Source organism: Dendropsophus ebraccatus, chromosome 8 (assembly GCF_027789765.1).
Source record: "Dendropsophus ebraccatus isolate aDenEbr1 chromosome 8, aDenEbr1.pat, whole genome shotgun sequence".
Taxonomy (NCBI): Eukaryota; Metazoa; Chordata; class Amphibia; order Anura; family Hylidae; genus Dendropsophus; species Dendropsophus ebraccatus.
In genome coordinates this window covers 94,113,888-94,235,783 of record NC_091461.1, presented here as the reverse complement: position 1 = coordinate 94,235,783, position 121,896 = coordinate 94,113,888, and the positions used below count along the sequence as shown (strand labels likewise).

Here is a 121,896-nt window from a genome sequence, read left to right as displayed (position 1 = left end):
AAGGAGTGAGAAGCTGGGGGTCTGTGGGTACAGTGTACCTGACACCTGCTGCCTCCCTGCAGGGCCGGTTTTAGACTAAATGTGGCCCTGAGCAAAGTTGAAAGGAGGGCCCCAAATTCTGAAATATTGAACCAACTATTTAAGGTCCTCATATACTTCACACTTTTGTCGGTGGTAACCACTGCTCATGATTGGTTCGGCCATCGGTGAAAGGTGTATGGGGCTCTCTGGACAGTCCTCTGACAGATGATGTCAGTGGACATAGGGGGTCGGGCATGATGTAAAATCAATGGCCAACCTCTTTGTTCTCAGAGAGAAGTTGCCATCACATAGCTGTCTGGCTATGGCTTAAAGCAACTCTGTACCTACTGTGCAGCCCCCCCCCCCCCCTCCAACTACTTATACCTTTGTGTAGCTGAAGTGAAGTCCTTTCTGGTGGTCTCTTTACAGATGCTGGTGGTGCTTTGCTGAGGCCGAAAATTAAGCTTTTATTGGGGTCTAGCCATGTCAATAAGGCGTGTCCTAGAGCGTTCGTGCCCTAGGCCATGTGGTGTTGCTCTCCATGTCCCCCTGCCTCCCGTTCCACCCCCTGTCCGACCGCACAATGTAAGCTGTCACTGCGCATGCGCCGCTGTTCTCCCCCACAGCGCAGCATCTGCAGTGATGTTGGCTGTCCTTCGCTACCCCCACCCCATGGTAATCACGTCACTGCGCCGGATCGCACGAGCAAAGAGGAAGAGAAGTGGATCCAGCCAGAGGGTCAGAGGCACAGGAGAGGCGGTGCAGGGCCGGACGCATCACTACCATGGGGTGGGGGCAGCGCAGGGAGGACACACCACAGAGGCAGCGCGGGACAGCCAACGTCACTGCAGATGCGCTGTGGGGGAGAACAGCGCCGCATGCGCAGTGACATCTTACACTGTGCGGTCGGACAGAGGGCAGAGCGGAAGGCAGGAGGATGTGGAGAGCAACACCACATAGGCGGCGCTGGCCTAGGGCATGACCGCTCTAGGCCACGCCTCTTTAGCACGGCTAGACTCCAATAAAAGCTTAATTTTCGGCCTCAGGAAAGCACCACCAGTGTTTGTAAAGAGGCCACCAGAAAGGACTTCACTTCAGCTACACAAAGGTATAAGTAGTTGCGGGGGCTGCACAGGGGGTACAGAGTCGCTTTAACTCTCCAATAGAGAACAAAGGAACGCTCAGCCGTTCCAAACATTCCTGTGTATGGGGAGGACGGGGCCGGATTAGAGATATAATTGTCAGCTGAAGGATTGTTCAGCCAGCAGTTATTGAAGGCGTATGGCCACTTTACGTATTACACGGCCTGATATTCCGGATAGTGACACACACATATATATATATATATATATATATATATATATATATATATATATATAAAACTGTATACAGACTAATATTACCGCCATAGAGTGACCACCACAGAATGACTCAGCACACTATATACAGACCAATATTACCGCCATAGAGTGACCACCGCATAATGACCCAAAAACACACTCTATACAGCCAAATATTACTGCCACATAATGACTGAATACCACCTTATTGTTTCTTAATAAAAAAACACTGTATTGCCTTGGTGACGTCATCACATGCAATTCCTGGGAACGCTGCAGCTACGGCAGGATGAAGGTTGGTGGAGACCCCGTGCAACAATTTGTCGTCCCCCCCATTATTTTTTTTTAAACTATATAGGGATCTATACAGATGACTGCTTACTGTAGGGGACATAACACCTCTTCTCTGCTTGCTGTATGGCTCAGCATCTTTCTCTGTTTTAAATGTGATGGTCACTAGAGGCTCCAGTGCAGAGGAAGATGCCAAGCCATAGAGACAGGAGCAGAGGGAGGGGTGAGTATCAGGGATATGGTACATATGTATGTACACTAAGGCTTAAAACACAAAACCGTGTGCAGCCCATGATCATCTGTAATGGGACTCTGCATCATAATTCATTATACAGTTGTGTTATTTCCATAGAGTAATGCACTGATATTACACCAGCACAGCTATTTATCATATGCTGCACATAGAGTATATTGATCATACAGCCCCTCTGCCTGTCAATTATTTTTGCACTACACGCTGACAGGCAGAGATCAGTGACTAGTCACAGGTGGCTCACCACCAAGATGACTAGTTGCCACCCTCGCAGGGCAGAATAAAATTACTTATTTTCCTTACTAAAGCTACGGGTAGTACGTTGGGTGACTGACAGGCCTGTGCTGAAAAGACAATAGGTTAGGTACATTACGCTGCTGTATTTGGCTAGCTAAGACAGACAGTAGCAGAGCTGAATTTCACTGAAGATGTAGCAGAGCCAAACTGGTGAAATAACTCTAGGTATGGACATTCATGGTAATGTTGCAGACACAGCAGCTATTACATGCAGTCCCATGTGAATTTACAGATGGCATATGGTCCCTGGTGATGGAGTAATTTAGATCCATTTTGAGGTCTCAGTCAAAATTGCTCTAACACTGGCCTGCGCACTCTTTTTTTAGACCATAAATAAACCTGGTTGTGCCTGAAGTGGTGGGACCGCAAAGCGTAGAAGCAGTGACTAAACTGACACTGTGGTTTAGGCACACCTTTTCATGCACCCCGAGCAAAGATTCAGGGTCCTTTTACACGGACCGATTATCGGACAGGAGCTCTGTTAGAGGCGCTCCTGCAGCCGATAATCTGCCAGTGTAAAAGGACCCTGAATCTTTTCTCTACATGTGATTTGGCCACATGACCGATACAAGGCACGTTCGTGCAGCCCATCTTCACGATTTCTCGAGTTGTGTAAAGATACAGCAACCAAGCCGCCAATCTCACTGATCGCCGCTTGTTTGGCGCCTCCACAGACGAGAAATCTGTCTGTGTAAAAGGATCCTTAAAGCGTAACTGTCATTTCAGGGCCATTTTTCTGAAAACATTAAATATCAACAGTACATGCAATTTTAAGAAACTCTGTAATAGGTTTTATGTACTAAAAGTTTCCTTCTGTACTGAAAAAGCAATCTCCCAGCCTCCCCCCAGAAGAAGCAGGATTTCTGTCTCCATTATGTGGCTATGGAGAGGGGAGGGGCTGTTAGGAGTGACTGAGCACGGAGGATTTCTGCAAAGCACAACACCCTGCAATCTTCTCTCAGTAAGTTCATAGATAAGCACTGACCTTTCTGACACCTGAATTTAGCATTTTAGGTGCCCAGAGAGTCTACAAACAGCTGACCTTCATGTCACCTCTTCCTGCTCACTCATGTCCCTCAGCCCCTCCCCCCTTCATAGGCTTACAATGGAGAGAGCAGAGCCCGTCTTCACTGGCTTCTCTGTAATGAAGACGTATTTGCCTGATAATGCACAGATAAGAAGTCAGGGGGGGAGGCTGGGAGATTGCTTCTTGAGTACAGAAGGAGGCTTTTTTGGCTGATGAAACCTATTACAGAGTTTCTTAAAATCGCCTATACTACTGATTTCTGCAATAAAAAAAAATATGACAGTTACACTTTAAGGCCCTATTACACAAAGCAATTATCATCCGTATTTGGCTAATAATCGCTTTGTATAATAGAAAACGTGATGCACAATGTTATCACTCGCTGTCTTTAGTTTGGCCCATAGCAACCAATCACATTTTATTGAACTGAGGTAAAATGAAAGCCGAGCTCTAATAGCAGGGCTCCAGACTAAAAAATTTACCTAGGAGCCATTGGCTCCTAACCTGAAAAATTTAGGCGCCAAATAGAATATTTGGTCGCCAACATTTTAAACCATGTAAAATTAATGTTATGTTACATGGGACTTACTGTGTGCAGAGGCCACGGCAGCTTCCTCCTCCTTTAGATTCTTTCTTTTCTTAGTTTGAAAACGTTCAACATGGAAACTTGCAACTTGACAACCATATACAGTCTGACAACCATATACAGTCTGACTCAGTACTTCAGCTTCACTTGGCTAGCCTTTTAATGAGGCTTACTCTTCTGAACTTGAACTTAAAGGGAACCTGTCGACCCCCGTGCCGGGGTGACAGGCTCCCAACCCCCCGTTAGAACCCCCTATACTCACCTCATCGCGCCGGGTCCCGCTTCTGAAGATGGTCGGGTCACGGAGATCTCAGCCGCTGCAGCCCGGCGTGCGCTGAGAGATGAGTCCAACGCTCATAGAGAATGACGGGAGAGTCCAGCGCTTCGTCATTCTCTATGAGTGTTGGACTCCTCTCTCAGTGTGCGCGCCGGGCTGCAGCGGCTGAGATCTCCGTGACCTGACCACCTCCAGAAGCGGGACCCGGCGCGATGAGGTGAGTATAGGGGATTCTAACGGGGGGTTAGGAGCCTGTCACCCCGGCACCGGGGGTGACAGGTTCCCTTTAAAAGCTTGCAACAGTCTATACATACTGAGCTAGACTTCTGACTGCAGCCAAGATGTGTATATAGATAGCTATATCTCTCACCTAGTGACTAATGCAAGTGACCCCCTACAATACAGACACCTGAGGGGCCCTGATAATAATAATTGTGCATATATCTATCTCCCAGTGTCTGCAGCCAGTTTGCCCTACACTTATAGATACCCCCTCCCCTTATAGATGCCCCCTCTCCCCCCCCATTATAGATGCCCCCTCTTCTCCCCCCCTTATAGATACCCCCTCCCCTTATAGATGCCCCCTCTCCCCCCCATTATAGATGCCCCCTCTTCTCCCCCCCTTATAGATACCCCCTCCCCTTATAGATGCCCCCTCTCCCCCCCCATTATAGATGCCCCCTCTTCTCCCCCCCTTATAGATACCCCCTCCCCTTATAGATAGCCCCCTCTCCCCCCCTTGAATATGGCCCCTCTTCTCCCCCCATTATAAAGCCCCCCCTTTCCTCTATGCTAAGCAATATTTAAAAAAAACAAACACACAAACTCACCTGACAACCCGCTCCCCCGGCGATCCTCTTCTTCTTCAGGTGCTGTCCCCGGCTGATGCGCGGCTGCCGGAGGTGTCCCGTCCTATCCCCGGCAGCGCGGCGCGTCAGTGAGCTCTCTGTACGCCGGGGCTGTGACTTCTGACACAGGAAGGGTCTCTGACGTGCGCTTCCTGTGCCGGAAGTCAGGGCCCCAGGCAGCTCACTGATGCGCCGCGCTGCCGGGGATAGGACGGGACACCCCCGGCAGCCGCGCATCAGCCGCGCATCTTAAAGAGACAGCGCGCCGCCGCCGGGGCCAGTCGCAAATGGCGCCCAGATTAATAAATCTGGGCGCCATTTGCAAAATGTCAGTCGCATTGGCGACCATTTTAGTCGCCATCTGGAGCCCTGAATAGGTTGTTATGGGGCAGTCAGTCTAGTATTTGTCATAGACACATTGATAAATCTGGGCCATGTGTAATATCGGCAGATGTGGATGCGGCTCTACAGGGTTTCTACCGGAAAATGTCCAGTGCCGGGGATACAGTATATTGCATATTTTGGCTTCCACATGGAAATCACATAGGGCAGATATAACACTGGGACTTATACAATAGTATATAGAGGCAAAGACACATATATACAGTGTCGGACTGGGGTACCTTGGCCCACCAGGGAAATTGATTCTTGGGGCCCACCCAACATATAAAGACATAATCAGCGCCAAACCTTTCACGTTAGTACAGAGACTTTGCATAGAGCTGTGTATGTGAGCAGCAACGCTAGTGCAGTGCCAGTCACTTATACAGTTGTTACTGATTTATGCAGTTGTGGTAAAACTGCACCATTTATGTAGAAACTTTAATGAAATTCCAACAATATTGCTGTAAAAACACATAAAAAATGTCATGTGTGAACACAGCCTCAGAAGATGAAGGAAAAAATGACCATCTAGTCTGCTCCTCTATTACAATCTCCAGCAGAGGAGACCCATGACGGTTTATTCTAGCCTCACCACAAGCTGTTGGGCTGGAATAAGACTTTAAAGGACCATCATGAAAAGCACATCAGTGGTCATTAAAGCGTTAAAGGGGTACTCTGGTAAAAAAAAATATATATATATTTTTTTTAATCTGATGTCAGAAGTTACAGATTAGTAAATTACTTCTAATTAAAAATCTTCAGTCTTTCAGTACTTATCAGCTACTGTATGTCCTGCAGGAAGTGGTGTATTCTTATTAATCTGACACAGTGCTCTCTGCTGCCACCTCTGTCCATGTCAGGAACTGTCCAGAGCAGCAGCAAATCCCCATAGAAAACCTCTCCTGCTCTGGACAGTTCCTGACATGGACAGAGGTGGCAGCAGAAAGCAATGTGTCAGACTGGAAACAATACACCACTTCCTGCAAGACATACAGCAGCTGATAAGTACGGGAAGACTGGAGATTTTTAATTAGAAGTAATAAATAAATTCGTATAACTTCCTCACACCAGTTAGTTTAAAAAAATATTTTTCACCGGAGTACCCCTTTAAGGTCAATACAAAATGTCAGACAGACGTGATTAAAAGTTTAATCTGTCTCAGGGGTGAGACACCCAACAATGGCCAGAATGTCACTCAGTCCATCATAATGCAAGTGAGGGGCTGAGCACTCATTATAGGAGATGGGTTCCATTATAGTCTATGGGCCCGTCATGTGTAACATGACTGATGGAGTGATGATCTAGCCACCACAGGAGGTCTCAGCACTGACACCCCGACTGATCGAAACATTTCACACATCTGCATGATGTCAAAAGTTTTTATAATGACAGTCCAGGCTCTTGCACACATCCGTGTATGCCTCCATAAATGCACCGTCCATAACCGCACGCTGCCCAAGTCTATGCAGCCCGGCTGCAATCTGGGCCATTTAATAACATGTATTTCTTAGGGGTTCTGCTGATTACAGGAAACAAACTTTATATAATATAGTGGAGACAGTGACCTGTAATCAGCCGGACTGCGCACAAGGTCTGGGAGTGATGCTTCACCTGGCTGTTACTATCAGAGAGACCCCGACCAAGCTAAACCTCTCATATGTCAAAAGTTCATTTAAATAACAGTTAACACTTTAAAGACTGCAAATATTCACAATCAATGGCTGCAGCAGGTCATTGCAGTGATTGGCTGAGCGGGTTCTCAGCGAGTCAGGACCAGTAGAAGCAGCAGGAGTGCACCAGTGGAAAGAAAGCGGTAAGCATGGTGTCACACAGCTAGGTTCACACAGTATTTTGGTCATTTTTTTTGTAACCAAAACCGGGAGTGGATTTGAAACACAGAAAGGCTCTGTTCACACCCTGTTGAAATTTAAAATAACACCAATTATTTGCCATTAAATGGCGGCCATCCACTAAATTTCTACAGTGTGGGAACATAGCCTTTCTGTGTTTTCAATCTACTCCTGGTTTTGGTTGCAAAATACTGAGCAAAAATACTGTGTGTAAACCTAGATTTAGGCTGGGTTCACACCACATATAACACAGGCTGTTTTGTGACGCAGCTGGGTCACAGAGCGGCCAATGTTACTGGAGATCATCCCGGATAGTACTGCAGTACTGGCCGGATGATCTTCATTTCTGCTGAATTCGGATGCAGGTGCACCAGTGTGCACCCGCATCCGAATTCACCACTGCACACAACGGAGCGTGTGGCCGGAGCCGCACACTCCATTGTGTGAACTGCCATGTCTGTACGGCCGCAGAAAAATGACATGTCAGTTTTTCGTGCGGCTGGAGCGTATACTATGTGTATACGCTCCGTCTGGGATTCCATTCATTCCAATACAACGTATGTTTTGCATAAATCACGGCTGTTATTGCAAATTGCAACAACAGCTAAGATTTATGCAAAACATATGTTGTGTGAACATGGCTTTAAGATGTAATCTGCCATTTTATACATCTACTAGTAGAAGAGAGAGAACACCATGCGGCGCACATAGCGTATTACTGCAGAACAAATGTGTGTAAGTGGCTAAACTTGCTGCTCACCTTGGGCGGTCATGCTACAAGCCCAACACCGCCAGTCACCTTAGCGGTGGTTTGTACACCTTGATGCCGCTTTCAGCCCTTTCAACGGAACCAGGAGACTTGGTACAATAATTCAGCAGCGAAGATAGCACCAAAGTAGTAAAAAATCTTGTGACTTTATTAACTCCCTCTTGTGCAATGTTTTGCCTTACTCAGAGCTAAAACGAAACATCGCGCTAGAGGGTGTGAATAAAATCACAAGAATTACTACTACTTTAGTGCTGCCTCTGCTGCTGCTCCGGAGGGGGTGCAGTCTGGTGAGGCGGTATTATCCTACCTATCACTGATACTACTGCTCCGGAGGGGGTGCAGTCAGATGAGGGGGTATTATCCTACCTATCACTGATACTGATGCTGCTCCAGAGGGGGTGCAGTCAGATGAGGGGGCATAATCCTACCTATCACTGATACTACTGCTCCGGAGGGGGTGCAGTCAGATGAGGGGACATAATCCTACCTATCACTGATACTACTGCTCCGGAGGGGGTGCAGTCTGGTGAGGGGGCATAATCCTACCTATCACTGATACTACTGCTCCGGAGGGGGTGCAGTCTGGTGAGGGGGGCATAATCCTACCTATCACTGATACTACTGCTCCGGAGGGGGTGCAGTCTGGTGAGGGGGGCATAATCCTACCTATCACTAATACTGCTGCTGCTCCGGAGGGGGTGCAGTCTGGTGAGGGGGTATTATCCTACCTATCACTGATACTGCTGCTCCGGAGGGGGTGCAGTCTGGTGAGGGGGCATAATCCTCCCTATCACTGATACTGCTGCTCTGAAGGGGGTGCAGTCTGGTGAGGGGGGGCATAATCCTACCTATCACTGATACTGCTGCTCCGGAGGGGGTGCAGTCTGGTGAGGGGGCATAATCCTCCCTATCACTGATACTGCTGCTCCGGAGGGGGTGCAGTCTGGTGAGGGGGTATTATCCTACCTATCACTGATACTGCTGCTGCTGCTCCGGAGGGGGTGCAGTCTGGTGAGGGGGCATAATCCTCCCTATCACTGATACTACTGCTCCGGAGGGGGTGCAGTCTGGTGAGGGGGCATAATCCTACCTATCACTGATACTGCTGCTCCGGAGGGGGTGCAGTCTGGTGAGGGGGCATAATCCTACCTATCACTGATACTGCTGCTCCGGAGGGGGTGCAGTCTGGTGAGGGGGGGCATAATCCTACCTATCACTGATACTACTGCTCCGGAGGGGGTGCAGTCTGGTGAGGGGGTATTATCCTACCTATCACTGATACTACTGCTCCGGAGGGGGTGCAGTCTGGTGAGGGGGGGTATTATCCTACCTATCACTGATACTGCTGCTCCGGAGGGGGTGCAGTCAGATGAGGGGGGGCATAATCCTACCTATCACTGATACTACTGCTGCTGCTCCAGAGGGGGTGCAGTTTGGTGAGGGGGGCATTATCCCACTTGTGTCTGTGTCTGCTGCTTATATCTTTATTCTTGAGTCGGTACAATAGTTGAGAAGAAGTTCACACTCTGGAGGTCCCAGTTGTGCAGGAGATCCGTGAGGCTTGGGCGCTGATCAGCTGATTCAGGATTCTTACATTAAAGATAATAGGTGTTGTAGTAGACGTAGGAGTAAGATTTAAATCAATGGATGAGGCGTTTCTAAGGGAATCCTCAATAGATCTGATGATCTCATCTGATGAAACCCGTCATCCATTGATTAAAGTCTTACTGTTATATCTACTACAACACCTATCATCTGTGATGTGAGAATCCTAGGCTGATCAGAGCCTAAGCCTCACGGATCTCCTGCACAACTGGACCTCCAAAGTGTGAACTTCTCATCACATACATACAGTATACATATATACACAAATAGACATACTGCAGACATACATACTGTATACATATATACACAAATAGACATACTGCAGCCATACACACAGTATACATATATACACAAATAGACATACTGCAGCCATACACACTGTATACATATATACACAAATAGACATACTGCAGACATACACACTGTATACATATATACACAAATAGACATACTGCAGACATACACACTGTATACATATATACACAAATAGACATACTGCAGACATACACACTGTATACATATATACACAAATAGACATACTGCAGCCATACACACTGTATACATATATACACAAATAGACATACTGCAGCCATACACACTGTATACATATATACACAAATAGACCTACTGTAGACATACATACATACAGTATACATATATACACAAATAGACATACTGCAGACATACACACTGTATACATATATACACAAATAGACATACTGCAGACATACACACTGTATACATATATACACAAATAGACATACTGCAGACATACACACTGTATACATATATACACAAATAGACATACTGCAGACATACACACTGTATACATATATACACAAATAGACATACTGCAGACATACACACTGTATACATATATACACAAATATACATACTGCAGACATACACACTGTATACATATATACACAAATAGACATACTGCAGACATACATACTGTATACATATATACACAAATAGACATACTGCAGACATACACACGGTATACATATATACTCAAATAGACATACTGCAGCCATACACACTGTATACATATATACTCAAATAGACATACTGCAGACATACACACTGTATACATATATACACAAATAGACATACTGCAGACATACACAAACATGCAGACACAACACACCTTACATATATACATCTAATCATACTAACACACACAGACTCACCAACATGGATACACAGATACAAAAGCATGCAGATTACACATATAAACCATCTATAGAACTACATTACATAATATACACTATATACATGATAGAAAACACACATATATCACTCACATGCATAAACACATGACACATGTACAGACACACACTGATGACAGATAGACAAGTATATACACACACACTCACATGTTCAGCAGGGCAGGAGGCTTCAGTCTTCTTGTCTCCATCTTCTCTTCTCCCAGCCAGGCAGCCTGCAGCCTCTCCCCATCTCCTGTGCACCGACTGCACACACACAGCAACAGGAGAGTCACATGACTGCAGAGGGGAGGGGGGATGGAGGAGGCCCTGCTGCTGCTGCTGCTGCTGCCGCTCTCCTGACAGGCAGGAAGAGGTCAGCGCTGAGGCCCAGAGCTGATGTAAGGAGCCAGGTGAGCAGGGGGGAGGGGAGGGCCAATGATTACAGAAAGAACGGGCCCTGATGCCGTGCTGAACTCACCCCAGCAGTGTGGGAGCCAGCAGGGGGCCCGTTGAGCTCCCGACACTAGGCAGCTTCCAAACGGGAGGCCCCTCTCTGGCTTAGGGGAAGGGCCCTGCAAGAGGGAGGAGGGGGTGGGGCCCACCGGGGGATCCCCCGGCTCCCCGGTGGCCCAGTCCGACGCTGCATATATACATACACAGCACTTGTATACAGACTCACATACATTTACTCACACAGTGATACAATACACTGACCTCTGTGCTGGATCTCCATTATGGGGCTGCTGTGGTGGGGTCAGGAGCAGGGACAGGAAAGCAGCTGGAGGGGGGCACACCACAGGGGGCACTGTAAGAGGAGGGGGAGAGGACACCACAGGCAGCACTGTGAGAAGAGGTGTCCCTGAGCTGCTGATTGGTCTCCACAGGCTGCCATTCAGTTAGTCCCTCCCCTTCCTCTCTGACCCGGAAGGAGAAAGCTCTGGAGTAATACAGAAGAAGAGTGGAGAAGGTGCAGCATACAATGTAATGCTGCCTGTCCTCCATTCTTTCATGCAGCTGTATCAGGAGCCGAGTGAATCCTGAGGGGACCCTTAGTGATATGGAGGCCTGCAGCTTCTCCCCAGTCTCCTCTGTCACCCTAAATCTGCTCCCGGGTTCAGGCTGGTGGAGGCCCTAAGTGGTACTGGCACCAGTACCAGAAGACTGTAGTCACCGCACTCTCATCAGTCAGTAACCATACCCAAACATTTACCAGAGATGGTCAGGTGCAGAACCACTGCTGCTAGCTACTAATAGTCTTCTAGAGATTGCGGCATGGAGCTATATCCTATGTATGGGTGGGTTGATACTGAGGAATTCTCGCGGATAAACTCTGCGGAATTCCGCTGTCTGTCCGCACTCACGGGCACGCGCCTTTCCGCCGGCTCCATAGACACCATTCTATGGGACGGCGTATTCCGCCGAAAGAAGTGACATGTCACTTCTAGAATGGTGTCTATGGAGCCGGCGGAAAGGCGCGCGGACAACTGACGGAATTCTGCGGAGTTTATCCGCGAGAATTCCTCAGTATGAACCCACCCTATGAGTACAATAAAAAAATGTAAGAGTAAAGTTTTTTCCCCCTAACTTTGTGGACATATTGGTATTTTCAACAGTGTAGAAAATGGTGATAAAAAAATTTAACAAATTTTCTGAAAGATGGGGGAACTTATTACTACTGATATGTCTTAGGGGCCTATTCCATGGAGCGATAATCGGCCGATTATCGCTCCGTGGAATAGAGACACCGATCAGCTAATGATCGTGTCATCGGCTGATCGTTCATTTAGGTGCAAACCTAAAATCATCGGGCACCGACTGCGCATCGCTGCGTGGAATAGCGGTGTGAGGCCGGCGACCGTCGATTTCACAAATAGCATACATTACCTAACCATGTTGCAGGTCTTCTCCCAGTCCCGCACGCAGCAGCAGCTTCGGAGCGGCCTGTCTGAGCTGACAGACCGCTCAGCCAATCACTGGCCAGGACTGCCGTGGCCAGTGATTGGCTGAGCGGTCTGTCAGCTTAGACAGGCCACTCCAAAGCTGCTGCTGCGTGCAGGACTGGGAAGAGAAGCCCTGCAACATGGTAAGGTAATGTATGCTGTTTAAACAAGGGCTGTAAGGACATTGGTAATGATGTCCCTGCAGCCCTTGCTAAACGATTATCGGGCCGTGGAATAGGCCCAGTAAACGAGCACCAATCTAGAAGATGACATAAATGTGTACATTTTATGTGACTAGAAGATTCAGATTACATTCCCTGCTACTTGTGTATCTTGTGATGGAATCCCACCTGCCTCAGTATGACACTGTTATGTTGCATCATAGAATGGCCCTTATTTGCCGTTAAATGATGGTGATCCAATAAAAATGGCCGTCATTTCAGACACTGAAGTGGCTTGTCCTATAACAGATAGCTATATGTATCAATCAATGATAGACCCACCAACTAGAACTTTCCTTGGGACTGGACAGGACTAGAGATAAGTAAAGATAGCAAAAATTCGATTAGTTAACAAAGCAAATTTTTGCTTAATTTATAAAAAAAATGCACAAAAAAAGGTTATTTACCAGTCCTGCTCCCTGGTGTCTTCTTCTGTGTTTTCAGCCGCGCTCTTAATCACTGACTTAGGGACAGCACCGAGGCCAGTGATTGGCTAATCGGGCTGTCACTCTCAAGACACAAGAGTGACAGCCCGCTCAGCTAATCTCTGACTCACTGAGAGCCAGCACCACAGCCAGTGATTGGCCGAGCGGGCTGTCATTCTCGGGACACAAGAACCAGCCCACTCAGCCAATCACTGCCTGCGGTGCTGTCTGTTCTCAGTTATGGTACTTTTACACGGAGCGATAATTCGCGCGATCGCACGATTAACGATTTTGAATGAACAATGTTTTTTTTATAGCGATCAGCGTTTAGGCGGAACGATACATCGTATGAAATAATCGTTTTGCGATTGTTTTGCGATCACTTAAGCCTATCTCACACACAGGGGAAATCGTTGAAAGACTGTTTACACTGAACGATCTGCAATTTTTTTGCGAACGATCAACGATGATTTGAGAACATGTTGAAAGATCAAAATGAACGATTTTTCGCTCGTCGCTTGATCGTTCGCAGCGTTTACAAGGAAACGATTATCGCTCAAATGCGATCGTTATCGTGCAAAAACGAACGATAATCGTTCCGTGTAAAAGGACCATTAGTCAGTAATTTGCTAAGTGGGCTGTCACTCGCTCAGCCAATCACTGACTAACTGAGAATATACAGTACAGTACGCAGCAAGTGATTGGCTGAGGGTGTGACTGAAGACACAGAAGAGGATGCTTGGGGAGTGCGGGCAGGTATGTATTGATTCATTAAATTCAGTTTGTGATGTTCGCTAATTTTACAGTAAAAACTTTTTGAACACCACTAAGAAAATTTTTTTAATTCTTCGTTCATCTCTAGACAGGACGTTAGAAATGATATTAGCAGGATGTGAACAGAAGGTTAGAGCACAATCTTACTGGATAACCTACTCAACCAGTGAGATGTTGGCTCCACTCTATGAGGCAGCAAGGAGTTGAGTATTAGGTATCTGTTTATGTTATCCAGAAAATTCACTGAAAACATTAATGGGAACTGTTTGGCAATAAGTTTCATTTTAAAGCGACTCTGTACCCACAATCTGACCCCCCCAAACCACTTGTACCTACGGATAGCTGCTTTTAATCCAAGATCTGTCCTGCGGTCCGTTCGGCAGGTGATGTAGTTATTGTCATAAAAAATTAATTTTAAAATTGCAGCCCCTTGCCCTACGGGCGTATCTGTGCCCTAACTTTGCACCACATGCTCCGTCCCTCCTCCCCACCCTCTTCATCATTAGGAGTGCCACTGGAACATTTACTTCTGTTTGAACATTGCCCAGCTGCCTTAATGATCCAGCCCATGTGCTGTGGTAACACAGGTGGGGAATAGGAAGCAATCTGCCTGGAGCATTCCTAATGATGAAGAGGGCGGGGAGGAGGGACGGAGCATGTGGTGCAAAGTTAGGGCACAGATACGCCTGTAGGGCACTGGGCTGCAATTTTTAAAGTAAATTTTTATGACAATAACGGCATCACCTGCCAAACGGACTGCAGGACAGATCTTGGATTAAAAGCAGCTATCCGAAGGTACAAGTGGTTTTGGGGGTCAGATTGTGGGTACAGAGTCGCTTTAAGGAGACCTTGAATGATGGTATTAGTATGTAAAAAGGCAACACATGACATGGATTCATATAGATGTTGTTTATTAATAAATATATATTGTAAAGATTCTCATTTGTGATGTGTGTTATACAGATATGCAGAAGATACACAGAGTTGGATCACAGAGTTCTGTGGATTTTCCATGTCAGAATTTCCATACAGAAAATCCACGGCAGCAGTAAAGCATCCCTATGTTGTCAAAGAAGAAAATCTGATTGAAATTGACCTGCTGTTTGGATTTCAATGTGAACCATGTCAATTTTAGTATCAGACACACTGTAGATTTTTATGGCTACTTTGCCCCTTTAAATAGGTTTTCATAAAGTTTCAGGCTCAGGGGCTTGTGAAATAGAAAAAAATATATACTTACCTCCTTTGCTCCCTTAACAATGCTTTAATAGTGTCTTTCCCTGTGCTGTATGTATTTTCTTCAGTGTAGGCACAAGGACTTGCTAAGTGGCTGAGGTGTGACACTGCTGAGGCCACTGATTGGAGGAGCAGACAGGTCCTTGTGCCATTTCTGATACAACGATGTGCAGCACATGACAGTGGACGCCACAGGGGGACAAGAACAAGTACAGTATATGTTTTGTTTCTTCCTCAACCCTTTGAGGACCAAGCCCAAAATGACCCAGTGGACCACACAAATTTTCACTTTTGCGTTCTCGTTTTTTCCTCCTCCCCTTCTAAGAGCTCTAGCACTTTCATTTTTTTCTATCTACAGGGCCATGTAATGGCTTATTTGTCACAGGAATAGTTGTACTGTGTAATGGCGTCTTTCATTCTACCATAACATGTATGATGGAACCCCCAAATTATTATTTATGAAGATATAAATTAGTGAAATCGTAAAAAAGCAATATGGTAACTTTTGGGGGGTTCCTGTGTCTACGTAATGCACTATATGGTAAAAGCGATATGATACCATTATTTTATGGGTCAGTCTGAACACAACCATATGCTGATTTACACAGATTCTCATGTTATATATTTTTTTTTATGAAATCCTTTTTTTTTGCAATTAATTATTAATAACATTTTCCTATTGTGACGCTTATAACTTATTTAGTTTTTCACCTACAGGGCTGTATGGGATGTAATTTTTTTGCGCCATGATCTCAAATTTTTATTAATATCATATTTGTGTAGCTCGAACCTTTTGATCACTTTTTATAATTTTTTTATATATATAATGTAACAAAAAAATCGGCAATCCTGGCACTTTTTTCCCTCTTTTCGTTTACGCCGATCGCAATGACGATTGTAATCTTTGAATAGATCGGACAATTATGCACGCTACGGTATATAATATGTTTATCTATTTTTAGATGTTTTATTTATATAATGGGATTAGGGGGTTAATTTAACTTTTATTGGGGGAGGGGCTTTGGGGTATTTTTAAAAAACATTTTAACTTTTTTTTTTTTTACACATTTTAAGTCTCCCCTGGGGGACTTTTACCTGCAATCAATAGATTGCATACACTGTACAATGCTATGCCATAGGCATAGCATTGATCAGTGTTGTAGGCGCTCTGCTGATTGAGCCTGCCTGTGGAAGACTCAATCAGCAAAGCGCCGATCGGACCGCATGGAGGAACATAAGAGACCTCTGGCGGTCCGTTAAAACGATCAGGACCCCCGCAGTCACGCTGCGTGGGTCTTGATCAGTGGGTGACAGGGGCTGTCCCTGTCACTTAAACTTAAACGCCGCGATCAACGCTGCAGGCTGTCATTTACGGTGAGGGCCCAGCTACTCACTGCAGCCAGCCCCCTCCTGCTATGAAGCGTGCTCAGCTCCGGAGCACGCTTCATAGCCGGACAAACACCCAGGACGTACAGTTACGCCCAGGGTCTTCTGGTAACAGGCGGCCAGGGCGTAACTGTACATCTAGGGTCGTCAAGGGGTTAAAGGACCCTGAGGCTAAATTAAAAAAAAATATCTGGATACCCATTTACTTTCAGTGGGAAAATCTAATTCTGCAATAATCTGCAATGTCACAGTGTATGTTTATGTTCCAGCAAAATGGGAAACTGCAGATATTCTAAAAAAAAACATTCAAAAATTCTACTCCTATGGTCTTTACTATTGTTTCAATGGTAATTCTCTTATTGGAGCCATGCTTTTTGTTAAAGGGGTTATCCAGCGCTACAAAAACATGGGCACTTTTCCCCCTCTTTTGTCTCCAGTTCAGGTGTGGTTTGCAATTAAGCTCCATTTACTTCAATGGAACTGAGTTTGAAACCTCACCCAATCTGGAGACAAGAGAGGGGGAAAAGTGTCCATGTTTTTGTAGCGCCGGATAACCCCTTTAATCAGCCTAATAACTTGGTAGGTCTATAAGGCCAGTTTCAGACAAGCAAATACACAGGGGATATACAGTGGTTTTTTATATGTGTGGCTGGCTTGGAATTTGTGTCTGTTTTACAAATGCAAAATGTGTCCATGTAATACTCCTCCCTAGGTGGGCAGCTCTGTAAGCATATTAGCTGAAGACCATTAGCATTTTCAGATTTGTTCAGTACTTGTTTTAGAAATAGAAATTTTTAGGTGATTCCATAATCATTTCCTCATCATTTCAGGTAAACCTCCTATAAGCATGGTGATTCCATAAATATTGCCTGGGGTTATACAGATATTAAAACAGAAGACATATTAACAAGTACATATCGTACAACATTAGGCCATGTTCACATTGCCACAGAACGGCCGGTGTTACGGAAGATCATTCCGGCTGGTACTGCAGTACTGGCCGGATGATCTTCATTGTTGGTGAATTCGGATGCGGGCACACCCTTGTGCACCCACATCCAAAATCCTCGCTGCACACAATGGAGCGTGCGGCAAGAGCCGCATGCTACATTGTGTGAACTGTGGCCGCTATTCAGTGGATACATGACATGTCCGTTTTTTGCAGGGCTGCTAGCGATGCCATTCATTGCAATACAACGCATGTTGTGTATAAATCACGGCCGTTGTTGTAAATTGCGTTGTGTGAACATACGTTGTGTGAACATGGCCTTATACATATCAAAAGCTATTATGGCAGCAATGAAAACTAAAATATATTTCACATAGCAGACATTAAGATTAGATGTTAAAAGACACAGAGGGATTATGGGATTTAGTTATATGATTGATCATCATGGGATCCTTGGGTGGCATATGCTCTTAGAGGTGGATGAAGTTGCTGGTAATGGAGGTGAGGGAGGAACAACAGTAATCAATGGTAAATAGCTGTAAAACAAAGAATATTTGTTTATTTTAAATAATATGACAGCAGAATTGAGAAGAATTACATCCACAAATAATAGAACAAAAAATAATTGCGCAAAAAACTATCTTTTGATCTGTAGCAGACAAGTCAAAGTAGTGTGGCCTAGAGTATCTGTGCTCCACGTCTGCAACGCCTCTTCTTTCTTCCTCCCCTCCTTTCTCATAATTAGGAACGGCCTCAGGCAGGATTTCTGTTCATCGCTCCTCTAAACTGCACCTGTGTCGCTACAGTACATGTGCACTGTGTAGACAAGTGATTAATAAGAGAAATACTTCCCAGAGGGGTTCCTAATAATGAGAAGGGAGGGGAGGAAGAATGGAGAGGCATCGCAGACCAGGGGCAGGGACACTCTAGGCAACACCACTTTGATTCGCTCTTACCAAGGTACCAGGCACCTTTAAAAAGACACAACCGGTAAGGATTTGCTCTCATCAAATGGACGGTACTAGCGGTTTGGGGGGGAGGGGGTTTGGTGGATGCAGTGTCAGGGGAACTCCAGGTTGAGGTTACAAAAAATTACTTACCTATCTATCCCAGTTCTGAAGCTACCAAAAATCCATTTGTTTTGTTCTGTATTGTTTTTCTGTACTTCCTGGTTTAGCAGTTAACAGAATGCAGTACTGGTTCCAGAATGCAATGCTTTTCCTCAGCTATTCATCACAGTCCTCCACCCTGTCCATTACAGGCTGTGTTCACACATTGCAGTTTCATTGTGTTACTGAATTATTTGCAGTACTTTATCATTTCATTGTGTTCCCATCCCCACAGCGCACAGTTACTACCTGTAATACCACACAGCAAGCTGTATTCTCTACCTGTAACACCACACAGCACGCTGTATTCTCTACCTGTAACACCACACAGCACGCTGTATTCTCTACCTGTAACACCACACAGCACACTGTATTCTCTACCTGTAACACCACACAGCACACTGTATTCTCTACCTGTAACACCACACAGCACGCTGTATTCTCTACCTGTAACATCACACAGCACACTGTGTTTTCTACCTGTAACACCACACAGCACGCTGTATTCTCTATCTGTAACACCACACAGCACGCTGTATTCTCTACCTGTAACACCACACAGCGCTGTATTCTCTACCTGTAACACCACACAGCACACTGTATTCTCTACCTCTAACACTACATAGCACGCTGTATTCTCTACCTGTAACACCACACAGCACACTGTATTCTCTACCTGTAACACCACACAGCACGCTGTATTCTCTACCTGTAACACCACACAGCACACTGTTTTCTCTACCTGTAACACCACACAGCATACTGTATTCTCTACCTGTAACAGCACACTGTATTCTCTACCTGTAACACCACACAGCACACTGTATTCTCTACCTGTAACACCACACAGCACACTGTATTCTCTACCTGTAACAACACACAGCACGCTGTATTCTCTACCTGTAACACCACACAGCACTGTATTCTCTACCTGTAACACCACACAGCACACTGTATTCTCTACCTGTAACACCACACAGCACACTGTATTCTCTACCTGTAACACCACACAGCACGCTGTATTCTCTACCTGTAACACCACACAGCACACTGTATTCTCTACCTGTAACACCACACTGTATACTCTATTTGTAACACCACACAGCACACTGTATTCTCTACCTGTAACACCACACAGCACACTGTATTCTCTACCTGTAACACCACACAGCACACTGTATTCTCTACCTGTAACACCACACAGCATACTGTATTCTCTACCTGTAACAGCACACTGTATTCTCTACCTGTAACACCACACAGCACACTGTATTCTCTACCTGTAACACCACACAGCACACTGTATTCTCTACCTGTAACACCACACAGCACACTGTATTCTCTACCTGTAACACCACACAGCACGCTGTATTCTCTATCTGTAACACCACACAGCACGCTGTATTCTCTACCTGTAACACCACACAGCACACTGTATTCTCTACCTGTAACAACACACAGCACGCTGTATTCTCTACCTGTAACACCACACAGCACACTGTATTCTCTAACTGTAACACCACACTGCATTTTCTCCTTGTAACACCACACAGCACACTGTATTCTCTACCTGTAACACCACACTGTATTCTCTACCTGTAACACCACACAGCACACTGTATTCTCTACTTGTAACACCACAGAGAACGCTGTATTCTCTACCTGTAACACCACACAGCACGCTGTATTCTCTACCTGTAACACCACACAGCACGCTGTATTCTCTACCTGTAACACCACACAACACGCTGTATTCTCTACCTGTAACACCACACAGCATGCGGTAGTCTCTACCTGTAACACCACACAGCATGCTGTAGTCTCTACCTGTAACGCTGATATTGGAACAAAGTAAAGAACGTTTTGAATTTTGTTTTTTTTTCTTTTAATCTCCACGCACATATTATGATCAAGCATCTTTTATCTTTGAAGTTGAGCCTTACAATAAGGACTTTATCCCATATTATCTTACATGGGATATACTGTTTATGCCTCGTTTTTTCTCCAGGTGGGATAGGCAGTGCCAGCTCTGATCCTCTCTGCCGTTTTGCATCATTTACTTGTGTTATTGCATCATTTTTGTGAATACGCTGCAGTACTGCAATGACACTCCAACATGTGTGAACACAGCCCTAATTTCACTGCAGACTTCTGCACAATCAGTGAAATCAGTGCAGCACCTGCTTTTGGCCGTATAGAGATGGTGAATCACTCAGGGGATTGGGGGATCCAGCCAAGCCGCCTGTGACATCACGCCCTGCCCCGTCTGCATCATCAGCCTGTCCTCAGCAAATACACACAATGTGAGACAGAGGCATGAAATATTTGTCTCCTAAGGTGGGATAGCAGAGGGAGCGGGAGACAATGTGATTTGGCACAGAGGCCATTTTTCTTCACTTCCTAGATTTCAAACAGCTACCAGTGTGGCAGAACCGAACAGATACGGTAATACACATCTATATAACTTTTAATGTGCTTTTAATAGAAAACAAGTTTTCCTTATGTGGAGTTCCCCTTTATGTCAGAATAACCTTTTAGGAGTACATATAAACATAGCATGTCCCAATGTACCCTTTTTTTCCCCCATTCACTGCAACTGTATGTGTACCTTTTGTAACATAACTTATCTTGTAACGTAATGTATCTTTACCGCATACTATTTTTGGAGCACTTTTTGATTTCTTTTTATCATACCTCCCAACCGTCCCGGATCCAGCGTTTTTGGTTTTGGGGTGATGTCCCGCTGTCTCGGGACGGCCCCCATGTGTCCCGCTGTCCCCCACCCCGGCCCCGGCGTTCGCACCGGCAGCTGCCGGGTGCAGACTGTGGCCCTTACACTGTGAGTACTCCTAATGAGCGCTCACAGCGACATCTACTGGCCGGGTGTATGCCCCCCCCGACACCGCTCCCGACGCTGAGGAGGCCGAGGAGGTGATGCACAGGCTTCTCGCGCAGGCTTCCTCTTCCAGCCCCGCGGTGCCCGCACTCCTCTCCTGCTTGGCACAGATGATGTGAGAAGAGTGCAGGCGCCATGGAGCTGGAATAGGAAGCCCATAGTTGCCAACAGTATGACCCGGTAAGCCCCACCCCCATCGCAGTAAGCCCCGCCCCCGGCACCCACCGCAGGGCTTACTAACCAGCAGAGTACACAGGGCCACAGGAGGAGAGACGCCATGGACAACTAGAAATATGGTAAGTATAATGGGTCAGTCTCTTACCATATTTCTAGTTGTCCATGGCGTCTCTCCTCCTCTGGCCCTGTGTACTCTGCTGGTTAGTTAGCCCCGTGGTGGGCACCGGGGCGGGGCTTACCGCGATGGGGAGCGGGGCTTACCCGGTCATACTGTTGGTAACTATGGAAGCCTGCACCAGAACCTCCATGAGATTGAGTACTAAGTAACATACTAAGAAGGTACTAAGGGGCATACTAAGGGGGTACTAAGGGGCATACTAAGGGGTACTAAAGGGCATACTAAGGGGCATACTAAGGTGGTACTAAGGGGCATACTAAGGTGGTACTAAGGGGCATACTAAGGGAGTACTAAGGGGCATACTAAGGGGGTACTAAAGGGCATACTAAGGGGGTACTAAAGGGCATACTAAAGGGGTACTAAAGGGCATACTAAGGGGGTACTAAGGGTCATACTAAGAGGGTACTAAGGGGCAAACTAAGGGGGTACTAAAGGGAAAACTAAGGGGCATACTAAGGGGGTACTAAAGGGCATACTAAGGGGGTACTAAAGGGCATACTAAGGGGGTACTAAAGGGCATACTAAGGGGGTTCTAAAGGGCATACTAAGGGGCATACTAAGAGGGTATTAAAGGGCATACTAAGGGGCATACTAAGGGGGTACTAAAGGGCATACTAAGAGGGTATTAAGGGGCATACTAAGGAGGGTACTAAGGGGCATACTAAGGAGGGTACTAAGGGGCATACTAAGGGCGTACTAAGGGGCATACTAAAGGGATACTAAGAGGCATACAACATAGGGGCATGCTATATACCATGTGGGGGCTAAAAAGGAGGGGTTATATTATGTGGGGGCTACAAAGGGAGCTATACTATGTGCTTTTTGGTGGGCTCCTGCACAGGAATGGGCCCTATACTATATAGGGGCTGCTACGGGGGAGGGCTATACTCTATGGGGACTGCTGCACAGGGGGTAAAATTGAAGCAGAGAAGACGTCCCCTGTGAGTCACCGAATACCTGCAATACAATCACCTATAAGGTCTGCAGGTGTACAGCCTCATCTACCGCTATATGGTCACTGTTGAGGGAGAGTACTGCTCTGTGTATAGTGGATGTTATGTAGTAATAGTATAAGGGGGGTATAAGTCACTATGTGGTGAAGATATGGTGATATTTGTTTCTTATGTAATGGTAACAGGTGATGCGGTTATGAGGGGCATGGCTATGGGGGGGCACTTTGCCGTGACTGTCCTTCTTTCCTCTGTGCAAACGGGAGGTATAATGGTATAATGGGTCAGTCTCTTACCATATTTCTAGTTGTCCATGGCGTCTCTCCTCCTCTGGCCCTGTGTACTCTGCTGGTTAGTTAGCCCCGTGGTGGGCGCCGGGGGCGGGGCTTACGGCGATGGGGACGGGGCTTACCGGGTCATACTGTTGGTAACTATGGAAGCCTGCACCAGAAGCTCCATGAGATTGAGTACTAAGAGGCATACTAAGAAGGTACTAAGGGGCATACTAAGGGGGTACTAAGGGGCATACTAAGGGGTACTAAAGGGCATACTAAGGGGTTAATAAGGGGCATATTAAGGGGGTACTAAAGGGCATACTAAGGAAGTACTAAGGGGCATATTAAGGGGGTACTAAGGGGCATACTAAGGTGGTACTAAGGGGCATACTAAGGTGGTACTAAGGGGGTACTAAGGGGCATACTAAGGTGGTACTAAGGGGCATACTAAGGGGGTACAAAGGGGCATACTAAGGGGGTACATTAAAGGCATACTAAGGGGGTACTAAAGGGCATACTAAGAGGGTACTAAGGGGCATACTAAGAGGGTACTAAATTGCATACTAAGGGGCTACTAAAGGACAAACTAAGGGGGTACTAAAGGGCATACTAAGGGGGTACTAAAGGGCATACTAAGGGGGTTATAAAGGGCATACTAAGGGGGTACTAAAGGGCATACTAAGGGGCATACTAAGGGGGTACTAAAGGGCATACTAAGGGGCATACTAAGGGGGTACTAAAGGGCATACTAAGGGGGTATTAGGGGCATACTAAGGAGGGTACTAAGGGGCATACTAAGGAGGGTACTAAGGGGGTACTAAGGGGCATACTAAAGGGATACTAAGAGGCATACAAAATAGGGGCATGCCATATACCATGTGGGGGCTAAAAAGGAGGGGTTATATTATGTGGGGGCTACAAAGGGAGCTATACTATGTGCTTTTTGGTGGGCTCCTGCACAGGAATGGGCCCTATACTATATAGGGGCTGCTACGGGGGAGGGCTATACTCTATGGGGACTGCTGCACAGGGGGAGGGGAAAGATGGCAAGAAACATAAAATTGAAGCAGAGAAGACGTCCCCTGTGAGTCACCGAATACCTGCAATATATTCACCTATAAGGTCTGCAGGTGTACAGCCTCATCTACCGCTATATGGTCACTGCTGAGGGAGAGTACTGCTCTGTGTATAGTGGATGTTATGTAGTAATAGTATAAGGGGGGTATAAGTCACTACAGTATGTGGTGAAGATATGGTGATATTTGTTTCTTATGTAATGGTAACAGGTGATGCGGTTATGAGGGGCGTGGCTACGGGGGGGGCGTGGCACATTGCCGTGACTGTCCCTCTTTCCTCTGCGCAAAAGTTGGGAGGTATGTTTTTATTTCTGTTTTGGTAGGTTAGATGAGCGGCATTCTACCAACATATCCCCCTCTCCTCCTCCACACAGAGAGTTGCATGAACAGTTTATGCAGTTTCCACCTTAACCTGCTCCTGGACAGATCTTGATTTTAAAGTGTCACTGTCGTTATAACTTTCTAAATCATCAGTAGATGTGATATAAAGTTTAAAATTTAAATATTTTTTTTTTTATCATGGAAAACACGGCACTTCCTGTTTTCTGACTATTTTTTTCTCAAGAAACAGGAAACAGTCAGAAAACAGGAAGTCCTGCGTATCCCAGGCCATCTGAGCGCTCACAGAGAGAAGGCAGTCATGTGCTCAACAGATACATTGAGCTATGATTCTCTGTACTGGACAGAATTCCTGTGTTTAGGCTCTGTTCACAGAGGAGGTGTGCGAGCCTCCCATAGACTGTCATTATGACAGGGAGGCTGGCGGGATTCTGCGGCGGAGAATTCCGCCAGTTTTGCTCCGTGTGAACAGAGGCTTAGTCTGTTTTCAGGAGACTGGACCAGGATTTCTGGTAAGTTCAGCTTTGTTTTACAGCATGATAGCAACAAAAAACCATAATGAATGTATATAGCAAACTTGTTTTATATCACATCTACTGTTGATTTCGATTTTGAAAGTTATAACGACAGGGACACTTTAAAACAAAATCAAGAATGTTGCTCTATCTGCATCTTAGCATTAGCTTGAGCCATTGGTAGATGTTGCCCTTGGTGCAATCAATGTGGGGGACATAAAGACTAATATTATGATGACACCATGGCACTCTATAGGTTCATATAGTAATCCACGAGCACAATCTTACCTAGGAATCTTCTTTTGACTGAGAAGTGAGAGCACAGATTCCAGTCAATCCAGCAAGAATGGAAATCATGAGTACTGGTGTATTTACAGCAATGAGTATGTAGTAATTTATAAAGGCAACTGTCTGGGAAAATAAAGAAACTCCTGTTACAACCATATATGTGCAACTACCGTATTTTTCGCTTCATAAGACGCACCTGTCTACAAGACGCACCCCTGATTTGGACCACTGAAAACAGAAAAAAAATATTTTATGCTAATTAAACTTCCCTGGTGGTCTAAGGTCATGAAGGGGATAATGCAGTGAAGGGGTCAAAGTTTATTCAATTGACAGTGCCTTGTACCTACACAACACACACTCAGCTCTGCTACACCATACACTCTCAGCTCAGCTACACATTCAGCTCTGCTACACCATACACTCTCAGCTCAGCTACACATTCAGCTCTGCTACACCATACACTCTCAGCTCAGCTTCACATTCAGCTCTGCTACACCAAACACTCTCAGCTCATCTACACACTCAGCTCTGCTACACCATACACTCTCAGCTCAGCTGTATCACACACACTCACACAAACATATCCACAAGCATACACAATGTTATATCAACACACACACACACACACACACAGGGTAACACACATTCCTCTGCTGCTCTGTACTTATACGTGACCATTTAGTGTAGGACCTGCAGGAATGTGAGTTGAAGGACCTTCGCTGATGTCACAGTCATTTGACTAATCACATGACTGTGACATCACCGAAGGTCCTTCAGCTTCCGAAGGTCCTTCAGCAGGTTGCCGTGTATATCCCCTCCCGATTTCTCTCCTGCCAGGCACTGATCTCACTGATCAGTACCGACAGAAAAGGACTGCACAGCTGATGCAGCCTTCCGGAGCATCAGGGAAGGTGTCAGGGTGGTCTGACTGTGTCGGGCTGCCCTGTCTCCTGTATATAAGACGCAGGCACTTTTTAGCAAGATATTTTCTAAATAGTCTTAAAAAGCGAAAAATACGGTAAACACTTTGAGGCTATGTTCCCACACAGTATTTTTGCTCAGTATTTTCTTCAGGATTTGTCAACCAAAACCAGGAGTGGATGGAAAACACATAAAGGCTATGTTCACACATTGTTGAGTAAATATATTGTGTGAGAACATAGCCTTAATATAATTTTGAGGAACAATGGAACCTCTCCACTTCCCAACCCATCAAACTTTAGAGAGTTGACTTTTACTTACATATGGGCAATAATCATGAATGCAAGGCTCACTAGATTTCTGAATGTCAAGAAAAAAACATGCCATGGCAGTGCAGCAGAAAATCAATGTTATAATATTGGAGACAACTGAACTCCACACCTAGATGAACAAAAAAATAATGGATGAAAATTTAAAAAGTTACAATACTGTATTAAAGGGATATTCCCATTACCTAAACAATAGGTGATAGGAATGCAAAAAAAAATTTAAAAAATATTTTTTGCAAATGCTCAACCACCGCTCTCAGCTATGAGAGGGCTAGGCTGAGATGCAAGTCGGGTGGTCGGGAACTTGGAGCCATAAGTATGGTTTTACTCCCCTACAGAGTCTCTCATTGAGGTCACACATGCTTGGATTGCACCTTGAGACATGTGTAACCTCACTGTAAGACACAGCAGAGCCAAGCTCATTTCTCTCTCCACCTCTCTGGGGAGAGAGACACTGCAGGCCGAGGGCACGGATGCTCTAGGTCCTGCCTCATTGACACTCTGCCTCACCGCACTGCTGGAATAGAATTGGTTTCTAGACAAAATACCGGCCCCAGTAGAAAGGCCAACCCGAGACCAGACATGAAGTATCAGAAGTATAGTGTAGAAAACGGTGCCAACAGTTTGTAACAGCAGATAACAAAAAATCTTGCTTAAAACAATGTCAAGCTGGGTAAACACTTTTGCACATTTTCTGCAGCCCAGGCCACAGATAAAAAGAAATGTTCCTGGCCAGACAGCCACTTTAATCTTTCCTTAACCCCCTCCCGCCACTGCACAGTAAATTAACATCCCTGCAGCCTATGCTAGAGCGCTGCAGCAACGTTAATTTACTATGCAGGATGACACAGGCACAGAGGCTGCGCCTGTACATCTGCGGCAGGTCCTGACTGTCAGTGATAGCCGGGGACTTGCCACAACTGTTTACAGCATCTATAGGGTTTCAGACAGAGAATTCTCTGTCTGGTAACCATCAGGGTTCTGTAATGTGATCGCAGAGCCCCGACGGTAGCCATGGACATTTAATGCCTCAGGCTTCCGTAGGCCGACGGGGAATCAATGACCCATGGTCTAACAACGGCAGTGGATAGAAGAGAAGGGGCAGAGCTAGAGACTTCAGCTTATGGCATCATTATGAAGTCAAAAATGACCTGGGCATTAAGGAATCAATGACTCATGGTCTTGAAAGGGTTAAAGGCCGCAAGAGAGTTCCAGCTCCATGATGATGCTCTTCTTTTGTATGTTTTGACTGGAATTGATTTTAGGATTGCCTTAGTCATTGTATCTTACTAAATTCTAAATACAGTCAATGATGACTTGACGAATTAAAAAAAAAAAAAAAAGATTTGTGATCTTACCAGACGTACGGTAGGATTCCTCTTGACAGCAATCAACAAGAAACCTGTAACTATATACTGGGAGAAATAAAAGAAAAAATAGCATTATGTCTGTATTCAACATTTAGTATAGTATTATATACAACATATCACAAGTCATTCAACACTAGATGAGGGATATGGGCATTTTTTAAAATGGGTGTCTTACCAATAGTCATACTCTGAATCGAGTGAAAAGTTATTATTTTATTGGCCATTATCATTATATCTACTGGGTAAGGCTATGTTCACAAAACATACAATTTAAAAAAAAAACAGCTGCTGTTTTCCATGTTTGCATGTAATGACATGCATTGAAGTCAGTGTAACAACGGCCATTGTTTTCACACAACACATTGAACAATGGTTTTTGTTTGGCACTAAAAATAATGGCCATTTTTTAAAAAAAATAGTATGTTGTGTGAACATAGCCTAATGCTTTTGGAAATTTATAGGGATATGAATTAGAGATTATTATGGTTGAAAGAATCATGGTGTATGGTGTTCCCTCTAAGCTATTGTAGTTAGTTTACATGGTAGTTAGACCTGTATGTAACCTTTTCCTTTCAAAACAACTGGTGTCAGAAAATTATATAGATTTGTAATTCACTTTTGTTTAAAATCCCAAGTCTTTCAGTACTTGTCATTGCGGTATGTCCTGCAGGAAGTGGTGGCTTCTGAAAAGAATACACCACTTCCTGCAGGGCATACAGCAGCTGATAAGTAGTGTTTCATATTGAATCTCCACACAGCAGTAAGATAAGCAGTGCCACATAGTATCCTAGTAGCAAATGTTTCATATAGGGTGCAGATACATATTGCACGCTAAACAAAGGTAAATCAGAGTGGCCCACCGACAAAATTTTTATTCTCTGCTGGTTTATGGGCTAAAGTGAGTGTTATTTTGCTCTGTAGACTAGCCATGTAGTTAAAAGGGTTATCAAAAAATGCAAAAAAAAAAGGATTTCTTCTAGAAACAGCACCTCTCTGTTTCCAAGTTTGTGTTTGGTACTGCAGCCCAGTTCCATTGAAGTGAATAGAGCCGGGTTGTAATACCACATACAACCTGAGGACAGGTGTGGTGCTGGTTTTGGAAGAAAGTAACTTCATTTTAGTTTATCCTGGATAGCCCCTTTAATAGTAAGAACTCTGATCCTCTAGGGTAATGAAGGGCCTAAAATCAACATTACCTGCTATTTTATAAAAAATATTATTTTGTAAAAATGCTGCACTGTCATACCTCTGCTCTTATTGCTGTTTACTTAGGGCCAGTTCACACGGAGTAAAACTGGGGGAATTCTACGGCAAAACTTTCCGCAGCTGAATCCCACCAGCCTCGTGTGTCATACAGGCAGCCTATGGGAGGGCTCGCGAGCCCATCCACAAAATTCCCCAGTTTTACTCCGTGTAAACTGGCCCTAACTAGAGATGAGCGAACCTGGAGCATGCTCGAGTCGATCTGAACCTGAACGTTCGGCATTGGATTAGCGGTGGCTGCTGAACTTGGATAAAGCCCTAAGGCTAAGTGGAAAACATGGATATAGTCATTGGCTGTATCCATGTTTTCCAGACAACCTTAGAGCTTTATCCAAGTTCAGCAGCCCCCGCTAATCAAATGCCGAACGTTCGGGTTCGGATCGACTCAAACCCGGTTCACTCATCTCTAGCCCTAACCCTAACTTATCATATACTAAGTACAATGTCTCCCATGCTGCACCCGATCCCTTGGGCCCACTTCTCTGGACCATTAGTCTTCTTCATAACTTTACCAGTGTTGCCTTTGCTCCTATTCCCTATCTATACCTTAGCCTCACTGCTGGGTAAGTACACACCTCATTTAGGGTATATGTATATGATAATCCACTCCACATATATATTTGACATGTATACATAGAATACTTACAACTGACGATGTCCAATATGGAATACCATATTGCAATGATTTTGAGGCATCATATTGCAATGACAAACTCACTACAAGCTGCCCAAGTGCTGCAAGAATCATTACACTCTAAAGAATAAAATGGATAATAACTATTAGTTACACATCAGAGCTGGGGACTGTTGCTTATATCAATGTAATGTGTTAAAAAGTCAAAGTTGTTCTTTTATCGACTGTCTTTCTTATCCATATAGTAACGCTACTTATCTATTGTTATTTCAGACAATTCCCTTATAGTTTCCTTCTCGTCTCTTTGTGTAGTTTCCTAGAACAGAGTCAATCTCCACCAAATTATTTAGATTTTAGATGGTGAAAACACTGTGCAATGTGTTTGGCTACTCTGCTTCCAACTAATGGTAGAACTGTAGAACAGATGCTTGTGAGAAAGGCCACATAGGCTTTCATTAGCTCCTACTCTTAAAGGGGATGTCCAGGATTCAAAAGAACTTCGCAGTAGAGATGAGCGAACCGGGTTCGGGGTCGAGTCGATCCGAACCCGAACGATCGGCATTTGATTAGCAGTGGCTGCAGAACTTAGATAAAGCTCTAAGGTTGTCTGGAAAACGTGGATGCAGCCAATGACTATATCCATGTTTTCCACATAGCCTTAGGGCTTTATCCAAGTTCAGCAGTCACCGCTAATAAAATGCAGAACATTTGGGTTCGGATCGACTCGAGTTACAGAGCTTATTACTCAGCTTGATGATCATGCAGCAAGGGCTTTACAGACGTTGTTAACAATATCTGTGCAGCCCTTGCTGCATAAATAGAAAATAATAAAGTTATACTTACCTTTTCAGGTTCCTCCTGGCTTTTTCTGGCTCACTGCTGCGGACACGTCACTGCAGTGAAGGGCCGCTTAGCCAATCACTGGCTGCAACACTGGTCTATCACTGCAGAAGCTTCAGCAGCAGCTGCTGTGATCAGGTAAAGTGGGGAATAGGCAGCAGGACACCATGGGAAGCCTGGACAGGTAAGTATATTCTTTAATGTTTTCCTAGTTAAGAGGCAGCCGAGCTAGCGAATCAATTTGCTTCAATATTACTGTATATTCACTCATCTTTAACTACAAGTTATGTTAGTGAGGGAAATGAGAGCAGAATGAGAAACCAGCTGTTTTCAATTTAGAATTCTGCCTCATAAACGCAATGCATGTTATTTATAATTTACCCATTTAGCAGGATATTTTTGGCTTACTGACATCATGGAAAAAAGTCTGTCAAAAGTGGTCATAAAGAAGGGTCATGGTAATAAGGGCACTATTTTCTTAAAGAGGCATTCTATCTTTTGAAGTGATGGGATATGTGATAATTTTTTTCATCATAGAGGGATTCACCTCTTCATTAGTTTCCCCTCTATAATTAGTGTCCTTAAGGGTACATCTACACAGAGATTTATCCGACAGATTTTTGAAGCCAAAGGCAGGAACAGACTATAAACAGAGAACAGGTCATAAAGGAAAGAGTGAGGTTTCTCCACTTTTCAAATCCACTCCTGGCTTTGGCTTCAGAAATCTGTCAGATAAATCTCTCTGTGTAAACGCACTCTTAGGGTACTATTACACGGGCCGATGGGGGCCCGATAATAACTGTAAAAGAGCGCCAATCTGCTCGATCGGTGCTCATTTACTGGGCCTATTACACGGCACGATAATCGCTTAACAGGGGCTGCATGGACATTGTTACCAATGTCCTTGCAGCTCTTGCTTAAACTCCATACATTACCTATCCATGCTGCAGGGCTCCTCTTGCAGTCTGCTTCTCACCGGGTCCCGCACGCTGCAGCTCCAGAGCGGCCGATGACATTGATAGGGCCAATTCGGCCGAGTATCGTTCCGTGTAATAGGGCCCTTACACAGAGCTAAGGAGAAAGAGACAGATGGCTCCATTCACTTGAATGGAGTTGTGCTGCACTTCCCCTGCATAGCTGCTGGCTGAGGGGGGATGCTACTCTATGCAGGAAAATATGAAGATGCTGAGAGTGTAGTCCCTTCATTCTTAAAGAGAACCTGTCAGCCACGGGACTGCTGCAAAACCCACCCTGCCCCTAGATAAAGTGTTGTATACTTACCCTCTCCTACCAGTGATGCCCGTCACACAGACATCGCCACCGCTGATCTTTGTGCTCATTATGCTAATGAGCAGAGATGAGTCCAATGTCCCTAGGAAATCAGTGTGCAGGGATTTTCTACAGATGTCAGACTCATCTCTGTTCATTAGCATAATGAGCGCAAAGAGAAGCAGTGGCGATTTCTCTGCGACAGTACCAGCATCCAGAGCATCACCGGCAGAAGAGGGTAAGTATACAACACAGGTTCTCATTAAAGAAGCACTTACAGATTTTATATTTTTTCTATTTAGTATTTGTTATGCAGCCAATCAAATTTATATATATATATATATATATGTGTGTGTGTGTGTGTGTGTTGTGTGTGTGTGTGTGTGTGTCTGTTTATGTTTTCTACTGGTATTACCTCAATTAGTTATTCCTTTCTATCTGTAAATTCATGGAATCTTATCATTCAAATGGGTCATGGGATTACATGGTGACCCCCTAAAAATTACATGGGCTTCTTTGCTCTCGCTGGGATCATTATATCAGATAGCAGAACTTACTACATGATCCTTCTGTGAGAACTGTTCTACATAAGCTCTTTATGGGAGAAGAAACATCCATTAGAGTAATCATTGATGAATATACAGCTCCTGTCTCAGGTATAATGGATTTGAAGACAGTTCAGCCTCCCTTGCTGGGCTGATGCATCATGGGATTGATAGCAGATTTGAAATGAAAAGAATACAGTTCAAAATCTAAATATTAAAGTGGTGGCTAATGGAATGAAACAGATGACACTGCAGGAATAGCAAAAATAAATGCACCCCCAAAAAAAACATGTCCTTTTAGCTGAAGCCACACCCCTTTATAGGGTGAAGTGTAAAAGTGTCTGACACACCTAGTAAATGTGCTGTAACTCTGTTACTGTGCTGTTTTTTTGCCCCTAGTGATGGCTGCAGCCAGAATTTTATCATTTAAATTACTATGGATTACTTCTTTATTCTCTTTGACCTTTAGGAATTTGTGAAATTGATTCTTTACTCACCCCAAAAATGTTTATTTTTCTTTTCCGAAATTTCTGCTCAATGACAGATAAAGTTGTCCTTTGAGTCGTTGGGTTCCTTAAATCCTGGAAACTATCATCATAAGCGCTGCTTGGGGTTGTTGATCTGTTGTTGTAGCCAGGTGCTGGTGTTTCTGTATTCCATTGTTGACTGTAGATAGCAGGTTGAGGAGGTGAAGGGTTTGTATAGTTATGTCTTGGTATCTCCGTATACAATGGTTCAGTGGTGGGTGGACTATTAAACTGTGGAGCTGGTAGAGGAACGTTTAGGGGTGGCAGGGGCACATTGGTAAGGGTATGATAAGCAGGCGGCAAGGACTGGTCATCAAATTCTGGATTATCAGATTGGGCTAGAGAAATAGTCCATATGGGTGAAGCAGAAATTTCATGATATGATGGAGGATTGTGGCATGTAATCTCATCCATGTGACTGTTAACCTTGTTTAATGGTGGGGAGGACATTACCAAGAAATCACTATGGGAAAAGAAGGAAAATTCACCATCAGTTATAAATTATAACCAGATATTTATCAGAATCATATGTTACTATTTGTGGTTGGTTGATCAGGAACCTATTTTCTGAACAGCGCTCCGTGTGGTCAGGAGTTTGTTTTACAAATGTTATCTTACAATAGTCGACATTTATTCATCTGTAAGAGACAAAGACTGGACACAGATAAATAGCAACAGATTACAGCTCAGCTTCCATGTCTCATAATAGATTGAGACCGGTTGCTATGTGTCTGGAAAAGAAAAACAACGTCTGATTTGTATCACAACTTCATAAATCTGTTATTTTTGGTTATGTCCACAATTATGTGAAATCACCCTCACAGGGGATGTTCTAGATACTATTTTTTCAGTATCTGGAATATCCCTTTAAGATGTCCATGTATATACTGTATTTATCTATTCCTTACTAAATAAATCACTGCATCAAAATTCTTTCTACTGTCAGACTGTAATTCTGAGAAACAAAGCTCAATTTCAGTTAGATATAATGTTATCATCTTCCAATTTGTGGACTCTTGCTCATTTGTTTTCCTCAACAAGTGCCCATTGTCCTTCCAGTAAATGAAATCAATCGTCAAATGATATGAGTGTATGACTAAGGTTTTTATTTGTGACATGAATATGTAATCTCTGAACTTTCTCCTTATGACAAATCATTTAACCTTATTTCTACATGTCACCATCTAGATTTATAGCTACTAGAGATGAGCAAACCGAGTTCGGATTCGAGTCCATCCGAACCCGAACGTTCGGTATTTGATTAGCTGGGGCTGCTGAACTTGGATAAAGCTCTAAGGTTGTCTGGAAAACATGGATACAGCCAATGACTAGATCCATGTTTTCCACATAGCCTTAGGGCTTTATCCAGCTTCAGCAGTCACCGCTAACCAAATGCCGAACGTTCGGGTTCGGATCGACTCGAACCCGAACCCGGAAACACTCACAGGAAATACTGTGTTCACACATATTTGATGACGCGACTAAATAATGGAACACAGCATAAAATCTGCAAAATGGACCTTAAAGGTGAACTATCAGCAGCTTCATGCATACAAACCTGCATATATCTCCCTGTAATCGCTTATCTCCTCTAGTCTTGTTATCTTTGTATGCTCCTCTATTTTTGTGAAATTTTATCCAAAAGAAATATTAGATGGTTAGGTGCATCGGTGGCGTTCCTTGCCCCCCCCCCCCCCAGTGCACTGTTCAGTCTGCTTGCGCGCCTCCTCCATTCCTGCCTTCCTATGCATATTCGATATGCCGCTAATTTTGGCGCATGCGCAGGAACAGTAGCCTATCTCCGTACAAGTGTTGTTACTGCGCATGACTGAAAAAGACCAGCCTGCTTATGCTGACTTGAATATGCATAGTAGGCATGAATGGGGGAGGTGGGCAGGCAAACCGTGCATGGGGAGGGGGGGGGGGACAAAAGACCACAGTGAACCTAAAGAGCTAATTTATAGTATTTTTTATAGATAAAAAATCACTAAAACTGCGGGACATACAAAGCTAAGAAGACCGGTGCTGGAAAGAGGAGATAGAAGGCTATAGGGAGAGATTAGCTTGTTCATATGCACAAACCTGCTGATAGTTTCCCTTTAATACCTAATGCAATGTCTGAGGGGTGGTGCATGTTCAACTGATTGACTCACGTGCACTATTCCTGCAGGGTGTCTGCTTTTTGTCAGCCTTGAATTTCCCACAGTTCCTGTAGAAGTAGAATGGTTTATACACTAAGCATTCCATTGACCTGATTCACTCTCACTGGATTTTCCTCAGTTACAACATTTCGACATGTGGAAAATGGGGAATGATAATAAAATGAATCATAAAAAGTGCAAAGGGCAAAGATGTGATTTTCTAGATAATTAAGCTATTTATTCATATCACAGTAATCATTTGCATAGTCCTCTGGCATTAAGTTGCATATATTAAAGGGGTACTCCAGCAACAAAAAAAAACTTTTAAATTAACTGATTTCAAATGCAGATTTCAACACCGGCTGTTATTAAAGGAAAAAATGAATTGCATTGATTTCAATGAAATTCCGTCTGGAATGTATACACTCTGCTTTGGCCGCACTTTACATTGTCAGCTATGGTAAATTGGAACGCAGGTACTCATTGACTTCTATATATAGTGCGCCCCCTGCTGGACACTCCATTGGAATTACACCCCCGGTTCGTGACGTCACAGTATTTCAGAGAATCTGAAGTCTTCCTGATCTACTAAATTAAGGGAAATAGCCCTATATGTGCATTTCCCATAATTAATGTACATTAGAAATTTGTCTAACTTTCCATAAGTAATAACATATTAAAAAATAGTTTTGGCCAGACTTCTCCTTTAATTTTTCCATAAAATGCGAGTGCTCATAGTAATAGTGCTGGGTGCAGCAGCCGGGTGCACAGATGTCGGCCCTGTAGGGGGCAGCATGGATGGTTAATAAAGATAAGTGAACCTCAAGCATGCTCGAGTCCATCCAAGTCCGAACTTTCGGCATTTGATTAGCGGTGGCTGCTGAAGTTGGATAAAGCCCTAAGGCTATGTGGAAAACATGGATATAGTCATTGACTGTATCCATGTTTTCCAGACAATCTTAGAGCTTTATCCAAGTTCAGCAGCCCCAGCTAATCAAATGTCAAACATTCGGGTTCGGACTTGGATGGACTCGAACCCGAACCCGGTTCGCTCATCTCTAATGGTTAAGTAGATTAATTACTTATCCATCCTGATGGCACACTGGTCGCACATAGCTAAGGCTGGCCCTGCTGAAAGTAGTATATGCACTACTATCCAATACAAAAAAAATGATTTTTGGGATTAGTGTTTAATGCATCATGCATGCTCCCCCTGCTGGTCTAATTCCATTTCTGTGGTGTTTCCATCACTTTCTGAGTTTTTTCAGGTACATCAGACACCCTTCCCCTCAGCCGAATAGGAGGCCCCTGAAAAAATGCTTGAGTCTCCTATTGACTTTAATGGGGTTTGATGCTCGAATCGAGCACTCGAGCATTAGAAAATACCCAACTTCAGTAGCAAGCATTTGATCATTATAGCATTCTTTCCTCTCTAATAAAGACGATACAAGGAACTTTTTCTGTGATTGTAGCATCTTAACTTGAAAAATACCATTAGGCTGGGTTCACACTACATATATTTCAGTCTGTATTGTGGTCCTCATATTGCAACCAAAACCAGGAGTGGATTAAAAACACAGAAAGGATCTGTTCACACAATGGTAAAATTGAGTGGATGGCCGCCACATAACAGTAAATAACGGCCATTATTTCATTACAACAGCCGTTGTTTTAAAATAACAGCAAATATTTGCCATTAAATGGCGGCCATCCACTCAATTTCAACATTGTGTGAACAGAGCCTTTCTGTGTTTTTAATCCTCTCCTGGTTTTGGTTGCAATATGAGGACCACAATACTGACTGAAATATACGTAGTGTGAACCCAGCCTTAAGGGTGGGTTCACACTAGAGATGAGCGAATTGTTTCGCCCGGTATGGGATCCGGGTCGCATTTTCCAAAAAGTCAGAGTACGATCGGATTCAGATATATTGAAGTCCACTTCCCTTTTTTTTTCTTGCTTTCTAAAATGGCAGCTGCCATTTTAGAAACCAAGAAGTGTTCCGGGCGGGAAAAGCGCTTTCCCATGATGTCCGGAACACATCCAATCAACAGGGATAGTTTTAAGAGGAGCGCTCACATGACCGTATGAGGCAGTGTGCTGAGAGAGATAGAAAGGAGAGTGTAACAAGTCCACACAGCTCATCAGTGACAAAAAGCTGGCAATTGCTCGTGCTGCTGTTCTCAGAAGATATTCAACAAACGCAAAGACAAAAAGAATATTAGGAAAGCAGAGCGGAGAAACATATAGTGATTAAGAGAGAAAAATAGAGAGGGCGAAACATAGATAGATAGATAGACAGATTAGGCATAGGAGAGCAAAGGGTGCACAGAACAAAAACGCCAGAAAGAAAATAGAAACCAGAAAATTTTTTTCTCAACCTTAGTGTCAAATATACCTCTAGTGCATGCCTGCATAATAGTAAAAAAAAACAGCTTTACAGCTACAAAAGGCTTAAAGTAACATGCCTAAAATACTGTATATGACATACGTGGTTTCCTGAGACAAAAATATATATCTAGTGCATGTTTGTAGAATAAAAATACAAAATCTGCAGCTATCTAGGCACAGAAGTGCGCAAGTGACAGGCCTGCTAAAGTAGTGTATATGGAATACGTGGTTTCCTAAGACACAAATACCACTGCTGATCCCCACGATACCACTGCTGATCCCCACGCTAGCCCTGCTTATCCCCATAAAACCACTGCTCATCCCCACAGTATCACTGCTCATGGCTGAGCTGATCCTGCTGCTGATCCCTACGATACCACTGCTGGTCCTTCACTGGTGTTCAGTGACTACTGCTGCTCCTGTACTGGCCTCAAATGACTATTGCTGGACCTCCACTGGCCTCCAATGACTACTGCTGCTCCTTCACTGCATTTGTGACCTTTTTCCTGCATAAACCCTGTAATGGTAAATTTCCTGCATAGACCCTGTAAAAAAAAAACTACTTTGAGATATTGAAAAGATAATGATGTTACTGACATGTAGAGCCCTGAATTCAACCAAATACACTACCCCCGTATCATATAGATGCTTTAAACTATGAAATCCAAAGAAATCTGAAATTTCAGACCGAACTTTCCGAAAAAATCCTAAATTCGGTCGGACCTTACTTTTGAGAAGTTCGCTCATCTCTAGTTCACACGTACCGTATCCGCTACGGATACCTTCCGTATCACTTCAATGAGATTCCATACTCAATGAAAAACTGTGTGTGAACAACTAATAAAAAACGTCTGCTGTTTGCAATAGACGTCCAAAAATTATTGTTATGATCATTATTTTGACGGCCGCGGTGATAACGCTCGTTATTCAATACATTGTGTGCATTGGACGTCCGTCTTTCCATTGACTTCAATGCATTGCATTGCAGTCAGTTAAATCGCCGCAATAACAGAGGTTATTTTAAATAGCAAAGCGGCAGCCTTTTCTCTTTTTTTGACATTGTGTGAACATAGCCAATCAGTGCACCATTCATACTGACTCTTCTTCCCCAATAGTTTTTTTTCTTTTTTTTGAGCACATAAATTAGTTTTAAGAGGTCTAGTCCACAACCATCATTTTGGTATCATTTTGGTATCACATGAAGCGCAGTCAATGTATTTTTTGGTATTTTTTCTCATGTCACACTAAAGGTCCCCATGCACCTTTAATAACTAATGGCCTCCCATCAGAAACACCCCCCACCCCAGAACAAAGGGGTGGGGAAGTGGTTTTACATCACACCTGACCATTGACCCCAATATCCTCTGTCAGTTATCGGTCAGGAAAGCCCCTATACACCCTATACCGTGTAATAAGGGCTATGGGGATCTTAAAGTGGTTTTCCAGCAAAAAGCTTTTTCTTTACAATCAATTGGTGTCAGAAAATTAAGCAGATTCTATTAAAAAACCTCAAGTCTTCCCATACTTATTATCTGCTGTATGTCCTGCAGGAAATGTTTTATTTTCAGTCTGACACAGTGCTCTCTGCTGCCACCACTGGCCGAGACAGAAACTCCGTCTTGGTTTTCTATGAATCCCCATAGAAAACCTCTCCTGCTCTGGACAGTTTCTGTCTCGGCCAAAGATGTAAGCAGAGAGCACTATGTCAGACTGAAAATAAAACATTTCCTGCATGACATACAGCAGCTGATAAGTATGGGAAGACTTGAGATTTTTTAATAGAAGTAATTTACAAATCTGTGTAACTTTCTGATATAAGTTGATCTGAAAGAAACCGATTTTCGCTGGACAATCCCTTTAAGGATGGCAAAAAGCAGTGATACTGAGAGTTGATAAGTGAGGCACTCAGTAGAATTGGTTAAGCTGGCCGTCTTAGAATTTAATAAAAATATCTGGGTCACACAATTTATTGTGCCATAACAAATATAATAGAAAGAAGGAATAAAGTGCATCTATAGTTAGAGAAAACTCTGATGCCGCCTGCAAACAACTCGCCATTTGTTAGCTTTGTAGACTGCTCTTATTGTTACATGGGATTGATTGATTGTTGATTGATTGATTGTTGGATTATTATGGGATGATTATTATTATTATTTATTTATAAAGCGCCCTTGATTTCAGAACGCTATAGGAGCTATAGGAACATAACAAGATACTAAACATTACATGAAGGTGAATGGCAGACTGGTACATGGGCATAGAGGACCCTATTCGCCAGAGCTTACAATCTAAAAACTCTTATTATTTTACAATTTTACAGATCTGAACATGTTATAAACATACCATACTAGGTACAAATCTAGGTGACAAATTACATTATGCACATCTCTCTATATACAGTATATTATAGTAGAATGAACTATAACAGAGCATACTCACATAACAAGGTCCTTTCTGTAGTGTAAACCTCGCTCTATGATATCTGCTCTTTTCAGCTTAGTAAAGTTTTATTATCTGCTCTACTGACTGAGATAAAAAAAATCAATAATTAAAAATGTTGCATCAACTTCTTGATTAAGTTAACAATTTATCGACTGTAATAGCGTTCATGGAGAATTAGCTGACAGGATCGCCACCTCCTGGGCTATGCCAGTAATATCACTCTAAAATACAGGCTTTCTATCCAAACCAGCCTCAACCAGCTAGACAAAACAAGTCTCAGCAACAGTATTAGGAAAATCCAAACCACTAACTATATACTGTACATCCAGTGACATAGCAATAGGGGTCGCAGTGCACCCAGCAAAAAAAAGTTATTGTGCCTATTTTAGTAAAAAAAAAAAAAAAAAAGCCAGAAGTTAGCTGTAAGGCAATAGAATTTGATGAAATGTCATACCTGCTTTGTAAAGTTTTTCTCTTCTCTCTGGCACTTTTTTTTTTGCTCTGTTGCAGTTTATCCAATATACCTATATACCTCTATATACTTAAAGGGGTTGCCCAGCGAAAATATTTTTGTTTCAAATCAACTGATATCAAAAAGTTATATAGATTTGTAATTTACTTCTATTAAAAAATCTCAAGTCTTCCCATACTTATCAGCTTCTGTATGTCCTGCAGGAAATGTTTTATTTTCAGGCTGACACAGTGCTCTCTGCTGACTTCTCTGGCCGAGACAGGAACTCTGTCTCGGTTTTCTATGACTCCCCATAGAAAACCTCTTCTGCTCTGGACAGTTCCTGTCTCAGCCAGAGATGTCAGCAGAGAGCACTGTGTCAGACTGAAAATAAAACAACATTTCCTGCAGGACATACAGCAGCTGATAAGTATGGGAAGACGTGAGATTTTTTTAATGGAAGTAATTTACAAATCTATATAACTTTCTGACACCAGTTGATTAGAAAGAAAAAGATTTTTGCTGAACAACCCCTTTAACCCCTTACTGACACAGGGCGTATATTTACGCCCTGTGGCCGCCTCGGAGAGTTCAGAGGGGGGGCGCACGCCGACCCCGCTCCGAACCGCCACGGTCCCGGGTGCTGCATGTAGCCGGGGCCGCGGCTATTAGCGGGCACGGTCCGATCGCCGTGCTCGCTAATAAAGTAATAAGATGCAGCTGTCAAAGTTGACAGCTGCATCTGATTACTTAGGCAGCCCGATCGGTGGTGGTATAGTGGCGGAGATCACCCCCCGGGACGTTGTCCCGGAGGAGCGATCTCTGTGTCTGCTGCCGGACGGGGTCTGCGCCGCAATGGCGCCGATCCCAGCTCGGCACTCGAAAGCTTTCGGCTGCAGCAGCCAAAAGCAATCGAGTGCCTATCTCATTGATCTATGCAGTATAACTATACAGCATAGATCTCAATGAGAGATCAATGTGCATATACTAGAAGTCCCCCAGGGGGAATAACCGTAACCACAGGGGGGCTTCTAGTTAATGTGTAAAAGAAAAAAAAAGTGTTCTCATTAGTAAAAATCCCCCTCCCCTAATATGTTTGAATCCACCCACCTTTTCCCATGTTATAAATAAAAAAAAATAAAAAAAAATAAACATGTTTGGTATCGCCCAAACTAATAATTTATCACATTCCTGATCTCACACGGTTAACGGTGTAAGAGCAAACAAATCCCAAAGTGCAAATTTGCGGATTTTTTGGTCGCATCAAATCCAAACAAATTGTAATAAAAAGCAATCAAAAAGTCACATATGCGCATCCAAGGTACCGATAGAAAGAACACATCATGGCGCAAAAAATTCCCTGTCTATGTTCCAATACTTGCAACCGAGTGGGACTTAAGGGGTTATTTATCAGGGTGGTGTGGTGCTCTCCCCATCATGGAGGCACCCTGTTGGCAACAGGCTAGAGATATCTGGCTATCCCGTGTTTTAAGACTCGTAACTGAGGCTCCACGGACTCTTGTTTTGCATATTTAAATTTTTGGGGGCATCAGTGGAGACTCTTGATTGAGTACTTCATTGGAATTTTTTTCGCTGTTCTTCTTGAGTTCAGTGATTACTGTGTTTTGTTGGTTGATTTTTCATTGCCCCAACTAGCCAGAATCCTACCCCACACTGACGAGGGGCAAAAACCCCGAAACGGCTGTCTGTGGGTGGAAGCCTGCCTTTGCAAGCCCTTGTCATGATCGCAATACTCGCACCTTGAGTTAGACATTGACAAAAGGGGCCACCCTGTTGTTTCCCTGTCTATGTTCCAATACTCGCAACCGAGTGGGACTTAAGGGGTTATTTATCAGGGTGGTGTGGTGCTCTCCCCATCATGGAGGCACCCCGTTGGCAACAGGCTAGAGATATCTGGCTATCCCGTGTTTTGAGACTCGTAACTGAGGCTCCACGGACTCTTGTTTTGCATATTTAAATTTTTGGGGGCATCAGTGGAGACTCTTGATTGAGTACTTCATTGGAATTTTTTCGCTGTTCTCCTTGAGTTCAGTGATTACTGTGTTTTGTTGGCGCAAAAAATTACACCTGACACAGCCCCATAGACCAAAGGATAAAAGCGCTATAAGCCTGGGAATGGAGCGATTTTAAGGAACATATATTTGTTAACAATGGTTTGAATTTTTTACAGGCCATCAGATACAATATAAGTTATACATGTTATATATCGTTCTAATCGTAATGACTTGAGGAACATGCATAACAAGTCAGTTTTACCCCAGGGTGAACAGCGCAAAAACAAATACCCCCCAAATAAACAAAAGGCGTTCTTTTTTTTCAATTTCACCACACATTGAATTTTTTTCTGGTTTCGCAGTGTACTTTATGCAAAAATTCAGCCTGTCATTGCAAATTACAATTAGTGGCGCAAAAAATAAGGGCTCATGTGGGTTTTTAGGTGAAAAAATGCAAGTGCTATGGCCTTTTATGCACAAGGAGGAAAAAAAACAAAGTGCAAAAATGCAAGTTGGCCCGGTCCTTAAGGGGTTAAGTCCATATGCACACCTATCTATACACCAAAACAAAAAGGGATTAACCCAAGAACAAATGCAGGACCAGATGTAAAAAATATTATCCTTTATTGAAATATACCAAATATATAGAAGAATTTGAAACAATGATAAAATTTACATAATAAGGAGCTAACACATTATACTGATTCCAAAGGTATAGGTGGGATTAAATTATGTTACACAATAAATCCTCTAGTTCTAGATAGATAGATATAATATGGGGATAGGTAAGGTAAGCTTTTTCTTTCAAATCAGCTGGTATCAGAAAATTAGATAGCTTTCTTATTTACTTCTATTTAAAAATCTCACATCTTCCCATACTTATCAGCTGCTGTATGTCATGCTGGAAATGGTTTATTCTTTTTTGTCTGACACAGTGTTCTCTGCTGCCACCTGTCTGTGTCAGGAACTGTCCAGAGCAGGAGAGGTTTTCTATGGGGATTTACTGCTGCTCTTGACAGTTCCTGTCTTGGACAGAGATGTCAGCAGAGAGCACTGAGTCAGACTGAAAAGAAAAGATTTCCCGCAGGACATACAACGGCTGATATGTATTGGAAGGCTTGAGTTTTTTAAATAGAATTAAATTACAAATCTATATAACATTCTGAAACCAGTTGATTTAAAAGAGAGATTTCCACTGGATATCAATATACATTTTTATCACAGAATGATGGTGGGGTGGAGGAGGTAATGGTGGGGTGGAGGAGATATACTGTATAATAATAATAGCCCCATGACATAGGTTAGAAGCAGATGTCTTTTTAAAATCCTGATTTATTCCACAGTAGGGCCTTTGGTATCTTCAGCCTCATAAGCTGGTGGAGGGGCTGAGACCACAACATCATGTTGTAAAAAAAACACCTGAAAAAGCAACAAAAATTACATTGTAAACATAGAAACATAGAAGATTGTCGGCAGAAAAAGACCACTGGGTCCATCTAGTCTGCCCTTTAGTATTTTCTTTCTTATTATCTTAGGATAGATGTATGTTTATCCCAGGCGTGTTTAAATTCTGTTATTGTGGATTTACCAACCACCTCTGCTGGAAGTTTGTTCCAGGTATCTACTACTCTTTCAGTAAAATAATATTTTCTCACATTGCTTCTGATCTTTCCCCCAACTAACCTCTCACTGTGTCCTCTTGTTCTTGAGAAATGCTTTAACCCCTTCACCAAATGTTTTCTAAGCCTTAAGGGTACGTTCACACTTACCGGATCCGCAACGTATTTTCTGCTGCGGATCTGCAGCAGATTTCATTTAAATAACTTAACACATCATCAAATCTGCACCATCAAATCTGCTGCGGATCTGCTGCAGATTTGCTGCGGATCCTGTAGGTGTGAACGCACCCTTAGGGTGCGTTCACACCTACAGGATCTGCAGCAGATCTGCAGCAGATTTGATGCTGTGTTCAGTTATTTAAACGAAATCTGCTGCAGAAAATCAGCTGCAGATCCTGTAGGTGTGAACGCACCATTAAGGGGTATTCCAGAATTTATTTATTTTTTTGCCCAGGACATATTTAAATAGAAATAAAACCTATGGTTACCCTCTTCGCTCCCCCTGCTGCCAATGCTGTTTTGGTTTCATTTCCCTCCTGCAAATGCTTCCTTGTGTTAGTATTGACACAAGAAACTTCAAGCTCAGCCAATGAGTGGCAGAGGTGGGACACAGCTGCAGCCACTGATTGGCTGAGTGATAAGGTCCTTGAGCAGCACAAGGAAGTGCAATGCAGCAAGAGACTGACACAGAGACTGCAGGGACTGAGGGGTCAGGTGGTAATACGTTTTACTTTTTCCTCACTTTCAAGAGTAACTGTCATTAAAAATAACGAATAATCAGGTATGTCAAAAGTTATTGATTGCCGTGGGTTTGACCAGTGTCGAACTGGGGTCTCTGGGGCCCACCAGAGGAAATGATCCTGTGGGCCCACCAATGAAGAACCAGTGAGAAACGACATCAGTCAGTGTTAGTGCAGGTTCTAAAGCTGGGGGCCCACTGGAGGATTCTCCGGTCCTCTGGTGGGCCAGTCCGACACTGGGTATGACTGCTGACTGGCTGTAATGGGGAGAGAGTGTGGTAGCAGCGTGATTGACTCCCTGACTGTATCTCCGGATCGGCTTATTCCGACAATATAATAATGTAAGACCACAGTGTCGGAATTAGTGAGTGACTGGGAAGTGGATTGTGCTGCTGCCGCGCTCTCTCCCCAGTTATTTTTCCTGATCACAATGGGTCTCAGCAGTGACCTGACTTCATCATGGATGCTGTTGGATCTTCTTCCATTACAAGCCTGATAACATGTCAAAAGTTATTTTCAATGACATGGACTCTTTAAAGTGTCACTGCTGTTATAACTTTTAAAATCTAAATTAGCAGTAGATGTGATGTCAAACAAGTTTTTTTTTGTTATCATGGAAAGCACGGCACTTCCTGTTTTCTGATTTTTTTTTTTTCTTAAGAAACAGGAAACAGAAAACAGCAAGTCCTGTGTATCCCAGGCCATCTGAGCGCTCACAGAGAAGGCAGTCATGTGACTGATGGACACATTGAGCCCTGACTCTCTGTACTGGCTGGAATTACTGTGTTTAGTCTGGTTTTGTTTTTTTCCTTTAACCAGCACAAGTTAGAAAATCTGCCTTCAGGAGACTGGACCTGGATTTCTGGTAAGTTCAACTTTGTTTTTCTGCATGATAACAACAAAAAATAATGAATGTAAATTGCAAACTTTTTTTATTTCACATCTACTGTTGATTTAGATTTGGAAAGTTATAACGAAAGTGACACTTTAAGGTTAGGTTCACCCAACATTTTTTGAGGTGGAACCATGGCCATATTTTGATAATTACAGCCGTAAATGATGATCAAGATTATCATGAAAATGTGACTGTATATTAACCTCAAAAAATGCTGTGAGAAAGAGAAATGATGTAGTTGCATTCTGTCACAGCTGATTTTTAAGCAATGTTTTTTCCACTGTTCCTTCTATGGAGAGAAAAGAGCATCTCATCCGTCTTACCTGAGGGGCATTAGTAGGTGTGTAACACAGAGCACGACATCCGAACACGGAAACAGAAATGGACACAGAAAACAGCAGAAGATTGCTGATCAAAAGTATCGCAAGAACAAAGGACCCACCAGCCTATAAGAATAAGTAAATAAAGACAAGCCTGTAATATATGTAAAATGTTATAAATATATATCAACGTTTAACGTTGTAGGAGATCCATCATCTTTCTTCTTATATAGCCTATGTACATGATCATCATCCTCTGCCGTTTTAGGAGGTTTGGCTGGGCCTTGTCTCTGAGCTCAAGTTCTGCCCCTCAAGTGATGTTGCTGCCTTTAAACAGACCTTACAGTCGACATCAAAATCACCCTATTATATGGACATAGACCAAGTTCACCCTACAGGATTTTTCGGCCATTATTGCCGATGGCCATCAAAAAGGCGTCTGATATTTGCTAATGACGGATGTCTATAATGATCATTATCGTCGGATTTATGAAGATACAGACTGCCTTTGCAGTCTCTATCTTATACTTTACCTAATCCTTTATTTTGGTGCAGTAATGCCGGACGCCACAATCTTGATGATGTCACGCTGGAGCGCACCGCTGGAACGCAAGTGACGTAATCAAGATGGCGGCAGCCAGCATTACTGCACCGGAATAAAGGAGTAGGTAAAGTATAAGATAGACTGCAAATGCAGTCTGTATCTTAATGAATAGACTTCATGAAGATACAGACTGCATTTGCAGTCTGTATCTTATACTTTACCTAATCCTTTCCACTGATACAGTAATGCCGGACGCCGCCATCTTGATTACGTTACTTGTGTTCCACCGCTGGAACGCAAGTGACTAGATCAAGATGGCAGCGCCCGGCCTTACTGCACCAAACAAGAGGATTGGGTAAAGTATAAGATACGGACTGCAAAGGCAGTCTGTATCTTCATGAAGTCTATTTATGCCGCTCTGCATGACGGGTGTTTCCTGTCTCGCGACGACTCTTTTGAAAAGAGCCGGCGCGAGACAGGAAAGTAAAAAGTGAATAATTAAAAAACGCAGCTTTAAAAATAATTATATTTACAAATATTAATAAAAATTTTATTTACATCTAATATGGGGGGGGGATTTTTTTTTATTTTGGACCATGATTGGTTCTCTTTAAGTGTTAAGCAACTGCTCAACCAGGAAGTAGTGAGAGGGCATGGTAGGGAAAACAATTATCTATCCATAAAACAAATAGACTTTGGAGAGTATGTAGGGAGTGCATGGTGAAAGTATTAATGCCTGTGGGTGCTTTAGAAAATAAAGATATGTTCAACTGTGCTACGGGTCTAAACAATGGATAATTTCATGTTTTTTTGTGATGTAATTTTGGGTGAAGGTAGGCAAATTAAGCTGTTACAAAATAGTAAAAGCACAAAAGCAGACTACGCATTTGCACTTTCCACAGCTAAGTATAAACCATGGTGCCCATAACAACCCCTGTTCTAGTGGGTCTATAGCAGTTATGGAGTCTATAGGCAGTCTGTCTCTCGAAATCATCATTGACCAAATAATCTCTAGAGCAGTGATGGCTAACCTTGACACTCCAGCTGTTGCAAAACTACAATTCCCATCATTCCTGAACAACCAAAGATATGCCTTTGGCTGCCCAGGTATCATGGGAATTGTAGTTTTATAACAGCTGGAGTGTCAACAGCTGGAGTGTCAAGGTTAGCCATCACTGCTCTAGACTAAAGCTAAACTTCTCAGTAATTTTGAGGTAGAAAATATGGCTTTATTTTCAATATAATATTGTGCCCCATTGAAGTCAATGGGAATTGGACAGCAATGCACCCACAATATAGAAGAATGGGTGTAATTGATTACAACTATCCAAATAATGAACATTTTCATCACCATTGTTTATTTGAAAAATACGGCCGTTTTTACACATTGCTTTATTATGACGTAATTATGGCCGCATTTAGCTTTCATTTTACTGAGTGTGCACCTAGCTTTTGGCAACAAAGAAGCATTTAATTGAAAAGCCTTATAGACTAAGTGAAAGGAATGCTGCAATACTCACACGTGTGCCAATGATATAGTCGTCATAGTCGGGAAAATTACCAATGACAAATAAATCCAAACAGTTCAAAATAAAGCCGGTAAAGCTTAAGATGGTGGTGACAATGTTCAGACCCAAAGAACCTTTCACCTGAAAAAAAATTATCAGGTGAGAAAGAAAAACAGATTTTGTAAACCCAGTGATATATTAAATGCCATGTAGAATTGCACAAGGTTACTTACCTTACCTCCTTCCAGCATAGGTCTCCTTAATACTGTCAAGTCTCCATCTTTTTTTTCCGTGGGTTTAAATATTTAACCTCTTAAGGACCCATGACGTACCGGCACGTCATGGATCACTGTCACTTAAGGACCCATGACGTACCGGTACGTCCGCCCTTTAAACGGGCGCCGCGGCCGTCCGGGTCCCGATCGGGGGAGATAGCCTGCTATAATACATAGCAGGCCATCTCTCCCTGTCGGCATCCTGTCGGCATGGAGGGTTGTTAACCCCCCCCATGCCGACGATCGCCGCTATTGGCTGATAAGCCCATAGCGGCGATCGGAACCTTTCCGGGCCATCGGTGGCCCGATGACCCGGAAAAAAAGGGCGGTCGGTGCTGTCCGAGGACGGCCCCGACCGCCATTACTGTAAAAAGTAATGGTGGTCACGGCACCACCGTCCCGATCGCCGTGAACGGCCGGCCAGCCGGCCGGCCGTTCACGGCGATCAAAGTCCCCACAAGTAATAAATACCTGCTCCGGACCCCTCAGCTAGGTAGCTGAGGGGTCCGGAGCAGGTATTTGTACATTACTCACCTGTCCCGGGGTCCTGATCGGCGTCTTCCGGGTTCCCGGCGTCCTCTTCATCTTGTCGGGACTTCGGCTTCTTCCGTGAGTCCCGATCGGCTTTTTCCGGCTCCAGCGTCGTCTTTTTTCGTATTTTTCCCGCTCCAGCGTCGTCTATTTTTGGATCTTGCGCTCTGCTGCCCCCTAGCGGCTGATAAGTGTAATACACGTATCAGCCACTACAGGGATGTTCAGAATGTAGTAAAAAAAAATTTTTTTTTCCCAATTTTTTTTTTTTCTATTTTCCGCACCTTATCGCCGCTGAGTGTTGATCAGCATCGCACGAAAGTGCGCTGCTAATCAGCAACTCCTCCTTTTTGGCGTAGGGTGTTTTTTTTCTATATTCTACTGCCACGGTCTGCTGATAAGTGCCGAACATAAGTGCGGCATTTATCAGCAACACCATTTTTGGCGTAGGTTTTTTTTGTATACTTACTGTAAAAAACACGTAAAAAAACACTACATTACACCACACTACATTGAATAAAGTTTTACACTACACCACTACATACCCTATATACCAATCCCCATATAAAGATGGCCCCCAGGGTGTTTTCGGTATCGGACGCATACGTTATTATTGCCTCTGACACCGAAACATCCAGTGAGGATGAATGGGGGGTCCTTTGTTCCTCCATTCATCCTCATCATCCTCATCATCCAGTGACGTATCTGGGGGTAGCGTAGCGTACGCTGCCCCCCAGACACGTCTTTTCTGCCAGTACCGTCCCAATAAGAGATCACGGTATAGTGTGAAATTCTACAAACTCTGTGAGAGTACCTCAGGGTACACTTACAGATTTAGGGTACGTGCACACTGCGGAATGGCGAAGGATAACCCTTCGTGCATTCCGCAGCTGGCACCCGCCGGCGGACTGATGCAGGGGCGCGTCTCCGCCCGTGTCATAGACTCTATCCTATGCACGGGCGGATTCCATCATCCGTCATTCCATCAACACGTTGGACGCAGAGCGGAATCCGCCCGTGCATAGAATGGAGTCTACGACACGGACGGAGACGTGCGCCTGCATCAGTCCGCCGGCGGGTGCCAACTGCGGAATGCACAAAGGGTTATCCTTCGCGATTCCGCAGTGTGCACGTACCCTTAGAGTGTATGAAGGAAGGGACACTCGAATCCAGCCCCCAGATGCCCACTCCCCCCCCCCCCCATCCTCGGAGTTAGTGGGGACATCGTCCGGGAACTGATCTTCCCACTGCTGGATAAAGGTTACCACCTGTACGGGGATAACTTTTATACCAGCACCCCCTCTTCTGGTCCCTCGCTGCCTGAGCTACTGTAGCTTGCGGCACGATCCGAACATATCAGAAGCAGTAATAGAGCCCTAATATTTAGCAGCCATGGAGCGGACCCAGCGCTTCTGGATATGAAGGACCCCGTATCGCACCAGGACAACATTTTCCAGGTGACGTCCCCCACACTGGAGAAAGGGAGACCCCAGAAGAAGTGCAGAGTGTGGCGTAACAGGAGGATCAGGAAGGACAACATTTTCCAGTGTGACACCTGTCCTGATCCCCCCGGCCTCTGCATACTGGATCGCTCCAAGGCGTACTACACGTCATTGGGGTTCTACATTATCTAAATTCTGTCCCTTATTCCTATTTCAGGGGTCACGTTGATCCAGGGATTATTCTGATCGCCATTATGGAGTCGGGAAGGAATTTTTCCCCTGTGATGAGGCTACTGTCGTCTGCCTCACGAGGGTTTTTTGCCTTCCTCTGGATCAACACAGGTTGAATTTGATGGACACCTGTCATTTCCAACCTTATAAACTAATAATTGGCCTAATACCCCCAAATAAATTAGAATTGTCCCTTTTCCCCAGCTAAGTAGGTATGGCCGCCATTCCCATTAGAGGATGCCATGATGCAATTACAAAGCCTCTGTGCGGCCAGGACAGTAGAAACCCCCCACAAGTGACCCCATTCTGGAAACTACACCCCATAAGGAATCTAACAAGTGGGGCAGCGGGTATTTTTTATTTTCACGGCACATGTTCTACACATGTGCCCATCACTAGTGGGGTCCATATGCTCACTGCACCCCTTGTTAGATTCCTTATGGGGTGTAGTTTCCAGAATTGGGTCACTTGTGGGGGGTTTCTACTGTTCTGGCAGCACAGGAGCTTTGTAATTGCGACATGGCCTCCATCCCCCATTCCAGCCTCTAAATGGCGCTCTGTCCTTTTGGTGACTTGCCCTGTGCCCATATGGCAAATTATGTCCACATGTGGGGTATTTTCGTACTCAGGGGAAACTACCCTACACGTTTTGTGTTCATTTTCTTTTTTAACCCCTTGTGGAAATGGAAAAAAATCAAGGCTAGACCAACATTTAGTGTAATTTTTTTAAAATTTTTACTCTAAATCATTGATCTTGTCTTGATTTTTTCATTTTTACAAGGGGTTAAAAGATAAAAAAAAAACACAATGTGTAGAGCAATTTCCCCTGAGTACGGAAATACCCCACATGTGGACATAAAGCGCCATGCGGGTGCAGGGTAAGCCTCCAAAGGGAAGGTGCGCCATTTGGTTTTTGAAGGCTGGATTTGGATGGAATGGATTTCGAGGGGCCATGTTGCATTCAAAAGGCCCCTGTGTTGCCAAGACAGTTAAACCCCCCACAAGTAACCCTATTATGGAAACTACACCCCTCAAGGAATGTAACAAGGGGTGTAGTCAGCATATGGACCCCACTGGTGACGGGCACAAATGTGAAACAATGTGGCGTGAAAATGAAATATTAAATTTTTTACACTATAATGTTGGTCTAGCCTTGAATTTATCATTTTCACAAGGGGTTAAAAGAGAAAAAAAAACACAAAATGTGTAGAGAAATTTCCCCCGAGTCCGTAAATACCCCACATCTGGACATAAAGCGCCATGTGGGCACAGGGCAAGCCTCTGAAGGGAAGGAGCGCCATTTGGATTTTAGAGGTTGGATTTGGCTAGAATGGATGATGAACGCCATGTCGCATTTACAGAGCCCTTGTGCTGCCAAAACACTGTAAACCCCCCACAAGTGACCCCATTCTGAAAACTACACCCCTCAAGGAATCTAACAAGGGGTGCAGTGAGGATATGGACCCCTGGATGACGGGCACATTTGTGCCATGAAAGTGAAAAAATGAAAATTTTCACTTTCACGTCACATTTTTCCACATTTGTGCCCGTCACCAGTGGGATCCATATGCTCACTGCACCCCTTGTTAGATTCCTTGAGGGGTGTAGTTTCCAGAATGGGGTCACTTGTGGGGGGTTTCCAGTGTCTTGGCAGCACGAGGGCTCTGTAAATGCGACATGGCCCTTGAAATCCATTCCAGTGAAATCCAGCTTCCAAAAGCCAATTGGCGCTCCTTCCCTTTGGAGGCTCGTCCTGCGCCCGCTTGGCACTTTATGTCCACATGTGGGGTATTTCCGTACTCGGGAGAAACTGCGCTACATGTTTTGTGTTTTTTTTTTCCTTTTATCCTTTTGTGAAAATGAAAAATTGAAGGCTAGAACAACATTTTAGTGTAAAAAATACTTTAGTCTTTTTTCAAGCCATATTGTTTGGAAAATCTGTGAAGCACCTGTGGGGTGCAGATGCTCACCGCACCCCTTGTTACATTCCTTGAGGGGTGTATTTTTCTAAATGGTGTCCCTTTAGGGGTGTTTTTTAGGTTTTGGCACCCCAGAGCCTCTGCCAACCTGAAGTGGTACAGTCAAAAATGATCAAAAATAACGGAGCCATTGAAATTCACTAGGCGCTCCCTTATATCTGAGGCTTGTGGTTGCGTCAAATAGCGCAATAGGGTCACATATGGGGTATTTCTATAAACTGCAGAAACGGGGCAATCAATATTGGGGTGCATTTCTCTGGTAATAGGTTTATAATTATGAAAAATATTGGATTACAATAAAATCTCTGCACAGAAAATTTAAATTTTCAAATTTCTTACACACTTAGCTTTTATTTCTGTGACTCCCCTAAAGGGTTAAAAAACTTTCTGGATGTGTTTTTGCAGAGTTTAGGGGGTGCAGTTTCTGAAATGGGGTGCTTCGTGGGGCTTTCTAACACACAGTCCCCTCAAATACACTTTTCCGAAACCTGAACAGTTCCCTAAAAATATCTGATTTTGAAATTTTACAGAAAATTTGGAAATTTGCTGCTAATGTTTTAAGCTTCCTATTGTCTAAAAAAAATGAAATATAGTTTAATAAATGCCGCCAACATAAAGTAGACATGTTGCTAATGCTATTTAATATATAATTTATGTGGTATAACCACTTTCTGTATAAGCAGAAAAGTTTTAAAGTTGGAAAAATGCATTTTTTCACAATTTTTCACGCTATTTTGGGTTTTTTCATAAAGATTCGTTATAAGTATCGACTCCAATTTACAAGAAATGTGAAGTACAATATGTCACGAGAAAACAATCTCAGAATCAGCCGGATAGGTAAAAGCATCCCAAAGTTATTAAAGAATAAAGTGACACTGGTCAAATTCATAAAATTTGCTCCGGTCCTTAAGGCCATTTCAGGCCCGGTCCTTAAGGGGTTAAAGGAGAAGTCCGGCGAAAATTTTTATTGAAGTATTGTATTGCCCCCCAAAAATTATACAAATCACCAATATACAATTATTACAGGAAATGCTTATAAAGTGCTTTTTTCCCTGCACTTACTACTGCATCAAGGCTTCACTTCCTGAATAAAATGGTGATTTCACGACCCGACTCCCAGAGCTGTGTGGCTGTGGCTGCTGGAGAGGATGATGGCAGGGGGACACTGAGGGACACAGGGCACTGGAGGGACACTGATCATCCCTTTGCCATCATCTTCTCCAGCAGCCACAGCCCGCACAGCTCCGGGAGTCAGGTCGTGACATTACCATTTTATTCAGGAAGTGAAGCCTTGATGCAGTAGTAAGTGCAGGGAAAAAAGCACTTTATAAGCATTTCCCGTAATAAGTGTATATTAGTGATTTGTATAACTTTTGGGGGGGCAATACAATACTTAAGTAAGAATTTTCGCCGGACTTCTCCTTTAAAGGTACTCTGTCAGTAGTTTTATGTTGTCCTATATAAGGATAGCATAAACCAGTGAACACAGAAGCTGAACAGAATGGTGTATCACTGACATTGTTTTGTACAGCTGATTTGGAGATATCCTCCTGAATAACATGGACAATTAGTAGTCCTCTCCATTATGTGCGTGAGCTCAGTAGTCCTTAATATTCAAATAAAGCAGAAAACTCCGCCCACCAGCTGCTAATTGGCAGTTATTTATCCATGCTGTGTATAGGCAGTCAACTGTCAATCAGCAACTGGAGAGCAGAGGAAGGGGTGCAGCAAGAATCCTATTCTCCTGCATATTAGGAGAACGACTAAAAGAATGATGTAAGTAAACCAATCAGTTCCCTGTCACTAGTATATGCTGCCCTCATTTTAGCTGGAATAAACCTAGTGACAGATTCCTTTTAAAATCCTTTTAGAGTAAGCGATGTTTGGTTGTCCACAGCCACAAACGAATGCTGATCATGAGATTGGTGTTCATTTGCAGCACTTTTACACGGCAAAATAATGAATGTATTGTTCATGCAGCCATTTCTGTACACTGCTATCCACCACACACCTCCTATTCTAACAAAGAGATGTGGGGCCGATAAATGATGTTTTTCAGGGCCGATCAGTAGACGCGATCAGCGACAATCAGGCTTTTCCTGCTCCTTGGTTGATTGCTGACACTTTTACACAAGCCAATTATCGGTCAAATGACTTGTTGCCAATAATCTCCCCATGTTAAAGGACCCTCATTTGAGACAGAAACATGTTATGGGTATGTTCACATAGGAGTGAAATGCTGCAGATTTGTTGCAGATATTGAAGTGAAAAAAAAGGTCCACAGTCCTGTGCGAACATTTATTAAAAACTATTTCAAATATGCCTCACAGCACCTGACACCACTACAGACATCGCAGTCTGGAACAATAGCTGACCGATCATCACACACTACAAAGAAGGTCACCAAGAAGCAATGTAGGTATATGGAAAATACATTTTACCCCCAAATAACCCACTTTAAACCCCTGTAAATCCCTTTTACCTTATGGTGTAGACTGTTTACTAATAAGCCCAGACCTGAAATCTTGTGTTTATAACTCACCAGACATATATTCGGTGAAGCTTGTGCTCCAATTGTGAGGGATCCAGCAATAATGTACTATAAAAGAAGACAATAGCATAAGTTACAATAGACCCATTTACTGCATACAATATTTTTTGGAGACCCTTCCATAGCTACTGAGTACAGATTATGCATTCTTCCTCCTAATTATTTTATATTTTTTAGTATTTTGTGTGTTCCCCCTTTACCCACCTAGTTTTTGAAGAAATTAAAGGAGAAGTCCAGCAATTTTTTTTATTAAAGTATTGTATTGTCCCCCAAAAGGTACACAAATCACCAATATACACTTGATACGGTATATGCTTATAAAGTGCTTTTTTACCTGCACTTACTACTGCATCAAGGCTTCACTTCCTGGATAACATGGTGATGTCATGACCCGACTCCCAGAGCTGTGCCGGCTGTGGCTGCTGGAGAGGATGATGGCAGGGGGATGCTCAGTGTCCCTCCAGTGCCCTGTGTCTCTCAGTGTCCCTCTGCCATCATCCTCTCCAGAAACCACAGCCCGCACAGCTCTGGAAGTCGGGGCGTGACATCACCATTTTATCCAGGAAGTGACATCACCATTTTATCCAGGAAGTGAAGCCTTGATGCAGCAGTAAGTGCAGGGAGAAAAGCACTTTATAAGCATTTCCCGTAATAAGTGTATATTGGTGATTTGTATAACTTTTGGGGGGCAATACAAAAATAAAAATTTAACAAGGAGGTTTTTTTCTAACTTACTGTAAAAAAACGTATAAACCCACCATGAGGTGAGGACCATCTGCTCAGTAAGCTACTGAGTGAACTGGATAGTATTGCATTACTTGCTACTGCAAGTATATTGTGAGTACATTGCGTGGGTTACTGTGTGGTTTCACAACATGGGGTTGGGGAATCCTGGCCTCATGCACCATATTACTGATAAGAAGTATGAGGGGGTAGCATGGGGGTTCACTTAGATAGAAGATGATTAGTGGCTGAGTAAGTATATGTCTGTAGTGGACTACTATGACAAGAGAAGCTGCGTTGTTGTGAGCTGGGGTAACAAAGCTTGAGAGAATCTGAACTGTGAGATAAGCCAAGAGAGTGTCATCAAACTTACACTGAAGAAAGAAGTCAAGCACTCACCATTAATGAAGTATGGAGCCAAAATCATTGGCCCAGATTTATCAAAAGGTGTAAAATATACACTCATGTAAATTGCCCACAGTAGCCAATCACAGCTCAGCTTTCATTTTACCAAAGCTGAAAGCTGAGCTGTGATTGGCTGCTGTGGGCAGTTGACACCAGTGTATATTTTACACCCATTGATAAATTTTCCGCACTGTGAGTAACATTGTATCTGCTGTTACCTTGTTTGATGCTAAGTGAGTGGTGCCGGCTGTATCTTGTGCATAAGAGAGTGTAATGTTGGGCCAGGGCCAAGGGAGATTCAGTGTGTGAAGCTGTAATTGCTGAATATAACTTTACTGTTTAGGCCTTGGATTGCATAGATAACACACGATTCCTACCGAGAGAGCATCTGGTCAGAAGTCTGTGGAGCAGAGGTGTGTGTGACGGGCGGTGCACCGTGGTCAGAAGAGTGGGCCTGCCGGAGACAGCTACAGGTTGAGAGGGCAAAGAACATGCCAGTCTCTGTGCAATTATTGCTATGCCATCTCATCCAGTTAGTCAGTGCACAGCAGGCCACACTTTTATATACAACACTACCACAGACCTTTAACATCTCCTTGATTCTGGTGATAATACTTACAAACACCGGGCTCCAGAACGGTATACCAATTGCTACAGTAAGAGCAATTGTAGTGAATACACCTGCAATTCCCAGAGCAATCTGCAGGATGGCAGTCACAATCAGGAAAATCTGAAAAAGAAGATAATGTGTTCACACTGGCACAGTCATCCATTGCCTGATATTCTCCAAGTCACTGAAAGATGTAATGAATCTTATTGTTTCTCTATTCATTCATTCTGGGTCGTGTACCTTATTGTTTTTGTGTTAGGATGGCTATAAGATGCATTGTTTTTTATAGAACAAGTAGTGCTTTGTATACAAACAAGTTTGGAGTACTTATACATTAATGTTTAACTCCTTCAGGTCAGCAATAAGTTTATATGCGTTCCTGCTTTAGATGTCCCATGCAGCAGAAACGTGTATATATACGTTCCTGACAGTACGGGGCTTTAGATGTGTGTGGGACCGCTGCAGTGTAGCGATCGCAGCATTTAAGGAAGTCAGTGACAGGTTAAGCACCTGTCACTGATTGATCAGGACCCCTGGAGCCCAGACGGGCAAGGGTAAGCCACTTATCTCCATTCTGTCGGATGGGCAATCTGTGCATAGAGACTGCTCTCAGGCAGTCACCAATAACACTAATCTATGCTATGGCATAGCCAGGGCCGATTCTAGGTTTTCTGCTGCCTGAGGCGAAACCTGAAATGGCGCCCCCCCCCCATGCCCACACTGACTCATTACCCCCCCCCCCCATCCTATTGAAAATTATAGGTAAGTAAGGTGTGTGTGCACAAAACCTGTAGCTTTTAATAATAAGTGCATCCTGTATACACAATGCAGCTCCACCTAAAGTCACCCTGTCCCAGCACTACCTTCCATCCTTGGTGAGGACAGGACAGAAAAAGTTTCCAATTCTTCAGGGGTAGTGATCACTTGTAGTGTAGTGATGTGTGACACGTATAACAATACCTACAAAGTGTCTGCAGTCCTGACTTCCTTGCATTCTACATCTGTGTCCAGTTATTATCTGCAAAATTTTTCATTTACACCAATATGATGTTAATAAAAACTAGAGATCTTGGCGCAAAAATTACACCTCAACCAGCCCTGTAGGTGGACGAATAAAAGCGCTATGGCTCTTAGAAGGCGGGGAGAACATTGCATTAATTTGACCCAGACATCCGGGCACCAATGACCTCGGTCATGAAGGGGTTAACCTATGGGGCCCTACAGCACATAGAGACAGGGTCATGGAAACTGCAGGAATGGTATTCAGAGAATAACAATATGTGTCATGTAGGTTTCCTATAAGGAGTTATATTCATCATCCATTGCTGACCTCACTGAGATGACACTACATCTCTTGAAGGTATCAACAATAGGTTAAACTAGAAAAAAATATATATATATATATCATGTGACTTTAGCTACTTGAGACCATACTTTTATTATTTTAGGGTTTACATGAGGTAGATATGCAGAGTTTGGCTATGTTTACACAATGTCAAAAATAGAGAAAAGGCGACCGATTTTGAAATTTAAAATAACGTCCGTTGTTGCTGCAATTTAACTGACTGCTATGGCAATGCTTTGAAGTCAATAGAAAGACAGACGTCCAACGCACACAATGTCTAAACAGACGTTTTTACCGCAGACGTCAAAATAATGAACATGATCATTATTTTTGTCCGTCTTTTGCGAACAGCAGACATTTTTTATTAGTTGTTCACACACAGTTTTTCTCCATTTTTACTATTAAATTCAATGGACTTTTCAATTAAGACACACCCAAAGGCCAATTAGTAAACCCAAACTAGAATAATGTACCCACAGTCGTCATTGCACTAGGGGAGGCCAGGCTGCTAAATAGCATCCGTTATTTTAGACTCAAAATGACGGACGGAGCTAAAAAAAAAACATTGTGTGAACATAGCCTTTAACAGAAGCAGCTAAATGGATGAGAGTTGTAGAAATCTTATCCAGAGGTGTAACTACCATAGAGGCAGACCACGCAACTGCCACAGGGACAGTGTGGCAGGGGAGCCCAGTTTCCACCGGTGAAGCGTGGTCTGCCTATATGGTTGTTACGGCTCACGACACACCCTCTTCCCTGCTAGTCACTCTTGTGGCCTTTGGCGGGTCACAGGACCTGCAGGCCGATGCCATCCTGCATCGAATCGGGTCCTTTCTCCCAGCTCCATATAGAACCACAAATGCACATATGTTTTCCATGCCCACCAATTTTTATAATGGCTGCCATGTCAATGTGTCGCCCAATGTCGACTGTAGTCCATGCTGCTCTTTATGTCTGTACTGCTTGTTCTTTTCTAAAGAAAAAAAATTATACTCACTCCCAAAAGTTTTGGTTTTCCCTTCAGAAATATTTGGTGGAAGATCGGTGCTTGAGTGAACTGAGGGATGGTTGTAACCTGTTGAATTCCATGAGGCACGGTAACCACTGTTGGAATGGCTGTGATGTTAAACTGTTGACCATTATAAGAAAAGTTTTGCACGTTTCCTTCAGGTACAGGTGATGACATCATTGAATCTTTTTAAAAAGATACAGAAAGAGTTAAAAGAAGTAGACATTGAAAACATGAATAACAGAATCATCTGTTTTCCAAATCCACCATTTTTGTTTGTTTTTGCTCAGTTCTGCAAGAAGGTCAAATGCCGTAGCTAGCCAGGCAATGGCATAAGGCGCTCTTCAAAGGAGAAGTCTGGTGAAAACTTTTAGTATTGTATTGCCCCCCCAAAAGTTATACAAATTACCAATATACACTTATTACGGAAAATGCTTATAAAGTGCTTTTTTCCTGCACTTACTACTGCATCAAGGCTTTACTTCCTGGATAACATGGTGATGTCACTTCCTGGATAAAATGGTGATGTCACTTCCTGGATAAAATGGTGATGTCACGTCTTGACTCCCAGAGCTGTGTGGGCGGGCTGTGGCTGCTGGAGAGGATGATGGCAGGGGGACACTGAGGGACACAGGGCACTGGAGGGACACTGAGCATCCCTCTGCCATCATCCTCTCTAGCAGCCACAGCCCGCACAGCTCTGGGAGTCACCATTTTATCCAGAAAGTGAATCCTTGATGCAGTAGTAAGTGCAGGAAAAAAGCACTTTATGTACATTTCCCGTAATAAGTGTATATTGGTAATTTGTATAACTTTTGGGGGACAATACAATACTTTTTTTTTTTTTTTTATTTATCCTTATATCCCCCCTCCCAACCCATTAGACAGAAATCACAACCCGTAACCGTTACATTATTTTACAACTTCCTGTTGCAGTTTACCTCGCGGGGCGCCTTTATACCCTAACCAAATCTAGCTTTCCTCTCCTCCCTTCTTAACACTTTGCTAGATACCTTAATATCTATCTCAATTCCTATAGGCGGTCCAGTCCCCTTCCCGCCCCCAGGAGGCTGGGCCACAGACCGAAACCGGCCCCCCAGCCGACCCGACACCGTCAACCATAAACCACAAAAAAAAAAAACACCGCACGCCTCGCAATTAATTTATAATAATAACTACATACCCATGCTCTTCATCAAAACCCTTTCAGACACACTTTCTCTGCCTTCGCACCAATCACACCCCTCCCGGGGTCGCAATTAATGCCCGCAACTTTTTTACTGCCATATCATCACCAGATCTCCAGAGGTCCGGTATCCCGAACCCCTGGACTCCCTCATGTCCCTCCCAGGTTGCCTCCCAGCCCATATATCATGGACAAGGAGTCCCCCCCGGAAGAAACATAACCACACTCAATCCAATATATTATATTATATTATATTATATTACAATACAATACTTTGATTAAAAATTTTTGGACTTCTCCTCTAAGTGAACTGGAATAGGGAGTCTACTTTACCACCATCTGGAGCTAGTGAACATTCACCAGTATGTCTTCACTGCCCTATGCTCAGTTCCTTGGCATCTCTTATATGTTTTATATATCTTGTTCCTCCTCATCAAATAAGATCATTTACATCCTTTTTACCGCTTTTTCTTAATCTCGTCCAAACATTTGGCACACATGGATATTATGAGTCAGATTTACTCCCTGCATTTTACTATATAAGTACATCAAAGAGATCACGTGAGAAGCGCAGCTGTGACTGACAGCTTGGCGCATGCTGTAATGGCCATGGTTAGTGCTTGCACCACTTTAGTACATTTAGCCCCCCATTTGCTGTGTTCAATATCATTTGTGGCACCTAGGTGGTGAACAGAGAAAGGAGACTTCCTCTGTTCCCCATTGACTCCCTAAGGTTTCCATGGAGGCCTGAAATGGCTTCTGATTTACACTTTACTGAAGGCAATCGGATTGGATTGCCTTTGTAACCCAGTCATAATACACTGTAAAGAAAATAAAACATAAATAAAATAGAGGCCTCCTTTTGCCCGTTACAGTTTATTAACTCCAATATAAATTTTTCAATTAAAATAATAATAATAATATAAATGAGCAACAAAACAATTGCGTTATGTACTGTAACCCACACACTGAATGGTTTGGAAAATGACTGCATTTTGTTACTCTCTAAAGAACTAAATAAAGTCATGGAAAAAAAAAACATGCTGCTGTATTGCGCATGTGCGGCGTAGTACAGCAGTGTCTCCTTCTACTGTACTGCGCATGCACAGTGTAGTTAACACATCAATGCGCCGCTGTGCAATGCCGGCCCGCGGGTGACGTCAGAGGAAAAGAGTGCTTTCAATCATGTCCAGAGGGGCTTGATTACAGCGCTACGCTGATACGCCTAGATGACTACTTGGCCGAAATTATCATACAGCTTTGGGCTATGTTCACACTACGTAAAACTACTGCCGTAGTTCTCGCCACAGAACTATGGCCGTAGTTTTGAGGGGTGGAACATAGCCTTATTTTCAATGGGATCCCGGCCAGAGCGTACACACATGGTATGTGCTCCCGCCGGGATCCCATGCAGCGCCGGAAAAAACTGATGTCAGTTTTCTGCGGCCGGAATTCAGTGTACTTAAGTACCAGCCGGGATGATCCGGGCTGAGACCGGCCGTTCCGTGAACGGCCGGGTGTTCACGTAGTGTGAACATAGCCTTGTGATGTACCAGAATGTTTCCTGAGCTTTAATGCCGTTTTTGGCATGATTGGTTCCCTTTAATATACTTACACTATCTATAAACACTCACTGATTTACTGGACTGTTTTACTCAGAGGCAATTTCGTTAACAGGTTTAATAGAATTGTAGGCAATAATATGCAATAAAATGCTAAATATGTCTTAGATGAATGCAGGTGGGGACACATATCAGTTAAAGCTTCAGGTTTCAGGACTAACAGAAGGACGATGGATAGAGAGAGTATTGAAATAAAGGTTTGAGCTTCTTTCGTTGGACAATTGGTAATTAGAATTACAAGCAACCTTTCCAATGAATGCATAGCATAAAATAATGTATATGGATTCTAAGATTTCATGCAACAAGCTACTTTCAAAAAGATAAAATTGAATCACCCCATATAGATTGTAGTTGTCACCTACCGTTAGCGTGTTTCTGGCTTCTAAGTCTGAAGTTCTTCTTTACACAAGAGTATGATGTTTTCAATAGTCACTATAAAACAACCTTGTTCCTTCTCCAGTAACCTGAAAACAATAAAAGTATTAGAAGTCTTACGAGTAATTTCCATTCGCTATGACGTGTCTCGAATGGTGAAATGTTTACAGGGCCGGGCTGATGATGAAGTTTATACCTCGGTGTTCCTCCCATGTAAGAGGACAAAGATAGAGTAATATTGCCATTTACCTTACCCAGGATTTATTACAAACTTCACAATAGGTCACATTGGAATTTTTCCTTCAACACTCCTTAAACCTGCCTGAGATAAACCTATATTTATCCTAAGATAATAAGAAGGGAAATACTAAAAGGGCAGACTAGATGGACCCAGTGGTCTTTTTCTGCCGACAATCTTCTATGTTTCTATGTAACACATATTCAGGTCTACTTTTCATAGCTGGATATTAAGAATCTTCGAGGACTTTCAATTTATTTACTATTTGATTACTTCCAATATCTATTCCAATAGAGAAGAGGAAATGATCTAAACTGCTATATTCTATTGTTACTTATCTATTGCATACAGGATATCAAAGTAGACAGCTGTTCTGCACCGCAGAATACAGTGAGAAAGGTGATTGACTCTACAAGAATATTTTGGCAGCAAAAAAAAACTTGTTTATATGTCAGTGTATCTTATTGTAGAAAGCTGAAAGGCACCAGATTTACCTGATCATTCCTTTAAAGTTCAAAAGGAAATCATTATCGGCACTATCCCATTATCATTATCAGTTTTATCTAATCCAGTATTCTTTTTATTCAGATTATATAACAAACATTTTTATTTTTCACCCACAAAGTAGTATATATTATAGTTTTTATTGACACCCTTCATTTTACCATATGATATATTACGAAACCAGAAAAAAAAAATAATTGTGGGTTAAAATAGAAACAATAGAAATTGTTTGTGCTAAAGTCCACGGGTTATTGCCATTATTATTATACTAAATATATATTATAAAAAGTATATAAAGTATATAAAGTATATACTTTTTGTTTTGTTTTAAAAATATTTTGTTGTTTTTATTTCTATTTGGCATAGTTTGGACTTTTTTATTGTTTCTCATTCTATTTTTTTCTAGTATATTATACAATCAAAAAGTTGCAATTCTGGTGTTTACTATTATTTTTTGTTGATGCTGTTCAATTTTGGGACATATTTTAAAGGGAATCTGTCAGCACCCAGGCCCTACCTGAGGTGCTGACAGTGTGCTGTAGGTGACAGTAACCTTGTGAGCATTGCCTTTTGGTAATTTGTCTGTGGAGTGGATTATGCACAATCTCGGGTCTCCTACTGTAGAAGAGTCAAAGAGGAGTTGTGGCTCAGCGTCTGTGCTGCACTCTGGCACACCTCCCCACTGCTTTCTCCTCCATTTTCCTCATTAATAATATCTGCTCTCCCGTTCCTGCTATCTTACGCTGTCAGCTTGTGTCTCTGATTCCAGATCAATCCTCTGTAAGCAGTGTCTGTGTTTCTTTCGGACATAAACTGCCTACAGAGGACTGATCTGCAATCAGAGACACTGGCTGGTGTTAGAGAACAGGACGCCGGGCAGCAAAGATAATTCATGAAGGAAAGGGAGGACGGAGTGGTAAGGTATGCCAGAGTGCGGCACAAACACTGAGCCACAACTCCTCTTTTACTCTTCATAACAGTAGGAGACCTGACATTGCACATAATCCATTCCACGGACAAATTACAAAAGAGTAAATGCTTACAAGGTCGACAATTACAGCACACTGTCAGCACCTCAGCACACCCTGGTGCTGACAGATTTCCTTTTAAGCAGCGTGAAATACATTTCAAATAAAAATTGCTTATTTTTGAGCATTTCCCTGTAGCCCAACCAATGAAAAAAAATATGGCAAAAAAGCTAAAATGACCAAAAAGGCAGAAAAATGACATAAAAAGGACAAAGTAAGCTAAAGAAACATCTAAAAATTTCCAATTTTTTTTTTGTTTAAACTCAAACTGAGACTCAAATATAATGTATGGACATAGTCATAGCTTTGGGAATCTTTGCAATTTTCCCCTACCAACGCCATTGCCCTAGTACTGGTGCCTTACCCATTAAGTAAATGTCACTGTGCCAATTGCACAGCATGAATTAGCAAAATGGCTCACACACCATCATCAGTTTTATAAAAGGAAACACTTTGTCCACAATATAGAAGGTTATATTATTACAGTAACAGAGTCCATGTGCCAATAAACATTTAAAGCTGCTCCCATAGCATCTGCAGAAGGAAGTGGAAAATATACAAACACTATAAAATGCAACCAAGCCTAAAACGCAGGTAGAAATTACAACATATCAGATTGTTGGATTTAGGGACATTACATAGCAAGAAATGGGGGCTGCAGGGACTTTTACTAGCACTAGTGTTTTGGAAGACTATTGTCTGGTATAGGGAAACTATCTTCACTATAAACTGTAGATGTTTTCCAGTAATTTTATATTTGTATATCACTTTAAAAAAATAAAATAAAAAAAGAAACATATTTTTATTTAGTGTGTTTAAAGCGAATGTACCAGCCAGCCCGACTCCAGTGCTTCATGCCCAGCTGTCACCCAGGAATAAATTGGTGCCGTGCTAGGGAGCCAGGCCCTGGTTCAAATAAAGGACCGCGGCTTTCAATATCCAAGGTAAAGGACACACTGTGGCTGTGGTCCCATACTGTCGGCTTTCACTGACATGCTGCTCCCCTGTTCAGCAGAGTCAGGAGTGGAACGCCAGTGGAAGCTAACAGAACAAAAAACATGGCCAGATCTGGAAGTTCACACAGTGGCAGCCACAGGGGGAGCGAGGCAGGTTAAGTATGGCTTGTTTATTGTTTTATGTTACAGGAAAGCAATATGCATAGTTTAAAGTGACACTGTCACCCCCTTTGTGCATTCTGACATCTCTACACAGATGTAAAGGGTAAATTTAGCGGTTTTCATAAATTATTTTCCATCATACGTCATGGTGCTTGTTCAAGTAAAAAGTCATCTTTTATCAACTGCAGATTATGTTAAGTGGGTGGGGCCTTGTGGCCATAGCGCCACTTAGCCCTGCCCACAACACCATCGTTGGCCCTGCCCCCTCACCAGCCATTGGAACAGGCTGGCCTAAAGGTCTAGGCCCACCAATGGCCGCCAAGGGGGTGGGACCAACGGTGGTGTTGTAGGCAGGGCTATGTGGCGCTAATCCCAGATGACCCTGGACGTACCGGTACGACCTGAGCTATGAAGCGCGCTCCAGAGCGGAGGGCGCTTCATAGCAGGTGGGGGCCAGCTGCAATCAGCAGCCGGGACCTCACCGGTAATGACATGCTGCAGCGATCGCGCTGCCGCGTGTCATTAACCCCTTAAACGCCGCGATCGCTCCGTTTAAGTGTAAGTGACAGGGGGAGTCCCCTGTCACTTACCGTCACACTGCGGGGGTCCCGATCGGTAAAACGGACCGCCTGAGGTCTCTCACCTGCCTCCGTGCGGTCCGATCGGCGATCTGCTGCACTAAGCCTGCACAGGCAGGCTCAAGGAGCAGATCGCCGATAACACTGATCAATGCTATGCCTGTGGCATAGCAATCATCAGTGGCTAAAATAAAAGTAGTGTATGTAGAAGTCCCCCTAACACACAACCCCAAATCCCCTCCCCCAATAAAAGTTTAATTATTTCCCATTATATAAATAAAACATATAAAATTAAATAAATAAACATATAATATACCGTAGGGTGCGTAATTGTCTGATCTATTAAACTATAACAAGTGTCATTGCGAACGGTGAACGGCGTACACAAAAAGAGGGAAAAAAGTGCGCGGATTACCTATTTTATGTTACATTATATATAAAAAAAAAAATAATAAAAAGTGATCAAAACGTCCGATCTTCACAAATATGGTATTATTAAAAACTAGAGATCATGGCGGAAAAAATTACACCCCATACAGCCCCATAGGTATAAAACTAAAACCGTTATAAGCGTCAAAATAGGCCCATTTTATTAATATTTAATTGCCAAAAAAAAGGATTTCATTAAAAAAAATATATAACATTAGAAAATCTGTGTAAACCTGCATATGGTTGTTTTCGGGCTGACCTATAGAATAATTGTATCATGTCGCTTTTACCATATAGTGCATTAAGTAGACACAGGAACCCCCCAAACGTTACCATATTGCATTCTTTTTTACGATTTCACCTATTTATATCTTCATAAATAATATATTTGGGATTCCGTCATACATGTTATGGAAAAATGAAAGACGCCATTACAAAGTACAACTATTCCTGTAACAAATAAGCCATTACATGGCCTTGTAGATAAAAAACTGAAAGTGCTAGAGCTCTTAGAAGGGGAGGAGGGAAAAACGAAAGCGCAAAGATCAAAATTTGCGCGGTCCACTGGGTCATTTTGGGCCTGGTCCTCAAAGGGTTAAGGATCGGGAGGGGGCCTTGTGCTGCTGATATAAGGAAATAAGGGTTTAATGATAACTCCTTTACTTATCTTCCACAGCAATGTACAGGAACTGTCATCACGCACTGGAACTCTCAGTCTACATCCCAAATTGAAGGAGTTTTCCAGGAGGCAGAAGATGACTGAAGCCTTCTGCTCCCCAACGAGATTTCATTTCTAGTAAGAAAAGCCTTCCGAGACACGGAGGGATGGGGCTAAGTCCCGATACAAAGCTATGCCTGCACACCATGTCCAATAGTTGCTCAGTGTCTCCAATATTGCAGGTACACTGTGCAGGCTGCATGCGATGATCGCCGAATCTAACCTACCGAGGAGGAAGGTATGTCTCTTACTTTCCTATTCGGGGCCACTTCTGTGCTGTCATTAGTACAATCCAGGTCCCAGAGCACCGTTAGGAGCACTGCCTCACCCCATAGCACCAAGCAGGCCCCTCCCATTCCATTGATTAGCATCACAAGGAGTGGGTCAGCTTGCCAGTGGGGCATTGCTCCTAAGAGTGCTCTGGGCCCAAGATTCAACTGCTAACAGCATGGGAATGGCCCTGAGGAGGAAGGTAAGAGACATACCTTCCTCCTCAGCGCCCCATGCGCAATAGGGGGCTATCATCAGGTTAGAATCAACTAAACTGCTGATTCTTCCCCTTTAACATCTTTATATGTTTTGAAATGTAAAAGAAAATTGTAGTGCCCAGAGTAAACCCACACAATGTTGCACTTGATAGGATTTGAACCCAGGATTCCATTGGAAGGTATCAGCACTAACCACTGGGCCACTGTACTACCAGAAAACAGGTTTACATTTTTAAACATACACTTCCCATACATCCCTTACAGCAGCACAATCATGGGGATGTAGCATGCATGATGCTCTAGGGAGGAATTTCCTGCATTTATGTTAGAACAAAACTACCAAAAGAATTTCGTCAAAAGTGTAAACCATTAGCCTCAAAATAGTAGGTCAAACAATTATACGATCATATACGATCATCTTTATTTATTAGACATAGTATACATATACAAACTATGTAAAGTGGGGGAATGTGTTTGAAAATGTGCATTTTGTACAATTTAGGGCTGTGTCCCTAATTATTGTTGTTGTTTTTTTTTTAGATTTTTGAATAAAAAATAAAAAGACCCAGGTCACCTAATGCTTGAGTCACTTGTGGTCTTTCAGCTGATAAGGAGAGTTGCTGGAGCAGAGACAGAGCAAGTGTAGTGCTTAGTGTGGCTAGCTCCATAGGCAATTAGCTTACAAAAGCACCCCAGTCCTTTTCAGGACTAGTAGTCTGTCCGAGTGACAGAAAAAAGCATATTCCTTACACTTGTGGTCTGTTACCTAAGAAGGTAAGCTGCTGGAGCAGTGGAGGGCTTAGTGGGCTTAGCTAGGTACTGGCGATTAGCTTAAAAAAACAAAACAAAAAAACAATAGGCTTTTTTTTAGGACTATTAGGCTATGTTCACACTACGTAAAACTACGGCTGTAGTTCTCACCGCAGAACTACGGGCGTAGTTTTGTGGGGTGGAACATAACCTTACTTTCAATGGGATCCCGGCCGGAGCGTACACACATCGTATACGCTCCGGCCGGGATCTATGCGAGATCATCTATGAGAGATCATCCGGCCGGTACTTAAGGTACTTAAGAGATGATCCGGCCAGAGAACGGCCGTTCCGTGACCCGGCCGGGGTCACGGAACGGCTGGTCTCATACGTATTGTGAACATAGTCTGTCAGTGTGACTAAAAAAACATATACTATACATATACAGGGGCTTTCGAGTGTCCCTGCAGGATGTGAAGATGGAGTGCCGTGAATGTGTTCTCACTTATTGGTGTCACTTTCTAACTTGTAAAGGTTTGAAGAAAGATTGAGAAATATTATTGTTTATATGGAAAACATAATACAAGAATTGAACTGATTGCAATCGTTTACTTGTCGTGTCATTTACTGTTACTATTCATTTTCATTCCCAAGTGTGTATGGTGGAAGTCTATTGTGTTCGGTTGCAGGAGTAATGCCAGGAGGTATTGTGGGAGTAGCTTTATGGCCCCTGACTTGGCACTAATAGTTTGGTTCTGGGCCCAGGCTGGTCTACAATATTGCCCCCTCTCATCCAAAAGTCCTTTCAATACTGAGAGTCTTAGATGCGTCCATGCGTGCTCCCCCTGCTGGTCCTATTCCATTTCCGGGGTGTTTCCATCACTTTCACAGGTTATCAGGTTCCCCAACACCCTCTCCTCTGCCGAATAGGAGGCCCCTGAAAAAACACTTGTCTCCCATTAACTTCAATGGGATTCATTACTCAAATCAAGCACTCAAGCATTACAAAAAATTCGACTCCAGTAACTAGCATTTGAGCATTTTAGTACTTGCACATCTCTAAACCACAGGTATGTGACCAAAGGGGACAGCACAATGTGCTGAGCACATACATTGCACATACATTGCTGAGAGCCCTAAGTAACATAGAAAGACCCCAAGGAGGAAAAATAACACAGCCACAGGTCACTGTATACAGTAAACTTTTTATATTAATTTAAGATTTAGTGCAAATTTACATAATTTGGCAACTCTCAAATGCGCACTAGACAGATTACTAGAAAAAACACCAGCAGAAAATGTGCCTGAAAACTCCTACAGATTGGCCTGCAGTGTGGATTTTAAAATTTGCAGCAAGTTATGGGCCTATTTCATGGGTCGTTTAGAGGAGCAAACGAGCGCTCTCAGTGCTCGTTTGCTCCTTGTTCCCCGCTCGCTGCCGCCGCTATTCAACGGGGCTGCAGCGAGTGGGTGAGTGCGGGAGGGGCGGCGGGGAGCTGCGGGGGGGCTGCTCGGAAGATCGCTGATCGTCCGGGCAGCCCATAGAATACAGCAGCGTCTACTGCCGATGCTCCTATTCAACGGAGCGACAACAGCAGATCGCTGCTATATCAGTCGCTTGTTTTTCAACATGTTGAAAAACAAGCGACTGCAACGATCAGCCGACATGAACGATGTCGGCTGATCGTTGCACTCTATTCCACGGGACGATTATCGTCCGTAGCGGCCGATATCGGCCGAATACGGACGATAATCGTTCCGTGGAATAGGGCCTTTAGTTTCCAAATTTGTTATAAATTTTCCTCTTTCAAACCAATAATTAAGGTACAGTAAAACCCACCAAAAACAGTTAATAAAATCCGCACAAAAATCCATACATATTTACAAATTTGCTGTGGATTTTGGTGTAAATTTCTTATAATTGTGGATTTGGTGGGGTAGTGCTGCATATATAAGGATTATATAAAGATTGTTTCCCCTTTGATTGAGTGAGGATTTTGTAACATTAATGGACATGCTGCATGTTTTTATATTTGCACTGCAGCTTAAATGTAGCCGGAAAAAATTCAGTTGCGTGTAGATGAGATTTTACCAATCATTTCGGCTTTTGTTGATACTGTAATCTGCTAGAGATTTACCTTGTGAATTTCTGAGTGCCTGTATTTTTACCACAGGTGTGCATACAGGTGCTCTACGAGTTCTGTTGAATGGTCGAGTTCTAACTAGAGATGAGCGAACCGGGTTCGGGTTCGAGTCGATCCGAACCCGAATGTTCAGTATTTGATTAGCTGGGGCTGCTGAACTTGGATAAAGCTCTAAGGTTGTCTGGAAAACATGGATACAGCCAATGACTATATCCATGTTTTCCACATAGCCTTAGGGCTTTATCCAACTTCAGCAGCCACCGCTAATCAAATGCTGAAAGTTCGGGTTCGGATCAACTCGAGCATGCTCCAGGTTCGCTCATCTCTAGTTCTAACATATCGGTTAATGGGGGAAAGATAGTTCCCAATTAAACACATTTGTCCCAGTCAGTGTGGGCATGAGGTCTTATGAACCAATATTAACCAATATCTACAAATAAATAATATACTAGGTGTTGTATACTAACAGCTTTCTTTATTTTTCACTACTACGATGAAGCAATTAAACCAAGAAAGTTGTCATTTTTACAAATGTAATTTTTTTACACAAATATTACTATACATTATAACTTTTTATAGCTAATGTTGACTGTTGCCTTCAACCGGAACTGTACAAGATGGTGGAGACTGTGTGAAGACTACAGTGGGAGGTGGGAAAGCTGAAGCAGGTGCTGGCACTGCCACACCATTCTGTACCAGGTATACCTATAAAAAAAAAAAGCAATACGAGGGAAAAATAAATATGATGGTGATACAATATTGTGAAGGGTTAAGACTAAACATCAGTCCTACATGTCCTAATACTGCAGTTATATTCAGGCAATGCTGCCCATTACTGTAATTACGTTTCATTTTGGAATATCAAATGACAGTCCCGCTTGTAATGCGTTGACAGAATGGTATAAACCAATGGTATTAAAACAAAATGGCTGCTTCAATAGAAAAGCATAGTAGCCACTTTAGACTTGTTTTTTCTCCACAACACTATTCCTAAATCAGTCCTGGGCAAGGACCTTCTCTGGATTAACCCTACAAAAAATATGCTTAAAGGAGTTCTCCAACCAAAGTTGAAAAATCATGTGTGTTGGTTTGTCTGGAATATTCATGTACTGCACAGATGTACTGGTTTAGAGACACATTTTGCAACCAGTTTCCACCATAGGTAATAGTTGAGGATTAAAGCCTTAAGAGACAATTTAAAGGAATACTATCAGTTCCTTGTAGCCACTTACCTCCTCTCACCTGCGCGGCTCTTCTGATCCTTGTAAGTTATGCTGTTTTCGAGAACTGAAATTATTTAAAAAAAAAATGCAAATTAGCTCCCTTGGAGCACTGGGGATGTCCCTCAGCCTCCCAGAACACCATTCAGCCATATGCGACAGCAGACATAAGCATGAGAGGCGGCGGGCAGGCTGAACGGTGCTCTGGAGGGGGGGGGGGTGAGGAATGCCCCCAGTGCTCCAAAGGAGCTAATTTGCATATTTCAATACAATTTCATTTTTTCTAAAAACGTCAGAACAAGGATGAGAAGAGTCCCTCTGATAAGAGGAGGTAAGTGGCTACTAGGATGCACAAATCTGCTTAAAGTTTCCCTTTAAGTCACATCCAACACTGCTAGACATATAGCTTTATAGGTATAATCATATATTCCACAGTAAATAGGAAGTTTGAAATGTTCTTACCTGAGGAACAGTTGGCTCATGAGATAAAACTTTGCACCCAAATACAGCAAGAGATATGGCCACGCAGACCAATAGAACGTTGGTGATAAGAATAATAGAAAAGACAGTAATGTCTCCAGGCTGTCAACAAAAAAAGACAATAAGCTCATGGTGATCCATCTCCCACACTACATAATGCTAGTTTCACATAGCCACTGCAGTTTTTGAACCAAAGCTAGGAGTGGATCCGGTAGGTAAGAGACATATAAGTGCTTCCATTATTTTACCAATTACTTTGAATCCACTTCTGGTTTTGGCTCAACAAACTGTGGTGATAGTTAAAAAAAAAAAAACTGCTATGCATTAAACCAGCATAAAATAGATTTTAAAGTGACTGTACCACCAGGCCCAGGCTGAAGCACTGGAGGCGGGCCGACCCACCCTTAGTGGGAGGAAACCCTAGCCCCTCTAATGGAATCACGTCATGGCGGGGCTGGAGTTTCTTCCCACTAAGGGTGGGTGGCCCGCCTCCAGTGCTTCAGCCTGGGCCTGGTGGTACAGTCACTTTAAATAATAATTTATTAGCGGTTGCCTTAAAGGACAAGCCTGTCCCCCTGTCAAACACCAGAAAGGACAGAAAGTCCCAGCTTAGTTTTAGATTTCAGGATTATTTTGTGATATAGATAGTAAGATGCAAGACTAGAAAAACACAAAATATTCCTGAAAAATCTGTTAAATATAAAAACCTGATTTATGTTCTAAGGACACATTCCCTTTAAGTTGAAGGGGTTATCCACTTTCTTCCAGCGACAGCTTGATTCTTGTCTCCAGTTTGGGTATAGGTTTTGAAGCTCATTTCCATTGGGGTGAAAGGAGCTTAATAGCAAACATGCCTGAACTGAAGACAATAGACAAGTGTTGTCCCTGGAAGAAAGTGGCCATGTTTTTCTAATGCTAGATAACCCATTTAAGAATGTTGCACTTTGTTCCAGGTTGTTCATTCCTTCATTCACATCCAAACACCCTTACCTGCCATTTACAGGCCATGCTCACACACTGTCAAAATGACTACCGGTTTTATTGGATGGCTGTCATGTAACTACAAATAACAGCTGTTATCTGTCATTACAGTATATCATGGCCATTCAATACAAATGGCCGTTACTTTGACTGTGTGTGGACATAGCCACAAACTATTTAGTTTTATCTTACATTGGCATGCCTCTCCCTGTAATGCTTTGTGCACATTATGCTTGGGACATTTTAGATTTTAGATTTAGATTTTAGAAGTACCTGCCCAATATACTACATATATCTCTGCTGTGTACCTCCAACATGAGAGGCACGGAGAGCGGAGGCAAGAGAGACCTTCCGTTCAAACAGATAGCAGGCAGGATTCAGCAACAAGTGTGCGCGGGGGGGGTTCCACATTGTCACATCCGTGGCACATACTTCTCGCCACGCCGCCCCATCTCCTGCTCTGTGCCGGGGTTCCTCCTCCTCCAGAGACAACAGTAGGAAGAAAAGTGGCCATGTTTTTGTAGCGCTGGATAACCACTTTAAGCTAAATGCTGACTTTGACATGTATTCGCATTGGCCACATTATAAAAAAAAGAGCAAGCACTTTTTGTTACTATCCACTTTACAGGAAAATGCAGTTTATGCTTTCAGCAGTCTTCTTTATGTGCAGAGATCCTGTGTGATCTTCCCTCCCTGAAGACTTGGATGCTTTCTCCCTTCTCCACTCTCTGATCCATACAACCTTGTCCCCATCCCTGCCTTTACAGCTAACACTGAGATAACAGAGGGTGAAAGCGAAGCCTATACAGCCAGGATTAGTGTGCTGTCAGATCTTAGAAGATCTTTTAGAAGCAGCAGGAGAGCCACCTTTGTAAAGGAAATGCATAGACTCTACAGCAGCAAAACTATAAGATATTTTTATTGAAGATTATTTAGAATGTTGATTTTGCTTAGTTTTGCATTAAGAAAGCAAATGAGCACAAAAAAAGTCAATGAAAAGCTGTCTTTATCCTTCAAGATCAGAAATAGCTTACTTATTGTTTGCTGTTACATTGTATTTCATGGAAACGTAACACAGTTCAAAAACAAATTGATACTCACGTTTGGTGGTGAACAACTGGATAAATATAGATTTGAACATTTAAGATATGTAACTGCTACAATATCCAGACATGCCAATATAATTCCAATACAGCCTACGATGGCTCCAAGGATGCTAAGGGCAAGAGAACCTTTTACCTACATGGTAAAGAAACAAGAATTCAATAATTAATAGTCTGGATCTTATTCTGGCTCCGGTTTTAAATACACTGGCAGAAAAGAAGACAAGGGGCTTCATATAATCTTCAAAGTCCATGGGACCTCGATGAATCTCCATGGCCTCCAAATTCAAATGGATTCTGCTTTACAGAGCTATGTTTTTGCACTTTAGCTTTTTCCACTTTATGTTTAAAAGGCCATAGCACTTACATTTTTTCACCTAGAGACCCACATGAGCACATACTTTTTGCAAAACCAATTGTACTTTGCATTGACAGGCATTAATTTTCCATAAAATATGCTGCAAAACTGGAAAAAAATAATTTGCGCTGTCAAATTAAAAAAAAAAAAAAAAAAAGGAATTTGTTTTGATTTCGGGGAGTTTTGCATTTACGCCGTTCGCCCTATGGTAAAATTGACTTGTTATGCATGTTCCTCAAGTCGTTACGATTGCAACGATATATAACATGCATAACTTTTATATTATCTGATGGCCTGTAAAAAATTCAAACCATTATTAACAAATATACGTTCCTTAAAATCGCTCCATTCCCAGGCTTATAGCGCTTTTATCCTTTGGTCTATGGGGCTGTGTCAGGTGTCATTTTTTGCGCAATGATGTGTTCTTTCTATCTGTACCTTGACTGCGCATATATGACTTTTTGATCGCTTTATATTAATTTTTTTCTGGATTTGATGCGACCAAAAATGCGCAATTTTGCACTTTGGAATTTTTTTGCACTGACGCTGTTTACCGTGCGTGATTGAGTATTAGATTAATTAATAGTTCGGGCGATTACACGTGCGGCGATACCAAATATGTTTATTTATTTGTTTATTTATTTATTTATATTTGTAAAATGGAAAAAGGGGGGTGATTTGGACTTTTATTAGGGGAGGGGATTTTTTATTAATAAAAAAACATTTTAACTTTTTTTTTTACTGTAACTAGAAGCCCCCCTGGGCGACTTGTATATACACAGCACTGATCTCTCATAGAGATCAATGCTGTGTATATACACAGCAAAGATCGATTACATTGGTCATAGATTGCTTTGGCCTGCTGCAGGCAACAGCAATCTATTGCCGAGTCGGGATCAGCGTCATTGCGTCACGGGCAGAAGAACGGATCTACCCCCCGCGATCAGCGTCATTGCGTCACGGGCAGAAGAACGGATCTACCCCCCGCGATCGCATCGTGGGGGGGAGATCCGTCCCACTAGACACCAGGGACTTGCGGCGTAAAGCCTCTAAATGCAGCTGTCAGGTTTGCCAGCTGCATTTAGAGGCTTAATTAGCTGGCGCGGCAACAGGCCCCGCACCGGCTAATAGAGGCACTGTCCGGCTGCACATATGAGCCGGGATCAGCGCCGTTCAGAGCGGGGTCCCGGCGGGACCCCTCTCTGAACACCCCCCGTGGCATCATGACGTATCAGATACGTCATGGGTCGCTAAGGGGTTAAAGGGGTTGGCAACTTTATAGTAAAATTGTTCTGTGTACAGTCTTAGGCTATGTTCACACTACGTAAAAGTACGGCCGTTGTTGCCGATGGCAACAACAGCCGTACTTTTACCGCGGTGGAACAATACCTGTTGTTCTATGGGATCCCGTCCGGAGCGTACACACATCGTGTGCGCTGCGGCCGGGATCCCATACGCTGCCGCAAACAACTGACATGTCAGTTTTCTGCGGCCGGAATTCAGTGAATTCGGGCCGCAGAAAGACCTGTCAGTTCACACAGTGAAGCGAGCGGCTCCGGCCGCTCGCTTCACTGTGTGCTATGGGAATCTCTGATGCGGGCGCGCGCTGATGCGCCCGCTTTAGAGCTCTGCGGCCAGAAGGATCATCCGGCCGGTACTTAAGTACCGGCGGAGATGATCCGGCCAGAGACCGGCCGTTCCGTGACCCGGCCGGGGTCACGGAACGGACGGTCTCTTACGTAGTGTGAACATAGCCTTAGTACGTGTACTCACTGTATATACTGACAGCAGCTCCCTGTGTACCTCATTGAGCTAAAATCAGAGTCCCCTCCTCCAGGCTGTGCTGTCCTGCTCTGTGGTTAGTCAGTCCATAAGATGGCCAACATGGAGGAGCATGTGACCATGCCTGTCCCCGATGCCCTCTATAGACATATACAGGCTCAGTGGTGGACACAGGGGGTAGGGGGCATGGTCACATGCTCCTCCATGTCAGCCATCTTATGGACCAAAACACCACAGAGCAGGGCAGCCCAGTACACAGGGAGTACACAGGGAGCTGCTGTCAGTATATACAGTGATTACTAATATTACTAATTAGTAATACTGTACACTGAACTATTTTACTATAAAGTGGACAACCTCTTTAAAGTAGTTTTCTGGGCAAAATAAAAAAAAGCTGGGCAGCAGGGGGTGCTGCAAACATACAAACAAGTACCACTCACCCATTTCATTCCAACCCAGCAGCCATGTTGTCACTCTTCATCTCCCACTGGTCTCTTGCATCACCCAATTCCTGCGACATCATGGCCCCACAGGAACTGCCCACTCAGCCAATCAGTGACTGAGATGGGAGATTGTTCCAGCCACTCGTGATTTTTCTGTGGGGCCGTGACGTCACAGGGACCAGAAGAATCAGGACACCAGCAGAGAGTTGTGATACGGTAGCTGTACTAGAATGGTTGAGTGTCATTCCTGGCTGCAGCGGGACAGCGCAGTGATTAGCTGAGCGAGGTGTCAGTGTGCGGGGTCCCCGAGAAGCAGACAGGAGCGCGCCGGTTGAACGCAGACAGGCAAGCATGGTGTCAAGAGTTACATAATTAACTTTTACAAGTCTATAGCACTATATTCTCACAGCAACATTTTAAATCCACTGCACAAATGAAGTGTCATAAATATAGTACATCAAATTGCAATGCGAAATCCACTGAGAAGGCGGTAGGTGTAAAAGCCCCGGTAGTGATCTTTGGGACAATTTTCCAGCGCTTGTTTACGAACAATTTTGTATCTTTGTTTAGGGTAGTTTAGCAGTTTCTCACCACCCAGCGGTGAAGGGGAGGAGTCCAATGCCCCCATAGCAGCCATGTAATCTGTATCTATTATATGTATGCCCTTGATTTTCAGATACAGTAAAATTGTTGACAGCCTCACCAAGCAAAGAGATGGTGACCTCCGAACTGAAAGTGTAAGCGTTCCCGCAATGAGATACTAAAAATAAACACATAAAAAGTTAACAATTTCTTTTGCTCATTATGATACAAATAAAATATTATTGCCAGATTAAGGACTTACACATACTGTTCCCCAGAAAGGGGCACCACTGTACAAAATATAACGGACATTAGTAAAGAGGGTTCCAAAGCCCAGAAGAAATTGAACAACGGATGTCACAATCAACACAATCTATAAAAAAAGAAAATAGTATTATTATTATTATTATTATGTATTTTTTTTATTATTATTTTATTATTATTTTAAGGAGACATAACTTAAATTATTATCACATTTTCCCATCCCCATTAAAGGGGTTTTCAGATGTTAACAAACTTCTTAAATACCTCCCTAAGGGCAAGAAACTTTATCAAAGTGGTTGGAATGATCTTTAAAATAGACCATCACTGTTTGGAGCTGCCACCCTTTGGTTGTGTGTGTATGTGTATATATATATATATATATATATATATATATATATATTTATTGTTTGTCTACACATGTGACTGTGGCTAGTGGTGCTAGTCAATGGGAACCACTGGGATAACCAAAGTAAGGCTGCCTTCACGCATTCCATAATTTTTGCCCGTAATTGCAGGTCTGTAATTATGGACAAGCTGTGGAGTTGTCATTTGAATGGCCGCATTCACACGCCTGTACATATTATAGAAAAAAACTGACAGGTGTCCTAGTACGAATCCACAATCAAAACACTGATCACTATTCCATATATCCATAGTTGCAGACCCATAGCTACTGTATGGACAGCCCTACAGATGTGCATCCGCAGTCATCCACAATCCACTGACCCAATACTTAGAGAATTGTAACATAGAAACATAGAAGATTGTCAGCAGAAAAAGACCACTTGGTCCATCTAGTCTGCCCTTATAGTATTTACTCTCTTATTATCTTCGGATAAATAGATATATGTTTATTTAAACCTGCCTGGGATAAACATATAACTATCCTGAGATAAACGGGAAGACTGGATGGACCAAGTGGTATTTTTTGGCTGACAATCTTCTATGTTTCTATGTTACAATTCTCTAAGTAATTGGTCAGTGGGTTGGTGATGACTATGGATGCACATCTGTAGGGCTGTCCATAGCTATGGGTCCTGTAGTCGAGTCTTGTAGACATGTTTTGTGGTTCATACTTGAAGAGTGTGTTGCCGTGATTCCTTTTTGATATATCATTTGATATCACTATATGTATATGAAGTAACAGTCAGGGCAGAAGTGATAAACTAGGTAATAACTCAGGGCCTGAGAGGCGATAATACCTATAGGCTCCTGCTGTAAGTATAACCTTTACTACTCACTGCAAGTTCTCGTGTTTTCTGCTGTACAAATCTCTGATACATTGCTGGAGATAGCTTGTCATGCGGAGTAGCAGTGGCAGCCACTGGAGGGACGGGGTAGACATGAGGTCCATAGGGGGTGGGTTGGATGTTTCCGGGATGAGCCCCATTGTAAGAAGGAACAGGAGGAATTATGGTGCATTCTACTGGAACATAACTGTGAGTTCCAGCTTCATTCTCAGGTGAAGACATTGTAGATTATTTAAGGTGTATATCTTAAAAATGAGAAAAGGACAATTTTTTCAATCTTCAGTAATGTAAATTCATACCTAAACATCATCATCATCGTAAAAAAAAGAAAAAAAAAATTTAACTAGTGACAGTAAGCAGCTCATCTGTCTACCCTTTAACCCACGAGAAATGTTTGGCCCGACCCAGTCTTCTCGGATCTGATGAGACAACACTGGTGCTGGTCTTCTTGGATCTGATGAGACAACACTGTGCTGGTCTTCTCGGATCTGATGAGACAACACTGTGCTGGTCTTCTCGGATCTGATGAGACAACACTGTGCTGGTCTTCTCGGATCTGATGAGACAACACTGTGCTGGTCTTCTCGGATCTGATGAGACAACACTGTGCTGGTCTTCTCGGATCTGAAGAGACAACACTGTGCCGGTCTTCTAACAAATAAACAAATTAACTAGTTTGATAGGCTCCTTTCTCCACCCAAACCCCCATCCCCTCCCCCCAAGATCACACTCCATTAAACCATCTTCTCAAGGCACTGCTCAAGAAAGACAAGACTTATTAGATACTCTGACGAACAAAACAATTTTTTTCATTTTCTGATAAAATCAGTTTTTCCTATTTTATGTTTTCCTGCTCTAGTTTTGGATATGAAGTTCAGTAATTCAAATGATTATCATCTCAAAGTATTATTAGAACCTAGAAATTGTCCATTCAGTTTACATTGATAGATATGATTGGATAATATACATATAAAAATTACTATGGGATGCAGCAGAATAAAAAGATTATACTCACAGATCATACAGAGTCCAGCATGCGAATGAATTATTCTCATATATTTCCTGTGAGCTGAAATTTATCAGCATGTCCAGTTATACATTACCTTACTTCTGTTGTAAGAATAGGTTATGGTTGTTGATTTAATTGAAATATAAACTATGTATAAAGGTGCTACTTTCTTTATAACCATAGGCTTTCGTCACTATTAAGGCTCATCATAATGAGTCACGCACATTTATTGAAATGTCAAGAGAGAGTCAGCCAATAACTGTAGTCAATGCCCCTTAAAGTGTATCTGTCACCCCTCCGACTTACACAAAGCTACTGGTGGCATTGTGCATGTTGTAATCAATGTAATAGATATGCAGGTATACCTGTGGAAATTGTGGTTGTGCTGTTATTTTGAGAAAAAAAATCAATTCTTACTGTTATGTTGTCAAACGGGTCCTAGGGTTTCCGCACTTCTCTCCCGCAAGTAGAGCCACCAGCTGGGAGTACGCCATACAGCAAAAGCCAAATCTTGCATGTGCTGTGGCATTGTGAGCCCGTGTACTGACGTGTCTGAAGTCATCGCTGAAATGAAGTACACTTTATTATGCTGCTGCTTCTACAAAATTTGGTAGAGGCTGTGTGACGTAATCTGGGCCAAAGGCATTATGTGCATGGAGAAGGACAGGGGAGAAGTGCAGGTCGAGTACAAGGGAACCCTAGGCCCTGCTTTTTTGGCATTGTCACAACCAGATTATTTTGCCATTTTTAACAAAATACCAGCACAACCACAATTTAGGTATCCCTCCAATACCTCAGGTATGCTACCAGTACCTGGGTTGGAGGTACAAGAATGGTGCAAGAGTCATCAGAAACCAACGGCAACAACCTTACTGATTATGGTCACCCCACATACTGACTATGCAGATTTACAATGAATAATTTATTCATATTTTGCTAATTAAAAAATACAATTATATTAACCCCAAGGGTTAATCCAAATGATGTCTGATTACATAATCCAGTAAAATACAGTCATGGAAAAACCTTAGAATTACTATATATATATATATATATATATATATATATACTGTATATATATATATTTATATTTATTTATTTATTTATTACCTGCAGCCAGACACCTCTGCCATTGATTTCTCTCTCCCAGAACAATAGGGTCAGATGATAAGTAAAATGGGCCTGATAGTGATCAGCATGTTGTGGAGATGGTGCAGCAATAATCTGACAGTTTGCTTGCAGATTCTAGAGCACTTTATCATATGAGGCATTTCAGCTTTGGTGGTTAGGGAAAATATATATATATATATATATATTATATATATATATATAAGTTTAGTGGCACATATTTCAGTAAAAGTTAAAGCTTGTAGATCTGTGTGGCAAAGTCTTTATAACTTAGGGCCCTATTATACAAAAATTGGCCAAATCAGCCCTATTCAGCCAATTATCGCTCTGTGTAACAGGGACAAGGATTAGCCGATAAAACAATCATTTGCTGATCACTTTAGCCCCGCTTCAACAAACAGTTTACATTACCTGTCCATGTTCCTGTTCTTCTCCTGCTCTCTGCTTCCTCCCCGGTCCAGGGTGGTGCAGCTTCAGAGCAGCCTGTCTAAGCGGCAATCCCATCCAGTGGCTGAGCAACGTATCAGCTCAGATGGGCTGCTCTGAAGCTACAGAGAACTGGAGTGGGGATGAAGAAGAACACAGGAGAAAACTGGGAACGTGGACAGTTAATGTAAACTGTCTGGGAAAAGGCTGCACATACATCGCTAATGATGTCTGTGAACTCCTTGCTAAATGATAATCGGGCCATGTAATCTAGCAGATTGGCGCTTGTTTACAGTATTGATTGAGTGGCCTGTGTAATAGCACCCTTTACACAGCCTGATGTGCAGTACAGCTTTATCAAAGCTCGCACAGCGAAACGCAGCGTTGGGTGAGTGGTATTACTTGGCAGCACACATTTGGACCCAGTGGTTTAAGTATAGTTTGTTTCTGATTATATTTTGCTTTTTAGACTTACATAGTATATGTGACTTTAAACCTTAGTCTGCACTTGCAGCACTATATACATAGTTCATTTAAGCACTTTCCAGTCCATTGTTTACTTGCACTCGTGCACTTTTGTGCCTCTGGGAGTCGACTGACATACCATTGTTTGTTGAGCATATAAAGTACACAAACATTTATGTATAACTGCCTTGTAACACCAACTGATGTATGTATTGTACATTTTCTGCTTCCTTTTTAATATGTTTTTAACTATGTCTTTTGGTATGTAACAATAAAGTATTCATTTATAAATTGAGAATTTTAGTCCAGCATTGTTGTATTTGTAGGTCATATAAAAAAGAATTCTGGCGCACTTTCGATCTAATTAACAACAAAAAATCTTATTAAAAAAGTCACATCTAATTTGGATAGTCTTGTCTAAAAAAGCTTCATAAATTCATATTAGATTTATTTTGAGCGCAAACTAGATATATTAGACTAAAAACAGGCGCAATTAGTTTGATAAATGTCCCCCTATATGTGCATTTCTCATAATTAGTGTATATTAGAAATTTGTCTAACGTTGCTTATGTAATAACATATTAAAAAATAAATTTTGGTTGGTGTTCTCCTTTAGGGTAGGTTCATACTGAGGAATTCTCGAGGATAATGTCCGCGGAATTCCGCTGTCTGTCTGCGCGCACGGCCACGCACCTCTCCGCCGGCTCCATAGACATAGAATGGTGTCTATGGAGCCGGCGGAAAGGCACGCGGCCTTGTGGGCGGACAGCCGACGGAATTCCGCGGATATTATCCACGAGAATTCCTCAGTATGAACCCACCCTTAGGCTATGTTCACACTATGTATCTGTGCCGCTGTATTGCGGGCTGTAAATCATCGGCCGTATTTTTCTAGTTCATGCGTACGCTGGAAAGTATACGGCTGCACAGTGCACACTATGTATGAGCCTACGGCCCGATCGTAAACGGACCCGTAAAAAATGAACAAGACCATTGTTTGCGGCTGGAACTGTGCAAATTCACGGCCGTGGATTGACAGGGGGTCCGTATGGAGTACTTCAAAAATAGCCGGCAATAATGCCGAATGCCGATGCCTCTAATAGTTAATATATTAAATTAATAAAACACATTTTCTTTGTAATAAAGTCCCTTTCGTTGTTCAATAATTTAATTCTAACGAATCCATCATTGTGCAATTAAATATACTGTTAAAATAAATAAATATATAAATAAATGTATATTTATATATATATATATATATATTTTTTTTTTTTTTTTTTGACAGTATATTTAATTGCACAATGATGGGGCGGCAGCAGGCTGGTAAGATTTAGGCTGGGGAGGGCCTAAACCAATGGCTCTTCCCACCCTGGTGTTACCAGGCTGCTGTCGCTTGGTTTTTAACCCGGCTGGTTATAAAAATAGGGGGGACCCTATGCGTTTTTTTTTAATTATTTATTTATTTATTTAAAAAAAAAACGCATAGGGTCCCCCCTATTTTTATAACCAGCCGGGTTAACAACCAAGCGACAGCAGCCTGGTAACACCAGGGTGGGAAGAGCCATTGGTTTAGGCCCTCCCCAGCCTAAATATTACCAGCCTGCTGCCGCCCCAGTCCAGGAGTGCCAATTTTGACCCTCCGGGACCACTGGCACCCAGCTCTTCCCAGTACCCCTGGTGGCATTGGGTACTGGGGTAATAATGGGGGGTTAGTGTTAGCCATTTTATACCGGCTAACACTAGGCCCCAACTTAGTAATGGATTCCGTCTATTAGACGGCTTCCACTACTAAGTCTATAAAGTAAAGAAATAAAGACAAGACACAAGTGGAAAAATTTTTTTATTCAAATAAAAACACCCCCACACCCCTCATTGACCATTTTATTAAAAAAAAAAACACCAAACAACCGCTGGTCATCGACGTAGTCCACCGAATCTGACGTAATCCACTTGATACCGATAGCTGAAAAACAAAAAGGGAGAAACACACAAAAAACACACAAACAGGAGCACAACACCCATCATTGTAAGCGGTGTTGTGCACCTTACAGTATGCAGCATCTTTACAGATCGCTGTTTACAGTCTGGCCCCCAAGGGGTTAAGGGAGGATATATTGCATCCCCCTTAACCCCTTGGGGGCCAGACTGATGTCAGACTGCACCCATCCCAGCAAGGAAGGGGTTAAGTGACCCCCCTTCCTTGCTGGGAGGGGTGCAGTGCTGGGGAGGGGGTGGGGAGAGCTGTATACTCACCCCCATGTGTCCTCTTCGCTGGTCCGCAGCACAATGAAGTCACTGTACTGCGGACCGGCTCATTATATGTGCGCTCAGCCGATCAGCCAATCAGCTGAGCGCACATATAATTCTAAATGTTTCTTCTAATAATGCTATTGTCATAACATAATTAGAAGAAACATTTGATGTTTTAATTACAGTAAAGTGATGATTAGTACAGAAAGCTCTATTGCCAGGAATATGAATTAACGGCTTATGGAGCTTCCTGTACTAATTAATATTTAATTAATAAAACACATTTTTGTTGTAATAAAATCAGTTTAGTTGTTCAATAATTTAATTTAAACGAATCCATCATTGTGCAATTAAATATACTGTCAAAAAATATATATATATATATAGAAATATACATTTATTTATATATATATTTATTTTAACAGTATATTTAATTGCAAAATGATGGATTCGTTAGAATTCAATTATTGAACAACGAAAGGGACTTCATTACAAAGAAAATGTGTTTTATTAATTGAATATATTAACCATGAGAGGCATCGGCATACTGCAGAGGATCGCAAACCCCGGTAATAGCAATTCATGTAAACTGTGTTCCCTGCTTTCCCAGATGCATCCAGAGGTGTTTGCATCACTTTCTTAAGATTTTATTTGTTATTTTTAGTTGAACCAGATTTCCAAGTAAATGACCATATGTTTTGAGCCGCATGTCTATTTTTTCCCACGGCCGTAGTTTTAGCCGCACATTTCCAGCCGCGTAAAAAATACAGCCGCACAGATACATAGTGTGAACATAGCCTAAAAGTGAATTCATCAGAAAAAATGGCATGTCAACTGGCAGCACCTCTAAATGCATCCTAATGAAAAATTTTAAAAACACTTTTAGGCTATGTTCACACTATGTAAAAGTACGGCCGTTGTTGTACTTTGTGTGGAGTGTAACATAGCCTATCTTCTATGGGATCCCGGCCGGAGCGTATACACATGTCAGTTTTCTGTGGCTGCAATTCAGTGAATTGCGGCCGTAGGAAACCCAGTCAGTTCACACAATGAAGCGAGCGGCTCCGGCCGCTTGCTTCATTGTGTGTTGTGGGAGGTTCTGATGCAGGCGGGCCGGGATGATCCGGGCAGAGACCGGCCATTCTGTGACCTGGCAGGGGTCACGAAATGGCCGGTCTCTTACGTTATGTGAACATAGCCTTAATCGGCATAAGATAGTATAATAGGGGGGGGGTAAGGCTAGGTCCACAAATATGACTATAAAATTATTCACACCCTATTTGAATATTCATCAAGGGCTTGGCTTATAGCAGTGAGCCTTGGCACGATTTCAGCAGGGCTTGATGACATAAGCGGGCATTGCAGAAAAGTGTTTTCTGCTACAATAAAGACACGGGCACAGCCTTACTGGAATGGATTCAAATGTTTTATGAAGATGCACACCAAGGTGCCAGATGAGTCACTTTATAGAGCTACCACTAAAGGAAGCTATGACCATATTCCTGTCACCCATCTCTTGTAACTTCATATCCTGTGCTGTATGGGGAGTCACTTCCTGAATTTCTGCACAGAGATTGCCAGTAGAGTTTCAGGCTGTTTCGCAGAATCCCAGTGTATAGAAGTCTATAAAGACAATTGACAAAGAGGATTGTTGAGTTCACATGAGTTAGTTACACCACCCTGCCATGTGACATAACACTATTACCCTCAGCTAGCCTATAGCATAACTCTCATCATCCCCCTGGATACCACAGAAAGATACAGATATAATGACACCAACTGGTGCAAAGGCACATTGTACAGGAAAATAACTCTTATCACGGCGCATAGCATATAGTATATTTAAAACCAACTGGTACGAAAAAGTTACACAGATTTGTAAAATGCATCTATTTAAAAATCTCAAGTCTTCCAGTACTTATCAGCTGCTGTATATCCTGCAGGAAGGGGTGTATTATTTCCAGTCTGACACAGTGCTCTCTGCTGCCACTTATGTCTCAGAAGAAACAGTAGAAAATCCCCATAGAAAACCTCTCCTGCTCTGGACAGCTCCTGTCACAGACAGAGGTGGCAGCAAGGTCTCCATGTCAGACAGGAAAGAAAATACCACTTCCTTCGGGGCATGCATCAGCTGATATGTACTTTGAGGCCTGAGAGATTTAAATAATAGTCATTTACTAATCTGTATACATTTCTGACGCCAGTTGATTTGAAATATTTACCCCTTTACTGATTCTAAAAATCCCAATGAATCTGAAGATGCTTTACCTGAGGAATACTTGGCACAAGATTCATAGAGCGTCCTCCAAGGACTGCAGAATATATGAAGATGACCAGCAACAGAATATCACTGACCAGAAGAATGGAATAGGTTGCCATTCCTCCCTACAAATATAACAGAATATAAAAGAATATTTAGGGTGCCTTCATACACATCGGATCCCCAGCCGATTCCACGCTGCGGATTCGCAGTGAAATCCACTGCGGATCCAGTGTCAGTGCATCCCTATGAGAATACATACTCGCAGTGGGATTGGCATCCCGCTCCGTGTTATGTAGGTTAACCCCCCAGAGGCTTTGGGGGTTCTCGAGAGGACGTCAAACCCGCTGCGAGTATGTATTCTCATAGGGATGCACTGAAACTGGATCCACAGCGGATTTCGCTGCGAATCCGCAGCGTGAAATCCGCTGCGGATCCAGTGTGTGTGAAGGCACACTTATAGAGAAACTAACAGCAGGTTAGACATATCGGAGGATGAAGTCAGTTTCCTAACCTTAATCCTCAGTGCAGTTATGTTTGTAGTGTAATCCACATGCTAATGAAGCGGTTTGGTTCACTGGGATTGGAGCTACCATTCTCAGTGCACTGATCCGCAATGGCCAGCCTGCCCCTTCTAATGAATATTGGAGTGGCATTCTACAGTGACATTACCCTGGTGGTCATATGCAATAACAGTTCAAGGGAACAGCACAGGCCAAAGTCCTAGGTAGAAACAGTAGATATAGAGTGCTCGTCTCACCAGACAGGACCCCTCCGTCCAGATGCAACTGCTCAAAAATCAACCGGAGACAGCACTTCAAAGTGAAAAAACGTGATGCTTTTATTCACATCCTACTCCCGCAATTACCCTGGTGGTCGTCACGGCAGATGAATATTCATTAGTAGGAGCTGGTTGGCCGGGGGTGGATCGGTGCCCTGGCCATGGTGGCTTCAACCTCCGTGCACCAAACTTTCTAATTAGCATATGGATTAACTACAAATTTAACAAAAATGGCACCGAGGATGAAGGTAAAGAAAGTACAGATCAGGACAGATGCATCTAGACTGCTATTAGTTTCCCTTTAAACATTAATAAAGACTTTTGTATATATTTCCTTTCTTGTAACACACATAACATGGCAGATTTATGAATGTATTTACCCTGGTTTTCTAACAGAAAAACACCAACAAAATATGGGGGTGTGCCATAGCGGGGGAGCTATTAGCATTTATAGACAAACAGTCTGTTCTGCTATTAAAGGAGAAGTCTGGCGTTTTCTAAAACCTGGCAGCTGGCAGTGGAAGGGGGGAAAATAATCACAATTACTAACTTACCTCTCCCCGTGCCTGCGGTGACTGGCCACTCGGCTCCAGGATCTCCACGTCGCGATCCAGCTGATGGACTGGCCGCTTAGTCAGCCAGTGAATGGGGCGGGACTCCGCTCCAGTTACTTAGTGGCTGAGCAGCCAGCTCAGCAACCTGGGCAGGCCTTTTTATCTGAGTCGTGACGTCATTACAACTCTGGGGAAAATGACTGGGGTCCCTTGGCCGCTGCCGCATGCACAAGGAGGGGTAAGTTGGTAATTGTGATCAATTTCCTCCCTCCCTCTGCAGGCTGCCAGGTTTTACAAAATGGCGGACTTTTTAGGTTGATGACAATGTTTCCCCCTTATGAAGAATCTTTAAGGTTACAAAAGAATGGGGAAAGAATCTTCATGTTGCACTGCTTAACTCTCCTTTAATGCATAGAAAAGAAGGGAGAATGCAAATAGGCTCTTCATACAACACATGGGGTATTTGGCGGGAGACTAGCCCTAGGGGTGGTAAGGGGCATTTTTATTTCTTAGGTAGGATCTTCCCTAGTCTATGTAATCCTCTCAGGACAAGATTTTATATATTATTGGTATACTTACGAATCCTATACAGATTGAATCACTCCGAAAACGTTGATAACATCTCATAGTGACGATGTAGATATCGAAGACGGCCAGTATTAATCCAGCGACACTCATAAATGAGTTTATAATGTTAAGAATCATGGAGCCATTCACCTATATGTGACAAAAATGTATAGTGAATCTCCGCCTTTGGACATTATCACTTTAGGATACATTCTTTATTACACCTTAAGGCCCCATTCACACAACAGCCGCTATTTATTGGCATTTTGTATACCCTGCGGCCGCACAGAAAAATGCACTGTAAATTTAAATGCACTTTAGCCGTTACATATACAGATTCATTTTACATGGATTGTAGAAAGCCCTCTTATCTCCACACCACTTCAACTCTGAATAAGTAGTTTATTGGGATTTTTCTCTTACCAAACATATGGATGGTTTACGTTTTCCAGCAATCATCAAGGACCCTGCTATAATGTACTGTGGAGGATAAAAATAAAAATTAACATAACAAAAATAATTAAAACTAACAAAAAAAAAGCAGATTTCAAGTTGAAAGGGAACCAATCATCACAATCGTACTGATATACATGGAGCTCCCAGATGACCAAATAGATCTCCAACACAGCTCCCCTACCATATTAGCGGGGTCTTCAGCTGTATCTGTGTATCCAGAAAAAAAAAAGTTTTTTACTCTGGCATGTGAGGCAGGGAGGGAAGCGGGAACTAGTCATGTAAGTGGAGACCTGGCCGTAACTAGTCGCAGCTCTCTGCCTGTCAGCTCGCTCTGCTTGGATGATTGACAGGCATGGAGACCAGAGAGTTCCATTTAAATGAATTCACTACTTACAGACATGGGAGCCCAGAACAAAATCCCAGTGAAGATCGAATAAGGACCGAGGTGTACATTAAAAAATGACTGAATACCTAGAGCCATGTGGATGAGGGACACAACAATGATAACAACCTGTGGATAGAATAGCAGAGGATTTAGATACTTGCAACTTTAAGGACCCTATTACACAGCCCGACATGTAGATTAGTGCTCATGTACTGATAGGAAAGAAGGAAACCTTTGCTCATTCATCACCTGACTTCTGTCCTTATTACACAGGGCAATATCGGTTGTTTGGCTGATAATCACCCCTATGTAATAGTGCCTATCGCCCATCTAGTGACAGCCATGTTGTGCACATTGAAGCGCTTGTCCTGGTGAGCCTCTAGTGTAGGACATCCTGCCACCTGTGTACCGACAAGTATACCTTGCTGTATTTATGTTTTGAAAACAAGTTATATAGGAGAACTTTGGTTCTGACCAAACTTGTATCATGTCTTTTATTGGCCTTTGGTAACCTAAATAGTCATTACTTATATTTATGGTTACTTTTTATTGCAACTGGTGCATACCTCATTTGACATTGCTCTTACCTATTGTGGTAATGTTTTGAAACTTCCCGATGAACCCTATTTTCAATAGATAGGAGAAATCACTTCGAGGTAGAGATAACTGGGCATCTAAAACTGGTCATCTAAGGTACAACATCTATTTTGGTATCTGGGAAGACATAATAATTGTACTAGGGGTAATAAGAGAAACAGATCACTGATCTCAGGGAGACCAGCCAAACGATAACACTGCCGTCTGCTAGTTAAAGCGCTCAATGCAGTGAAATCCTAGGTGCATTGCCCCCTGGGAAACATGAATATGCAAAGAAAAGTCTGTGGAGCCTCATTGAAGAGTCTAGAAACTCAGGACTAGCCAGATATCCCTCCGGGAAGGACCCAGCCAAGGGGTGGCTCCTGTAAGGAAACCATGGGAGGTTGGGTCCTTCCCAGAGGGATATCTGGCTAGTCCTGTGTTTCTAGACTCTTCATTGAGGTTCCACGGGCTCTTCTTTTGCAATTGTACTAGGGGAACACACATTGGTTCTTATTTCATGTGTTGACCAGATGGTAGGAAGCCCGTGGCAGTCCTAGTGGGCCTATGAGATAATACTCACCTTTCATCAGGCTCACACCAGGGTTACTTGTCTTAGGTTCCAGTGTGGGATCAGCCTTTTAAGGGCGGCCACCCCGTCTAGGTGCAGGGGCCTAGAGTAGTGGATATCAGGGACAGATATTGATCCTTAGTTCCCTATGCCTCCTACTGGCTGCCATTTTAATCAGTAATCACCTTGATACATGTAGATCTTTATATATGGTCAAGTCTGATTACTACAGTATGTAATAGTGCCCCAAGTGCTCTTTTTAGTGGTTATAATTGTACATATCCAATGAATACTAATGCTCCAATAAGTGTAGTATCATCATTGCCTCCAAAAGCCGCTTGCAGCATCTAGGCCCAAAGATTGTTCTCAGGTTTCCCATATGGTTCCACCTATAATTTATATTAACACTAGTCATTGAGGCTCACCTGCCTCTCACCATATAGAACTCTTCCTTTAATGTTTTTACTGTTGTGGCATGTATAGTTTCATACATATTGGGGGACATGTATCATCCGGCGTACGGATGATTTTCGGCGGAAAGTGGCGATTTCCGCATTATTTTATTCGCAAATGGCAGATTTGCGAATAAAATATTTGCAAATCGGCACTTTCCGCCGAATACGCCGGGGGGCGGGGAGGGGGTGTGAAGGGGGAGGAACAGAGGGCGCGGACTCAGAGTCCGCGCGATTCATTATCCGTTCCGCCGAAAGATACGCCGAAAACCTACTCCAGTCCTCAGCTGGTGTAGGTTTTCGGCCGTGCGCACCAGGATTTATGTAGAGGCAGTCCGCCTCTACATAAATCCCCGTAGCGCTGAAGATGCGGGGACATTTTTAAGTCCGGCGTAAAAAACGCCGGACTTAATAAATGTCCCCCATTGTTTTTATTGTTTTCTCACTGAAATAATTTTCTAACATTGTTTACATTTCCTTTGAATCTTCTGGCTTTGCAAAAGGAGAAAGTGGAGTCTCATCATTGCAGTTCCCCTGAGATCACATAGTGATCACCTGGTTAGACTCCAGGGGGATATTTATCAAACATGGTGTAAAGTAGAATTGTCTCAGTTGCCCCTAGCAACCAACCAGATTCCACCAAAGAGTCTATGAGGAATGAAAAGTGGAATCTGATTGGTTGCTAGGGGCAACTGAGACAATTCTACTTTACACCATGTTTGATAAATCTCCCCCCTGGATAAATCTCCTCCCCCATTGTTTTATGAAGAACTGAAGTTGGCAGGCTATGTTCACATATTGCATTTTTGTGATTTTGTGAATAACATAATTTTCTTGTGAGTTTGGGAAAGTCACAGCAAAGACACAGAAAAGAAAACAGTAAAAACAATATGTGATAACAGCCTTAGAGGAGTAATGTAGATACTGTATATGCTATTCCATAGAGATAGCAGCAGCAGAAACATACAGATCTGGGTAAGAGGAGATGTGATTGGGATAGGCCATGATATCATGCACTCACAGGCTGATTCAGGACCTACCATTTCTTCTGAGACATTAAACAGTGTGATTTCCTATGGGGCAGTGGGGCAGGCTGGTGAAGTGTGCATTATATGCTTGTTTAAAATATTACAGTGTGTTATATCTAGACAAACCAAATTACCAGTGGTAACTATGTTTGTCCAATATGAAAAAGTCTCATGATAAAATACCTTTTTGAAAACATATATACTTACTCCTATGGCCAAAGGTTTCCCTTTGAGAAATCTATGGTAAAAGTCCATTGGAAGGAAAGCGCCAGTCATCACTGGAAGATGATCGCCATTGTGTGACATAGGGATGCTTGTATGTGAATCCATAGGAGATACTTGTAAATTTATAAAGGAAACTATAAAGAATAAAGAAAGGATTTAGTTATAAGAAAACATGAATTTGAAGAAGTTGTGCACTTTGAACATAGGGGCACATTTATCATTATGCGTACCCCATGGAAAAGATGACGATTTTGGCCTTTTCAGTGGCGTATGCCAGGGGTAATCCCTGGGGGTGCAGCAAGGTGATGAGGGGCGTGGCCTCCTCCCGTGCCTAAATTATCACGGTTTATGCCAGAGGAGGTGTAGATTTCTGTGCAAGTCCTGTGACAGGCAGCTTTACTAAGAGACGTGTGCAGATTGGGATGAAAATAAAACACTAATGTGTAAAATTTTTTAAGAATTCAACAATTTTAGTAAATCTGGGCCAGTATGTATGTTTTTAAAAGACTAACATTATTAGGCTATGTTCGCACAACATATTTTTTTGTTTACTCACGGCCGCAGCGAAAATTGACATGTCAGTTTTGTGCAGCCGCTATTCTTTGAATAGCGGCCGCACAGAACTGACAGTTCACACAATGATGAGTGCGGCTCTGGCCACACTCTCCATTGTGTACAATGGTGAATTGGGAATGCGGGCGCACATGGATGTGCCTACATCCCAGTTCACCAGAAAAGAAGTTTATCTGGCTGATACTGCAGTACCAGCTGGGATAAACTTCACTGACACTGGCCGTTCTGTCACACGGCCGGGTCACAGAATGGCAGGTGTCTTACGAGGTGTGAACTCGGCCTTAATTGGTAACAATGACAGCATTTTGGAAATTTACCTTCTGAAGCTGGTATGTCCAAGGTTCTGTTCACACAGTGGTAATTTATTTTGGCAGCATACAGTACTATTATAAATTTCAGTAAAACAGCCCAACTACTGTATAGTAGCTACAATACTGAGACTATTACAGAAGGATGAATTTGTTAACATATGTCCTTGTAAAAGTGTCAAAAATTGGTAAATCACAATTTAAAAAAATAAAAGTCAATCATCCAATCTAATGAAACCCAACTTTTATAATACAAGAGTGCGAGCACTGATTATGTAAGGCACACGCTCCATTCACTGATCTCAGTAAATTGGTATAACTCAATAGGAGTTTACAGTGCCCAGTGAGTGAATAATATGGACTGTGTCTTCTCTGATCCCAGTAAATTCCTATAGGCACCCAGTTACTTGGTAAACTGGACACTTAGTTGGCAGCTACAACAAAAAATCACCCACAATCAGCCCTCCTCTCCTCTCTGTCCCTATATCGCTCTGTTAGTCTCTCCCTGCTCTGCTTTAACTGCCTGCTGCTATCCTGCTCTCTCCTCCACACACAGCCAATTAGCCACCTCCATTACCAAACCTCCTCGTATAGAGGGGGAGGTGCTGACATCATAGAGGGGCCTGCAGCTGATTGGATGGCCACTAGGGATATTGGTTAACCCCTTTCTCTTGCCCAGTGATGCTCAAGACAGCATGTGTGGCCTCCATTTTGTTTTTTTGCAAGTTGGTGGGAATTTGCCTCGCAGAACGAAGCGACTTGACAGCCAGATTTGCAGCGAATTTTGATTCACTGGATTCGCTTCGCTCATGTCAAATAGTGAGAAATACAAAAAATGCCTAAAAGGTATATTATGTATCAAGTTGAATTTAACATTAACCGCTTCTTAGATAATGGTAAACTGAGTCAGCTAAAGCCCACCAAAGATACAAAAAGCAAAAAATATTGGGCAAGGGGATTGATGGGAGGACATGATTTATGTCATCCCAATATTTTTGTGTAGCAGATCTAATAGCTGTGAGCTGCATGAGAAATAATGCCGGGATTACAGAGTTCTTGTGACAGAAACAATAATTCACTTGGGGACGTACGTTATTGGGTGTTATAATGATGATTGTGTGAAAATACTTTGCATGCAAGGGAGAACAAATGGTTTTCTTGTGGTATACATTTTTGTGGCTGCAATAAAAAAGAAAAAGGAAGTAAATCTGATCCTTTTTGCTGCCAATTCCCATTATGTAAAAGTATAATGAATGACTAAAGTTATAAAATACAGGAGTGGAACACTCCTTTCTTTTCTTTTTTTACATTGTTTTTTATTAGTTTTTCAGTTCAATACATTATGCAGTAATCAATAAGCAATATCACCCCCTCCATTCCTTCCCCAGCCCCCTCCCCCCCCCCACACTTCCATCTCCATCTATAGAGAGTATTTTAAAGGGGTTATCCACTTTCTTTCAGAGACAACACAACTCTTGTCTCCAGTTCAGGTGCGGTTTGCATTTAAGCTCCATTCACTTCAATGCAACTGAGCAGCAAAACCCCTGCCCAAGCTGGAGACAAGAGTGGTGCTGTCTCTGGAAGAAAGTGGCCATGTTTTTGTAGCGCTGGATAACCGCTTTAACTCATATTGTTCAATATTTATCATCTTTATCCAATATTCACTTTCTTCAGGTCATGTTTATTCTCTGGTAAAAGTCCATCTATTTTCTCCATCCCTGTATCAAGCTGCTCTTTATCCCTTTCCATTCGCTTACCATGATTTCCATATTCCAGTTGAATTGAATGCCTCATATTATACATGTCACACTAGGAATTCCATCACTTTTCCACTGTTTAGCTATTCTTATATCTTGATACAATTTATGTTTGTGTTGTTATTGTCCTATCCAACCAAGGCATCTGTTCTATGTTTAATCCTAATAAGACTAAAGCTGGGGACCACTGAATGTTTATTCAGAGTATTGATTTTAACAGGTGCTATACTTTTTCTGATTGTGGCTGTAGCATTTTGCATTCCCACTATATATGTGTCATGGACCCCCTCTTCTCTCTACATCTCCAACATAAGTTAGAGCATTCAGGAAACATTTGATCTTTGCTTGCTGGTGTGATGTACCAACATAACAGAATTTTTAGCTGTTTCGAAGTGGTTAGTACAATGGCATGCATGCTTTAAAAAATGCTTTAAAAAACTCTCACGCTTGACCCCTAAAGTTTGACAATTATCCTCACCTTCTTACCAATCCCTTGTGTTTTTATAATACACACACGATTTTTATTTTCCTCTAGTCACTTCCTCTCAGCACATACTGTATACTGTACACATACTGAGTCCTATTCAGGACCAGCTAGCCATCCTACCATGTAACACCTGCTTGGTTGCCTTATGTACCCCTTTTCCTGGTTCCATCGCTAACCTTCACTGTTCAGCTTCCTTGGCCATTGCACATTCAAAAAATTGCCTACCAAATCATGGAGACCCTAGGCACTGATTTACATTGCCGCCTTTTAATAACAGCTCAATAGAATGTGTATTTCATAAGGGGGTGTATGAGCTAGAAAACCTACTTCAAATACTATATTAGGAAATTCTGAGATTTCATACAAAGAGAATAAAGATGAGGAAACCGGGATGCCCGAATCTGAGCTTGACCCAAACTTTTGGATGGAATCCGAACTTAGATTTTTGCTGGTTTGCCACTACGAACTTTGGCAAAATGGTGCCGGCTACATAAGAAAAGCAGGAAACCTGGAAGAAGAAGGGCGGTCATATGACTTGGATATCTAGTGCTGGTGGGAATGCACCATAGCCAGGAGGCACCTAGAGTACCGGGTTGAGGAAAGTCATTCTTTTCTTTGCAGTCTTGGAGGTCGTGTTTATGATTATATATAGTGATTTCCTGTATTTGCCGAGTAAGTCCTCCAGGCTGACATAATTTTTGAGGAACCATTTGATGAGATTCAAAGGGGTTATCCAGCACTACAAAAACATGTCCACTTTCCCCCTACTGTTGTCTCACTGTTTTGAAACTCAGTTCCATTGAAGTAAATGGAGCTTAATTGCAAACTGCATCTGAACTGGAGACAACAGTAGGGGGAAAAGTGGCCATGTTTTTGTAGCGCTGGATAACCCCTTTAAGGAAGGCCGTACAGTATGTTACCATGTTGCCTGGCCTTTTATGTCCAGGCTTTGGAGACGCAGCACTGCATGACAACGCCCCACTTTCTGACGACATAAAGAAGGAAGAGGTACAGCATTCCCTAGCATGCAGGAGGAGGAGGAAATACACCTGGTGTCCAAACTTGAAGAGGAGTGGTACAATGTGGAGGTGGTACCAGGCTCAGTACCTGTCCCTGGCCGGTTGGTGATTCATATATTAACCCAGTGGGCTGTAAAACTCATACATTGCCCCCACCCATAGTTGCTACTCCACGTGTCCACTGCGCATGACACATTCACTTACACATGATCATACAATGCCAGTATGGCTTTCTTTTAAAAAAATGATAATAATTATCTGCCTGGGCTGAGCAGTCACCATAAGTTCTTTAAAGGTGCAGGACTCCACTAATTTTTATGGCAGTGGCTCAGCAACCAACAACTTGACCAGACTTCAGGTAAACCACATATCAAGTGGATTCCTAGGCACATAAATGTGCTGTTTTGCTGGTGATTCAGGTATAGATGACTGCTGGGGCAAAGAAGGAGTAGCAGAACTTGATGACAACACTGACCACTGACAATGCACTGGCAGTCAATGAGGCCTAACTTCAAGGCAGTTGACTTTTCTTAGCGGCACCAACAGCAGGAGCAGAAGCAACAGAGTGCAGTGGTTGATTACTTACAGCATCTCACTTGGCCTTATGATGCAGCTGCAAGAGCCTCTGCAAGGTGGTGGTGCCTATGTTTGTGCCCCAGACCCAGACTTGTTACCTGGGATGAGCAGAGTGGTCAAGGTTTCCTGGTGACACCCGCACTGCGAGATAGAGTACGTAGGCTTCTAGCAACTATGCTCAATCTGGATCAGTTCCTATTTCTATAGGATACTGTCCCGCACTTTTAGACTGGTTCTCAGCATTGGCTGGTATGATCCCTGACTTCTCCTCCCTAAGTGTGTGTTCAGCACTGCATAGTGTATAGAAGTGCTGCTTTCAAGAAGAGAGTGCTCTTGCTTCCCATGTGCGTCTGTTCACTATCACACCTCAGACTAAACTGGACACTGACTAGTTGTGAGTCCTCTAACGGGGGACCTGGCATAAGCCAGGGCCCAGCTTGAACGCTGCAGGGACCGTTCCGGCTTGCATTCTTCCTCTACAGAATCCAGAGTAAGACTCCCAAACGTGTGGCTACACTTCCTCTCCCCATGTGACAACTTCCTACAGCATATGTAACATGTGCTGTGAGTGGGTGAGAAGAGAGCGCAAGAAAAAGAGAAGGATAGAGATAGGTAGAAAAAGAAAGAGCTCTCACTGGTTCACAGATCAAAGAGACAATAACCCTTTAACTGCTAAAGCTGTGCAATACTTAGGCATACAGTACATATACTAGCGGCATCTAGTGGTAGAACATAGGTAACACTTCACTACCACAAATAATTTGAAGTACAGGCTTTTGCGAGGGATGTAAAGACAAGCAACACCCGTGGTGGGACACCACACCTACAGTATTATTATAGCCTACTGTATCTTGTCTGAGTGGCCTGCAAGGAGGACAGCTTATAATCAGCTTATTATTAGAGAACCTGTTAAACAAGATGGGAATTTTCATTCTATCAACACACCACGTATAGCGTATAGCTTACTTACATGAAACCAATATCTCTTCTTGCTGTAACAGCTGCAATGGTTTAACACTTCCAAGTGTCTGTTCTGTACTTTAATACATCTTACAACTTCTTCCTGTTACACAATCACAATTGCCTAAAACCTGATGCAGAGTCAGTATGTCGGTATACTTCTAAATGAATTAAAATTAGAGACAATAGGAGAGTCATTATTGACATGAATATTATATATTGGTAGATGCATTTAAATCCTCAATAACTCAATAAATCACATCTGCAAAATGTTTGTGGGGGAGCGTGGACAGGTAAGCATAGGATGTTTATTGTTTTCTATATGACTGCACCTATGCAGGAAAAATTTGCTATGCAAGCAAGTCTAGTACTTAATCCAGTAGAAGTCCCAGAATGGCAGGCAAAGGATTAAAGGGCTGCATAGAAAATAAGAGACATCCAAGTCTTACCTATCCACGCTCCTCTTCGGGTCCCCCACTAAAAGCTTCCACTGCCTCTTCTGAGACAAACTCGTCTTGATAGTTTCAGATTGCATTGCCAATCACTGTGCCGTCTCAGAAGAAGTAGTAGGAGCATTCAGTGGGGGACCCTAAGATGCCATGGGAGGACCCCAGGAAAGCGTTTTTAGGTGAGAATAAGAAGGGTATTATGTTCTTTGCAGACCCAGCACTACATTAAAAATTTAAAATGGCCGGAGTACCCAACTAATCAAGTAATGTAGTGGTCAAAACTAGTCAGATAAGGCAAGGTCAGTATTCAGTGATAATATAACATAAATGGTCATATAACAGAACCAGGAGTTATAACTAATAACTAGCTAATGAGAAACTTTACAGGAATCGGCCAGCTGAAATTCACATTCCAAACTGCTTACAATGTAAGATAGCTTAAAGGTCAAAATCACAGGCCCAAAGCTTTTTTTTAACGACAACACCACCACACGAGGGGAGAGGGGGAGGAGAAGGGTATCAATCTTCTTCTTCCGCAAACAGGTTGTCCATGATGGAATAGTCTCTGAGCATGCTGTGGATCAGCCTATAACAGTCCAGAATGGACATATTCTCCCTGTTGATGATGAGGCGGTTCCTGGCCAGCCATATACTGTCCTTATAACAATTCATAAGGTGCTAAATGTGAAAAACAGTTTGTTTGTTTTTTGAAACCACTACCATAATCATGAATAGAAATTCAGATTATAGCCATGGCCCAGAGTGCTGTGTGGTGTTGAACAGCAGGTGGCCTTGGTTTTCTATCTGGTTCACTGGTCACACTGGCCAGGAGTGGTGATTCCCACCCCCAGACACATGGGCACTGGCACTTGAAAGGGGAAAACAAGGTGTAGGTGTGGGGACAGAGTCCAGCAATTAACTCAAAGATGGCTTTACTTGGTAAAGTTCAGTGCAATACAGGAGTAATTAAGAGTAGTCTTGACAGGTGCAGGTGACTGTAGTGTAGAGTAGTCAGGAAAGTTGAGCTGGTGTAAAGAGGGTGTGGGGACTATCTTGGGATCCTTGTCCAATGCAGTTCTGTACTCTGTGTATCTGACCACCTTCTGCCAAACAAGATCAGAGAGTGCCGGGGGGGCGTGGCGAGCCGCTGAGGAGAATGGCCGCAGTGTGAGGGAGCTCCTCAACCACACGGCTACTTTGCAGGGACCCAGACCTGCCTTACCTGATCCAGCACCCCCAGCATATGTGGAGGGGCAAGAGGGGGACCCCCAGACAACGGCCGCATCCAGCGGGTCCGGATTCCGGGGCTCCGTCGGCGTCCCCGTACCTCACACGGGGCGCCGCTGCCAGCACGTTGCGGCCGCGGCCATCTTCTCCCGCCGCTCCGGAGGCCCAGGACTCGTCTGTGTACCGGGGGCTTGGTGACCCGCTCCCGCCCGCCGACCGGTTCGCTGGTCCGCTGCCGCGGGTTCTGTGTGTCCGGGCCCTGGAGCCGAGCCTCCTCGCCGACTCCTCTGTGCAGCCTGAGGAGGCCGCGGCGCCATCTTGCCTTCTGGAGCGCGCCTCCGGCCTTGTGGGTGAGTTAACCCCTTCCCTGCTGCCTGCCAGCAGCCAGACGCTGTCCCTGCCTCACCCCACCTCTGGCACTCTCCGTCCTGGTGCCCTAGACCCCCATCATCTCCCTTCTCCTTCCAGTGACCCTGCAGCCAAATCCCACGGGCTCTTAAAGGGCCAGCAGCGCATTTCCACATACATGATGGCGACCTCAAAACCGCCAAAAAAGGACAAAACTAAGGCTGGTAGTAGCAATCAAGATGCCACCCTGCCCAGAACCTCTCAATCTGTCGCCCGGTCTGGGGTCCCACGTAATTCTGGGGGCAGGCACTCTGACTCGGACTCTGAAGCTTCCCTACTGGGGCCTTCCTCCCCCCAGGGTGTTCGGGACATGCTCTCGCAATTGCCTACAAAGAGTGACCTGCAAACCCTTATCTCTGAAGTAAAAGATGCGTTCAGGGTTGAAATCGCTGCGGTCCGGAAGGACATCCAACATATTGCACTAAGGGTCGAAACCTTAGAGGATGATCATGACTCTACTCGGACATACATTTCTAGCCTGCACTCCACCGTTTCCTCTCAAGCTTCAGCTCTGGATGATATGCAGCGCCACATTGAGGATCTCGACAACAGAGGCAGGCGCAATAACATCAGGGTCAGGGGGCTTCCAGAGGCGACACAGGACAATGACCTAGAATCCACCCTAGAAGGCCTCTTCAATATGCTTCTGGGCGAGCCATCTACCCACAAAATCAAATTTGATAGAGCTCACCGGGCTCTACGACCCAAGAACTCATCCGGTCCACCTAGGGATGTCATCTGCTGCTTGCATGACTATACCTTAAAGGAAAGCATCATGGCCAAGGCACGTTCCCTTAGAGAACTGGATTTCTATGGTGCCCAAATACAGCTCTTCCCGGATCTTTCCTGGATTACCCTCCAAAAGCGACGACTCCTGCGGCCTCTGCTGACTACCCTCAAGGACCATGATGCTTCCTACAGATGGAACTTTCCGTTTGGCCTTACTGCAAGACGGGATGGACGCTCTGCTGTTCTCCGAAATCTGGCTGATTTACCTATGTTTTGTGACGCCCTGGACCTCCCAGTCCCCAAAATTTCTGACTGGACAGTGACTCCCCCACCCCCTCCCCCACCATCCGTCTGGCACTCGGCTAGCCAGAAGAGGCGCCGTCCTAGATCCGAGAGTTCCCGCTCTCCCCCTGGTCCTACTGGCTGAAGGAGGGCCCCCCCCCCTCCAGGTTCTATTATAGTGATTTATATTGTTGCTGATGTTCTGGGTCCCTTCTTTTTGTTACTTATTTGCTATATGTAGCTGTGTGGTTTTATTTGGCCCCCCTCTTCGGATTGTTCCAATGTTTTTTGTTCCCCTCAGGTGGCTCCTTCCTCCCCCGTGGGGCTGCCAGTTGACAGCCATAGCGCTGTTTTGGCACTTTTTTTGCCCCGTAGCAGGCCGCTTAGGCTTGTACTTTGGGTCATGTGCCCTTCCTCTTCCTGGAATTTTTTTCTGTTTCTTGTTGTTTCTATGTTTCTATGTGCTTTCCCTCTTGTTTCCCCCCCTCCCCCTTTTCCCTTTTCCTCCTAGGATTCCACGTTGGCCGATGCTGCTCTGGAAACTGATCCCTTCTAATCGCTGGGGCAGAGTGAGTACCCACATCATCGTTAGTACCCTCTTATCCCCCCCTAATGGCTAAGTGCGTATCTCTCAATGTCAAAGGCCTAAATTCTAACACTAAACGACGTCTTCTCCTGAGGGAACTTCGCAACCTGCACGCGGATGTTGCCTTCCTTCAGGAGACACACTTTGATCAGGAGGCATCTTTTAGGTTCGCCCGTCACTCTTATCCCACTGTTGCCTCGGCCTCTAGAGGCAATAAGACGGCGGGAGTAGCTATCCTTTTCTCTCGCATGTGCCCTATACAGATTTCCTCCTCCTATGCTGACCCAGGAGGGAGATTTGTTATTGTGGATGGCACCCTACAAGGCCGCCAGTTTATTTTCTGCAACGTTTATGCCCCTAACCGCTCCCAGATACCCTTCCTCCGTAGGGTTCTCAATCGATTGGCGAAATACCCTCCTGCTCCACGGATCCTTGGAGGGGATTTCAATTTGCCGTTCTCCGAGACGATGGATAGGCACTCGGTGGAAGGCCGGCCTACCCCCCCAGAACAGGCTAAATTATCAGCGGAGTTCCGCAAGCTCATACGTGCTCATAAGCTGTATGACCTTTGGCGGCTTGACCACCCTACGGAGCGGGGGTATACTTTCTTCTCCCATCCCCACAAACTCCACTCTCGCATTGATTACCTTTTTGGCAACATACCTACAGTACGACTGTTGCAGAGTGCGACCATTGACCCCATTTCCTGGTCTGATCACGGCCCCGTGATAGTTCATCTCAAGGCCGTTCTCTCCCCTACACGACACTGTCACTGGCGTTTGAATGATACCCTTTTGAAAAATCAGATTACCAGAGACTCTATCAAGACTGGTATCTCTAACTATTTCGCGGAAAACGAGGGCTCTGTCGCCTCTGAAGGGGTTCTATGGGAAGCCCATAAAGCAGTTGTCCGGGGTCATTGCATAGCAATAGGATCCCGCCAGAAAAAAGACTCCATGCTAGCTATTCAGAATGCTAAATCTGCCATAGCTTCCCTGGAACAGCGTCTGGCCCGCCGTCCCTCCCTGGGTGTCCTGCGGAGGCTTGTGGCGGCTCGCGAAAAACTCAAAGACCTTTCGTTGCAAAAGGTGGAGAAGCTTCTCCTCTACTCCAAGCAACGCTTCTATGAAAAGGGCAATAAGGCCCATACCCTCCTGGCGAGGATGCTCAATGACCGGGCTGCCGCACAGTCTCCGCAGGCTCTCAGGGACTCAACAGGGTCTCTACACTATCACCCTAAGGACATTTCCTCTATTTTTCACCAATTCTATTCTAAACTTTACTCCCTCCCCTCAACCTTGCCGTCGGACCCGGAGGCCCGTACCCGATGTCTTTCTGATTTCCTCAGCGAGTGTAATCTGCCTTCTCTGACCGCTAGTGCGCTCGAGGACTTGAATGCGCCGATTACCGTAGAGGAACTTGCGGAGGTTCTTAAGGGCCTTCCATCTGGGCGGGCGCCTGGGCCGGATGGCTTTTCCTACCTCTACTACAAAACCTTTTCCTCTGAACTGTCCCCTAAACTAATTTCTCTCTATAACTCTTTTCTCCAGGGATCTCCTATCCCTACCTCCATGTCCCACTCCTTCATCACTCTTATGCCCAAACCTAGCAAGGACCCCCTGGACTGTTCCAATTACCGTCCAATTGCCCTCCTAAACTCAGACTTTAAGATATTTACTAAATTGCTGGCTACTCGGTTGGGGTATTGGCTTCCCTCCCTAGTTAATGCGGACCAGGTGGGGTTTGTTCCGGGAAGACAGGGTGGGGACAACACGAGGAGGGCTATTGACCTCATTGATGTTGTTAATCAACAAGAAGAGAGTGCCCTTGTGTTGAGCCTGGACGCTGAAAAGGCCTTTGACCGTCTTGGGTGGCCTTTTATGTTTGAGGCATTGCAATGCTATGGCTTCTCTGGGCCTTTCCTAACGGCGGTCAGGGCCTTATACTCCAATCCCACAGCGGCACTCAAATTCCCTCATATGTTGTCTGAGACCTTTTCTCTTTCGAATGGCACTCGCCAGGGTTGCCCCCTGTCGCCCCTACTTTTTGTTCTTTGCATTGAACCCCTGGCGGCGGCGATTCGAAATTGTCCGGACATCAGAGGTGTGTCGGTCAGGGGCAAGGAGTTTAAAATTATGCTCTTTGCCGATGATGTCCTCCTCACCCTGTCAGACCCGCTCACTTCCCTCCCGAACTTACATTCCCTTCTTGGTACATATGGTCGCCTATCGGGGTACAAAGTCAATACCTCTAAATCTGAAGCTATGCCCCTAAATCTGCCGGACCCCTTGATTGCCCAGCTTAGTTCCAATTTCAAATTTAAATGGACCTCTACCTCCATAAAATATTTAGGTATCCGCCTTACTCCCTCCTACCCGTCCCTATACTCAGCTAACTACCCGGTCCTCTTCCGAGACATACGGGACCTTCTGACCAAATGGTCCCCCCACTATATTTCGCTCCTGGGCCGAGTGGCGGCAGTAAAAATGACCATTTTACCCAAACTTTTGTACTATTTTGAGACACTTCCGGTCCGTATCCCCCTCTCAGAGCTGCGTAGTATCCAAAGAGCAATATTCAAGTTTATCTGGGCATCCAAGGGGCACCGCATCCCCAACTCGGTTATGATGAGTAGCAAATCTCGAGGAGGGCTGGCGGTCCCTAACTTTCTTCACTATTATTGGGCGGCTCATCTACGCCAAATCACGGCTTGGTCCAAATATTTGGCATACAAGAAGTGGGCGGAAATTGAAAAAATATGGCTAGCTCCCTTCCATCCTAACTCTTTCCTATGGCACTCTTCACCGCCTAGTTTTTCACATCTCTCGCTCTTGGGACCTATCCGTTTTACCCTCCACATATGGTCCTCATGTTCTGCCAGGTTTGGGCTCTCCTCCTCTGCCTCCCCCCTGAACTCTTTCTTGCTCTTCCCGAATTTCCCTCCTGGTCTCCAATCCCATACTGTCAAACTCTGGGGATCTAAGGCACTCTTCCAGTTTGCCGATATAGTTGACCCCATAACTCGTACTCTCCTTCCTTATGATAAATTGGCTGATAAATATGCTCTCCCACCCTCAGCGCACTTTATGTACCTCCAGCTCCGACATTTTATGGTGTCGCGTCTGGGAGTCCTCACAGTTTCTAAACCTTCGGCTTTTGAGCAACTAGTTAGAATGGGGACTTCGACCTCGGGCCTTATCTCTGACATTTACCGCATCCTTGGCTCCCCAGTTGAGGGAGCCCAGGTACAGCACACATATATGACTAAATGGGAAACGCTATTAGGGAGGACTTTGCCTCCAGAATGCTGGACTGCTATATGGGACAGGGCTGCCACCTCCTCCATATGTACTACCTACAAAGAATCCCATTATAAGGTCCTGATGTTCTGGTACCGCACACCAGAGGTGCTTCATAAGTTCAATGCCTCGATATCCCCACTATGTTGGAGATGTGCTAGAGTATTAGGCTCCCAGTTCCATATATTCTGGGAATGCGAGCTTGTCCGACCCTTCTGGAGGGAGGTGTGTGAGATATCCTCCGCTATCCTCAGTGTTAGAGTCCCTAGGGACCCCGGCCTTTGCCTCCTCAACCTTTTCCCTAAAACTATCCGGAAAAAACAAGCCAAATTGCTATTGGTCCTCCTAACTGCGGCCAAGTCCCTAATCGCCAAATGCTGGAAGCAATCGACCCCACCTTCCATTCCGCATTTCAAAGCTAGAGTCAGGGAGTTACGCTCTCTCGAGCGCCTTACGGCATCTCTGAATAACAGGTTGGAGGCCTTTGACTCTATTTGGGCTCCTTGGGATTTGTATTCCTCTCCGTCAGCACCTGCCTCCGGTACATCCTAGATTCCTATCCTTTGTCGTCTGTCCCCGTCTTCGTCTTTCCCTGTCCTTGTCTCCCCCTTTCCCTCCCCCCCCCTACATTTCCTGCCCCCTTCTCGTCCTAAGTCTGTGTTTTGTTCTGTGTTGTTTCGTTACTAGCCCAGTATGGTCTATGGACCCTACCCAAACAGACATTGTTTTTTTCCAAACCCTGACCGGGATCTGGTAGCTGTTTTTTATTGCAATTTGTTATTCTGGATCTCCTGTCTACTCCGGTTTAGGGGTTAAGTTGCATCTCTGACATTTGTGTTATGCATTATAACAATGTTCTGCTGCCTTCATATGTACCTTACCCAGTTTGTTCAATTTTGTGTCCTTCTTTTTTGGAAAATTAATAAAAATTACAATTGTTAAAAAAAAAAAGATCAGAGAGTGCCAGGTTGGTAATACGAGCCCATGGCCTTTTTAACTGGACATAGCAGACTTCCCAAGATTTCACAGGATAGCTGTGCGCAAGTCAGTAAGATACCTCAGCTTTCCCACTCTTTGTCTTACTGAAGAACAGTTCCTTGACTTTAATAACTGTCCTGAGAATAACAAAGAATAATCCTTGGCATGGACAAGGTAAACCCCAGAGGAAGGCTACCCCTCCTGTGGGTCTAATAAAAAACAGTCTCAGTCACCGTCAAGGGCTCCGGCCTAAGCCAGGCCCGCTTAATCACTGCAACAAGAACTCTTGGCTGTAGTCTGTCTCCTGTACAATGAACTAAACTCTAACTCCCCCCTAAACAGCAAACACCTATCCTATATAGGGTTGTGAAAGGAAGAGAAAAGAGTAGAGATGTGTAGTGTAGAATGTCTGCACCTGTGATTGGTCAAGAACAGTTAGACTAAACTTTTACATACTGCAGCTGTCCACAGGGGGAGAAAAAGATGTCAGAAAGTGTACCTTCAGATGGTGGGGTGACCGATTGTGTTCAGTAAAAAAAAAAAAACGTCAGTAAAACCGTTCCATGTGAATGAGCTAAGGGAACCCAAGTAGGGTATAAAAACTATACAAATTTTTATTCCAAAAACAGGTACAATGCGTTTCAGCTTCTAAAATAACTGTGGAGCCTTCATCAGGTACTCTTTTTATCATAGAAGCCTATTGGATTCTAAACTTAGTATACTAGATTCCCCAAGGGCATGGATTAGAAAAGAGATCGACTCTACATTTTTTAACATTTCCTTAATTGACTGATATAGATACATATTGTTATTGTCTTTTGCATCCGTCATGTGTATCTACATTGAGAAATTGTTGCCTCTTTTAAATATATCGTAGTCATGTAGTTGTTGGAACTTAAGTCTGACACTAGATGTTGCTCTCCATCTACTTTTGTATGCAGTATGTATCTCCAGTTACCATGACCATGAGGATGTTTAGTATTTGTAACAATTGATAATTAATACAGCCGTAGATTTGCGGGGTGGAACAGAGCATTGTTTGCTATAGGATCCCGGCCGGAGCGTACACACATTGTATACGCTCCGGCCGGTTCCCATGCGGCGCCGCAAACAACTCACAGGTCCATTATTTGTGGATGGAATTCAATGAATGCCGTCCACAGAAGGACCTGTCAGTATACACAGTGAAGTGAGCGGCTCCGGCCACTTGCTTCACTCTGTCCTATGGTAAGCCCTGATGCGGGCGCGTGCTGATGCGCCCGCATCAGAGCTCCATGGAGGAAAGATCAATTGGTCGGTACTTAAGTACCGGCCATGATGATCCAGGCTGAGACCGGCCGTTCCGTGACCCAGCCGGAATCACGGAACGGCCGGTCTCATCCGTAGTGTGAACATAGCCCCCAACTGTATTCTTCAGGTATGTAGTGATATAGTGATATCCCAATTTTTATTATCGTGTCATTGAGGAAGGCCACACAGTAACAGTAACTAAGCTAAGTGTATGCACATGGTCTGCATATGTGGCTGTAAAACTGCCTATTATTGGGGGGTGGGGGTGGTATTTCTGTGGGGTTTTAGTGTGATAAAAAAAAACCACTACTACTGCTGTATTTTAAAGATCATGTTTGCTGACTATTTTATGCAGAGACTCTAAGGGACACTACTTGTTATGTGCTAGAGGATCTACAAAAAGGGATTTCTTATTCAAAGGACACTATACAGATTTCCTGACACTACTGTGTACACCCAGAAATATATTATAAATGATACCACTTCATAATGCTGAAATAACACTGCCACACCATGACTACTGTCATTACCATTACAGATCGTACAGTTGTTTATATACAATTATCCCCCGTGACTCCTTTATTTTTCCTATTCTTCTCCATCCAGACCCGATTGTTATGATGGAAGTTTCCAGCCGCATGTTGTTTCTCCAGAATCTGATGGACATCTTAGGCTCCTTGCTATTTTTACAGCCTCCCTATTTATCCCCCACCACTACGAAAATGCCTCCTTTGGAGCCACCCACATTAGTCGTACCCTTCTCTATACCCCCTCATAGTAAAAGTGCCTCAACACTAATAGTGCCCTCTTATGTGGTTCAGACGTTATGTCTACCTTTATGCTTTTTTTCCCCTATTTTTGACTTCCATTCGATTGCCTCAAAAGATCTCATTTGCAACTATTACCTCCTCCCTCGGATGATGGCTTTTATGTGATATATATCTCCTTCCTACAGTATTCTTTTATGAAAACATAATGCACACAACTTTGGAGACAATACTGGCGTAGACTGGGAAGGTCCTGAAAAGATACTATGAGTAATTTTGAAGTTCAAGACTAGGGATGAGCAGACCCAAACTGCGTAGTTGGGGTCTGTGCCCAAATCTCTGTGTTCATTGCTGAAGTCTGTGTTCAGGTCGGAATTCAGACCAGAACTGACAGTGCCAGCATCAAAGGGGTACATCGGTTTGGGTTTTTTACCTGACTGGATCGGCACTAGGGTGGGGATGCCGGTGGTGCAGTCTTCTTTTTGAACTGACGTCCAGTACCCGTGCATGTCGGTGGTCTATTTTCGAGCACCTGCTCAGCGTGAAGCACTGGGAACAGGCCCGTCAGCTCCCAATGTGACAATTTCCCCTCTGTGATGCAGCTTCATTAGAATCAGAGAAGATGGTGTTTCATTCCCAGTGCTTCATGCAGGGATGGTGCTCGGGAACAGACCGGCACTGTGCACGGGAACCAGGATTCTGTTCAAAAAATGGACCATGCCACCGACATCCCTGTCACCAATCCATTCAGGTAAGAAACTCAAAGTGATGTACCTGATGGTACTTTCACTTTAAGTGACAAGTTTCATACTCAGCATCCAATGTCTTCACCAGACCCAGCACCCTGAGCTTGCTGTGTGCTGGGTTGGCTCTCCTGCAGTGTCTGCTGAGAAAACCAGCAGCTAAGGTGGTGGCCCGCCTCATCCAAAGATTGGCTGAGCAGACACTGTGCGAGTCAGAGCCCAGCACACATTAATCTCAGTATGCCGGGTCTAGTGAAGACCCGTATGTGAGTATTGTGAGTATGAACCCTCCACTCCCACCCCACACTGTGTCCCAACAAGGAAGGGGTTACTTAACCTCTTTCTTGCTGGTGTGGGTACAGTGCAAGATTAGTCTGTCCCCCAGGGTTGTTAAGTGTGGATGCTATGCTTCCACACCCACAGTTACCTATATATGGCTGAAGCAAAGAATGTGAATCATCACATTTTTTGCTCTAAACTCTTGAGGTATATCTCTAGTCTCAAAGTCTCTCTCAAATTAAGGAGTTGCTCACTGGTTGGCTTCCAGCCAGTTTAGTTCCTCTCTAGTCACAGATAGTGATGATGAGCCACAATGTCCAGAGCAAGAAAGTGGGTCCTGAGTTTAGGTGGTGGCTATGCTCATAGGCCCAGCCTGAACCCTTTAAAATATTACTGTCATTTGTAATAACTTATGACATTTTATTAGACATGTCAAAAATTATTGATCCCATTGGGTCTCAATGCAGAGACAAGCTGCTATCCTGAGATATAGTCTGGAAGAGCACGGCAGCCAGTGTCTCTTCCCAGCTGTCAATCAAATTGAAGTCTTTTCATGTTCACTGTAAAAGATTAAAAAAACACCAGGGAGGTGCACATAGTCTGTAACTGCAGTAGAAGGGTGTGATGGTATATGCAGTTGAATGAGTGCTCACCTTAGACACCTGTGCTATAAGTGTAGGGAGGGCAATCCTTGAAGAAATAGTGGATTTCCTGGTGCCGCGCAGCAGATAAAATGAGGGGCTCCAGAACATATATGGTGGCTGTAAGCATTCAAGAAAAACCTTTAATACAGACTATGAGTTTCGAGGGATAACGCTCTTCATCAGTTCCATTGGACTCTCTTCTCCCTCAGAAGTGCTACTGTGTAAAAGCATCTGTCAGTGTTATATCCATTTCTTATGTGCGCCAGGTGTTCCCACCTTTCAGAACATTCCCCATGTATATAAATGGGACAGCACAACCTAATGGACCCCCATACTCACAGCTTACAATGACGTCTGCAAAAACAGCGATATTATAAAATGTGCAATAAAAATAAAATGTCACTGTTTTGAGAATGGCAGGAATAATATCTTACACAACCAACACAATGTCCTATGGCAACACTCAATGGGAACCTGTCCAGCCCCATAGGCTCATAAATACACATTGTCGTGGCAGCGATTACTCACATTTTTTGTTTGCTCAAAATGTCATGTTGTGGTGGACGATTCACTGGAAAATAGACACCGACTGAGGAAAGACATAACTGTTATCTGTTCACTGCACGGAGGTGAAAACCACAGTCACATCTACAAAGTATGTAGAGTATGGTTGGTTCTTGTTAGCGTGTGGTTTCCTTACAGAGAAGACAATTGCAGATTGTTATTCAGGGAAGTTTACTGAGCTTGCTGTGCCTTTTCTTACATGGTTTATACAGGGTCAGAAATTTTACTTCGGGGAGTTACTGGGGTCCCAAAGAGTGAGACAAGTGATGTGTGCTATGTCATGTATCTGGCTGGATTGGGTGCAAATTAAAGCAGTGAAAGCAACATAATCCCCAAGATGTAATGTATTAAGCCAGACTTTCATGGTGGTCGAGCTCATAAACATACTGAAAAGGGACAAAATAGAGAAGTAATGGCCTACTACATAATTTTTTATACTATGTCCTGCCCATTTATATAGAACCTTACTGCTGTGGCTTCTTTCCAGGACCAGATTAAGAGGGTCAGATCTGTTTACATACTACTATTAGGATCCTTTTACACAGGCTGAATATCGGCTAGGAGTGCCACTAGAGACGATTCGGCAGCTGATAATCGGCCCATGTTTGGGGCAGCGATCAGCGTTTAGACGGAACGATACATCGTATGGAAAAATCGTTATGCGATCGTCTTGCGATCGCTTAAGCCTATCTCACACATAGGTGAAATCGTTGAAAGACTGTTTACACGGAACGATCTGCGATTTTTTTGCGAACGATCAACGACGATTTGAGAACTTCTCATCGTTTGATCGTTCGCTGCGTTTACACGTACGATTATCGTTCGAATTCGTAGGCCGCTCAGCCAATCACAGGCCGCGGCGGTCCCAGCCTGTGATTGGCTGATAGGCCTACCAGCTGACAGGCCGCTGTGAAGCTAGAGCGCGTACGGGACCCCGGGAGAAGCGGACAGCAGGAGCAGCCCTGGAACGTGGATGGGTAATGTATGCCAGTTTAGCAAGGGCTGCAAGGACATCGGTAACAATGTCCTTGCAGCTCTTGTCAAACAATTATCGGGCCGTGTAATAGGCCCAGTAAATGAGCAACGATCTAGCAGATCGCCGCTCATTTACTGGTATTATCGGGCCCTGCTCGCCCCGTGTAATACCACCCTTATAAAGCGATCAACGATTTCTCGTTCGGTCGTTAATCGTTAACTGCATTTTAACCGAACGATTATCGTTTAGATTCGAACGATTTAACGATAATCTGAACGATAATCGTCCGGTGGAATAGGGCCCTTAGAAACTACCCTGTGTCCCCCTCAGCTGGGGAGAGGGCATTGCAGTGTGCATCCCTCTCCCCGACCGTCAATCAAATCCATAACTTCCCACTCTTTCTCGGTTTCTTTTTCCCCTCAAATAGGAAACTGTGTATCCGCCAGGCTTATATTTATTTCCTTTTGGTGACATGTTTTCTCCAGGACTTCCCAGGCCTCATGGTCAGGAGGGAGAGGAAGGAGGAGATTGGGTGTTCCAGTTAGTCCTACGGCGGCACACAATGGGTTAAGTCTGGATCCCGAGTGCAAGGCAGAAGAGACATGCTCAGCAGTAACCAATCAAAAAAGGTCACATGGTATAAGAGGCTGGATTAACCACACAAACACAGAGTTTTTTCCTTCTGCAAGTATGAAGAGATATATTATGTGTTATCACACTTAATTTACATTTATTTCTTGTGTTTTTTATAGATTTGCCTGAGCAGTGTATTGCTGGCACAACACATGTTTTCAGACTTGGAGATCAGGCTGCAGTGCTGCAGTTTGCCTCGTACTGTCATGCCCTGGATGGGATCAGAACTTGGACCCAGAGCTATAGTGTATAGTTCTCCAATTTTCTTTGCGATCCCGGTCCGCACAGAAGACGACCGATGGAAGACTTCAGGACGTAGATTGAAATCTCGGTGTGCGGACCGCATACATTTATTCTTATGTATGTCTCCTGCCTGAATACTCCTTTGAGATCGGGACAGGACGTACTGACTACGGGACGGGGTGAGTGAACATCTCATGATTGGATAATGTTGCGTGTTTTTTTGCACCCGGCGCTGTTATTGTTTTCAAGCTCGTCCCATGTGGAGGTAAGGCTACACCTTGTTGTTTTTCATTGGCTGTTTCATATTTGGCGCCAAGTTACCGATGTATGATGCCTCCCGCTGCTGATACACGCGGACGCCGGCGGCCGCTGATTCAGCACCGTTTGCGGTCCACCATGCGTTCCAGCGCGCCAGGATCTTCCTGCCGCGCTGATGTGGACTCCCGCGGTCAGGACACGTGGAGCGGCGTCCCGGAAGTCAGGGACTGCAGCCGCTCTGTTATAGATAAGTACACTCAGTTTCCAATTAACCTTTTCTGTATATTATTGCAGTTATTTACAGGTTGTAAGGACTGACCGGGATAATGTTTTTATTATTCCTGGTATATTGGAGGCTTGCCTTGCCAGGCCAATCCAGAGGAGGTGTCAATGCTCATTGGGGGAGGAGTTTTTCCTTTTTAAGGAAGTGTTTGCCTGATCAGGTTGCACACTGCCAGGCAGCCGTCTCCCCCAGAGTACTGAGTAAGTAATGGCTCTCTGAGCCCCCTTGTCTGTTTTGTTATGTGTAATAAAGGCTTCAGGGTTGTTTGCATCTGTTGTTTCAGATTGTCTTCAGCATGTCTTCGCCTGTAAGAAAGTGTGCTACTAAATGTAGACATAGAGTGTGCAATAAACGTAATGAACTATTACCTGATGATGCACCCACTGACATCTGCATACTATGCACAGCTGCTACACCTGATCCTGTTACACCTGATCCTTCATTGTCTGAATCTATCAGAGATATAATCAGAAGTGAACTACATAACATGTTTGGGGATGGCGGTCCCGCAGCAAAAAGAATAAAGTCGGCTAGAGCTGCTGCTTCCCCTACACATTCTAATAATGGTGGTGACTCCTCTTCAGACTCAGAAGAAGAGTCTAAAGACTATTTCATTTTTCATAAGGATGATGTGTCCAGATTGATAAAGTCTGTCAAAGGTACACTTGAGTCAGATAAATCCACTAAGGATAAAGCACCACGTGATGCCTATTATTTCCCTCCATCGGAGGGTAGAGTGTTTCCTTCCCACCCTCTTCTAGATGAATGGCACAGAAAACACTGGAATAAGCCGGAAAGGTGCTTGGACGTGGGGTCCCGGTTCAAATCCATGTATAGACTGGAGGAAGCCCATACCTCTTCATGGGACACACCCCCTGGTGGATCAAGCTGTTATCAAGCTAGCAAAAAAATCAAGGACTCCACCATGCTGAAGGATCCGTTGGACAGAAAAACGGATACCTTATCCAAAAGGATTTATACGGCTGCAGCAGCCTCATCTAAGGTTGCTTTATCATCAATTCCAGTGGCTCGTGCCCTAAGGGTGTGGCTAAGTGAGGTCACGAAGGATTTGGCATCGGATGTTCCAAAAAGAGAGATCTTAGAAATGATGCCTACTCTTAAAGCCGCGGCGGAATTTCTCTGTGATGCCCCTGTTGATTCTTTGGCGCTGTCATCCAAAATAATGACAGCAGCGAATTCGTCAAGAAGGTGTCTGTGGCTGAAACAGTGGCCAGGTGATGTGGCATCAAAACATCATTTCTGTTCTCTACCATTCCAGCCTGAGTCTATGTTTGGTCCTCAATTAAAGGGAATTGTAAAGGACTTACATGAGAACAAGGAGACTACGTTCCCCATGCCTAAAAAACCTTTTTTCAGAAACAAAAAGCAAACAAAGGCATCTCCTAAAGCCCGTAAGGACTATAGGGCTAATCGATTCAGACACTTTAAAGCCAGGCCGTCCAGACCAGCATCTTCTTCCTCCAAGGGGAAGGCTCCAGCCAAAAAGGACAGCCAGTTATGACGCCACCTTACCCCCACTACCGGTGGGAGGCCGACTGAAGTGGTTTCTCCCCCAGTGGAAGAATGCCACCCGCGACAAGTGGGTACTCTCAGTAATCCAAAACGGTTACTGTCTAGAGCTTCTTTCCTCTCCCCCAAACAGGTTTCTATTGAACAAAATGACAGACCCAAACCTTCTTCTTCTAGTAAAGGAGTTCATCGCCAAGAAAGCTCTGGAACCAGTACCTCCGGTAGAAAGAGGAAGCGGTTTTTATTCCCGTATTTTCCTGGTGCCCAAACAAAATGGGAAATTCCGCCTTGTGGTAGACCTATCGCCCCTCAACAAATTCATGAGGAAGCTGTCATTCAAGATGGACAACATCAAGTCGGTCATTCCACTTATCAACGCAGGGGACTATCTGGCCTCCATAGACCTGACAGATGCATATCTGCATATCCCTATCGCTCCTTGTCACAGGAAGTACCGGTGGCTCTGCAGTTAGAAGACCAGATTCACCACCTCCAATTCGCGTGCCTACCATTTGGTCTATCTTCAGCGCCAAGAGTCTTTACAAAGATCTCAATAGTACTGGCAGCTGTACTCAGGTTCAAGGGCATGAGGATCGTGCCTTACTTGGACGATTGGTTGCTGATAGCCAAATCCCCTTCATGTCTGAACCATCACATCCAACTATCGATCGGATTGCTGCAAGATCATGGTTTCCTAATAAATCATCAGAAATCACAGCTAGTCCCCTCACAGACACTAGTTTTCCTGGGCTTCCAAATAGACACAGTACAGATGAAGATTTTTCTGTCACTTGACAGAATCAACAGGCTCATCAAACAAGTTTCCAACTTGAGATTGCAACGGTCAGTGTCTCTGAGAACTGCCATAACGGTATTAGGGACTCTAACATCCACACTGGATGCAGTACCGTGGGCCAGAGCACATGTCCGCTTGCTTCAAATGGAGATACTAACAGCCTGGGACAAGAACCACCTCTCCTTACACCATCCGATATCTATTTCGAATCGAACTCTGAGGGATCTTGCTTGGTGGCTAAACCCTATGATTTTTCACAAAGGTATCCCTCTTATCCAAGAGGAGAGGATTGTCCTCACGACAGATGCGTCCCGATACGGATGGGGCGCGCACACCAAAGATCAGTGGGTGCAAAGGAAGTGGTCGTTGAGAGAGTCAGAGATGTCATCGAATCGCAGGGAACTTCGGGCTATCAAGCTAGCGTTATTTCATTTCAGCCGTCTTTTCCACAACCGCAATGTCCTAGTTCAGACCGACAACCTCTCGTCAGTATTCTATCTGAACAAACAAGGGGGTACCAGGAGTCTCCCTCTTCTAGAAGAGAGTCGAGCCATATTTTCCTGGGCAGAGCTTCATCTTTCCGGATTATCAGCGGTTCACATCAAAGGTACACTCAACTCCACGGCGGACCTGCTAAGCAGGCATTCTCTCCACCCGGGCGAGTGGGAACTTTCACAGAAGATATTTCTTCAAGCGACGAGGAGGTTTGGCACCCCAGAATTAGACGTCTTTGCTACTTGAGCGAACGCAAAACTCTAGAACTTTTGCTCAAGAAGCCAGTCAGACCATCCGACATTCCTAGACGGTCTATCGATTTCGTGGACAAAGACTTACATTTATGCCTTCCCTCCTCCAGCACTGATCACGATAGCTCTTCGGAAAGTGAAGGAAGAAGGAGCATCAGCCCTTATGATTCTGCCATACTGTCCTCGCAGGCCTTGGTTCTCCCTAGCCTGCTCTCTGGCGAACGGGAAAGTGTGGAAATTACCATGCACACCGGACCTCCTAATCCAGAAAGGTCTTTATCATCCCAACATCAGCCTCCTCCAGCTAGCGGCATGGAGGTTAAACTGACTGCTTGGAGGGAATCAGGTCTTGCTGAAAACACCATCTCAACCATGGTAAATTCTAGAAGAGCAAGTACTAGGAAGAAGTATGAAGGCATCTGGAAGGTTTTTACCTCCAACTCCAAGGATTTTTCTCTCACATCAATACTAAACTTCCTTCAGAAGGGTTTCGATCAGGGTCTGAAACTGAACACACTGAAAGTACAGTTCGCAGCAATAAATTCCTTCCTTGGTGGAAGATTTGCTAATGAGCCATTAGTCTCCAGATTCCTGAAAGGGGTCAGGAATATCCGACCTACGGTAAAACCCCCAATTCTATCATGGGACTTACAAATTGTATTGGAAGCGCTGAAACACCCTCCGTTTGAACCTCTAGAGTCTTCCGATCTACAGCATCTGACATGGAAAACCACATTTCTTGTGGCAATCGCCTCAGCTCGTAGAGTGAGTGAGATCCAGGCTCTATCGTCCAGAGAACCATACTTTAGAGACCTTGGTGACGCTATATATCTACGGACCATTCCGGGGTTTATTCCGAAGATAACATCTTCTATTGATCAAGAGATCATTCTGCCAAAACTTCCTGTAACAGATTCAGGAGAGGATCTATTGGACGTCAGACGGGCAGTGCTCATCTATAAAGATAGAGTGGAAGACTTCAGGAGGGAAGAGAATTTATTCCTTATCTATGACGGAAGATCCAAAGGGCTCAAAGCCTCAAATGCCCTAATCACCAGATGGATTAAAAATACAATAGCATTCAGCTATTCAGCGCAAGATCTTCAGGCACCATCTGATCTTAAAGCACATTCGACCCGAGCTGTCGCAACTTCCTGGGCGGAATCATCAAACGTATCCCTGCAGGAGATATGTAGAGCAGCAGCGTGGTCAAGCAGTTCTTCATTTGTGAATTACTACAGATTGAATGTCTCTGGGGAGACAGCCTTAGGCGCTAAAGTGCTGAAGTCATAAGTACTGTTTTTTTTGTACCCCCCCTATTATTTCTAAACTGCTGTGCAATTCCCATTGTGTGCCGCCGTAGGACTAACTGGAACACAGGAATTTTGATACTTACCTACCGGGAAATTCCTGTTCTTGTTAGTCCGTAGGCGGCACAACACGCCCACCCTTATTAAATATTACTACTGCATACGAACTCTGTGTTTGTGTGGTTAATCCAGCCTCTTATACCATGTGACCTTTTTTGATTGGTTACTGCTGAGCATGTCTCTTCTGCCTTGCACTCGGGATCCAGACTTAACCCATTGTGTGCCGCCTATGGACTAACAAGAACAGGAATTTCCCGGTAGGTAAGTATCAAAATTCCTGTGTTCCTCCCTCTTCCTCACTATAAGTTATGCTGCGTTTACACGGAACGATTATCATTCGAATTTGCACGATAACGATCGAATTCGAACGATAATCGTACGTGTAAACGCAGCGAACGATCAAACGACGAGCGAGAAATCGTTCATTTTGATCTTTGAACATGTTCTTAAATCGTTGTTCGCAAAAAATTCGCAAATCGTTCCGTGTAAACAGTCGTTCACCGATTTAACCAATGTGCAAATAGGCTTAAGCGATCGCAAAACGATTTTTCCATACAATATATTGTTCCGTCTAAACGCTTATAGTTATAAAAAAACAATCTTTAATGCAAAATCTTTCATTGTACGATCGGGCGAATTATCGCTAGTATTAGACTATACTGAACTCCCTCTAAGACAGGCATGTCCAAAGTCCGGCCCGCGTTCTGAGCTTTTACGGCCCCCCAGGTATCCCGCAGCAACACGCCACTCTAGTGCACAGAAAAGGAAAGCCGAAATCTCGCGATGTCCGAGATTTCGGCTTTCCTTTCCCATGCCCTAGAGCAGTGTTTTCCAACAAGTGTGCCGCGGGCGCCGTCCCCCTCACCTACTGGCCCGGACGTGCTCCTCCAATCAGGGGAGACCAGGAGCGTGGTGCGCCACGCACCACGCTCCCGGTCTCCCCTGATTGGAGGAGCATGTCTGGGCCAGTAGGTGAGGGGGACGGGGCCCGCCGCGAGCATCTCAAGGAAGGTGAGCAGGGATGGGGGAGAAACAGGAGAGAAGCAGGGGGGAGAGAAACATGGGGATGGGGGAGAAGCAGGGGGGAGAGAAACATGGGGATGGGGGAGAAGCAGGGGGGAGAGAAACATGGGGATGGGGGAGAAGCAGGGGGGAGAGAAACATGGGGATGGGGGAGAAGCAGGGGGGAGAGAAACATGAGGATGGGGAGAAGCAGGGGGGAGAGAAACATGGGGATGGGGGAGAAGCAGGGGGGAGAGAAACATGGGGATGGGGGAGAAACAGGGGAGAGAGAAACATGGGGATGGGGGAGAAGCAGGGGGGAGAGAAACATGGGGATGGGGGAGAAGCAGGGGGGAGAGAAACATGGGGATGGGGGAGAAGCAGGGGGGAGAGAAACATGGGGATGGGGGAGAAGCACGGGGGAGAGAAACATGGGGATGGGGGAGAAGTAGGGGGGAGAGAAACGGGGGAGAGAAACATGGGGATGGGGGAGAAACAGGGGAGAGAAGCAGGGGGGAGAGAAACATGGGGATGGGGAGAAACGGGAGAGAAGCAGGGGGGAGAAAAACATGGGGATGGGGGAAAGAAACAGGGATATCCCTTTTGTGTTTATCAAAACAGGCCCAGGTTTCACACTGAGTGAGTATAAATACATTTAGAATCTATACTATTAACTATATGTATAATATGTACTGTTTTAGTGTCATTTTGTGCCATTTTGGTTGGTGGTGTGCCCCGGGATTTTTTAAGTATGAAAAGTATGCCGTTTTCAATAAACTTTGTAAAAAAAAGTTTATTTGCATTCATTTTAATGGTCCAAAGAATGTCAAGCAAAATGGTCGCCCCCCGCACATGTTCACTTCATTAAATTTGGCACTCTTCGAAAAAAGTTTGGACATGCCTGCTCTAAGAAAAGTGAGCCAGGCTCCTCCCATCTGTCAGAACATTCCACATGTATGTGAATGGGACAGTGCAACCTAACTGATACCCACAGGCTACCATGACAACTGCAGACACATGCAAAAACAGTAATATTATAAAATGTGCAATAAAATATAAAACTTGACTGTTTTGGGAATGTCAATGGCATCATCTATAGCAACCTTCAATGGGAACCTACCCAGCTCCATAGGCTCAAAAATACATATTATGGCAAGACATCATGCCAGTGATATTTGATCACATTTTTCTTTGCTCAACATGTCTTATTGTGGTAGTCGGTGGACTAGAAAAAAAATGCCCTTTGTCATTATATGTTCATTGCACAAAAGCACGGTCATATTTCTAAAGTCTGTAGAATGTGGTTGGTTCTTGTTCACATGTGGTTTCCTCTAAAAGACCATTTCAGATTATAGAATTCAAACAGAGAAGTTAACTGAGCTTGTAGTGCTTTTTCTTATATGTTTGTTTCAGAGCCATAAAGTTTACTCAAGGGGAGGGGGGGAGTTTAAGGTCTCAAAGACTGAGACAAGTGATGTGCGCTATGTAATGTGTCACGCTAGTTTGTGGTGCAAATTAAAACAACAGCTTGTAACCGTATCTTCCTTTGAAGCCAATCAGCGCCTTGTCCTTCCACTCTTTTTCTGCCTGACTTCTCCTGCATCCAATACCGATGATCCGGTTCTTGTAAGGGCAGTAGATAGCCTTCCATATACAGATGTAGCCATCCTTACCATGAACGCGTTGACGCATCAGCCCGACACAGTAACGTTTCCCCGTCAAAGATACCTTAACGTGTGAAGAGATTTTACATGTAATTCTTACATTTCACCACCAGGTGGCGCATGGATCAATGTAAAATTACACAGTGCAGATTTTCAGCTTTTCTACGGGGTTTCTGTAGCCAAAGCAGAAAGTCTCCCTGAGTTGGCGGCAATTTCAAATTGTTTTCTATAGTGACAGAACACAGTTTAGGCATTCCCAGAATTATGATCACCTATGTAGCAGGTGTCACCTGCAGTCCTATACAACACCACAGATAACACAGTGATTTCTCTCTGAGTACAGATAATGTAGTAGATGTCACCTGCAGTCCTATGTAACAGCAGAGATAACTAGAATATGTGACTAGAATGAATGAAGCTGATAGCCCCTTTACCCCCTGTGCGGTGTGTGTGGATCAGCATGGGGCACAGGGTGCACTTTACTGAGGGAGGGGATACTGGGAGCAGGTGAGGGGCACAGCATGCACATAGAGGGGGAAGGGGGGAGCAGAGGGCAAATAACCTGAACTGAAGCCCCACCACATCCAGTGCTCTATGATGCCTCCCCAAGTACTGTATATAAACGGCACCCAGCACTTCCGAGACCCTCCCCCCCCCCCCCCCCCATTGTATAACCCTGCTTCCTTCCCATGTGCAGACCCTTCCCCCTCCCTCCAGTACTGTATAAAAGCTGTACCTGGTCCCTTAGAGATTAGACAGCCCCCTCCCCCAGTGCCTGAAATCATGTAAAAAAAAGTTTGTGAATATTTGTAGAGAAAAATAAAGGTGTTTGTGTGTTGGGTACAGATCTCCCCATATTCAGGTGATTGTTGCAATTTGCTACTTCTGTAAGGATCACCTGATGGGTAAATCTGTTCTGAAAGAAAAAAACACCTTAATTTTTCTCCAAAAGTATTGTCCTGTCATCCCACAGAGCCTTTCCCTAACATTGTGTCATAGACTGCAGGAAAAGAAGCCGTCATTTCCTACTTACACATCACTATCCCCTCCTCTGCGATGCTTGCCTTCTTCTCTCCGCGATGTGATGCCGTTCTTCCTCTATGACATTCACTTCACTGCTCAGTAACTCTTAATTGATTCATTGATACTTTTCTTAACCACATAGTAAACACCAATTTATTATGCTAATTGTTAATTATGAGTGACAGCTGGGCTACACACAGTAATAAATATGCTGATGCTGGGGGGACTCGATCTCACAGCCCTCACCATGGGAGGCAGAGCCCTTACCTCTACTCTATCTGTCCCATTGTATTACAATGGGGTTCAGTCTGTAATGTTACAGCTGCCCTGCCATAGTGGGCTACACTGACAGGGCAGCTATAACATTGTATGTTTGTAGCCCAGCTGTCACTCATCATAAACAATTAGCACAATAAATTGGTGTGTAATATGTGGTTAGGAAAAGTATGAATGAATCAATTAAGAGTTACTGAGCAGTGAATGAGAGAGAGAGAGAGAGAGAGAGAGAGAGAAAGAGAGAGAAAGAGGGAGAAAGAGGGAGAAAGAGAAAGAGGGAGAAAGAGGGAGAAAGAGAAAGAGGGAGAAAGAGAGCGAAAGAGAAAGAGGGAGAAAGCGAGCATGCAGAGGAGGATACATGGGAGAAGGAGATCGCAGAGGAGGGGATAGTGATGTGTAAGTAGGAAATGGCTGCATCTTTTCCTTCAGTCTATGACACAATGTTAGGGAAAGGCTAATTGTTAATGTGGGATGACAGACTACTCTACTGGAGGTGCCGTGTTTAGAGTACGACCACCAGGGCCATATTAATAGCTGCTGCTGCCCTAGCCACTAAACCTTAAAGCGCAACTGTCATTTCAGGGTCATTTTTCTGAAAACATTAAATATCAACAGTACAAGCGATTTTAAGAAACTCTGTAATAGGTTTTATGTACTAAAAGTTTCCTTTTGTACTGAAAAAGCAATCTCCCAGCCTCCCCCCTCACATCAAATGAAGCAGGATTTCTGTCTCCATTATGTGGCTATGGAGAGGGGAGGGGCTGTTAGGAGTGACTGAGCACGGAGGATTTCTGCAAAGCACAACACCCTGCAATCTTCTCTCAGTAAGTTCATAGATAAGCACTGACCTTTCTGACACCTGAATCCTGCGGTTTAGGTGCCCAGAGAGTCTACAAACAGCTGACCAACATGTCACCTCTTCCTGCTCCCTCATCTCCCTCAGCCCCTCCCCCCTTCATAGGCTTACAATGGAGAGAGCAGAGCCCGTCTTCACTGGCTTCTCTGTAATGAAGACGTATTTGCCTGATAATGCACAGAT

The 121,896-nt window shown here is 43.8% G+C and overlaps 4 protein-coding genes and 1 long non-coding RNA gene across 7 annotated transcripts; 1 reads left to right on the top strand and 4 right to left on the bottom strand.

Moving 5' to 3' along the window:
• Positions 1-17,999: 17,999 nt before the first annotated feature.
• Positions 18,000-40,209, bottom strand: LOC138798740 (uncharacterized). Its single transcript, XM_069979312.1, has 7 exons — positions 40,163-40,209; positions 33,162-33,654; positions 30,023-30,130; positions 28,102-28,158; positions 26,736-26,855; positions 25,494-25,616; positions 18,000-18,226 (listed from the first exon to the last, which is right to left on the bottom strand). The coding sequence occupies exons 2-6, from the start codon at positions 33,639-33,641 to the stop codon at positions 25,494-25,496; spliced, it is 888 nt and encodes a 295-aa protein (XP_069835413.1). The 5' UTR covers positions 33,642-33,654; positions 40,163-40,209; the 3' UTR covers positions 18,000-18,226.
• A 3,548-nt stretch (positions 40,210-43,757) lies between these two features.
• LOC138799631 (membrane-spanning 4-domains subfamily A member 4A-like) lies at positions 43,758-62,689 on the bottom strand. Its single transcript, XM_069981081.1, has 7 exons — positions 62,529-62,689; positions 59,347-59,543; positions 57,014-57,124; positions 55,258-55,314; positions 48,270-48,398; positions 46,209-46,331; positions 43,758-44,050 (listed from the first exon to the last, which is right to left on the bottom strand). Exons 2-7 carry the CDS (start codon positions 59,536-59,538, stop codon positions 43,964-43,966), a joined length of 699 nt encoding a protein of 232 aa, XP_069837182.1. The 5' UTR covers positions 59,539-59,543; positions 62,529-62,689; the 3' UTR covers positions 43,758-43,963.
• On the top strand, positions 54,401-67,589 carry LOC138799633 (uncharacterized). 3 transcript variants are annotated; one of them, XR_011364287.1, is made up of 3 exons: positions 54,401-54,491; positions 55,046-55,130; positions 67,113-67,589. It is a non-coding gene; the product is annotated as an uncharacterized lncRNA (long non-coding RNA). The 3 variants fall into 3 exon arrangements; XR_011364288.1 differs by lacking the exon at positions 67,113-67,589 and adding an exon at positions 65,122-65,249; XR_011364289.1 differs by lacking the exon at positions 67,113-67,589 and adding an exon at positions 56,738-56,873.
• Positions 67,590-71,011: 3,422 nt separating this feature from the next.
• LOC138799632 (membrane-spanning 4-domains subfamily A member 8-like) lies at positions 71,012-79,147 on the bottom strand. Its single transcript, XM_069981083.1, has 6 exons — positions 78,991-79,147; positions 77,748-77,858; positions 77,607-77,663; positions 74,319-74,456; positions 72,219-72,338; positions 71,012-71,241 (listed from the first exon to the last, which is right to left on the bottom strand). The coding sequence occupies exons 1-6, from the start codon at positions 79,030-79,032 to the stop codon at positions 71,116-71,118; spliced, it is 594 nt and encodes a 197-aa protein (XP_069837184.1). The 5' UTR covers positions 79,033-79,147; the 3' UTR covers positions 71,012-71,115.
• Positions 79,148-85,767: 6,620 nt separating this feature from the next.
• Positions 85,768-97,852, bottom strand: LOC138798739 (membrane-spanning 4-domains subfamily A member 8-like). The gene is made up of 7 exons (XM_069979311.1): positions 97,823-97,852; positions 92,115-92,266; positions 89,290-89,406; positions 88,863-88,919; positions 88,452-88,589; positions 86,546-86,662; positions 85,768-85,900 (listed from the first exon to the last, which is right to left on the bottom strand). Exons 2-7 carry the CDS (start codon positions 92,235-92,237, stop codon positions 85,826-85,828), a joined length of 627 nt encoding a protein of 208 aa, XP_069835412.1. The 5' UTR covers positions 92,238-92,266; positions 97,823-97,852; the 3' UTR covers positions 85,768-85,825.
• Positions 97,853-121,896: the final 24,044 nt, after the last annotated feature.

What these genes read in the sequence shown, in the direction of transcription:
- LOC138799631 (XM_069981081.1), bottom strand. Translation starts at nt 59,538, where the DNA reads ATGATGTCATCACCTGTACCTGAAGGAAACGTGCAAAACTTTTCTTAT. An exon ending in CTTCACCGAATATATGTCTG is followed by an intron (nt 48,399 to 55,257) that starts GTGAGTTATAAA and finishes ATTTTTTTTCAG; the next exon opens with GTGAAAGGTTCTTTGGGTCT. An exon ending in ACTATATCATTGGCACACGT is followed by an intron (nt 46,332 to 48,269) that starts GTGAGTATTGCA and finishes TTATTCTTATAG; the next exon opens with GCTGGTGGGTCCTTTGTTCT.
- LOC138798739 (XM_069979311.1), bottom strand. Translation starts at nt 92,237, where the DNA reads ATGGATTCACATACAAGCATCCCTATGTCACACAATGGCGATCATCTT. An exon ending in GTAAACCATCCATATGTTTG is followed by an intron (nt 88,590 to 88,862) that starts GTAAGAGAAAAA and finishes TGTCACATATAG; the next exon opens with GTGAATGGCTCCATGATTCT. An exon ending in ATTCAATCTGTATAGGATTC is followed by an intron (nt 86,663 to 88,451) that starts GTAAGTATACCA and finishes TTATATTTGTAG; the next exon opens with GGAGGAATGGCAACCTATTC.
- LOC138798740 (XM_069979312.1), bottom strand. Translation starts at nt 33,641, where the DNA reads ATGTCCTCCCCACCATTAAACAAGGTTAACAGTCACATGGATGAGATT. An exon ending in CATATTGGACATCGTCAGTT is followed by an intron (nt 28,159 to 30,022) that starts GTAAGTATTCTA and finishes TATTTCTCCCAG; the next exon opens with TATATAGTTACAGGTTTCTT. An exon ending in GGAATCCTACCGTACGTCTG is followed by an intron (nt 26,856 to 28,101) that starts GTAAGATCACAA and finishes TTGTTCATCTAG; the next exon opens with GTGTGGAGTTCAGTTGTCTC.
- LOC138799632 (XM_069981083.1), bottom strand. Translation starts at nt 79,032, where the DNA reads ATGTATCAGAGATTTGTACAGCAGAAAACACGAGAACTTGCA. An exon ending in AGAAAACACGAGAACTTGCA is followed by an intron (nt 77,859 to 78,990) that starts GTGAGTAGTAAA and finishes CTTTTTTTATAG; the next exon opens with ATTGTGTTGATTGTGACATC. An exon ending in CCAGTTGTTCACCACCAAAC is followed by an intron (nt 72,339 to 74,318) that starts GTGAGTATCAAT and finishes TTTTGTTGACAG; the next exon opens with CCTGGAGACATTACTGTCTT.